This window comes from Oncorhynchus nerka, linkage group LG17, assembly GCF_034236695.1.
Source record: "Oncorhynchus nerka isolate Pitt River linkage group LG17, Oner_Uvic_2.0, whole genome shotgun sequence".
Lineage (NCBI taxonomy): Eukaryota > Metazoa > Chordata > Actinopteri > Salmoniformes > Salmonidae > Oncorhynchus > Oncorhynchus nerka.
In genome coordinates this window covers 22,204,676-22,328,506 of record NC_088412.1, presented here as the reverse complement: position 1 = coordinate 22,328,506, position 123,831 = coordinate 22,204,676, and the positions used below count along the sequence as shown (strand labels likewise).

At 43.6% G+C, this 123,831-nt stretch overlaps 3 protein-coding genes across 3 annotated transcripts; 1 reads left to right on the top strand and 2 right to left on the bottom strand.

Moving 5' to 3' along the window:
• Positions 1–3,951: 3,951 nt before the first annotated feature.
• LOC115144964 (phospholipid-transporting ATPase IC-like) lies at positions 3,952–52,853 on the top strand. The gene is made up of 30 exons (XM_065003057.1): positions 3,952–4,173; positions 4,499–4,670; positions 4,800–4,858; positions 4,956–5,019; positions 6,140–6,231; positions 6,375–6,488; positions 7,484–7,582; positions 7,950–8,011; positions 17,127–17,199; positions 17,507–17,577; positions 17,703–17,794; positions 21,086–21,244; positions 21,370–21,458; positions 22,306–22,499; positions 22,701–22,912; positions 28,446–28,477; positions 28,639–28,795; positions 29,979–30,167; positions 30,451–30,563; positions 31,423–31,587; positions 31,769–31,880; positions 31,960–32,035; positions 32,207–32,330; positions 34,406–34,592; positions 34,753–34,976; positions 49,956–50,039; positions 50,177–50,401; positions 50,531–50,669; positions 50,784–50,914; positions 51,009–52,853. Exons 4-30 carry the CDS (start codon positions 4,983–4,985, stop codon positions 51,261–51,263), a joined length of 3,507 nt encoding a protein of 1,168 aa, XP_064859129.1. The 5' UTR covers positions 3,952–4,173; positions 4,499–4,670; positions 4,800–4,858; positions 4,956–4,982; the 3' UTR covers positions 51,264–52,853.
• A 7,137-nt stretch (positions 52,854–59,990) lies between these two features.
• Positions 59,991–76,664, bottom strand: LOC115145454 (hepatocyte nuclear factor 6-like). The gene is made up of 2 exons (XM_029686987.2): positions 75,623–76,664; positions 59,991–60,362 (listed from the first exon to the last, which is right to left on the bottom strand). The coding sequence occupies exons 1-2, from the start codon at positions 76,662–76,664 to the stop codon at positions 60,070–60,072; spliced, it is 1,335 nt and encodes a 444-aa protein (XP_029542847.1). The 3' UTR covers positions 59,991–60,069.
• Positions 76,665–120,612: 43,948 nt separating this feature from the next.
• On the bottom strand, positions 120,613–122,805 carry LOC115145453 (forkhead box protein A1-B-like). Its single transcript, XM_065002776.1, has 2 exons — positions 122,206–122,805; positions 120,613–121,252 (listed from the first exon to the last, which is right to left on the bottom strand). The coding sequence occupies exons 1-2, from the start codon at positions 122,638–122,640 to the stop codon at positions 120,890–120,892; spliced, it is 798 nt and encodes a 265-aa protein (XP_064858848.1). The 5' UTR covers positions 122,641–122,805; the 3' UTR covers positions 120,613–120,889.
• Positions 122,806–123,831: the final 1,026 nt, after the last annotated feature.

Here is a 123,831-nt window from a genome sequence, read left to right as displayed (position 1 = left end):
CTGTTGTGCTATATTCAGTGGTGTGGTAGATTCACATCGAAGTGTGTGTGTGTGTGTGTGTGTGTGTGTGTGTGTGTGTGTGTGTGTGTGTGTGTGTGTGTGTGTGTGTGTGTGTGTGTGTGTGTGTGTTTGTGTGTTTGTGTGTTTGCTGAGGGATATGAGGTTTAGCAGGTATATCAGGCAGCAGTTAAACTGTAGTGGAAAAAGCCTGTCCGACTGGCCTTATTGTGTGTGGAGGTTTGAGACTCCATGCCTCAACGCATCTCTGAAAACCACTCTGCTAGAAGCCCACATTTAAAAATAGATGGGACTGATTGTTCCTGATAAAATACACACGTGTGCACACACAAAGACATTTGCATTCAAGGTTTAGTATGGGGCCCTTTTGAGGATAATCAAATGGGTATGAGTAAAAAACATAACCACATTTAACACTATGTTAAATAGAGTACATACAATTGAACCATTTGATCTAGCTGTAAGATATTTATATGTGTTGACAGAACATGAAGTCTTGTTAATGTTTATAAACTGGTAATCATTTGTAGTGGATTGTCAAGCTGCAGTGGTTATTTACAACCACCAGATGGCAACAGAGAAAAGCACAAGATGGTGGGCTGACTGAACAGTGGAATTGTATGACATCTAAATGGCTCTGATAACACATGCCTTTTGAACCTAGAACATGCTTTGAGATAATTAGCTATGTATCTTAGGGGTTTTATATACTTATTTATTTCATACTGATACCAATGATAGTCATTGCATGTCCACTTCTGATCTTCCAAAGTAATGGTGAAGTTGCCTTTTGACCTAAGGAAATTGACCCACCGTTTTGATATACAATCCTGACAGTTGCTGTGGTTCCATCGTGATTCCAGACCATTCAGTAGTTTCCACTGTTGTGGCCACCTTTCCCATCTAGCACATTTGGTTCGTTGGAAGTTGTGGGAATGTATATTTTTGGTTTCACATTGGTTGTGGGAAAGAAGCCATACGTTTCCTGACCTGTAAAACAAAATGTTTTTTTAAATGTTACATTTACATTACATTTAAGTCATTTAGCAGACGCTCTTATCCAGAGCGACTTACAAATTGGTGCATTCACCTTATGACATCCAGTGGAACAGTAGTGCATCTAAATCTTTTAAGGGGGGTGAGAGGGATTACTTTATCCTATCCTAGGTATTCCTTAAAGAGGTGGGGTTTCAGGTGTCTCCGGAAGGTGGTGATTGACTCCGCTGTCCTGGCGTCGTGAGGGAGTTTGTTCCACCATTGGGGGGCCAGAGCAGCGAACAGTTTTGACTGGGCTGAGCGGGAACTGTACTTCCTCAGTGGTAGGGAGGCGATGTTCTGAGAACATAACATTTTTTAGGTTGCATGGAGGTTCATGGAGGTTCTGAAAACGTTTTACTCTGGTTTCTTGAAAGATTTCCTGGGTGGTTTTATTAAATCAAATCAAATCAAACGCTCTCAGAACAGAAATTATAGGTTATTTGGAGGTTTTTGAGTAACTTCCTTAAATCTTTCAAGAATACTTTTAACACACATGGTTATGGTTTTAAACAAAAGAAGACACCTGTACCATGTCAGATATAGTTGAAATGTCTTACATTTAGAATTTGGATCCCAATGTTACACTTGAAGTACATCACAGCAGACTGAAATATAGCAAAACTGTTTGACATAGAAACACCGGATAAAAAATAAATAAAATAATAAAGTTGATTAATTATGAAAAATATTAATAACAGTCCACCCATGAGGCCACTAGAAGGCGATTTGGTCATTTGACTGTAGGAAAGAGCTACATGTGCTGAGAATGTTCCAAAGTCAAGCAACTTTCCTGCACCATTTCCAGAAAGTTGTATGCAAAATAACCATAAGACAAACACACTCCCACTGAGTTCTAAGAAACATATGGTTCTCAGAAAATTATGTGCTAGCTGGGTGGTTTTCTGGTCCACGTCAGTCCTCTGAATGTGGTTGAGAACTTGAAATACACAAGAGGACTGGAAGAAGAATTTAGACCAGAATGGCTATTCAAATACTATAGCCCATACATGAATGTAATAGGTGTTACGCTCGTCGATGGAAGGATCGGACCAAGGTGCAGCGTGGTAGGCGTACATCTTACTTTATTCAATGAACACCGAAAAAACAACAAATACAAACGAAATGTAAAGTATAGTAGGGCTAAACTGCACAGTACCAAAACAAGATCCCACAAACTACAGGTGGGAAAAGGCAGCCTAAGTATGATCCCCAATCAGAGACAACGATAGACAGCTGCCTCTGATTGGGAACCATACCCGGCCAACAAAGAAATAGAAACCATAGATTTCCCACCCTAGTCACACCCTGACCTAACAAAATAGAGAATAAAAAGGCTCTCTAAAGTCAGGGTGTGACAGTACCCTCCCCCCCAAAGGTGCGGACCCCGGCCGCAAAACCTGACTCTATGGGGGAGGGTCCCGGTGGGCATCTAGCCTTGGTGGCGGCTCCGGTTCGGGACGTAGACCCCGCTCCGCTCGTGGCTCCGCCAACCTCGGGGGCGCCTCTGGTGCGGGGATCGTCGCCGGAAGCGCCGGACCGTGAGTCATCGCCGGAGGAATCGAACCGTGGATCATCGCCGGGGACTCCGGACCGTAGATCGTCCCCGGAGGCTCCGGACCGTGGATCGTCGCCAGAGGCTCCGGACCGTAGATCGTCCCCGGAGGCTCCGGACCGTGGATCGTCCCCGGAGGCTCCGGACCGTGGATCGTCGCCAGAGGCTCCGGACCGTGGATCGTCGCCAGAGGCTCCGGACCGTGGATCGTCGCCAGAGGCTCCGGACCGTAGATCGTCCCCGGAGGCTCCGGACCGTGGATCGTCGCCAGAGGCTCCGGACCGTAGATCGTCCCCGGAGGCTCCGGACCGTGGATCGTCGCCAGAGGCTCCGGACTGGGAACCGTCGCTGGAGGCTCCAGAACTTGGAGTAGTGAGTTAACAGTGAAAACAATCAAATTGCTTATGGCATAACGTGGTATACCGAAGGCACTTTCCTAGTTGAGGTGTATGGAGGTTTTTCATCATGTTGTAAGGTCAATACATGGGGCTTTGTGTGGAAAGGAGCTTCCCTTTGAGGATAAAGACAGAGTAACCACCCATGGGAGGGAGCTCACTGTGCCCCTCCATCCTCATCTCAGTCCTCCTGCAGCTTGGAGTGCTCTAATAGACAGAGTAGGAGAGAAGGAGAGAGGGGGAGATAGGAAGGGAGAAAGAGAGAGAGGGAGAGAGAGGTAAGGAAAAATAGAGCGAGAAGGAGAGAGAGGAATGGAGAAAGAAGGAGGGAGAGAGGGAGATAGGGAGAGAAAAGACAGAGGAAGAGAGAGGAGGAGAAGGAAAGGGAGAGGAGGGAAGAGGGAGAGAGGGGGATGATGTGGGGAAGAAAAGGAGACCTCAGTGTTGTGAGGGGAAAGAACACGAAACCCATGGTGAAAGGAAATCAGAACTGGGAATTTGGTCTGGTATTTCCAGGACAAAGATGGTGACCTATTACCTACTTATACATACTTTCACCTGACATTCAGGCCTGTGTTAGTTAGCCTTATTAGCATTGTGACAAAGACTAAATCTCAAAATAATTTCCTTGTTTTCTGTAGACTGCTTTCCCATCCTCCTTAAACTATTGAAATTCAGCCAAAGACGTCAATGAGTCCCTCTGTACAGACGAGTACATCTCAATGTTGAATGGCCAGAGAAAAGGGGCTGGGGATCGAGGGACCACTGGTATTTGTGTTCTCCCACAAACTCTTATAACCTTTCCACCTTTCATTTTATTTTTTTCTCCTGTCTCTCCTTACACATTGTCCCTCCCTCCCTCCCTCCCTCCCTCCCTCCCTCCCTCCCTCTCTCTGGCAGGTGCAGGTAGAATATGTTGATACTGAAGCTACCTGGGAAAGAGAGAGGGGCAGGGACTGAGAGAGGCAGGAAGAGAGGGAGGAACGCCAGCAGGTGGATTGTTATGAAATGCTATGGAGAATGTGTGGAAAGTCACCACCATGTTAATATTCAGCTGTGGTCTGACTGCTGAGGTTGTTGGCACGTGCGATCGTCACCTGGTAACAGGTGTTATGTGACACACAGAGACACACAAGCCATGGAGGGATACTCAAAGGCTGCTGTTTACAGGTGAGTGTTATTAACGATCACCTACACACCTACACACTTTTTAACATCGAGCTATGGGTTTGTTAGGAAGTACGTTTCTTAGTTCATTAATTGTGGGAGCTTATTCGAGTTTGTGCTGTTTAAGCTAAATTGTGTGCGGGAGGCTAGTGTTTAGGGTTGGTGTTTGTTGTCATCAGGTAACATTTACCTGTTGTCTATTTTCTTTGTAAGGAGAAGAGGGAATTAGAGAGTTATAGCTAAGGAGGTGGAGCCCCTCTCTCTGGTCCGTCTGAGGTGAACTGGGTTGACCTTCATTCCACTGAATACGATCATTACTCCTCTTTAGGTCATGGTGACAGATGAAAACAGGATATCTACCACGATTCACCGCCTCTTGTTGTGTTACCTTTTGAGAGTCCTGGCTTAAAAGTATGATACTCAAATAGTTGGATCGACAAGTTTCACCAACTGCTTACCAAACAAAAACTTTCAACCAAAGCTGGGTTAACTCATGTTCGGTAGGTATTTTGTCATTTACTGATCGAACGTCTTAAATGTTAAACCTTGGGACCATTTGAGTTCACACTCAGCCACCTCAAACGACCAGTAGTGACATAGGATTTTGTGTGTCTTTCTGATGAGAATAGGTCACAGTCAATGATTTGAGGAGTCAAGATTCCCTCTTTCTCTCTGTGTGTCCTATGAGGTAAGCAAGCATGGCAACAGTGGAATGAGTAACAGGGCTGGCATGAGAGTCAATGTTTTGAATAACTTGACTGTTGCTCTCTGTTTCACTCTTCCAGAACAGTATATTTAGTCATTATAGCACCATGACCAAAGGGGATACTACCACCAACCCTGAAACAGGTCAGTCCAGTCCAGTCTTTGTGTCCATCCATATTTGCATGAAAGTGAAAGTGTGTCTAGATAAAGCATCCTATATATGACCTTTGACCTAGTTTGATAATGATGGAGTGCCTGTGCCATTAAACCCCTACAACTCATCCAGAACGCCGCAGCCCGTCTGGTGTTCAACCTTCCCAAGTTCTCTCACGTCACCCCGCTCCTCCGCTCTCTCCACTGGCTTCCAGTTGAAGCTCGCATCCGCTACAAGACCATGGTGCTTGCCTACGGAGCTGTGAGGGGAACGGCACCTCAGTACCTCCAGGCTCTGATCAGGCCCTACACCCAAACAAGGGCACTGCGTTCATCCACCTCTGGCCTGCTCGCCTCCCTACCACTGAGGAAGTACAGTTCCCGCTCAGCCCAGTCAAAACTGTTCGCTGCTCTGGCCCCCCAATGGTGGAACAAACTCCCTCACGACGCCAGGACAGCGGAGTCAATCACCACCTTCCGGAGACACCTGAAACCCCACCTCTTTAAGGAATACCTAGGATAGGATAAAGTAATCCTTCTCACCCCCCCTTAAAAGACCTAGATGCACTATTGTAAAGTGGCTGTTCCACTGGATGTCATAAGGTGAAAGCACCAATTTGTAAGTCGCTCTGGATAAGAGCGTCTGCTAAATGACTTAAATGTAAATGTAATGTAAATGTTTTAAGGGATCCGGTTTCCTCAGAAGAAGCTATTAGAGTAATGTCTGCCTTCTCCAGGTGCAGGATAGGGGAATAAGGGGCTGCAAGATTCCCCCTGAGAGATGTAATAATAACACACTACAGTCTGTCACACACACACACACACACACACACACACACACACACACACACACACACACACACACACACACACACACACACACACACATACACACACACACACACACACACACACACACACACACACACACACACACACACACACACACACATACACACACACACACACACACATGATCTCATCTTACCCCATATGTGATGGACAGTGACGTGACCTAGTCCCTGTGCTATGCCCTCCTCAAATCTCATTGGTGATAGAGAAAGCCAATTTGTGGTTGTAATAGGCTTTTCTTTAACCCTGTCTTTAACAGATATTACGTGGGAGGTGAGAGCAAACAGCCGCCACTTCCACAAACATCGACAGCAGAGATCCTTTCTGTGTTTCCGCTGGGGCCGATATGCCGTGAGTCACAGTACACTGTGTTGTTGTAACCCAACACTGTCGGCACAAACACACTAACCCACTAATTGACAAACACTCACGTCTCCCTTGTGTCTCTCTCTCTGTGTTTCTTTCTGTGTCTGTCCTCTGGGTTGGGTTGCCAGGACAATGTGGTGCGCAGTTTTAAGTACTCCCCTCTGACCTTCCTACCCCTCACGCTGTACGAACAGTTCCAGCGAGTAGCTAACCTTTACTTCCTCCTCATGGTGGTGATGCAGGTCAGACTCTGAGTTTCATTTATCTACTCAGTTCATTTCTATGGTTTCTGAGGATGGGTAAATCATGTTTATTTTTTGCCCAATATTTGACATTAGTGATTTTATTTATCTGTATATATGTTGACAAAAGAATGGTAATATTTTCGATTGTTTTAGACTAGTGTTCTAGTATGAGCAGCTTGTGTGCAATTTATACTTGTGATTCAGTGAATGTGGTAATCAATATGTGTGTGTGTGTGTGTGTGTGTGTGTGTGTGTGTGTGTGTGTGTGTGTGTGTGTGTGTGTGTGTGTGTGTGTGTGTGTGTGTGTGTGCATTCGTGCTGAGCAAACATTGCTTTTTTAGGTCTGTTCGGTTTCGGTCCAATTATTAAAACATAAATCGTTTTTTTTATGTTGGTTTCAATATTTTTTTTAAACATTAAATGCATTATGAAATAATGACATTAAAATGACATTAGAGCTTTTTAGTAATGGAAATTCAAAATCCGAAAATAGTGAACATTCAAATTCAAAATACGAAAATAGTGACCATTCAAATTTAAAATCCTAAGTATGTCTGACAAAATAATTTGACTAGTTCTTCAAAGTAGATAAGGCATACTATCACATTCTTCTCTATCCCTGGCGTTGTTGTGTTGTGCACGTTCCTCTCTCATGCGTTCCCAGTGATGTGTCTGCCTAACCTAATGTAGCAGCTGTAAAAGTGTATCCGTCTCTGTCCGAGCAGGAAAGAACAGGCACAATGGATTATAGGCATTGAAGGAAATGACCACATTTCTGCACTGAACGATGTTGAATAGTTCCTTCAGTGCAGGATCCCACATAGTTCTTGACTTGATTTCTCTCGTGAATAATTTCATTTCTCTCTAGAGAAACGGCTCGTTGAACCAACGTCGGTCAATTAGTTGCTTAAAAACAACAACATTAAAAATCTTGGTTAATCGCTCAGCACTAGAGTGCATGCACATGTGCATGTTTGTGTGTGTGTTTCCAGTGTGTCCCTGCCATCTCGTCCATCCCCTGGTACACCACCACCATTCCCCTGGTAATAGTTCTGTCAGTACGGGGGCTTAAAGACCTGACCAATGACCTGGTGAGATTACTCACTCACCCTCCAATCACGCACCTCGCTCATTCATAGTCCTCATTGACTCCTTGTACTCATTGACAAACTGGTCTTCCAAGTTGCATAGATTTTTAACTAGCTTCTCTCCTCCAGCAGCGATTATGTTTTGCATGGAACATTCTATGGTTAAGTGCATCACTGCGTTATGGTGTTTACACCCCTTTTGTGACCCTCTTTATTGACTTGTCAATTAGTGAAGGATGTACATCTCTCAGCTTGTGTCCCTATATGGTCCCCTAAATGTGTTTTCTCTCTCTCTTTCTCTCTCGCTCTTTCCTATTCACCATTTATTATCTGTCTGTCTGTCTCTACTATCTCTCTCTCTCTCCCTCAGGCCAGGAGACGTAGTGACTCTCAGATTAATAGGCGACCCAGTGATGTCCTCATCTCCCAGAGGTGAGCACAAAGATGCCAGCTCTGCCTCTTAGGGCACAAACCTAACTACAGACACCCTTGTGAACTGTAAAACATTTAAACGTTTGTGTCAATGTACTGTATGTCAGTTCCTTTGTGCTTCTAGAACAAGGGAAATAATGTATGTCTTTACCTCAACTCCTTTCTTTGTCCATTTTGTATCTCTCCTTTCTGTCTCTTTCCCTTCTGTCTCTCTCCTTTCTGTCTGTCTCCCTTCTGTCTCTCTCCTTTCTGTCTCTCTCCTTTCTGTCTCTCTCCCTTCTGTCTCTCTCCCTTCTGTCTCTCTCCCTTCTGACTCTCTCCGTTCTGTCTCTCTCCTTTCTGTCTCTCTCCCTTCTGTCTCTCTCCCTTCTGTCTCTCTCCCTTCTGACTCTCTCCGTTCTGTCTCTGTCCTTTCTGTATCTCTCCCTTCTGTCTCTCTCCCTTCTGTCTCTCTCCCTTCTGACTCTCTCCCTTCTGTCTCTATCCCTTCTGTCTCTATCCCTTCTGTCTCTCTCCCTTCTGTCTCTCTCCTTTCTGTCTCTCTCCTTTCTGTCTCTCTCCCTTCTGTCTCTCTTCCTTCTGTCTCGCTCCTTTCTGTCTCTCTCCCTTCTGTCTCTCTCCTTTCTGACTCTCCTTTCTGTCTCTCTACCTTCTGACTCTCTACCGCCTGTCTCTCTACCTTCTGACTCTCTCCCTTCTGACTATCTCCTTTCTGTCTCTCTACCTTCTGTCTCTCTCCCTTCTGACTCTCTCCCTTCTGACTCTCTCCCTTCTGTCTCTCTCCTTTCTTTCTTTCTCTCTCCCTTCTGTCTCTCTCCCTTCCGACTCTCTCCCTTCTGAGTCTCTCCTTTCTGATTCTCTCCTTTCTGAGTCTCTCCTTTCTGTCTCTCTCCCTTCTGACTCTCTCCCTTCTGTCTCTCTCCCTTCTGTCTCTCTACCTTCTGTCTCTCTACCTTCTGACTCTCTACCTTCTGACTCTCTCCCTTCTGTCTCTCTCCCTTCTGTCTCTCTCCCTTCTGTCTCTCTCCTTTCTTTCTCTCTCCCTTCTGACTCTCTCCCTTCTGTATCTCTCCCTTCTGTCTCTATCCTTTCTTTCTCTCTCCCTTCTGTCTCTCTCCCTTCTGTCTCTCTCCTTTCTGAGTCTCTCCTTTCTGTCTCTCTCCTTTCTGAGTCTCTCCTTTCTGACTCTCTCCCTTCTGTCTCTCTCATTTCTGTCTCTCTCCTTTTTGACTCCCTCCTTTCTGTCTCTCTCCCTTCTGTCTCTCTCCTTTCTGTCTCTCTCCCTTCTGACACTCTCCCTTCTGACTCTCTCCCTTCTGTCTCTCTCCTTTCTTTCTTTCTCTCTCCCTTCTGTCTCTCTCCCTTCCGACTCTCTCCCTTCTGAGTCTCTCCTTTTTGACTCTCTCCTTTCTGAGTCTCTCCTTTCTGTCTCTCTCCCTCTGTCTCTCTCCTTTCTGTCTCTCTCCTTTCTGTCTCTCTCCCTTCTGTCTCGCTCCTTTCTGTCTCTCTCCTTTCTGTCTCTCTCCTTTCTGTCTCTCTCCCTTCTGTCTCTCTTCCTTCTGTCTCGTTCCTTTCTGTCTATCTCCTTTCTGTCTCTCTCATTTCTGTCTTTCTCCTTTTTGACTCTCTCCTTTCTGTCTCTCTCCCTTCTGTCTCTCTCCTTTCTGTCTCTCTCCCTTCTGACTCTCTCCCTTCTGTCTCTCTCCTTTCTTTCTTTCTCTCTCCCTTCTGTCTCTCTCCCTTCCGACTCTCTCCCTTCTGAGTCTCTCCTTTCTGACTCTCTCCTTTCTGAGTCTCTCCTTTCTGTCTCTCTACCTTCTGACTCTCTTCCTTCTGTCTCTCTACCTTCTGTCTCTCTACCTTCTGACTCTCTCCCTTCTGTCTCTCTCCCTTCTGTCTCTCTCCCTTCTGTCTCTCTCCTTTCTTTCTCTCTCCCTTCTGTCTCTCTCCCTTCTGAGTCTCTCCTTTCTGACTCTCTCCTTTCTGTCTCTCTCCTTTCTGTCTCTCTCCCTTCTGTCTCTCTCCCTTCTGTCTCTCTACCTTCTGACTCTCTCCTTTCTGACTCTCTCCTTTCTGACTCTCTACCTTCTGACTCTCTACCTTTTGTCTATCTCCTTTCTGACTCTCTCCTTTCTGTCTCTCTCCCTTCTGACTCTCTCCCTTCGGTCTCTCTCCTTTCTGTCTCTCTCCCTTCTGACTCTCTCCCTTCTGTCTCTCTCCCTTCTGACCTCCTCCGTTCTGTCTCTCTCCTTTCTGAGTCTCTCCTTTCTGCCTCTCTCCTTTCTGCGTCTCTCCCTTCTGTTTCTCTACCTTCTGTCTCTCTACCTTCTGACTATCTCCCTTCTGTCTCTCTCCCATCTGTCTCTGTCCTTTCTGTCTCTCTCCCTTCTGTCTCTCTCCTTTATGTCTCTCTCCTTTCTGAGTCTCTCCTTTCTGTCTCTCTACCTTCTGTCTCTCTACCTTCTGTCTCTCTCCCTTCTGTCTCTCTCCCTTCTGTCTCTCTCCTTTCTTTCTCTCTCCCTTCTGTCTCTCTCCTTTCTGACTCTCTCCTTTCTGACTCTCTCCCTTCTGTCTCTCTCCCTTCTGTCTCTCTCCCTTCTGACTCTCTCCCTTCTGTCTCTCTCCTTTCTGTCTCTCTCCCTTCTGTCTCTCTCCCTTCTGTCTCTCTACCTTCTGACTATCTCCCTTCTGTCTCTCTCCCATCTGTCTCTGTCCTTTCTGTCTCTCTCCCTTCTGTCTCTCTCCTTTATGTCTCTCTCCCTTCTGTCTCTCTCCCTTCTGACTCTCTCCCTTCTGTCTCTCTCATTTCTTTCTCTCTCCCTTCTGACTCTCTCCCTTCTGTATCTCTCCCTTCTGTCTCTATCCTTTCTTTCTCTCTCCCTTCTGTCTCTCTCCCTTCTGTCTCTCTCCTTTCTGAGTCTCTCCTTTCTGTCTCTCTCCTTTCTGAGTCTCTCCTTTCTGACTCTCTCCCTTCTGTCTCTCTCCTTTCTGTCTCTCTACCTTCTGACTCTCTCCTTTCTGTCTCTCTCCCTTCTGTCTCTCTCCCTTCTGTCACTCTCCCTTCTGTCTCTTTACCTTCTGACTCTCTCCTTTCTGTCTCTCTCCTTTCTGTCTCTCTCCCTTCTGTCTCTCTCGTTTCTGTCTCTCTCCCTTCTGTCTCTCTCCCTTCTGTCTCTCTCCTTTCTGTCTCTCTACCTTCTGTCACTCTCCCTTCTGTCTCTTTACCTTCTGACTCTCTCCTTTCTGTCTCTCTCCCTTCTGTCTCTCTCCTTTCTGTCTCTCTCCTTTCTGTCTCTCTCCCTTCTGTCTCTCTTCCTTCTGTCTCGCTCCTTTCTGTCTCTCTCTCTTCTGTCTCTCTCCTTTATGTCTCTCTCCTTTCTGTCTCTCTCCCTTCTGTCTCTCTTCCTTCTGTCTCGCTCCTTTCTGTCTCTCTCCTTTCTGTCTCTCTCCTTTCTTTCTTTCTCTCTCCCTTCTGCCTCTCTCCTTTCTGTCTCTCTAACTTCTGACTCTCTCCTTTCTGTCTCTCTCCCTTCTGTCTCTCTCCTTTCTGTCTCTCTCCTTTCTGTCTCTCTCCTTTCTTTCTCTCTCCCTTCTGACTCTCTCCTTTCTGACTCTCTCCTTTCTCTCTCCTTTCTGAGTCTCTCCTTTCTGACTCTCTCCTTTCTGTCTCTCTCCCTTCTGACTCTCTCCCTTCTGTCTCTCTCCTTTCTGTCTCTCTCCCTTCTGTCTCTCTACCTTCTGTCTCTCTCCTTTCTGACTCTCTCCTTTCTGACTCTCTACCTTCTGACTCTCTCCCTTCTGTCTATCTCCTTTCTGTCTCTCTTCCTTCTGTCTCGCTCCTTTCTGTCTCTCTCATTTCTGTCTCTCTCCTTTTTGACTCTCTCCTTTCTGTCTCTCTCCCTTCTGTCTCTCTCCTTTCTGTCTCTCTTCCTTCTGTCTCGCTCCTTTCTGTCTCTCTCCCTTCTGTCTCTCTCCTTTCTGTCTCTCTCCCTTCTGACTCTCTCCCTTCTGTCTCTCTCCTTTCTTTCTTTCTCCCTCCCTTCTGTCTCTCTCCCTACCGACTCTCTCCCTTCTGAGTTTCTCCTGTCTGATTCTCTCCTTTCTGAGTCTCTCCTTTTTTCTCTCTACCTTCTGACTCTCTTCCTTCTGTCTCTCTACCTTCTGTCTCTCTATCTTCTGACTCTCTCCCTTCTGTCTCTCTCCCTTCTGTCTCTCTCCCTTCTGACGCTCTCCCTTCTGTCTCTCTCCTTTCTTTCTCTCTCCCTTCTGTCTCTCTCCCTTCTGAGTCTCTCCTTTCTGACTCTCTCCTTTCTGTCTCTCTCCCTTCTGACTCTCTCCCTTCTGTCTCTCTCCCTTCTGTCTCTCTACCTTCTGTCTCTCTACCTTCTGACTCTCTACCTTCTGACTCTCTCCCTTCTGTCTCTCTCCCTTCTGTCTCTCTCCCTTCTGTCTCTCTCCTTTCTTTCTCTCTCCCTTCTGAGTCTCTCCTTTCTGACTCTCTCCTTTCTGTCTCTCTCCCTTCTGACTCTCTCCCTTCTGTCTCTCTCCCTTCTGTCTCTCTACCTTCTGTCTCTCTACCTTCTGACTCTCTACCTTCTGACTCTCTCCTTTCTGTCTCTCTCCCTTCTGTCTCTCTACCTTCTGTCTCTCTCCTTTCTGACTCTCTCCTTTCTGACTCTCTACCTTCTGACTCTCTCCCTTCTGTCTATCTCCTTTCGGTTTCTCTCCTTTCTGTCTCTCTCCTTTCTGAATCTCTCCTTTCTGTCTCTCTCCTTTCTGAGTCTCTCCTTTCTGTCTCTCTCCCTTCTGTCTCTCTCCTTTCTGATTCTCTACCTTCTGACTCTCTCCTTTCTGTCTCTCTCCCTTCTGTCTCTCTCCTTTCTGTCTCTCTACCTTCTGACTTTATCCTTTCTATCTCTCTCCCTTCTGTCTCTCTCCTTTCTGTCTCTCTTCCTTCTGTCTCGCTCCTTTCTGTCTCTCTCATTTCTGTCTCTCTCCTTTTTGACTCTCTCCTTTCTGTCTCTCTCCCTTCTGTCTCTCTCCTTTCTGTCTCTCTTCCTTCTGTCTCGCTCCTTTCTGTCTCTCTCCTTTCTGTCTCTCTCATTTCTGTCTCTCTCCTTTTTGACTCTCTCCTTTCTGTCTCTCTCCCTTCTGTCTCTCTCCTTTCTGTCTCTCTCCTTCTGACTGTCTCCCTTCTGTCTCTCTCCTTTCTTTCTTTTCTCTCTCCTTCTGTCTCTCTCCCTTCCGACTCTCTCCCTTCTGAGTCTCTCCTTTCTGACTCTCTCCTTTCTGAGTCTCTCCTTTCTGTCTCTCTACCTTCTGACTCTCTTCCTTCTGTCTCTCTCCCTTCTGACTCTCTCCCTTCTGTCTCTCTCCTTTCTTTCTCTTTCCCTTCTGTCTCTCTCCCTTCTGAGTCTCTCTTTTCTTACTCTCTCCTTTCTGTCTCTCTACCTTCTGACTCTCTCCCTTCTGTCTATCTCCTTTCTGTCTCTCTCCTTTCTGTCTCTCTCCTTTCTGAATCTCTCCTTTCTGTCTCTCTCCTTTCTGAGTCTCTCCTTTCTGAGTATCTCCTTTCTGTCTCTCTCCTTTCTGAGTCTCTCCTTTCTGAGTCTCTCCTTTCTGACTCTCTCCCTTCTGTCTCTCTACCTTCTGTCTCTTTACCTTCTGTCTCTCTCCTTTCTGTCTCTCTTCTTTCTGTCTCTCTCCCTTCTGTCTCTCTCCCTTCTGTCTCCCTCCTTTCTGTCTCTTTCTTTTCTGTCTCTCCTTTCTGTCTCTCTACTTTCTGACTCTCTCCCTTCTGTCTCTCTCCTTTCTGTCTCTCCCTTCTGACTCTCTCCCTTCTGTCTCTCTCCCTTCTGACCCTCTCCCTTCTGTCTCTCTCCTTTCTTTTTCTCTCCCTTCTGCCTCTCTCCTTTCTGTCTCTCTAACTTCTGACTCTCTCCTTTCTGTCTCTCTCCCTTCTGTCTCTCTCCTTTCTGTCTCTCTCCTTTCTGTCTCTCTCCTTTCTTTCTCTCTCCCTTCTGACTCTCTCCTTTCTGACTCTCTCCTTTCTCTCTCCTTTCTGAGTCTCTCCTTTCTGACTCTCTCCCTTCTGTCTCTCTCCTTTCTGTCTCTCTTAATTCTGTCTCGCTGCTTTCTGTCTCTCTCCTTTCTGTCTCTATCCCTTCTGTCTCTCTCCCTTCTGTCTCTCTCCTTTCTGTCTCTCTCCTTTCTGTCTCTTTCCTTTCTGACTCCCTCCCTTCTGTCTCTCTCCTTTCTGTCTCTCTCCCTTCTGTCTCTCTACCTTCTGTCTCTCTACCTTCTGACTCTCTACCTTCTGACTCTCTCCTTTCTGTCTCCCTCCCTTCTGTCTCTCTACCTTCTGTCTCTCTCCTTTCTGACTCTCTCCTTTCTGACTCTCTACCTTCTGACTCTCTCCCTTCTGTCTATCTCCTTTCGGTTTCTCTCCTTTCTGTCTCTCTCCTTTCTGAATCTCTCCTTTCTGTCTCTCTCCTTTCTGAGTCTCTCCTTTCTGTCTCTCTCCCTTCTGTCTCTCTCCTTTCTGTCTCTCTACCTTCTGACTCTCTCCTTTCTGTCTCTCTCCCTTCTGTCTCTCTCCTTTCTGTCTCTCTACCTTCTGACTTTATGCTTTCTATCTCTCTCCCTTCTGTCTCTCTCCTTTCTGTCTCTCTTCCTTCTGTCTCGCTCCTTTCTGTCTCTCTCATTTCTGTCTCTCTCCTTTTTGACTCTCTCCTTTCTGTCTCTCTCCCTTCTGTCTCTCTCCTTTCTGTCTCTCTTCCTTCTGTCTCGCTCCTTTCTGTCTCTCTCCTTTCTGTCTCTCTCATTTCTGTCTCTCTCCTTTTTGACTCTCTCCTTTCTGTCTCTCTCCCTTCTGTCTCTCTCCTTTCTGTCTCTCTCCCTTCTGACTGTCTCCCTTCTGTCTCTCTCCTTTCTTTCTTTCTCTCTCCCTTCTGTCTCTCTCCCTTCCGACTCTCTCCCTTCTGAGTCTCTCCTTTCTGACTCTCTCCTTTCTGAGTCTCTCCTTTCTGTCTCTCTACCTTCTGACTCTCTTCCTTCTGTCTCTCTACCTTCTGACTCTCTCTCTTCTGTCTCTCTCCCTTCTGACTCTCTCCCTTCTGTCTCTCTCCTTTCTTTCTCTTTCCCTTCTGTCTCTCTCCCTTCTGAGTCTCTCCTTTCTTACTCTCTCCTTTCTGTCTCTCTACCTTCTGACTCTCTCCCTTCTGTCTATCTCCTTTCTGTCTCTCTCCTTTCTGTCTCTCTCCTTTCTGAATCTCTCCTTTCTGTCTCTCTCCTTTCTGAGTCTCTCCTTTCTGAGTCTCTCCTTTCTCTCTCTCCTTTCTGAGTCTCTCCTTTCTGAGTCTCTCCTTTCTGACTCTCTCCCTTCTGTCTCTCTACCTTCTGTCTCTTTACCTTCTGTCTCTCTCCTTTCTGTCTCTCTTCTTTCTGTCTCTCTCCCTTCTGTCTCTCTCCCTTCTGTCTCCCTCCTTTCTGTCTCTTTCTTTTCTGTCTCTCCTTTCTGTCTCTCTCCTTTCTGACTCTCTCCCTTCTGTCTCTCTCCTTTCTGTCTCTCCCTTCTGACTCTCTCCCTTCTGTCTCTCTCCCTTCTGACCCTCTCCCTTCTGTCTCTCTCCTTTCTTTTTCTCTCCCTTCTGCCTCTCTCCTTTCTGTCTCTCTAACTTCTGACTCTCTCCTTTCTGTCTCTCTCCCTTCTGTCTCTCTCCTTTCTGTCTCTCTCCTTTCTGTCTCTCTCCTTTCTTTCTCTCTCCCTTCTGACTCTCTCCTTTCTGTCTCTCTCCCTTCTGTCTCTCTCCTTTCTGAATCTCTCCTTTCTATCTCTCTCCCTTCTGTCTCTCTCCTTTCTGTCTCTTTTCCTTCTGTCTCGCTGCTTTCTGTCTCTCTCCTTTCTGTCTCTCTCATTTCTGTCTCTCTCCTTTTTGACTCTCTCCTTTCTGTCTCTCTCCCCTCTGTCTCTCTCCTTTCTGTCTCTCTCCCTTATGACTCTCTCCCTTCTGTCTCTCTCCTTTCTTTCTTTCTCTCTCCCGTCTGTCTCTCTCCCTTCCGACTCTCTCCCTTCTGAGTCTCTCCTTTCTGACTCTCTCCTTTCTGAGTCTCTCCTTTCTGTCTCTCTACCTTCTGACTCTCTTCCTCCTGTCTCTCTACCTTCTGTCTCTCTACATTCTGACTCTCTCCCTTCTGTCTCTCTCCCTTCTGACTCTCTCCCTTCTGTCTCTCTCCTTTCTTTCTCTCTCCCTTCTGTCTCTCTCCCTTCTGAGTCTCTCCTTTCTGACTCTCTCCTTTCTGTCTCTCTCCCTTCTGACTCTCTCCCTTCTGTCTCTCTCCCTTCTGTCTCTCTACCTTCTGACTCTCTCCTTTTTGACTCTCTCCTTTCTGACTCTCTCCTTTCTCTCTCCTTTCTGAGTCTCTCCTTTCTGACTCTCTCCCTTCTTTCTCTCTACCTTCTGTCTCTTTACCTTCTGTCTCTCTCCTTTCTGTCTCTCTCCTTTCTGTCTCTATCCCTTCTGTCTCTCTCCCTTCTGTCTCTCTCCTTTCTGTCTCTCTCCTTTCTGTCTCTTTCCTTTCTGACTCCCTCCCTTCTGTCTCTCTCCTTTCTGTCTCTCTCCCTTCTGACTCTCTCCTTTCTGTCTCTCTAACTTCTGACTCTCTCCTTTCTGTCTCTCTCCCTTCTGTCTCTCTCCTTTCTGTCTCTCTCCTTTCTGTCTCTCTCCCTTCTGACTCTCTCCTTTCTGTCTCTCTACCTTCGGACTCTCTCCTTTCTATCTCTCTCCCTTCTGTCTCTCTCCTTTCTGTCTCTCTCCCTTCTGTCTCTCTCCCTTCTGTCTCTCTCCTTTCTTTCTCTCTCCCGTCTGCCTCTCTCCTTTCTGTCTCTCTCCCTTCTGTTGCTCTCCCTTCTGACTCTCCCCCTTCTGTCTCTCTATCTTCTGACTCTCTCTTTTCTGACTCTCTCCTTTTTGTCTCTCTCCTTTCTGAGTCTCTCCTTTCTGACTCTCTCCTTTCTGTCTCTCTACCTTCTGTCTCTCTACCTTCTGTCTCTCTCCCTTCTGACTCTCTCCCTTCTGTCTCTCTCCCTCCTGTCTCTCTCCGCCTCACGTCTCAGTTTCAGCCCATCCCAGTGGAAGGATGTGTGTGTGGGAGATGTGTTGCGGATTCACAAAGACCAGATCATCCCGGTGAGTTTCCATGCCTAGGCTTTAGCCTCAGCTGATTCAGTACCACCTGCAGGTTTGCATAGAGTCAAATTCAAATGTGTTTATTCGTCATATACACATGCTATACATGGAGAACACAGTGCAATTAAATACTTACTTGCAGGTTTATCCCTCGACAGTCAACAACAATAGAAAAAGTAAATAGGTAAAGAAAGGGTACTAAAAAAGGGAGAGAGTCCAAAGTGGTTCCCTAGCCCTGACTGTCTGGTCGCCCCTCTCCCTTTGTGCTTCTCTCTATAGACATCTTTTCCTTCTGTATCCCTTGTAGGCAGATCTACTGCTCCTCTGCAGCTCTGAGCCACACAGCCTGTGCTACGTAGAGACAGCTGACATTGATGGGTAGGGGACAGAAACATCCATATACTGGCAATGTACTCTTGTCCATACTGTACACTGAACCAGATATGACCTGTTTATTTTAAGCTGAGGGTTATGATGCCTGACCGTGGTCCCTGTCTTTGCAGAGAGACAAATCTAAAGTACCGGCAGGCCCTGGACGCCACCCACACAGAGATGACCTCTGACCCCACAGAACAGACCCTGGCTGCCTTCAATGGTAGGCACCACCTGAGCCAAAGCATTAGGAGAGTTAGGAAAAAATGCTAAGCGTATGCAAAATAGGGTGAGCTCAGAACTGAAGCAGACCCTATCTGCCTTCAATAGTAGTCACCGCCCTGATACAGGGCATTAAGAAGTAAAGAGAATTAGGAAAAAATGCAAAGTGTATAAAAATTGGGGTGAGCTCATAATAACAATATGTCAGTGTCAGGTTGCATTTGACATTTTAGTCATTTAGCAGACGCTCTTATCCAGAACGACTTACAGTTAGTGCGTTCATCTTAAAATAGCTAGGTGAAATTACAACATATCACAGTCATAGTAAGTACATGTTTCCTGTATAAAGTAGCTATCAGCAAAGTCAGAGCTAGAGTGTGTGTGTGTGTGTGGGGGGGGGTTATTTATTTTGAAAAATGTGGGTGCGAGGGGGGTTTTCGGGAAGATGTTTTCGGAAGATGGGGAAGCTCTATGCTGTTTTAGCTTCAGGTTCCACCATTGGGGTGCCAGGACGGAGAAGAGCCTTGACTGGACCGAGCGGGAGCTGGCCTCCTGTAGGTGTGGGAGGGCTAAGAGACCAGAGGTGGCAGAATCGAGTACTCGGTTCGGGTGTAGGGTTCGAGCACAGCCAGAAGGCAGTTCATCTTGCTGGCAAGTACCATGGTCTTGTAGTGAATGCGAGCTTTGACTGGAAGCCAGTGGAGTGTGTGGAGGAGCGGGGTGACATGTGAGAACTTGGGAAGGTTGAACACCAGGCGGACTGCAGGATTCTGGATAAGTTGCAGGGTTTGATGGCTCAAGCAGAGATTCCAGCTAACAGCGAGATGCAGTAGTTCTGACGGGACATGACAAGTGCCTGGATTAGGACCTGCATGACTTCCTGTGTGAGGTAGGGTCGTATGTTGTAGAGCCTGAACCTGCAGGAGCGAGTCACTGCTTTGATGTTTGCAGAGAATGACAGGGTGTTGTCCAGGGTCATGCCAGGGTTCTTTGCACTCTGGGTGGGGGACACCGTGGAGTTGTCAACTGGGATCGCTGGCATAACACAGTTTCCCATTTTTAGACATCTGGCTGGTGGCAATTACGTAATTACTTGTTCATTAATTCAAGTTTATAATTCAAACACTGGAGATTGTAAAATATATTTTCGATGCAACAGCATACTAATCAGCTACCAATGATTTTTTTTAAATATTCAACTGTCCTTTACAGCCTACCTGAACCTGTATGACGTGAGCCGACGTCGCGCTCTCTTCCTAGAAAGTGCTTAAAAACAATCTACTAATGCCACATAATAGTCCACCCAGTCCACCCTAAAAACACAAGCTTATTGGGGATTGTTTCATTATGCAGTGTACTATCTATAGATATATAGGCCTACAGTATTTAGTTGCTATTTATACTTTTTTTTATAAAAATTACAAATCAAATAGCCTAACAATGAGGAAAAAAGTTATTGAGTATAAATTCAGTCACTATTTATCGTTGAACTCAGTGGGTTTTATCTGGCCTACACAAATGGGCTGCAATATTTAAGAGAATTTAAATGAAATGAAATCCAACTTCTTAGACTCCTCTGGTCTCCTGAAGTCCTCCAAATGTTTTCATTAGGCCTGTAGGTCCAGGTTACGGGCCAAATTGATTTCTATACTTAGTATTGCCAACCCAGACAGTCGTTCCTGAGACATTGTGCAGTATATGTCCATTGTGCAGCACATCAATTGAAATGAATGATATTGCAACTACACAACTCAAACACCGGTTCACCAGTAGGTCTATAAAAAAAAGTCAAGCCCTCAAGAACTGTTTTCCATTAAAGATTATAATCTGTTTGCATCTGACAATTTATTGGCTGTCCACAATCCAGACGACCTATTGGCTGTCCACAATCCAGACGACCTATTGGCTGTCCTCAGAGCTTCCTATACAGTTCATCTCTTTCCATAACGTGTTCAGGCTGGCAATTAAGGAGAATGAGAGTCTCAATTAAAGATGTTGCAGAAGTTCTGTAATATGATTAACTACTCCCTTCTGCCAAGTTTCCCTGATGTTGCTATGGCAACATAGAGCCCCCGTGACACAGAGGAGAGCAGTCTCAGTTGAATGACCCGTCTTGAAGGCTGACTAGTTAGGATCAGGAAGATAGTTCTGAGAGAGATAGCAAGAGAGTTGGTCAGAGACAGCACGCTCAAGTGTTTTGGAAAGAAAAGAAAGAAGGGATACCGGTTTGTAGTTTTTGATGCCAGAGGGGTTGAGTGTTGGCTTCTTGAGGAGGGGAGTGACTCTGGCCATTTTGAAGTGAGGAATAGGAGAAGGTCTCCAGAGATGGTCTGGAGAAGGGAGGAAGGGATGGGGTCGAGCTGGCAGGTTGTCGGTAGAAAGGGGCTTTAGCAGCAGATACAGAGGAAGAGAAGGTAGAGAGGAGGGAGTGAAAGAATGATAGGTCCTCTGGAAGTTTTGTTTTCCACCAGTTTCGCTCAGCTGCCCGCAACCCTTTTCTGTAGACTCCCACTGAGTCACTGAGCCACAGAGCAGGAGGGGAGGGCCGACCGGGAGGAAAGGGGACGAGTCATAAGATGTGGAAAGGGAGGAATGTAGGGTCAAACAGGCAGAATTAGGAGACAGGAGGGAGTAGGATTTAGCAGAAGGGAGAGACGATAGGATAGAAGAGGAGAGAGTAGTGGGAAAGAGAGAGCAAAGATTGCGATGACACATGACCGTATGGGTAGGGGCTGAGTGGGTAGTGGGTAGAGGGTAGTGGGTAGTGGGTAGGGGCTGAGTGGGTAGTGGGTAGGGGCTGAGTGGGTAGTGGGTAGTGGGTAGTGGGTAGTGGGTAGGGGCTGAGTGGGTAGTGGGTAGGGGCTGAGTGGGTAGTGGGTAGGGGCTGAGTGGGTAGTGGGTAGGGGCTGAGTGGGTAGTGGGTAGGGGCTGAGTGGGTAGTGGGTAGTGGGTAGTGGGTAGGGGCTGAGTGGGTAGTGGGTAGGGGCTGAGTGGGTAGTGGGTAGGGGCTGAGTGGGTAGTGGGTAGGGGCTGAGTGGGTAGTGGGTAGTGGGTAGTGGGTAGGGGCTGAGTGGGTAGTGGGTAGGGGCTGAGTGGGTAGTGGGTAGGGGCTGAGTGGGTAGTGGGTAGGGGCTGAGTGGGTAGGGAGGAGAGGGTTTACAAATGTAAACAGCCTTTTCTTTCTCTTTATCCCTCCATCATTCTCTCTCTGCCTACCTTTCTCTATTTCTCCCTCCTTTCCTCTCTTATTCGCTCCCCACTCCATCTCATCCTCTCTCCTTCCCTCTTTCAGGCATTGTGTTGTGTGAGGAGCCCAACAGCCATCTGTACACCTTCCGGGGGGAGCTCCGCTGGAGAGGAGAGCGCCACCCTCTGGACAGTGAACACATCCTGCTGAGAGGAACAGTACTTCGAAATACAGACACAGCCTTTGGCATGGCGATATACACCGGTACTCAGCACACATACATAGCCCCTGCTTCAATACCTTATGCGCCCTTTCTTTCCCCCTAACAGATCAATGACAAGGACTATGAAATTGAACGTGTAAATAACACAGATCTTCCTGTCCCTCAGGCTCAGATAGTAAAATCCTTCGCAACGTTGGTCGGCTCAGAGTCAAGATGACTCAGATTGAGAAGGTCCTGAACAAAGTTGTCATTGGGGTGAGTGATAAAGGCCAGGAGAGGATGATGAAGTAAAGCAGTGTGAGAGTTATGGAGATAGATGGTTTTATCTGTTCGTTTATATAACTCTCTTGTCTTGACTCATTTTATTATGATAAAGGATCCAACTTTTTTTATGTGTGCTTTTTTAATTAAATCAAACCAAATCAAATGTTATTTGTCACATACACATGGTTAGCAGATGTTAATGCGAGTGTAGCGAAATGCTTGTGCTTCTAGTTCCGACAATGCAGTAATAACCAACGAGTAATCTAGCTAACAATTCCAAAACTACTACCTTATAGACACAAGTGTAAGGGGATAAGAATATGTACATAAAGATGTATGAATGAGTGATGGTACAGAGCGGCATAGGCAAGATACAGTAGATGGTATTGAGTGCAGTATATACATATGAGATGAGTATGTAAACAAAGTGGCATAGTTAAAGTGGCTAGTGATACATGTATTACATAAAGATGCAGTAGATGATATAGAGTACAGTATATACATATACATATGAGATGAATAATGTAGGGTATGTAAACATTATATTAGGTAGCATTGTTTAAAGTGGCTAGTGATATATTTTACATCATTTCCCATCAATTCCCATTATTAAAGTGGCTGGAGTTGAGTCAGTGTGTTGGCAGCAGCCACTCAATGTTAGTGGTGGCTGTTTAACAGTCTGATGGCCTTGAGATAGAAGCTGTTTTTCAGTCTCTCGGTCCCAGCTTTGATGCACCTGTACTGACCTCGCCTTCTGGATGATAGCGGGGTAGACAGGCAGTGATTTTGTGTTCATGTGTGTGTTCATTTACATGTATGTGTGTGTCTGTGATCTCAGATAGTGCTGTTCATACTGCTGATGGCTCTACTGCTGGCTGTGGGGTCGGGAGTGTTTCAGGGGCGTGTGTCGTCCCAAATAGAGGTTCTGTCTGCTTTAACGAGGGGCAACTCGCCCATCTACACAGCCTTCCTCACCTTCTGGAGCTATGTGATCCTGCTCAGCCCTGCCATGCCCATGTCTCTCTACATCACGTGAGTAACACTACCAGGGTTGGTGTCAGTTCTATTTGAATTCATTCAATTCCAATACGAGAAATCGTAAAGTGGAATCAGCTCTTCCAATCCTATAGTACTGTACACAGCATACTTATTCAGCAGTCTATGAATCTCTGTTGAAATGTATTTTGTCGGTCACACATCTAGTACTGAGTATGTTCATGTCTCTGTGTGCAGGTTTGAGATGGTCCACGTGCTGCACAGCCTGTTTATAGGCTGGGACGTAGAGATGAGAGGAGGGGTGGAGAGGTCCATCCCTGCCCAGGCCCGGAACACCTCTCTGAATGAGGAACTGGGTCAGGTGGGACATCTGTTGAGTGACAAGACAGGCACCCTCACCCAGAACCGCCTGCTCTTCAGACAGTGCTGCATTGCAGGGGACATCTATGGTAAGGATGGCCCATGACCTGGAAACAACCACCCTCTGTCTGTGTGTTAGATTTGGTTTCACCACTAAACCTACAAGGGCCTGGAGTACCTTGTGTTATTGTGCAGCAGGTTCTCAGTCTGCTCCCCAGTTCGGAAAGACAGTGACTGAACTCACTTTTGTTTGCATCTGACTAAAGACCAAGACCTACATTTGTATGTGTCAGACTCAGGGCTTGAGTTCTAGGGCTGTCGGGGCACTATCGGGGCTGTCTGGGCACTATCAGGGCTGTCTGGGCACTATCAGGGCTGCCTGGGCACTATCAGGGCTGTCTGGGCACTATCAGGGCTGTCTGGGTACTATCAGGGCTGTCTGGGCACTATCAGGGCTGTCTGGGCACTATCAGGGCTGTCTGGGCACTAAAACAAAAAGTACCCTCCCCCCCTGGATACCTTTTCCCCAGAGCTGAAGATCCAAATCAAGTTCTGCGCATGTGTTTTTTTGCCTCTACTTTACGAACACATTGTTGTGGTCACCGTCCTTTCACCTTTCTCACTGTCAATCGCACATATGCTAATTCTTCAAGTTTAACCGGTAAGACGTTTATGCAGCATCTGCATACCAACCATCTGATCTCAATCAGTTTAATAGAGATATGCATTTAGGTCATATTGAGTTATTCAGTGTTGTTTCGAAGTAGCCTACAATCTTGTTGTGAAGGATGTACAATGACCTCTACACCAGGTGGTGTCAGAGGAAGGCCCTAAAAATTGTCAAAGACCCCAGCCACCCCAGTCAAAGACTGTTCTCTCTACTACCGCATGGCAAGCAGTACCGGAGCACCAAGTCTAGGACAAAAAGGCTTCTCAACAGATTTTACCCCCAAGCCATAAGACTCCTGAACAGGTATTCAAATGGCTACCCAGACTATTTGCATTGTGTGCCCCCCCCTCCAACCCCTCTTTTTACACTGCTGCTACTCTCTGTTTATCATATATGCATAGTCACTTTAACTATACATTCATATACATTCTACCTCAATTGGGCCGACCAACCAGTGCTCCCGCACATTGGCTAACCGGGCTATCTGCATTGTGTCCCGCCACCCACCACCCCCTCTTTTACGCTACTGCTACTCTCTGTTCATCATATATGCATAGTCACTTTAACCATATCTACATGTACATACTACCTCAATCAGCCTGACTAACCAGTGTCTGTATATAGCCTCGCTACTGTATATAGCCTCACTACTGTATGTAGCCTCACTACTGTATGTAGCCTCACTACTGTATATAGCCTCACTACTGTATATAGCCTCACTACTATATATAGCCTCGCTAATGTATATAGCCTCACTACTGTATATAGCCTCGCTACTGTATGTAGCCTCACTACTGTATATAGCCTCACTACTGTTATAGCCTCACTACTGTATATAGCCTCGCTACTATATATAGCCTCACTACTGTTATAGCCTCACTACTGTTATAGCCTCGCTACTGTATATAGCCTCACTACTGTATATAGCCTCACTACTGTATATAGCCTCACTACTGTATATAGCCTCACTACTATATATAGCCTCACTACTGTATATAGCCTCACTACTGTTATAGCCTCACTACTATATATAGCCTCACTACTATATATAGCCTCACTACTGTATATAGCCTCACTACTGTTATAGCCTCACTACTGTATATAGCCTCACTACTGTATATAGCCTCACTACTATATATAGCCTCACTACTGTATATAGCCTCACTACTGTATATAGCCTCACTACTATATATAGCCTCACTACTGTATATAGCCTCACTACTTTTATAGCCTCGCTACTGTATATAGCCTCACTACTGTTATAGCCTCGCTACTGTTATAGCCTCACTACTGTTATAGCCTCGCTACTATATATAGCCTCACTACTGTATATAGCCTCACTACTGTTATAGCCTCACTACTGTATATAGCCTCACTACTGTTATAGCCTCACTACTATATATAGCCTCACTACTGTATATAGCATCACTACTGTTATAGCCTCACTACTGTATATAGCCTCGCTACTGTATATAGCCTCACTACTGTATATAGCCTCACTACTGTTATAGCCTCGCTACTGTATATAGCCTCACTACTATATATAGCCTCACTACTGTTATAGCCTCACTACTGTTATAGCCTCGCTACTGTATATAGCCTCACTACTGTTATAGCCTCACTACTATATATAGCCTCACTACTGTATATAGCATCACTACTGTTATAGCCTCACTACTGTATATAGCCTCGCTACTGTATATAGCCTCACTACTGTATATAGCCTCACTACTGTTATAGCCTCGCTACTGTATATAGCCTCACTACTATATATAGCCTCACTACTGTTATAGCCTCACTACTGTTATAGCCTCGCTACTGTATATAGCCTCACTACTGTATATAGCCTCACTACTGTATATAGCCTCACTACTATATATAGCCTCACTACTATATATAGCCTCACTACTGTATATAGCCTCACTACTGTTATAGCCTCACTACTGTATATAGCCTCACTACTATATATAGCCTCACTACTGTATATAGCCTCACTACTGTTATAGCCTCGCTACTGTATATAGCCTCACTACTATATATAGCCTCACTACTGTATATAGCCTCACTACTGTTATAGCCTCGCTACTGTATATAGCCTCACTACTATATAGCCTCACTACTGTTATAGCCTCGCTACTGTATATAGCCTCACTACTGTTATAGCCTCGCTACTATATATAGCCTCACTACTGTATATAGCCTCACTACTGTTATAGCCTCACTACTATATATAGCCTCACTACTATATAGCCTCACTACTGTTATAGCCTCGCTACTGTATATAGCCTCACTACTGTTATAGCCTCGCTACTATATATAGCCTCACTACTGTATATAGCCTCACTACTGTATATAGCCTCACTACTGTTATAGCCTCGCTACTGTATATAGCCTCACTACTATATATAGCCTCACTACTGTTATAGCCTCGCTACTGTATATAGCCTCACTACTGTTATAGCCTCACTACTATATATAGCCTCACTACTGTATATAGCCTCACTACTGTTATAGCCTCACTACTGTATATAGCCTCACTACTATATATAGCCTCACTACTGTATATAGCCTCACTACTGTTATAGCCTCGCTACTATATATAGCCTCACTACTATATATAGCCTCACTACTGTATATAGCCTCACTACTGTTATAGCCTCGCTACTGTATATAGCCTCACTACTATATATAGCCTCACTACTGTTATAGCCTCGCTACTGTATATAGCCTCACTACTGTTATAGCCTCACTACTATATATAGCCTCACTACTGTATATAGCCTCACTACTGTTATAGCCTCACTACTGTATATAGCCTCACTACTATATATAGCCTCACTACTGTATATAGCCTCACTACTGTTATAGCCTCGCTACTGTATATAGCCTCACTACTATATAGCCTCACTACTGTTATAGCCTCGCTACTGTATATAGCCTCACTACTGTTATAGCCTCGCTACTATATATAGCCTCACTACTGTATATAGCCTCACTACTGTTATAGCCTCACTACTATATATAGCCTCACTACTATATAGCCTCACTACTGTTATAGCCTCGCTACTGTATATAGCCTCACTACTGTTATAGCCTCGCTACTATATATAGCCTCACTACTGTATATAGCCTCACTACTATATATAGCCTCACTACTGTATATAGCCTCACTACTGTTATAGCCTCGCTACTGTATATAGCCTCACTACTATATATAGCCTCACTACTGTTATAGCCTCGCTACTGTATATAGCCTCACTACTGTTATAGCCTCACTACTATATATAGCCTCACTACTGTATATAGCCTCACTACTGTTATAGCCTCACTACTGTATATAGCCTCACTACTGTATATAGCCTCACTACTGTTATAGCCTCACTACTATATATAGCCTCACTACTATATATAGCCTCACTACTGTATATAGCCTCACTACTGTTATAGCCTCACTACTGTATATAGCCTCACTACTATATATAGCCTCACTACTGTATATAGCCTCACTACTGTTATAGCCTCGCTACTGTATATAGCCTCACTACTATATATAGCCTCACTACTGTTATAGCCTCGCTACTGTATATAGCCTCACTACTGTTATAGCCTCGCTACTATATATAGCCTCACTACTGTATATAGCCTCACTACTGTATATAATAGCCTCACTACTGTATATAGCCTCACTACTGTTATAGCCTCGCTACTATATATAGCCTCACTACTGTTATAGCCTCGCTACTGTTATAGCCTCACTACTATATATAGCCTCACTACTGTATATAGCCTCACTACTTTTATAGCCTCGCTACTGTATATAGCCTCACTACTGTTATAGCCTCGCTACTGTTATAGCCTCACTACTGTTATAGCCTCACTACTATATATAGCCTCACTACTGTATATAGCCTCACTACTGTTATAGCCTCACTACTGTATATAGCCTCACTACTGTTATAGCCTCACTACTATATATAGCCTCACTACTGTATATAGCCTCACTACTGTTATAGCCTCACTACTGTATATAGCCTCACTACTGTTATAGCCTTACTACTATATATAGCCTCACTACTGTTATAGCCTCACTACAGTATATAGCCTCGCTACTGTATAGAGTCTGTCTTTTTACTGTTTTATTTCTTTACTTACCTATTGTTCACCTAATACCTTTTTTGCACTATTGGTTATAGCCTGTATGTAAGCATTTCACTGTAAGTTTGTATTCGGCGCAATCAAATAAACTTTGATTTGATTGTAGAGCAGATGGTGTTAACAAAGTGTAGCATAGCCTCCCTGTGTTTTAGTTGAAATCAAAGCATATGTTTTACCTAGTGGCTCACGCTGTTAAGTTTTGACAAATCTGATTTGAGAGAAAAATGTGACCATTCCCACAATCATGAAATCATGAAATGAGGTGGTGTTTTTGTCTTACAGTAACGTTATACTATGCTATTATATTCGGTTCTAGTATGTAGAATACTATCATTATCTGATCTTGCAGACTTTGATTCAACTTTGATCCAACTTTATTAAACCAGCACCATTCACCAGAGTAGCCTGGCCTCCACGAGTAAAGCAGAGACTGTTTGTAAAGTAGAGAATCCTGCACATGCGCAGAGTCTTCGGGACCTTTAGCTGTCAGGAAAGAGGGGTCCAGAAAAGTCGGATCCGCAGCCACTCTGATAACAAATCAGGGCACCCTTGTAAGTGTTCAAATATTCATATGGACACGCCCAAAAGTGTTAAATATTGAATGTCGTTCCAGCCCTCTAGAGTCAAGGTGTAATCTGAAATTAGTCTGGAATCACATTCCCCATCTGCCCACTGTCTACTACTACAATCGGTCTGGTAGTTAGAACATGCTTACTGTCAGTCTAAAGGTCCCCACTCTCCCCACTCTCCCCACTCTATCTGAAAATGTCTTCATTTCTCCTTTTTGAATTTTTCAGGTGATGCGTCAATCAGTGCAGAGGAATCCCAGGTAATGATCCAGGTTTAGATGTTCCATATCATTGTAGAGGAAAACATTCACGGTATGTGGTTAATTCAGTTTATTTGCACATTGTCAAATCAGTCATGAAGTAGTAAATAAAGAAAATAACATAACTTCCATCTCTCTGCCCCACCTCTGCCTCCCCCCAGACATTAGACCTGAGCTGGAACCCGTTCTCCTGTGGGGGTCTGTATCTGTCTGACCAGCGGCTGGTGGACAGGTTGAGGGGGCAGCAGTGCACACAGAGCAGACAGTTCCTCACCACACTGGCACTCTGCCACACCGTCATGACCGAATGGAAGAACGGTGAGGGCAAACAAGTCATTCATGTGTAATTAACATTTTACCATGTAAGTTCGTAAATTTAACTAGGTAAATACTTGGTGTTTTCTGTACAGTAAAATACAATTGTTCTAAACCCTCTCAAGAAGTAGGAAAACACATCTCAGCATGATACAACAATACAGCTGGGCGATTCCATGCCAGCGTAGGCCAAATATATTTTTGGTATGTCAGATTGTTCTTTCAATTCACACATAGAAAATGAATTGGGAGGAAGGATGTGTTTGACATGCTTTTTACATTTGTATCACAAACCATTTTGAAAGTGAAAGTTGACATTTTTAGGCCCTTTTTAGACCTATACACGCATCCTGTAAGACCCTATGATCTGTGAACTGTACCGTACAGACAACATCTTGGTGTCATTATACTCTTTGTAGTGTTCTCCAAAATATGGAGTTTGTCATGATTCTGAAATGCATATTTTCAAAGTATTTTATTCAACATTAAAAACATTAATATCTCAAAATAACCCTTTTGGATTTTGTTCATTTGAAGACATATTGTTTGGAACAATATACTCTACATGTACATCACATTTCCAGAGTGGGCTCTCTGCTAATTCTGACGGTATGATACATTTTATGATCAAGACCGTGAAGGGAAAATGGATTCAAAGGGAATATTATATTGACCTATAATGTCAATTTCTATGTATAAAATGGGTCATATCATTAAAAGTAGCAGAGCACCCACTCTGGAAATGTGACTTGTTTGAAGAGTATATTGTTCCAAGCAATATGTAAAAAAAAGAGAAAAAAAATCTAAAATGGTTATTTTGAGTTATTCATATTCATAATTCTGCGTTGAATAAATGAATGTGAAAAATAGTATTTCAGAATCTAGACATACTCCATATTTGAGAGAGCACTAATAAGGAGGATAATGACACCCAGATGTTGTCTGTATCATGTACGGTTCACAGATCATAGGCTCTGACAAGAGGCATATATAGGTCTAAAAAGGGCCTAAAATTGCCACTTTCGTGATTTTCATGTACAAAAGTATGCCGAACATCCTTCCTCCTAATAAATCTACTACGTGAGAATTTCCAGAAGAATCTGAGATGCCAAAAATATATTTGTGCTATGCTGGCTTGGAATCGCCCAGGTACTGTTACAGTTCTGTCGCGTGATGTTTGTCCTAGGGGCCCCGGTGTACCAGGCTGCGTCCCCAGACGAAGAGGCCCTGGTGGGGGCAGCCAGGGAGCTGGGCTGGGTCTTCCTCTCCAGGACCAGGAACTCTCTGACAGTCAGTGAGCTGGGGCTCAAACGCCACTACCAGCTCCTCACTCTGCTTGACTTCACCAGCCAGAGGCGACGCATGTCTGTACTGGGTAAGACTGACATTACTATCTGGCCATGTTAGGAAGGATGAATGTACGACCCTAACCTTGAGCTTACCCGTAAAAAAATATATACTAATGAGGTACTTTCTCAAAAGATCTGACAGAATTTTCCTACCTGAGTGAGACTGGATGCATCTGCCCCACAGCTCCCCTATCCTGGACCCTTTCCCTTTCTCTCCCTTCATCTCTCTATCCCTCAGTCTCTCATCTTGATGTATTCTCCTGACATGTATAAATGTGTTCTATCCTCTGATGTATTTTGTGTTTGCAGTGCGGGAGCCAGAGGGAGGGCTGAAGTTATACTGTAAAGGTGCTGACATAGTGATCCTGGAGAGACTACAAAAAGACTGTCCACATCTGGAAAGCACTGAGAGAGCCTTAGATGTAAAGACACAACACACACACACACACACACACACACACACACACACACACACACACACACACACACACACACACACACACACACACACTGGGGCGGCAGGTAGCCTAGTGGTTAGACTGTTAGACTGTTGGACTAGTAACAGTACAGATCTGTTGTTCTGCCCCTGAACAAGGCAGTTAACCCACTGTTCCTAGGCCATCATTGTAAATAAGAATTTGTTCTTAAATGACTTGCCTAGTTAAATAAAGATAAAACACTACACATACTACATTTGCATTGATCCCCCCCTTTTTTTACGCTGCTGCTACTCGCTGTTTATTATCTATGCATAGTCACTTTACCCCTACCTACATGTACATATGACCTCGACTAACCTGTACCCCCGACACATACAGGTACCACCTGTATATAGCCTCGTTATTGTTATTTTATTGTGTTACTTTTTATTAAATTTTTTACTTTAGCTTATTTAGTAAATATTTTTGTAAGTAACTCTATTTCTTGAACTGCATTGTTGGTTAAGGCCTTGTAAGTTAGCATTTCACTGTAAGGTTCACCTGTTGTATTCAGCATTTCACTGTACGGTCTACACCTGTTGTATTCAGCATTTCACTGTAAGGTTCACCTGTTGTATTCAGCATTTCACTGTACGGTCTACACCTGTTGTATTCAGCATTTCACTGTACGGTCTACACCTGTTGTATTCAGCATTTCACTGTACGGTCTACACCTGTTGTATTCGGCACATGTGACAGATACAATTAGATTTGATAATAAGCAGAGCAAGTAGATCTCATGCAGCATCTCATCCAGTATCTCATCCAGCATCTCATCCAGTATATTCCTGTCCTCCTCCAGCTGTTTGCCCAGTCCTGTCTGAGGACTCTGTGCATAGCTGAGCGTACTGTATCTGAGGCCAAATGGGAGGAGTGGAGCAAAACCATGGCCCAGGCTGCCATGACAACCCATAACCGTGATGACATGCTGGAACGGCTGCATGACGACATGGAGAGAGATCTAAAGGTATCCTCATAATCAGGGCACTGCATTACAGTATGTTTACCATACAATGACATTTGAGGAGAATTCCTATGCTCCAAAGGATGACGCCCATCAAGGAAACTCATGAACGCTTTATATAAATGCAATGTGATCCAAAATCAGAGTGATAAACTCTCTGTACATCTTGGTTCCTGTTGTGCAGCTGCTGGGGGTGACAGCTATAGAGGACCGGCTACAGGACGAGGTCCCTGAGACCATCTCCATGCTCAGACAGGCTGGACTCAAAGTCTGGGTGCTGACCGGGGACAAGAAAGGTAACTACTGCTCCCCGCTGTCTGTCTGTCTCTGTCTGTTGGTCTTTCACTCCTCTTTTCTCTCTCTTCCTCTCTGCAGAGACAGTGGTGAACATAGGGTACGCCTGTAGACTTCTGGATCCTGATACCAGACTACTAGAAGGGGATGAACTGAGGTCAAACATATTTACACACACACATACACACAAAGACACACATTCCCGCACACACACACACACACGGACAAACACACAGTCACACACGGACACACACACATGGACACACACACACACACACACATTGACGATACTTTTCCAATATATCTATTTTTCTGTATCCTCCCACAGGCAGCTCCTCCAGTCTCCTGATCCAGAGATTACTTTCTCCAAGGGCAAAGAGACAGAGCTGTGGTGTGTGGACAGGGAGAGGGCTGGGGAAAAATCAGCGCTGGTCCTCACCGGCCCTGAACTGGTAAACATACACTACCGGTCAAATGTTTAGAAAACCTACTCATTCAAGAGTTTTTCTTTCTTCATTTTTTTAACACATTTGGAATCACAAAGTAAGCAAATAAGTGTTAAACAAATTCTTTGAATAACCACCCATCGCCTTGATGACAGCGTTGCACACTATTGGCATTCTCTCAACCAGCATCATGAGGAATGCTTTTCCAACTCTTGAAGGAGTTCCCACATATGCTAAGGACCTGTTGGCTGCTTTTCCTTCACTCTGCGTTCCAATTCATCTCAAACATCTCAGTTTGGTTGAGGTCAAGTGATTGTGGAGGCCAGGTAATCTGATGCAGCACTCCTTCACTCTCATTGGTCAAATAGCCCATACACAGCCTGGAGGTGTGTTGGGTCATTGTCCTGTTGAAAAACAAATTATAGTCCCACTCGGCACAAACCAAATGGGATGGCATATCGCTGCAGAATGCTGTGTTGGTTAAGTGTACCTTGAATTTAAAAAAATCACTGACAGTGTCACCAGCAAAGCACCCCCTTCACCATCACACCTCCTGCTCCATAATTTACAGTGGGAACCACACATACAGAAGATCATCCATTCACCTACACAAAGACATGGCGGTTGGAACCAAAAATCTCCAATTTGCACTTCAGACCAAAGGACAAATTTCCACCGGTGTAATGTTCATTGCTAATGTTTTTTGGCCCAAGCAAATCTCTTCTTATTATTGGTGTCCTTTAGTAGTGGTTTCTTTGCAGCAATTCGACCATGAAGGCCTGATTCACACAGTCTCCTCTGAACAGTTGATGTTGAGATGTGTCTCTTACTTGACCTCCGTAAAGCATTTATTTGGGCTGCAATTTCTGAGGCTGGTAACTCTAATGAACTTATCCTCTGCAGCAGAGGTAACTCTGGGTCTTCCATTCCTGTGGCGGACCTCATTAGAGCCAGTTTCATCATAGTTCTGCGACTGCACTTGAAGGAACTTTCAATGTTCTTGAAATGTTCTGTATTGACTGACCTTTATGTTTTAAGTAATGATGGACTGTCGTTTCTCTTTGCTTATTTGAGCTGTTCTTGCCATAATATGGACTTGGTCTTTTGCAAAATAGGGCTATCTTCTATATCCCCCCACCTTGTCACAACACAAATGATTGGCTCAAACGCATTAAGAAGGAAAGAAATTCCACAAATGAACTTTTAACAAGGCACACCTGTTAATTGAAATGCATTCCAGGTGGCTACCTCATGAAGCTGGTTGAGAGAATGTCATGAGTTTACAAAGCTGTCATCAATATTTTATATAATAACACTTTTTTTTGTTTACTACGTGATTCCATGTGTTATTTCATAGTTTTGATGTCTTCACTATTATTCTACAATATAGAAAATAGTAAAAAATTAAGAAAAACCCTTGAATGAGTAGGTGTTCTTCGCACCTTTTAAGGAATGACCCAGGTGCAGACAGTGTTGAAGAAACTAAAGTTTATTCTGTAAACGGGCAGGCAAACGACAGGTCAAGGCTGGCAGGGGTCAATAATTCAGAGAGGGTTTAAGGCTCAGGATCAGGTCAGGCAGAGGTCAGTAATCCGGAGTAGTGGGTCAAAGGTACAGGACAACAGGCAGGCTCAGGGTCAGGGCAGGCAGAACGACAGAACCAGGAAACTAGAAAACAGGAGCAAGGAACAAGCGGGAGCAGGGAAACAAAACACTGGTAGGTTCTAACGAACTTGCAACAGACAAACAGAGAACACAGGTATAAATACACAGGGGATACTGGGGAAGATGGGTGACACCTGGAGGGGGGTGGAGACAAGCACAAAGACAGGTGAAACAGATCAGGGCGTGACAGTTCTAAATATTTGGACCGGTAGTAAAGGTGTTAATGCTAATACGCTCCCTTTTAAGACCATAAGACTGAAAACCTTATAGCTTAGTGATTATCCATAATTCTGTATCATCCATTTGCTCTGAGTCTAGTAAACACTCCCTTTATCTAAAGGCTGCCTTATCGTGTTGTTTATTCAGAAAACCATCACACAAAACGTTAATAGTGTTCATGGTTTGTCCATTCTCAGGCAGAGTTTGATGCCAGGCCAGAGTGGGGTGCCAGGTTCATGTCCCTGGCAGGGCTGTGCCAATCAGTGCTCTGTTGCCGTGTGACTCCCGGCCAGAAGGCTGACGTGGTCACACTCGTTAGGAAAAACACTACCTCCATCACCATGGCAATAGGTGACGGCGCCAACGACGTGAACATGATCAAGAGTGAGTGTGATGGAAAGAAAGGTTGACTGTGAAATTATGTTATGATTTCTGTTCAAAGACAGGGTGTATTTAACATGTCCTTTCTCACTCACTCACTCTCTCTCTCTCTCTCTCTCTCTGTCTCTCTCTCTCTCTCTCTCTCTCCTCCTCCCTCCTGTAGCGGCTCATATAGGGGTAGGTTTGGCTGGGGTAGAGGGGGGTCAGGCAGTTCAGAATGCTGACTATACCCTGGCCAAGTTCAGTTTCCTACAGAGGCTCCTATTGGTCCATGGACGCTGGTCGTACCGCCGAATTGCTGTTTTTCTGCGCTACTTCCTGTACAAAACCTGCAGCTTCGCTTTGGTGCACATTTGGTTCGGCTTCTTCAACGGCTTCAGTGCCCAGGTTAGATGGCAACACTGGTCACATTGATTTAGCACCAGAATCATTCATATAACGCTAATGGTTTACGGGGGAGGGGGTTCTGGGTGGGGAACGACCAATGGGTGGGTTTCCCTGTGGGTCCTGTTTTTGTTTCACATCCATGGGCTTATTAACACTAAAGATAACAGTTCCATCGTTAATAATGCATTCGTGTTTTTATGGCAACGCTACCCATTATTTCTTGGAATTTGAAAGGTCTGCTATCAAATGTTGCAGCTGTCTTGATATCCTAGCAATGACCAGTGGTGGAATATATACAATTGTCACACTTGACTTAAAGTAAATATACCTTAATAAAAAATGACTCAAGTAAATGTGTTAGTCACCCAGTAAAATACTACTTGAGTAAAAGTCTAAAAGTATTTGGTTTTAAATATACTTAAGTATCAAAAGTAAATATAATTGCTAAAATATACTTACTCAAAAGTAAAAGTATACATAATTTAAAATACCTAATATTAAGCAAACTAGACAGCACTATTTTCTGTTTTTTTAGTTTACGGCTAGAGGAGCACACTCCAACACTCAGACATCATTTATAAACGAAGCATGTGTGTTTAGTGCGTCCGCCAGATCAGAGGTAGTAGGGATGACCAGGGATGTGTGTGAATTGGACCATTTTCCTGTCCTGCTAAGCATTCAATGTAACAAGTACTTTTGGGTGTGAAGGAAAATGTATGGAGTAAAAAGTGTATTGTTTTCTTTAGGAATGTAGTGAAGTAAAAGTACAAATTGTCAAAAATATAAATAGTAAAGTTAAGTACAGCTACTCTTAAAAATTTCATAAGTAGTACTTGAGTGTTTTAAGTACTTTACACCACTGCAAAAAAAACATTCATATAGAGAACCAGCATATAAAGGTATAATCATAATGAAACATAAGAAAAGGAAGGCAGAATCACTTTCCTTAAATGTATCCATAATGGAAGAAAATTGCCTTCATTAAGATGTACGCTCCAAATTCACATTTTTATTCTGTCAACAGCATATTATTAGAATTAACTTAATTCCCTCTGGTTATTAGGACATACTTTAATGGCATTTTGGACATGTGGGACAAATCTATACTGAAACAAAATGTGCAGTTTTGTCACACGTCTCAATTTTTATTTTATAAAATTATTTTAAATTTTAGCCTCTTTTCTCTCCAATTTCGTGGTATCCAATTGTTAGTAATTCCTATCTTGTCTCATCGCTACAACTCCCGTACGGGCTCGGGAGAGACGAAGGTCGAAAGCCATGCGTCCTCCGAAACACCCGGAAGCCAGCCACACCAATGGAGGAAACACCGTGCACCTGGCTACCTTGGCTAGCGCGCACTGCGCCCGGCCCACCACAGAAGTCGCTGGTGCAGGATATCCCTACCGGCCGACGCTAGGCCAATTGTGCGTCGCCCCACGGACCTCCCGGTCGCAGCCGGCTGCGACAGAGCCTGGGCGCAAACCCAGAGTCTCTGGTGGCACAGCTAGCTCTGCGATGCGCGTCGACACCGGCCTCGGAGACGACCCGGAGGGCGAGGTACAGGGCGATCCGGATAGAGACGGTGGAATTATTTTAACATGGAAGGATCTAACACGTCCTCCACCGGAACCCAGCATCTCTCCTCCGGCCCGTACCCCTCCCAGTCCACAAGGTACTGAAGGCCCCTCGCCCGACGTCTCGAATCCAAAATGGATCGAACAGAGTATGCCGGGACCCCCTCGATGTCTAGAGGAGGCGGAGGAACATCACACACTTCAGCCTCCTGGAGCGGGCCAGCCACCACCGGCCTGAGGAGAGACACATGGAATGAGGGGTTAATACGGTAATTAGTGGGCAGTTGTAACATATAACATACCTCGTTCACTCTCCTCAGGACTTTAAACAGCCCCACAAACCGCGGACCCAACTTCCGGCAGAGCAGGCGGAGGGGCAGGTTTCGGATCGAGAGCCAGACCCTGTCCCCTGGTGCGAACACCGGGGCCTCACTGCGGCAACGATCTGCGCCAATTTTCTGGCGCCTTATGGCGCGCTGAGGAAACCTGGGAGGCAGCCCACATCCACATGCCGAAACCAATTGTCCACCGCAGGAGCCTCGGTCTGACTCTGATGCCAAGGAGCCAGAACCGGCTGATACCCCAATACACATTGAAAAGGAGTAAGGTTAGTGGAGGAGTGACGTAGCGAGTTCTGGGCCATCTCTGCACAGGGCACGAACTTCGCCCACTCCCCCGGCCAATCCTGGCAATATGACCGCAGAAACCTACCCACATCCTGGTTAACAATCTCCACCTGCCCATTACTCTCGATCAGACACTATATCCTCAGGCACCCCATAGTGCCGGAAAACATGTGTAAACAAGGCCTCTGCCGTTCGTAAGGCCGTGGGGAGACCGGGCAAAGGGAGGAGACGACAGGACTTCGAAAACTGATCCATAACGACCAGGATCGTGGTGTAACCCTGTGAAGGTGGAAGATCAGTCAAAAATTCCACCGACAGGTGCGACCACGGCCGTTGAGGAACGGGTAAAGGTTGTAGCTTACCTCTGGGCAGGTGTCTAGGAGCCTTGCACTGAGCGCACACCGAGCAGGAGGAAACATAAATCCTCACGTCCTTAGCTAAAGTGGGCCACCAGTACCTCCCATCAAGACAGCGCATCGTCTGACCTATCCCAGGATGACCAAAGGAGGGTGACGTGTGAGCCCAATAGATCAATCGGTCGCGGACAGCCGACGGAACGTACAAACGACCAGCTGGACACTCAGGGGGAGAGGGCTCTGCACGTGACGCCCGCTCAATGTCCGTGTCCAGCTCCCACACTACTGGCGCCACCAAACACGAAGCTGGGAGTATGGGAGTGGGATCCATGGACAGCTCCTCTGTGTCATACAGCCGAGACAATGCGTCTGCCTTGACGTTCTGGGAGCCTGGTCTGTAAGAAAGAGTAAACACAAAACGAGTGAAAAACATGGCCCACGTTGCCTGTCGAGGATTCAGTCTCTTCGCCTGCCGGATGTACTCCAGATTGCGGTGGTCAGTCCAGATGAGAAAAGGGTGTTTAGCCCCCTCAAGCCAATACCTCCACGCCTTCAAGGCTTTTACGACAGCTAACAGCTCCCGGTCCCCCACATCATAGTTTGCTCCGCCCGAAGCTTCAGTGGCGTACCCGAAGAAAGCGGAGAAAGCACTAACTCCTATCCCAGCTTCAGATGCGTCCACCTCCACTATGAATGGCAAAGAGGGATCCGGATGAGCCAACACAGGCACCGAGGTAAACAGAGTCTTCAGGTGTCCAAAAGCCCTGTTCGCCTCAGCCGACCACTGCAAGCGTACCGGGCCCCCCTTTAGCAGTGAGGTAATGGGAGCAGCAACCTGACCAAAACCCCGGATAAACCTCCGGTAGTAATTGGCAAACCCTAAAAAACACTACACCTCCTTTACCGTGGTTGGAGTCGGCCAATTACACACGGCTGCAATGCGGTCGCTCTCCATCTCCACTCCTGAAGTGGAAATCCGATGCCCTAGGAAGGAGATGGATTGTTGGAAGAACAAGCATTTCTCAGCCTTGACATATAGATCATGCTCCAACAGGCGACCAAGCACCCTGCGCACCAGGGACACATGCTCGGCGAGTGTAGCGAAGTATATCAGAATATCATCGATATACACCACTACACCCTGCCCGTGCAGGTCCCTGAAGATCTCATCTACAAATGATTGGAAGACTGATGGATCATTCATCAACCCATATGGCATGACAAGGTACTCATAATGACCTGAGGTGGTACTAAATGCCGTCTTCCACTCATCACCCTTCCGAATACGCACCAGATTGTACACACTCCTGAGATCCAATTTTGTGAAGAAGCGTGCCCCGTGCATTGACTCAATAACAGTATTTATCAGAGGTAGCAGGTAACTATATTTCACTGTGATTTTATTTAGACCTCGATAATCAATGCACGGGCGTAAACCGCCATCCTTCTTTTTCACAAAACAGAAACTCAAAGAGACGGGTGAAATGGATGGCTGAATGTACCCCTGGCGCAGGGATTCAGAGACCTATGTCTCCATAGCCACTGTCTCCGCTTGCGACAGGGGATACATGTGACTCCTGGGAAGTGCAGCGTCTACCAGGAGATCTATCGCACAATCCCCCCGTCGATGGGGTGGTAATTGAGTCGCCTTCTTTTTTGAGAAGGCGAGAGCCAAATCTGCATATTCGCGGGGGAATGCACACGGTGGAGACCTGGTCTGGACTTTCCACCGTAGTAGCACCAACGGAAACCCCTAAACACCTACCTGAGCATTCTCGCGACCACCCCGTGAGAGCTCTCTGTGGCCAAGAAACAGTGGGGTTATGACAAGCTAACCAGGGTAGGCCTAGCACCACAGAATACGCAGGAGAATCAATAAGTAAAAGACTAATCTTCTCCTTGTGACCCTCCTGCGTTATCAGACAAAGGTGCGGTGACCTCCCTGATAAACCCTGACCCTAATGGTCGACTATCTAAGGCATGAATAGGGAAAGGCATATCCACAGAAACAATAGGGATCCCTAAACTATGAGCTACATTTTTATTAATGAAATTCCCAGCTGCGCCTGAATCTACTAGCGCCTTATACTGGGAATGCAGGGGGAAATCCGGAAAGGTGACAGAGACAAACATTAGTGCAACAGAGGGCTCTGGATGAGAATGGTGCCTACTCACCTGGCGTGATGCCAGAGTGCCCTGCCTGCCTTCTCTATTCCCAGAGGAACCAACCCTGCACCGACCAGCAGTGTGCTCTCTGCGGGAACCCCCTCCGGTCTCTCTGCGCACCATCCCTCCCAATTCCATAGGTTCGGGAAAGAGGGTGCGGGAGGATGGAACAACCAGACCCTGATCTAGACGTCTACGAGTAGCCAGCATGTTGTCCAGCCTGATGGACATGTCCACCAGCTGGTCGAATGTGAGGGTGGTGTCTCTACAGGCCAGCTCCCGACGAACGTCCTCGCGTAGACTATAACGGTAATGGCCGATCAGGGCCTTGTCGCTCCATCCAGCGCCGGTAGCCAAGGTCCTAAACTCCAAAGCAAACTCCTGTGCACTCCTCGTCTCCTGCCTCAGATGATAGAGGCGCTCACCCGCTGCTTTGCCTTCGGGTGGGTAGTTGAATACTATCAGGAAATGGCACGTGAACTCCTCAAAATGGTCCAACTCCGCATCCTCCTCTCTACACACAGCGCTGGCCCACTCCAGGGCTTTCCCGGTGAGGCATGAGACAAGGGCCCAACTCTTCTCACGGTCTGATGGTACTGGGGAGACCGTGGCCAGATACAAGTTCAGTTTAAGGAGAAACTCTGGCAGCCGGCAGTATCTCCGTTGTATCCCGTGGGTAGGGATAAATGGATCTTGTTCAGTTCAGGAGGGGGAAAAGCGTTCAAGGGAGATCCCGGTTGTGATGGTGGAGGCTTGTTCCCGGATGAGTTCCTCCACCTCCATGAGCGTAGTGTCCTCTCCTTCTGACTTCATAATTTTATGGTCAGACATCCTGTCAGAGTCGTGTGTATAGGTGGCAGGGAAGTCAGGCGCAGGAGAGTCAAAATGGAGTGTAAAATGAAGTCTTTTAATGAATGTCCACGTAACATGCTGCATAACACTAAAAAGAGATGAATATAAACAAACATGGGTACGAGGACCCGTCGCGCACCTATACAATAAACACAACACTGACAATAAACAATCTCTGACAAAGACATGAGGGGAAACAGAGGGTTAAATACACAACAGGTAATGAATGGGATTGAAAACAGGTGTGTGGGAAGACAAGACAAAACCAATGGAAAATGAAAAATTGATCAATGATGGCTAGAAGACCGGTGACGTCAACCGACGAGCACCGCCCGAACAAAGAGAGGCAACGACTTCGGTAGAAGTCGTGACACAGTTTTACAATTTTAAAAACATTACAATACATTCACAACATATTAAGTGTGTGTCCTCAGGCCCCAACTCCACTACCACGTATCTAGAACACAAAATCCATGTGACGTGTGTGTATAGTGCCTATGTTATCATGTGTGTGTATGCATGTGTCTGTGCCTATGTTACTGTGTGTGTGTGTATGCATGTGTCTGTGCCTATGTTATTGTGTGTGTGTGTATGCATGTGTCTGTGCCTATGTTATCGTGTGTGTGTGTATGCATGTGTCTGTGCCTATGTTATTGTGTGTGTGTGTGTATGCATGTGTCTGTGCCTATGTTATCGTGTGTGTGTATGCATGTGTCTGTGCCTATGTTATCGTGTGTGTGTGTGTATGCATGTGTCTGTGCCTATGTTATCGTGTGTGTGTGTATGCATGTGTCTGTGCCTATGTTACCGTGTGTGTGTGTATGCATGTGTCTGTGCCTATGTTATCGTGTGTGTGTGTATGCATGTGTCTGTGCCTATGTTATCGTGTGTGTGTGTATGCATGTGTCTGTGCCTATGTTATCGTGTGTGTGTGTATGCATGTGTGTAGATGCACTACTGTTCCACTGGATGTCATAAGGTGAATGCACCAATTTGTAAGTCGCTCTGGATAAGAGCGTCTGCTAAATGACTTAAATGTAAATGTAAATGTCTGTGCCTATGTTATCGTGTGTGTGTGTATGCATGTGTCTGTGCCTATGTTTGTGTTGCTTCACAGTCCCTGCTGCTCCATAAGGTGTATTTTATCTGTTTTTTAAATCTAATTGTACTGCTTGCATGAGTCACTTGATGTGGAATAGAGTTGCGTGTAGTCATGGCTCTATGTAGTACTGTACGCCTCCCATAGTCTGTTCTGGACTTGGGGACTGTGAAGAGACCTCTGGTGGCATGTCTTGTGGGGTATGCATGGTTGTCCGAGCTGTGCACCAGTAGTTCAAACAGACAGCTCAGTGCATCACAACGTGTCAATACCTCTCAGAAATACAAGTAGTGATGAAGTCTATCTCTCCTCCACTTTGAGCCAGGAGAGATTGACATGCATAATATTAATGTTAGCTCTCTGTGTACATCTAAGACCCATCCCAGCTGCCCTGTTCGGAGCCAATTTAAATTTTCCTTAGTCCCTCTTTGTGGCACCTGGCCACATGACTGAACAGTAGTCCACGTGCGACAAAACTAGGGCCTGTAGGACCTGCCTTGTTGATAGTGTTGTTAAAAAGATAGACCAGCGCTTTATCATGGACATACTTCTCCCCATCTACACTGCTGTTGTATCAATATGTTTTGACCATGACAGTTTACAATCCATGGATACTCCAAGCAGTTTAGTCACCTCAACTTGCTCAATTTCCACATTATTCATTACAAGATTTAGTTGAGGTTTAGGGTTTAGTGAATTATTTGTCCCAAATACAATGCTTTTTGTTTTTTAAATACTTAGGACAAACCTTTTCTTTGCCACCCATTCTGAAACTAACTGTAGCTCTTTGTTAAGCGATTCAGTCATTTCAGTCGCTGTAGTAACTGACGTGTATAGTGTTGAGTCATCCGCATATGTTTTTCCCCAGCAGTAGACTATGATCAATAATGTCAAATGCCACACTGAGCAGCCACCACAATCTTTATGTCTATATTGTTTGTAATGAAGCCCTTTAATGGGTAAAAATTATTTGTATTGGCTGGGCCTGGCTCCCCAGTGGGTGGGCCTGGCTCCCAAATGGGTGGGCCTACGCCCTCCCAGGCCTACCCATGGCTGCACCCCTGCCCATTCATGTGAAATCCATAGATGAGGGTCTATTGAATTTATTTCAATTGACTGATTTACTTACAGTACCAGTCAAAGGTTTTGACACACCTACTCATTCAAGGGTAATTCTTTATATTTACTATATTCTACATTGTAGAATAATAGTGGAGACATCATATGGAATCATATAGTAACCAAAAAAGTGTTAAACAAATCAAAATATATGTTATATTTCATATTCTTTACAGAAGTCACCTTTTGCCTTGATAACAGCTTTGCACACTCTTGGCATTCTCTCAACCAGCTTCACCTGGAATGCTTTTCCAACAGTAAAAAAATATATTTAGATTTGTTTAACACTTTTTTGGTTACTATATGATTCCATATGCGTTATTTCATAGTTTTGATGTCTACAATGTAGAAAATTGTAAAAATAAAGAAAAACCCTTGAATGAGTAGGTGTGTCTGAACTTTTGACTGATACTGTACAGTTGAAGTCGGAAGTTTACATACACTTAGGTTGGAGTCATTAAAACTCAATTTTCAACCCCTCCACAAATTTCTTGTTAACAAACTATAGTTTTGTCAAGTCGGTTAGGACATCTATTTTGTCCATGACAAAAGTCATTTTCCCAACAATTGTTTACAGACATTATTTAACTTATAATTCACTGTATCACAATTCCAGTGGGTCAGAAGTTTACATACACTAAGTTGACTGCGCCTTTAAACAGCTTGGAAAATTCCAGAAAATGATGTCACGGCTTTAGAAGCTTCTGATAGGCTAATTAACATAATTTGAGACAATTGGAGGTGTACCTGTGGATGTATTTCAAGGCCTACCTTCAAACTCAGTGCCTCTTTGCTTGACATTATTGGAAAATCAAAAGAAATCAGCAAAGACAGAAAAAATATTGTAGACCTCCACAAGTCTGGTTCATCCTTGGGAGCAATTTCCAAACGCCTGAAGGCACCACGTTCATCTGTACAAACAAAAGTACGCAAGTATAAACACCATGGGACCACGCAGCCATCATACCGATCAGGAAGGAGACGCATGCTGTCTTTTAGAGATGAACGTACTTTGGTGCGAAAAGTGCAAATCAATCCGAGAAAAACAGCAAAGGACCTTATGAAGATGCTGGAGGAAACTGGTACAAAAATATCTATAGCCACAGTAAAACGAGTCTTATATCGACATATCCTGAAAGGCTGTTCAGCAAGGAAGAAGCCACTGCTACAAGACCACCATAAAAAAGCCAGTCTACGGTTTGCAACTGCACATGGGGACAAAGATCAGACTTTTTGAAGAAATGTCCTCTCGTCTGATGAAACAAAAAATACAACTGTTTGGCCATAATGACTATCGTTATGTTTGGAGGAAAAGGGGGAGGCTTGCAAACCGAAGAAAACCATCTCAACTGTGAAGCACAGGGGTGCCAGCATCGTGTTGTGGCGGTGCTTTGCTGCATGAGGGACTGGTGCACTTCACAAAATAGATGGCATTATGAGGGAGGAAAATTATATGGATATATTAAACCAATATCTCAAGACATCAGTCAGGAAGGTAAAGCTTGGTCGCAAATGGGTCTTCCAAATGGACATTGACCCCAAGCATACTTCCAAAGTTGTGGCAAAATGGCTTAAGGACAGCAAAGTCTCTGATTGTAAATCCACACCAGGCCTGACTAAGTCCTTTCTAAAATAATGAGGAACTCATCTTCTCTCAACAGTCTCTCTCAATGATCTCAAAAGGGCATTGGTGTGTATGAATAAAGGCAAATCGCCTGTATGGGACGGTAATTTCGTCTGAGCTCTACTTAAATTGTTGAATTAGGTCCACTATTGCTCAAAATTATTAACACAGCCGTTCACAAAGGCTAATTTGAGATGTGAATACAGCACTAATTTTCCCTTAATAAAACAAAGGTAAGGATGCCACCCAGTGTTCGACACTATGGCCCCAAATCTTTGATAAACACAGATATTAAACTGTTTTCTAAAATGTTGTCATTCCATCTTGAGACGTACTTACCAAAATTGGTCCACACTAACAAAATAAATTGTCCCTGGATAACCGCCGTCAATTACTACATACTGTATCTAAAATGCTTCATCAGAAAAAACAGCTCCTTGACCTGTTTTATCTCTCGATGCAGATTTTTTTTTTGATAGACTAGATTGGTCATATCTCTGGTCTGTCTTGGAACATATGGGAATTGGTTCCAATTAAAATGCTATATGCCAATCACATAGCCAAAGTTTTAACAGGTAATATCTGCTCCTCTCAGTTCAGAATTACTAAAAGCAGCAGAAAGGCAATCCAATTTCTCCTTTGATCATTTTATTCTCAATGGAACATACGCAATTCATCAAACAAAGGAAATAATACAAATTTCCCTCAAATCTACTGATCATTTAATCTCATTATATGCAAATGATACTTTACCATATCTAGACAATGTATATCAATCACTCCCAAACGCATTGAAGATCATAGATAAATTAATCGTAATCTCAAGTTTTAAAATTGATCTAACCAAATCAGCCCTACTGCCTGATGGAAGACTCCATCTCTACCAGTGGAGGCTCCTCAGAGGAGGAAGGGGAGGACCATCCTCAGTGAATTTCATGAACATAAAAATAGTGTAACATTAAAAAAGTTAGCCCTTTTAGATAAAAATATAGTAAATATATTCACGTCACCAAATCATTCATTAAAACACACTGTTTTGCAAGATCTACAGTAGCCTCAGCAGCACTCTGTAGGGTAGCACCATGATATAGCCAGAGGACAGCTAGCTTCTGTCCTCCTCTAGATACATTGACTTCAATATAAACCTAGGCGGCTCATGGTTCACACCTCCTTCCATAGACTTACACAGTAATTATGAAAACTTCTGGAGGACGTCCTCCAACCTATCAGAGCTCTTGCAGCATGAACTGACATGTCGTCCACCCTATCAAAGGATCAGATAATTTTATCTAGTACTGAAAGCATAAGCTACCGCTAGCTAGCACTGCAGCAAATAAAATGTGCTGAGTAGTTGCCTCAAAGAGAGAAAAAGATAATAGTTGAACAGTTTTGAACAATTTAATTTCTTCCAAAATGAAGGAGAAGCAAAAAAAGAGAGAAAGAGATAGCGAGAGAGCTAGCTATATTTCCTAGTAAAACATTTTTCACTTTCACTTTCACTTAGCTAATGCAGCTAGTTAGTTTAGCCTACTCAAACACCCGGTTCAAACATAGAGGGATGCTATGTTAGCTAGCTGGCTATGGCTATCCAACACTAGAAAAAGATGGCACCGACAGGCATGGCAGCTCTGCTTCCAGCTCCTAAGCAACTTTGCAGTATTTTTTTTGTGTATTATTTCTTACATAATTACCCCAGAAAGTTTTTTGTGTTATTAGATACAGCCGGAAATAACTTTTGGATATCAGAGCGGCGGTAACTCACCTGCATTACGACCAGGAATACAACTTTCCCGAATTGGATCCTTTGTTCGAACAATCCATGGCAATTTAACTTATCCCAGAGGCTGCTCCAAGATGCCACTGGTGGAGAAGAGGTATTCTGAGTGTACTTCTAGTCTGACTCAGGAGGCGTGCACACCATCCACCGCTTCCAAGTATATTACTCGCTAATGTTCAGTCTCCAGACAATAAAGTAGACGAGCTCAAGGCTAGAATCTCCTTCCAGAGAGACGTCAGGGACTGTAACATACTCTATTTCACAGAATCATGGCTCTCTCCGGATATACTGTCCCCGTCCATACATCCAGCTGGGTTCTCAGTACATCACGCAAACAGGAATAAAGAACTCTCCTGGAAGAAGAAAGGCGGGGCTGTATGTTTCATGATTAACCACTCATGGTGTGATTGTGATAACGTACAGAAACTCAAGTCCTTTTGTTCACCTAACCTAGAATACCTCACAATCAAATGCCGACCATATTACCTCCCAAGGGAATTCTCTTCAGTTATAGTCACAGCCGGTTAGATTCCCCCTAAAGTCGATAACACGACAGCCCTCAAGAAACTACACTGGACTTTGTGCAAACTGGAAACCACATATCCTGAGGCCGCATTTATTGTAGCTGGGAATTTTAACAAAGCAAATTTGAGGAAAACACTACCGAAGTTCTATCAACAATTTTACTGTAGTACTTGCGCTGCTAAAGCACTTGACCACTACCTACAAGGTCCTCCCCACCCTCCCTTCAGCAAATCAGATCATGACTCTATTTTGCTCATCCCTTCCTATATGCACAAAACTCAAACAGGAAGTACCCGTGCTTAGGTCTATTCAACGCTGGTCTGACAAATCAGAATCCATGCTTCAAGATTGTTTTGATCACGCTGACTGGGAAGTGTTTCGGGTAGCCTCTGAGAATAACATCAACATATATACTGACACCGTGACTGACTTGATCATTTTCCATTGTGACTATTAAAACCTACCCAAATCGTAAACCATGGATAGATGGCAGCATTCGCACAAAACTGAAAGCGGGAACCACTGCATTTAACTATGGCAAGGTGACTGGGAATATGATTGAATACAAACAGTGTAGTTATTCCCTCTATAGGGTAATCAAACTGGAAAAACTTCAGTACAGAGACAAAGTGTAGTCGCCGAAGACGTATGTGGCAGGGTCTACAGACAATCACAGAAAACCATCCACGTCACAGACAGCGATGTCTTGCTCCCGGACAAGCTAAACACCTTCTTTGTCCACCTTGAGGATAACATAGTGCCACACATGCCCCGCACCCAAGGACTGTGGGCTCTTGTTCTCTGTGGCTGATGAGTGTAAGACATTTAAACGTGTTAACCCTCGCAAGGCTGGGTTAACCGCCCAGACATTATCCCTAGCCACTTCCTCAGAGCATGCGCAGACCAGCTGGCTGGAGTGTTTACGGACATATTCAATCTCTCCCTATTCCAGTCTGCTGTCCCCACTTGCTTCAAGATGGCCACCATTGTTCCTGTAGCCGAGAAAGCAAAGGCAACTGAACTAAATGACTATCGCCCCATAGCACTCACTTCTGTCATCATGAAGTGCTTTGAGAGGGTAATTAAGGAAGCATATCACCTCTCCCTTACCTGATACCCTAGACCCACTTCAATTTGCATACCACCCCAATAGATCCACAGACGATGTGATCACCATCTCACTGCACATTGCCCTATCCCATCTGGACAAGAAGAATACCTATGTAAGAATGCTGTTCATTGACTATAGCTCAGCCTTCAACACCAGGTGGTGAAGGTAGGAAACAACACCTTCACTTCGCTTATCCTCAACACAGGGGCCCACAAGGGTGCGTGCTCGGCCCTCTCCTGTACTCCGTGTTCACCCACGATTGCGTGGCCACGCATGCCTCCAACTCAATCATCAAGTTTGCAGACGACACAACAGTTGTAGGCCTGATTACCAACAATGACGAGACAGCCTACAGGGAGGAGGTGAGGACCCCGGTGGAGTGGTGCCAAGAAAATAACCTCTCCCTCAACATTAACAAAAAACGAAGGAGCTTAAACGTACATGAATTTGGAGATTAACATACATTAATTTGTCCAATAGAAACTCTTGTTTGCAACTATTGGACTAATGATTACACCCTAGATCAGCTAGATGCAGTTAAGAGTGCAAGGCGGTATTGAATGTGTCACTGTCTGTCACCTTGATTACTCAAAATTCTCTCAACCTGTGCACCTACGTTGTAGTCTTTCATTCATTGGCTAGATTGTAGCAACCTCATGATGGGTACAGAGAACATTTTAGACTGATGTAGTAGCCTAATCCTATCGATGTTACATTGAGCTGGGGGAATGGAATATGAATGACAGTCATCCAATATGCTCTAATAGAAATAAGTCATTAAAAAAATTATAATTCTCCCTCTTCTTAAACGGCACCGACCGCCACTGGTCTCTACTCATGGAATCACAGTCGTTTCCCATTTTAAATATTTGGGAGTAGATATTTCTCCTTCCTTTGATTAAACCATTGTCAGAAACCTTAACAGAACGCTCAAATCAATTCAATCCAACCTCAGTAGATGGAATAACATTCCAGTTGCAGAATAAATATTATTGAAAGGAATATATTGCCCTGGCTGAATTTCTGTATTTCAATGCTTCCCATGGCTTCCCCTTCTGGCTATTGAAACTGGTAACTGGTAATCAAGGTAATCAAAATGGCCCATACTCCAATATTTCACAATAATGCCTTTCAATATGGAGGGAAGCCTTTTACATCCCAACCAACAGTCCAAATGTGGAAACCGTATCCTTGGCGATATCATGGACAGTAATGGTTTGAGAACATTCCAAGATTTGAAAGATACATACACACATTACCAGGCAACTCCTTTTTTTAGTATTTACAACTTACTTCAGCTATCCTGGCCTATGGAGTCCCTCGGGAAACTCAACTCCCAATTATGGAATTTATAAATAAATGATCAACTTTTGGAAAGCTCATATTCTGAGCCAGCCATTAAAAAGTATGGTCCACAAATCTGACTGAATCTGAACGACTGTTTGACTGGAACAGAATATGGAAAAATATGACATTGGCATCCAGTAATCTGAACCAATTTATACATTTTAAGTTTGTTCACAGACTGTATTTAACACCAAGGAAACGTTTTACGATTATATTGGCCCCAACTCCCACCTCTTCACTGTGTCCCCTAAATCAGGTAGGCACTTTCCTTCCTATGATGTGGGAGTGCCCTGCAGTTAAATGCTTCTGGGGAAAAGTTACAAAATGTATTTAGAAGTGCTTGAATGTAAATATTCATGCTTTGCATCTATTATGTTACATAACGATGATAGCTCCTTGAATCTCTCAATCAATCAGAGACAGTTACAGCTGGCTGTTGGCTGGGGTTGGGGGAATGGGTTGGGGGAATGGGTTGGGGGAATGGGAGGTCCTCTTCTTCTTTTGTTTGATTTTCCTGTTTAGACTTAATTTATTATTAATTAAACAAAAAATATGATACTTTGTAATGTTTTTATTTTATGTTCTCTTCTTTTTTTCTTCTTCTTTGGAGTGGCAGCCCACAGGTACAATGTATAAATAATGAATAGAAAATATATGGATTATGAAATTATATGAATGTAAATACCTGTAACCCTCCCCTCCCCCTTCCCCCAAACAAATACACCCCAAATCATATAATGGAACTGCAACCTTTTTTAAAAGATCCCAATGTTTTAGCCATTTTCTGTGCTGTTTTCTTCCAGTCTCTGTATGAGAATTGGTTCATCTTCCTGTACACTGTGTTCTACACTGCAATGCCAGTAGAATGCCTGGGCATTTTTGAGCAGGTAAGAGAAAAGACAAAGGCATCTTTGTAACGAGGTGTGAAATCCCAAGGGGCGCAGAGTTTCTGTTTTACTCCATGTGGCCATGGACACACTCCTGGCTCTTACCATACTGTTGTTTGATCTCCTCTCTCCTATAGGATGTGAGTGCAGAGTGCAGTCTGAGCTGGCCAGAGCTCTACAAGGTGGGCCAGAGACAGGAGCTGTTCAACACCTGGCTGCTGGCTGCCACTCTGCTCCATGCCTTCTACACCTCTCTGGTTCTCTTCTTTATGCCCTTGGGGGTCTTCTACAACTCTGCCCTGGACTACCAGACCATGGCCGTCACTGTCAGCATAGCATTGTTGTTCTCAGCCACCATTGAGGTAAAAAGGGTTGGAGGTCATGGAACGGACGTAAACAGTTCTATGGAGTTGCACATCACTGCTGATTATCGTTGATGATTATGATACATGTATTGACATGGACATTGTGTGTTGGTTTGTGTGTCTCAGATCATTCTCCTGACCAGACACTGGACTAAGTGGAGTGTGGCTGCGATGTGTGTCAGCTTTGGCCTGTTCTTTGTGTGTACGCCTATCACTCACAGTCCCAAGCTATTTGAGAAGTCCCCAGTAGACTACTACTTCCCTGGTACACACCTCACTTCTACCACTGTCTTAACATTGATATTTTATACTGTCTTGAACTGACTATGTGTGTGGTAATATTGAGGTGGTTGGGTGTGTTTGTCTGTGGTCTGATCAGGTGTGTCTCAGAATGCCTTCCCCAACCCGGTGGTGTGGTTCACAGCCCTGCTGACAGCCTGGACTGCTGTCCTACCCTCCTTTACCATCCACACCCTCAACATCATCCTCACTAACCCAGACAAACATAGGGTGAGACTGCCACGCGCGTGCATGTGGGATGGCCATGTTACATTACCCACAGTGGAGAGAAGTCATGTTTGACCTGTTCTCTGATTTCCACCAGGTTCACATCACCAAACACGGGCCTGTAGAGCTGCAGAAGTCTGGCTTCAGGAGAGGAGACTCCCACCGCCGCTCCTCCTACGCCATGTCTCAGGGCCGAGGCATTGGCCGTCTCATCACTTCTGGAGCTAGTCACCGTAGCACAGCTCCCCCAGTGGACAGGAGGGGAACTTTAGGTGAAAATGTCACACTAGCAGGCCAAACACAGAGCGATGATGCTCCGAAGAATATTACTGAAATTGATTCATCCAAATAGATGGAAATGGGATTGATCATGTGTGTAGGTCCCTCCACAACTACAATAATAATATATTTTCTACAGCAGTAAAAACATTGCAAATAGGGCCTGTCTATAGGGTCATAGTTTAACCCATGATTTAGCCCTGGACAGCAGACGGCAGAATCCTAGACTGAGGTGTACCTGTTCAAATGATGGTTGGATGATATGGGAGTGGTTTGTGAGGATGGCATACAGATGTACGATCTTAATTTGATCACCCTGTTGCAGGAGATACACTACATGACTCCTGCTTGTTGAACATTTCATTCCAAAATCATGGGCATTAATATAGAGTTTGTTCCCCCGTTGCTGCTATAACAGCTTCCACTCTTCTGGGAAGGCTTTTCATTAGATGTTGGAACATTGCCAGTCAAGTTCTTCCACACCGATCTCGACAAACCATTTCTGTATGGACCTCGCTCCATGCACGGAGGCATTGTCATGCTGAAACAAGAAAGGGCCTTCCCCAAACTGTTGCCAAAAAGTCAGAAGGACAGAATCATCTAAAAATGTAATTGTATGCTGTAGCGTTAAGATTTCCCTTTACTGGAACTAAGGGGCCTAGCCCGAACCATGAAAAACAGCCCCAGACCATTATTCCTCCTCCACCAAACTTTACAGTTGGCACTATGCATTTGGGCAGGTAGCGTTCTCCTGGCATCCGCCAAACCCTGATTCAACTACTGGACTGCCAGATGGTGACATGTGACTCATCACTCCAGAAATTGTGTTTCACTGCTCCAGAGTCCAATGGCGGCGAGCTTTACACCACTCCAGGCGACGCTTGGCATTGCGCATGGTGATCTTAGGCTTGTGTGCAGCTGCTCGGCCATGGAAACCCACTTTGTGCAGCTCCCGACTAACAGTTCTTGTGCTGACATTGCTTCCAGAGGCAGTTTGGAATTTGGTAGTGAATGTTGCATTTTTACGCACCAGGCGCTTCAGCACTTGGTGGTCCCGTTCTGTGAGCTTGTGTGACCTATCACTTTGCGACTGAGACGTTGTTGCTCCTAGACGTTTCCACTTCACAATAACAGTACTTATAGTTGACCAGGGCAACTCTATCAAGGCAGAAATTTGACAACCTGACTTGTTGGAAAGGTGGCATCCTATGACGGTGCCATGTTGAAAGTCACTGAGCTCTTCAGTAAAGCCATTCTACTGCCAATGTCTGTCTATGGTGCTTGCATGGCTGTGTTCTCGATTTTATACATCTGTCAGCAACGGGTGTGGCTGAAATAGCTGAATCCACTAATTTGAAGGGATATGCACATACTTTGTATATACACAGTAGTGCATTTCCTGTAATGCTGAAAATGCATAACTTGTAGTGTATTTGAGGTTTAAAAAGGCTTCTGACGTTTGTAATTTACCTTTCGAAATATGTATCAACTCCTACAAAAATGTCCGTTAATTATATAATCCACGTAATAATTCACATTTCCTGTTGTTGCAGGATTATTTTCCTGCTGTAGCAAACTGTCTCAAATTGAAATCCTACATTTGTGTGTTTTGCTTTTCTCTTTTGTATGCATTTTTTCTAAATAAATGATATTTGACACCTTATTGGTTTAAAAATCATATTTTTATTTCAGCAGTCACCTACATTGTTAAATTAGATCAATTCAATACACCTTGGGATGCATAGTAATTGAGAGAAGATTGTTTGGATTTGCAACATACTGTAGGATGTGTGTGCCCCATGTTTTGGGGTATACATTTGTGTATTTGCCCATAGAACATCACCTCATTTCAAGAGCAAAAACAAACCAAACTGAGACAGCACAGATGTTTTACAATTGTTTTATTTGTTAATTTGTTTCAAAACACGCAATTTACCCATATTATCCTTTTTAAGTTCTTATTTTCTGTAACGGTTATTACTCCGGTTTATTTTCCTTCTCGAAAGTATCCACCAAAGCTAAATAAAAAGTTATCCACAGGCTCTCCTGCTTCTGCAGTAGGAGGAGGGACAAGAGGCTCTCAGTGTGTTGGGCCTTCAACATCCTGCAGGACGCACAAGTGTGTGTGTGTGCGTGTGCGCGTGCGTGCGTGTGTGTGTGTGTGTGTGTGTGTGTGTGTGTGTGTGTGTGTGTGTGTGTGTGTGTGTGTGTGTGTGTGTGTGTGTGTGTGTGTGTGTGTTCTAACAGCAAGGGAGGCATGTTTACATGGCCAGTGTTGGAATCACTCACAGGAAACTAGAGCAGCTTTGAGAGCTAGGCATTGTCTCGGTTCAGTTGTCAGATTGTCACACCTCTGAATTCATCTTTGGTTTTTAGCTAATGCTCTCAAAGGGCAGACTCGTTTGTAATTCCGTGCAGGTGAGTGAGTTTGTGTGTGTGTATGAGTACGTGTACTGTAAGTCGACCCTTGCCTTTATAGAGTGTTCCTTCCATATGGATGTCTCTGCATTGATTGATTGGGGCCTTCCTTGCCCCTGAACAGAGACTATACAGTACAACATTGTAACACATTGAACCATGTAGCAAATTGATTTAGTCTACCCACTTGGGCATGGACTCCATTTCATGTCAATGACGTTTGGGGTCTTTCTAAAAGCTGTAAAAGCACAGGTTCCCACTAGAGAGTCAGTGCTGCAGTGCCTCTCTTCTCCAGACCCTCTCTACAGTCCCCTAAGTGACTGAAGCTGCTTAAACCCACTCTGGGGGAAACCGGGAAGGGGGCAGATGTCATGAAATGGAAAGGGTAGGTGGGGGATAGAAGTTTGTACACTCTGACCCAGCAGCAATGATTAAGATTGGGGGGGTCAGGTGTTTGCATAGTTTTCTGTGCAAAAGCCACCAGCCAGAGCCTCATATCTCTCATATCTCTCATCAACATTAGATCAGCAGGAGACCATGTTGGACAGGGGTCAGATGGGAAATGTAGTAACAGCTGTCTTGCATTGCACAGCACTGCATTGTGGGTTGTGTAGTTTGCATTGGGTTAATAATATAGACAAGGGGTGTCAGAGTAGGAGTGTCTCGAGGTAAGGTATAACTGTTTGGTTTGAGTTGTTTGTAATGATGTGTTGTTTGTGATGAGATTGATGATATGGTGTGGGGTGGTGGGTAGTAGTGGGTAGTGGGCATATTTTTGCTGTCGGCGCAGTACATCTGTAAATAACCCAGAGAGCCTCTTTTCCCGATTTCTCCTCCCAGCCCCCTTGCTGGCCTGTCCTCTCTCGACCTTTTCCTTGTTTTGAAACTGATTGTCTTCTACCATCACAAAGACACTTGGTTCTGATTGATTAACAGGCACCAGAAGAGGGAGAGCACAGTGTGACTGGGGATGGTAACCGGGTCTGACTGCAGGCAGACTGGCAACTTTACATCCCAAAGGAAGATGATGCACATATGCTGTTTGACAGTAGATGAACATTTCTGGTTGGAGGGGTCAGTTGCCAATGTACTGGTTGGTTGGTAAATGTTAGAATATCGCTTGACAAAGATTGCAAACCAAAGAAATATCACTTCTTCAGATAAATACAAGTGCAGGCACACATACACACACAGACTGAAGTAAAGGATGGCATCCAGCACATACAGGCCTGTGGCTTAGTCCCTCTGATTAACTCCAAGGAAACAACCCGGCCTTGGAAAAGCAGGACAGCCACCAACAGGACCATGTTAGTAGCCAGGCTGAGGAATGAGATTGAATGAGATTGATTGGAGAGGAGGGGTGGAACCTCCCCCAGCACACTGCCCCCTACTGTCAGGATTTATATGCATTAAAAAAAACATGAGGAGGGGAGAGGGTTGCAACAACACATGCACACAACCAGAGAATCCAACAGTGACAAACATTTCTAAAAACAAATGCCAAATCCCGACCCCAGCCCGCCCTTTTGCTAAATACCCCCCTCCATCCACCCCAGTCTTTCCTTCCTCCTCTCGCACAAAATCACAGGTCATTCCTGTAGGTTTCTATACAGTTATACAATATCCATGCAGAAAAAAATGTTGCACCTCCCTTTCAATAGGAGGTGCTGTTTTCAATATATTAATAACATCAGGAGCACTTGAACACACTTCAAAAGTAACTGTGAAATTGTTTTGGAGAAAAGAGAACAAAATGGCAGAAGAAAGCTTGGGATGAGTAAAAAAACATCTTCCTAAAGTTTGATATTCAAATGATGCTTCTTTTTTTATCCGATCCAAATCCGCTACATTTTTTTTGTCTTTAAAAATACACTCCTCAAATAGCTGAGCTAAATATCTATCTATGTGTTAAGTAGCTCTTGTAGCCCTCTCTTCCCTTCCTCTTCTAGCATTCTCTCCTGTCTCTTCCTCTTTTTCCACAGAAACATTCACAAGGTCTTTACTTTATGAAAACATTAAGTGCATGCCGCAGCAAAACAAACAGGAAACGTAAATGAAAAATAAGCAAACAAATAAAAACATTGAACAGTATAAAGCTTCAAGTCACAAGTTCCAAAACTAACTATCGTAGAATCATAGTATCATAGAATCATAGTCATTTTTATCATTAGGATGATTATTTTTCAGTTAATTACATAAACTTGAAAGGTTTGAGGTATTTCAGAATGAATTGTCAACAGATGCCTACCAAGTCTTAGCTCTGGCCAGGGGGAGAGGTTGATGTGTGAGTAGAGTAGACAGGGTGGAGGCGGAGGGAGAGAGAAGTTGTGTCTGTCTATAATTGTCAATGACTGTTCAGGTGCCCCGCGCAGCATTAGTGCTTGCACCAAGTGTGGAGGCAGAATGATATACAGTGGTAAGATATTACAACTACATACTGGCCACTGTTGACTTCTGCCAAGCCCTTTACCTCCTCCCTCTCTGTTACATAAAAATATCTCTGTTGGGAGGAGTGAAGGGATGGAGAACAGAAGAACACCAGGCTAAGAAAACAAGGGCACCCTCTGAGCCCCTCCGACAGCAACTACTATGCAGTAACAAAGTGATTTACGGAATTCAAAGTAACATATTTTTGTCTGATTTAAATAGTGTCTAGAAAATGTTTTCTAGACTTTCTACATGATAAAGTGCTTTTATTCTAGTGTATCAAGATGGAAAGTCAATATGAAAGAAGATGCTGACACAGCCCCCACTCTGTGCCCCTTTCTGGCCATTTAATAACAAATTGTGTGTGTGTGTGTGTGTGTGTGTGTGTGTGTGTGTGTGTGTGTGTGTGTGTGTGTGTGTGTGTGTGTGTGCGTGCGTGCGTGCGTGCGTGCGTGCGTGCGTGCGTGCGTGTGTGTGTGTGTCCAGAGCAGTCCCACCTGTGGTTGAAGAAAAAAGGCACTCAACTCTATCTGCATGGTAGCCACCTCCTCCTTTGTGGTACAATGCAGCCTGACTGCACTGTACATTTACGGTATGTGTGTGGAGTGTGTCAGGGTGTCTGTTTGTGTGTCAGTGTGTCTGTCTGTAACAACGTTGCGGTAGAGGGGGGCTCTTTTTGGTGTGTGTCCCCCGGGTAGCATGGGACTGGCAGGCTGGAGTAATCTTTGGTATTCGTGGCGGTTTCACAAACCACTCAGCTTAGTGAGGTAGCCACATTGGTTCTCACTACAAACAAAGGTCATTTATTCAGCCACGTACATAGAGCTGAATTCTGCCCTTGCTGAACTGTGTACCACAAATCAATTTTTCTCATTGTTCGAGACTTTAAACTCACTGCTTATAGCAAAGCGAGTTTAGAGCCGTTCTATCAAACTATCAAAGTGTCTTATCTATTCTGCACAGTTAATCTAACTACATTGTTGGAAATGCTACAGTTGCATTTTAAGACCCCACAGATAACATCCATGTTCTAACTCCTCTTTAACCTGCATCCCTCCCTCCCCATACACACATATAATCAGCAAGGTCATGTGGAGGTCATGTTCTAACTCCTCTATAACCTGCATCCCTCCCTCCCCATACACACATATAATCAGCAAGGTCATGTGGAGGTCATGTTCTAACTCCTCTTTAACCTGCATCCCTCCCTCCCCATACACACATATAATCAGCAAGGTCATGTGGAGGTCATGTTCTAACTCCTCTTTAACCTGCATCCCTCCCTCCCCATACACACATATAATCAGCAAGGTCATGTGGAGGTCATGTTCTAACTCCTCTTTAACCTGCATCCCTCCCTCCCCATACACACATATAATCAGCAAGGTCATGTGGAGGTCATGTTCTAACTCCTCTTTAACCTGCATCCCTCCCTCCCCATACACACATATAATCAGCAAGGACATGTGGAGGTCATGTTGTGTCCCCTTTTCACAGCCCATTTTTGGGGCTCAGATTAACAAGGTGCTGAAGTACAGACCGCAACCCTGACATGTAACGGCATGAAGAATACACTGTCCATCTCCCTGCTTTCTCCTTGTCTTGGGAAATGTCTCCTCCTTGTCAATATTCACATATAATCCCAAAAAAAACGATGTCCTTCATTGGTCTAGGTCCACACATCCCTCTTTTTTTTCTTTTAAAAAGTCCTTTCATTTGTCTTTTTTGGATTTATCAACAAGGTGCCTTACTTATGCACGACAGAGCACAGAAGTAACAAGAAAGAGAAACTTTGTGTCTATGGTACTAATTACCCGCATCAATATTATAGAGTGAAAGAGAGAAAGAGAGAGAGAGGGAAAGAGAGAAAGAGAGAGAAAGAGAGAAAGAGAGGGGAGAGGGGTATGGGGAAGAGGGGGTAGAGAACCAAAGATAGAATGAAAGAGAGAGAGATTTTCCTCTGTTTCAAAAATGTGTCCAGTATGTGTTGGTGGATTTGTCTTTGTTACACATATTGTGGTATCTTTGTGGTTTTGAGGTTTGGTATTGTATGCCTTAAAATCTGGTTAACTTTTCGTTTTCTAAAAAAGTAGATTCTAATTCACTCAAAAGTTGATTGTTGGTTGCTATGGTACGTACTGCCCATCATTATGAGTAGGGTACGCTGTAGCTGTGTGTGAATGCAGTACCATATTCTCTGATTATCATTAAGGCAGTTAGCATTGGCACTAGTTCTTGTAGCATTTGTGACTGTAGTGTGTGATGGCTAGCCACAGATAATAACCATTGTGTGGGAATATCCAGAGGGAAATTAGCTCTTTTCCAAATCTGCTGATCATTATTTTTGGTAACAGACGGATAATGCGTCTAAACTGTGTGTAATTTGAGATGTTTCAAAACAGGAAACCTCCTCACCATTTTTGCATAAATGATGATGTGAAGCTAAATCTCTGTAGCACCTCAAATGTTTCTGGATCCATCATTACCCCTCTGTCCACTAAATGAAACTGAGACATATCTCTATATCAGCTGTATGTGTTTCTGTGTGTATCTTTCAATACCCTAGCGTATGGGTTGTGACACAAGGCCATCTATTTGCTTGGTGAGTATCATCAAGGTAACGTATTTGGAGTGTTTGCTAAAAACCCGACTTCTATTTTCCAGGGTAGTGGGCGCTTCTTGAACCATTCCCCTCCTCCTACTTCACCAGTCCTCGTTGGATGAGGAACAACAATAGGATAATGGCTCACTATTGATCTGCCTTCAGAGATCTGCGAGGGCCTGAACATGTGCCATGGCCTCTCTCTCCCCAGCCCTGGAACACACGTAAGGCCTTTCCTAGAGGACTGCTGGCTGCAGCTTACTCTTATAACCAGCAGGGGGCACTAGGGCACCCTATGTGCAGAGCAGACTGGGCAGCTGTTAGGCCATTGTGTCGCCACCTCCACTGGGTTCCAAGTGCTCCTCTTACATTCTATACAGCAGCTATAATGCTGTTCGCTTGTCGCCTGCCTGGCCGTGTTGTCGCTTGGTTTCTGTATTGATCAGTGAAAAGCAGCTCCCTCCTGAACAAAGAGCATGTCCAGGCGTATCGCTCCCTCACCTCCCCGACAGACACTTCTGCTTCTCCCAAGCAACGAAAGTCTACCTGCAGGCCTCCAACATCTGTGCAACAATATAGACCTAGGCAGCCGGGCAGATCTGAGTATCTTTATTGCCAAGCGTCTTCTGTTTCACCTTCAAGAAGGGTCAAAGCCCCGTTCCCTCTCCCTGTCTGCATCGATTCATTTTTCGATTCATTAGTTTGCCAGAGTATGATTCGAGTGGCTCGCTGAAATGGCTAGCCATCAGGGAATACCTTTGGCGAAGAAGGAGTGGATAGAGGGAGGAGAGGAAATGAGAGGTTGAGCTTTTGTTTTTTCAACGGGGTTGTGTTGTTTTTTCCAGGATGGCCTTGTGCACAGAACTGGGTAGGATCACAGGGCTGGGTAGGATCACAGGGCTGGGTAGGATCACAGGGCTGGGTAGGATCACAGAACTGGGTAGGATCACAGGGCTGGGTGCTGTCATGTTTATTGCCGTTCTTCTGTCCTTTTTGCTTTGTGGAGAGATGAGAGATGTGAGGAGAGACTCAGAGTAGCAGACACAAAGGGGAGTGCTGGGAGCGATTCAGTACCAACTACCTGGATAGGGAGGCTGGCAGAGGCTTGATTTTGAGATTGTTTAAACAAAGCAACATATCATTGTGTCTGTAGTGTAAATGGACTGACACCATCAACAGAAAGCTGATTCAATCGGAAAACAAATTATTGTCCTTGTGTGGACCTGACTACATGTTACCTTTGTGTTTCACTTGCTTCATAACAGTCCAGTGGTGAGATGTTCAGGATCGTGGTGGTTACAGTTACGACTGACCAAGACGTGGTTGCATGGCACGAATGAGGAGGCATCAACATGGTTATTGGGAACGAAGTGGGATACAGGAGGTACCACCTCCCCATCCCAATGCCACCCCGTGGCTCCCCCCGGGCGTCTCAGGCCTTGGAGAAAGTGGTGGCCGAGGTGCCCGGTTGGCCGGGGCTGGTGCTGTGCTCGTCGTGCCAGCGGTCCACGCAGCGGCGCCGGGCATTCATGAAGAAGTTGCTGACAGTGTTGAGCTCCAGGCCCAGCTGCTGAGAGATGGTGATCTGCATCTCCTTGGACGGGCGCTTGTTCTCCTTGAAGATGGCGATGAGTGTGCGGCGCTGCAGGTCCGTGAAGACCAGCCGCTGCTTTTTGGGCACCATGTTGCGGTCTTTGTGATGTTCCTGCTCCTTGCGCTTGCAGGCTGTGAGGGGTGATATGGGTGGGGTTGGGGAGACAAAGGGGGAGAGAACAACATAGCATAAATGCAGTGTTACAGTTATAGTACTGCAATACTATATGATTATGAGTACTTCAGTGATAGTAAAAAGGTGAAAAATGCAGAGGGAGAATTAAGGGAAGATGTAGGAAATGAGTCATTAGCCAGTACTTAAAGATGTAAAAACTGGTTTATACAGCAGCAAAATATATTGAGCTTGCGTATATTGCCATGTATTAAAGTTGATTTAAAGCTAATCCATCCCTTGTGTCCGGTGGGAATATTCCTTCCATCCTGCAGAGTGCAGACGGAGCTAGCCTGCGGTGAGCTGCTCTGGCTGCCTGGTGGAGACACTGCTGTTAGATTCAATATTAATGCAGTTTGGGTCGCAATGGGAGACTGAGTGACTGTTGCACAATAGTAAGCGTTTGTGTGTGAGCGTACGCGTGCGTGTGAGAGAGAGAGAGAGAGAGAGAGAGAGAGACGAGAGCGAAACAGAGATCAGTGTGTGTGCATGTGTGTATGAGAGAAAAGGAGTGGTGGAGAGGGAGATATTGACCCACATTGCTGTAGGAATTGGGGGGTTCTCTACAGGGACTGAGGTCAGAATCCCCTCCAGCAGGTCTGCAGTCTGCTACTTCAAACAGAGCCACTGGAGCCCTATCCATTGAGCTCTGAGATGGTATTTATAACTGCCTCCAACACAAACTGGAGTGTTGAGTGTGCACTGACTTCTATGGGGAGCAATTTGAAAAGAAAACCTCTAGTATTACTTAGAAGCACCAAATAGAAACATATACTGCTTACCATATGTACTGGAACTAGTATTAACTGTGTATAAAGGTAATATGAACAGTGAAAACATGAGGAGACAGGTTTAGATATAGTCAGTTTTGTCCCCTGTTGTCGCCTCCCTTTTTTCACTCCAATCTTACTTTATTCCTTCATTCTTTCACACTCTCTCTGGTGTGTGTGTGTGTGTCTGTCTGTCTGTCTCTGTCTGTCTGTGCATGTGCAGCAGCAGCAGCAGTGTGTGTGTGTGTGTGTGTGTATGTGTGTGTGTGTGTGTGTGTGTGTGTGTGTGTGTGTGTGTGTGTGTGTGTGTGTGTGTGTGTGTGTGTGTGTGTGTGTGTGTGTGTGTGTGTGTGTGTGTGTGTGTGTGTGTGCTGAAATTGCTGGAGCCAAGCTGTGGTGCTGTGTGTCTAATTACAGTGGAACAGAGCCCATTGATCAACCATTGCAGTCAAAGCTGTTTACTACAGTGGCCTAACCTCCACATGAGCACAACTATCATATTTGTATTTCACATCAAGACTACTCCAGACCTCTCCTAAGCACAATCATACACTATACACTGTGTCTGCTCTATAGACAGACTGGTGGTGATGATGATGATGACGATGATGATGATGATAATGATGATAGTTTCATATGGTTTAGAGTGGATATATCATCGTTGTAGTTTTCTTGGGCAACAGATGATGACAGATGCAATATCCTAGTTATGTGTGTATTGTATGATTATTAACACAGCTATCCATTCGTATCCCTCTCTCCATCCATCCCCTTCATCCCATTATGTTTGAGTTGTTCACAGAGCTCTGTGGGAGACTTTTGACCCTGTTGTTTTATCGTCTCTTAGTCAGTAGGTGTCACTCGCGCTGTGCCCTGGCCGTACGGGGCGCCATACTGGGCTGTCTTGCTACAGGCGCTGGATTTAGTAGGCAAATCAATAGTGATCGATCGGTGAGGAAGGGGGCCCTGATTACTGAATCACGCTGTAGAAAAGAAGAAAATCGATCATTGCAGCTTTTAGAGCTACAGAAGACACAGAGCACAGAGACTGACATAAACTCACATAAACTCATGCACGAAACACAACTCATATTGGACTGAAAATACAAATGTATTTGGCTTTTATTTCCTGCTTTCACGATGGCCTACTCTGCCCAGATTACAACCCCACACCATGGCATTTATTATACCGTTCGCTACTTCAAACTGTGGCATCAGTGGAAGCCTTATAAATTGATAGACATGATTTATTTATTTTCAATATCTTTCAGTCACAAACCGGAGAATTGCATTGGATATTATAGCCTACGGTTTGGCATGTGTATAAGGTTAGGGGAACGTTGTGTTATATAAGCAACTAATTTACAAACATTACAGAGTATACCCTACTCAATTAATCATCATCATTACCAATCAATACATTTGGGTCGGTGTAGGGTTTACCATAATATAGTCCAACGGCTGTTGGATTTTGTCATGGTCACTCAAAACAATCTCACAATGCACGGGCAGATCATGACTTCAACACATTTGTATTGAACCGAAATCTAAAACGGGAGTCAATATAAAGTTTTAAGTTATTTTATAACTTTTCTCTTTCTCTGGTCGTTAATATTCGTAGCATTGCAACGCACCAAAAAAAAAAGGTTACGAGAAAGGCCCTGGGCGTTCAATATCGGTCGATAGATTCGTGAGTAATTCGTGTGTGAAATTCAGTTCGTCCAATTAATTATGCCTCCGAGGGAGAATGGGAAGGAAAAAGATTCATGAGTTTCGAGAGATGCTTCTCGAATTGGTCAGTTGTAGGTTTTATTTGCTCAAATTTTGTGGGAGCAATGGTCCTCATAAACCGTTAGCACCAGTTAATTTCACTCATAAAGGCGACTAGCCTACCAAGCCTGTTATTCCAAGGACTTCGCTTCAACAGTCAGTTCCTGCCTGGGTTATCCAAATGCCACTCTTTTGTCAATTTTGTGCTACGGTTATATTTGTTCGAGAAAAACAACAGCCTACTATGTCAAAATAAAATATATGTTTATCTCTAGACATTGAAATCATACTGGATCTATGTAATGAACGTCACGTTGTGATGTGTTTTGGTTATTAGCACTGCAGAATGAATAGCCCATAGGTCTTTGATCAGCTAGTCCAAAATGTTACTAATGTCTAATAGCCATGGCTACATATTTAATGACAGCACTCCTAAATGTAAAACACAGATTCATGTAGGCTTACTGTTAAAGTGTAGCCTATTGGTTGATCTAGCCATAGACCACTGTTTTAATTAATCTCCCGGTATTTGTTTTTACTGGTTACGGTTGAACATGTTTATGCACACGATAAAGTCAACTTCAAGTTCTGCTTCCATTGCCATTACAGAAAAGAACCCCAGGCACTTCTCTCTCTACCTTATAGGCTCTGCCAGTTGGCATGTATCAGTGTATTATCTAAAACTCAATTATTTCCCCCTGCAGGATTCTAGATGCCACAGAATCGGATGCACCTTTTCTCCAGACCTTGGGTAGTGCTGTAAAATGGGGCGTACAGTATTTTAAATCCATGGATTTTGTTTTGACTTGTGTTGCACAAATATTGGTAGGCTATGTATCGACTGGGCTGCACTTTAAACGCTAGTTTCTACAGTATTTATTCCATTCAGACCGCAGGGCAGTGCCAAGGTTTCCCAATGCAAACTTACAACTCAATACTCCTTAATGTAATGAGGCAGAGTTGGTGCTAATATACTGGTAACTTGATACAATTTGTTTGTTTACCTTGCACACTGCTCTGCTGCAAGGCATTCCCCCACAGCTTCAATAACACTCACTCAGGACCACTTTGAAAGTCAACCTGCTCAAATCTCTTGTTTAGGAAGAAGAATGGTTCTAACTTCAGTTCAGAATAAATTCACTGGAAGCCTACATTTTCATTTGACTTACGCTTTTTTGTTATTTTTTGAAGAGATACTTTATATTTTACCAGTCATTAGGCTTCCATTATATCTGAGATCATCAAAGAGATTTCTCTGTGTGCAAAATTCACCAATCAAATGTTGTCATTAGATGTTTGTTCTTTAATAAAAGTGAAGCGAGTACCTCCTTAATCACCTTTAGATAAATACCCTGTATTTACCTATGTAGGTCGAGAACCTGATACGATATAATATCAAAATAATACCATAATGACCAAACAGTCAGCTCATTGTGTGAGCTGACAGCTGCTAAATGCCTTTAGAAACAGTGCTCAAGTGCTCAGATTATCGATGGAAACATGCATTTATACTTACAAGTCATGTTTAACTGAAGTCAAATGTGACGAAATGCGTGACTTGGAAAATGTTGTAAACCTCATGCTTAAATGTATTGACATGGCATATCATACTTAATTGGCAACAAATGTCAGTGAAAGTTGCAAAATGAAATATGGTGGCATTGCTAAGTAAACAGTCAGGCTGCTGAGGAAATTTAGGAGTGCCCATCTAAAGATTAGTGATATAAATTAAACTTTTGTTTTATGATTAAACATATTTATAATTTAGTGACACCTCGCTACTTTATATAATGTACTCTGTCATTTTGGTGTTTCCCTGATTAAGAAAGGTAATAACCGACAGATCATTTTGGTCTGAGAAGTTCATGTAAAACAGCACTACAGGTCCAGTGCAACATGTTTGTAAGAGTGGGGTAACGTTAACATTGACTAACTTCGCTGAGATTGACTCGATCTATTATTTACATAATAATAACTATCATCTTGTTTACATCAAGAGGTATGCGGTGCCTGTGAGAGCAAACCCACAATAACAACAGGTGTATCTCTCAGTTGGACGCATTTGTTGAATGTAGGCCCACCACATCATCAGTAAATACATCGTTTGATAACAATAGGCCCATGGGATACGTGGTAAATCAATTGTGAATGTATTTAATATATGGCCTGATCATAATACAAATTTGCTTAATTGTGTCTCATTGAATTATTATACTTGAGTTACTAATCCCCAATTTCGGTAAAAGCCTGCCCACGCATACTTCCAGATTCAAAATGGTATTTAAATAAATATGTGAGCGTGTGAAAACTGCCTCTGCAGCCTGGCTAGAGGTGTGTGCTCTATCGGATTTGAAGTGAGGGGGAGGGGGGTATGGTGGGGGAATCGATAACTAACCGCACCGTGCAGCCAACCGTTCTGCCTGGGATCGATGGCTTGAATGGGGCTGATCTGAAATTGGGTGCGGTGCGACTCTCTCCCGCTGAGGCCGGGCTACTGCAGGCGAGAAACAGTCACTATGTCAACCATGGACTCTTATTCATAATTACTTACTATTAATAGCTGGCTTCTAACAAGTCATTGGGTCAATGTCTGAGGTGGACATACAAGATGCACACCATCATCAGCTACGACTGACTCATTTTAAATCGTTATTATGGGCTGTTACTTTTAGTTACCTGAAATAGAGATTATTAAAGCATAAAGTCATCGGCCTCCATGATTTAATTGTAGACATATTATGTTGATATTGTGAAGGTAGGCTGTCTTTTTTGTGTGATCGTATTTCTGCCAATGTTTTGCATAAAGCCTATTCTATTGTTAAGTTGCTTTATAGCAACAAGTTTAGCATCATCAAACGATATTGGTCTATAATGAAAAACTGCAATACCCTGTACCAGAGCCTTTATTGAGGATTGTTGTATTACCTTTTGAAATCAAATTAAGAATTCGCCTACATCAAAGGTCAAATGTAAAGACAAATAAAAAAAGGCTGAGTAATTGAATTGGCAGTATGGATGACTGGCCACAACAGATCACAGATTCGTGAATATCTTTTTTGAGTGACCTTTGTGGCCAGCAATATCACTGTGCAGACAGAAGGCTATTGTCAACATTGTGAGGGGCTCCTGTTAAAACGCATAGCTCAACTGTGATGTTTGTTTCTTTAAGCATAGCCTACTGTTCTTGGCATGTTCAGAACGGGTTAATTTGCTCTCTGGCACCATAAAACATATGGCCTCTAGTCCTGACTCTATTTACCAAGTCAAACCTTAAGTTTAAAAACTTTTCGTCACACATTTTGTGTTTTTCTTCTTTTCGGTGTTTTATGGGACGGCCCAAAAATGTTATCAGTGAAGCAGCCTGCAAATCGTCTCAAAGGTCGATCTTGATGAATGTAATTCTGCCGTTGTCAGCTGAAAAGAAAGTGCAGATGAGTACTTGTATAAAAAAAAAATATTCAATCAACGAGGCAGCTCAAATGTCTGAAAATATGGCTAAATATTAGGAAATAAAACCATAATCATAGTATAATTAAATAATAAATAAAATACTACTACTACTACTAATAATACATGTAATAACCAAGTCAGGGGAAGTTTAATTAATCCAATATTTTATCAAATAAATAACTCGTTTTATCGAACAAAAGTGCAGCATGTAAAAAGGGTTGGGCTTGAAGTTTGTCATAGTATCTTTGGGTGTTTGTTGGGTTAATGCAATTGTCACACACACACACACACAAAACACAAACACACACAAAGATGAAATGTGTTGATTTTGATATTGAATCATTAAATGTGATATGAATATGTGATGTAATGATGTATTTGTAAATCTTCTTCAAGCTACAACATGTTTAATCTTTAGCCAGTAGTGGATAAAGGGGGGTCTAAAGATGCCGTCTCAGAATGGGCCTTAGTTCTTTAAACATAGGCCGAAAAATGATGGCCTGGCTGAATGCCTTGGCTGAATAGATATTCAAACTTAAATTAAAATTATTATGTTAGAAACCACTCCGTTTGTTTAAATAGCATGTAATATAACATTGATTAATTAATGAATTGATTTAACGGTCGTTTTGTTTCTTTGTGTTTGCCCAACTGGAGTTTCGGGTTGCATCTGTGGGTACGACGTGGGGTGTGTCGTGTGTATGACTGCGGTTTTACTGTGTGATCGACCCTGGTTGCATGTGGTGTATTTGAGCGCATGCAGGCTCGGCTCTCAGGGTAGGATTAACTGTCTATTCAATAATATTTCTGTAATGTAAAAAAAAAAAATCATTCCAAATTATTGTAAGTTTTTCAGTTTTCAATGTAAGAGTCAGGCTGGGATGCTCTTCGGAATTACTTGTCTTCTATTCAACTCTGAGTTAAATGAAAGTTTCAGTGTTGGAAAATATTTAGCTGATGTGAAATAAAGAGTGGTAAAATCCGAGATAGTCTCCAATCCTATTTTTGGAACTATTACCATTGTAAAATGTAGGCAAACGGTGTGCTATTGTGTGCAAATAATCAACATGCAACATGTGACATTTGTGGCCAAACTTTAAGGCCCTCGACTACTTATTTATCTATTTGATGTCACCTTTAAAAACCAAGATCCTCTTTTGACAATAATCTATGAAGCCAATGCGGCATGCAGGAGATTGTTGGCACGCGGTGCCCGAACACGTTTTATGTTATTATGGGCCTATAATGAGACCCGTTTCTGAAGTCATTTTTAATCACAGTTTAAAAAACGTTTTTTACTGCCCTAGAATGTGTTTAGACTTATAGTCCACAACCGAACCTGCACGCAAGCATGGTTGTGTTTATCAAATCACGAACTACGATTATGAATTCAGTGTAGGCCTATGGATGAGGCTGTTGTCATTGTATGTTGCCATTCAATTATCACTGCCGGCTAATTAGTTGACTATTGGCTAATGCTACTATTAGCCTATTCGTTCAAGGCCTAAATGGGGATGTGTGCCTTTTCTCTCCTTAATAATTGGGTGGACAATGTGTACTTTGTTCTTCGAACGTTGCAGTATTCGCCTTAGATCGGGCATTAAACAAGCAGTTATCGGACATTGAATAAGCGATGACCTGTCGGGACGTCAGATAAGCGGCCACTTCTAACCGGAGAGACAGTCGGCATTTCAACACCACTGCTCAGAGATTTACAACCGTTTACGTAGGGCGCACGGGAAGTGCTGTATTGCAGGGTTTCCCAAACTCGGTCCTAGTGTTTTGTTTGTAGTTTTTTGCCCTAGCACTACACAGCTGATTCAAATAACCAAGGCTTGATGATGATGATGATGTGTGTGTGTGTGTGTGTGTGTGTGTGTGTGCGCGCGTGCGTGCGTGTGTGTGTGTGTGTGTGTGTGTGTGCGCGCGCGCGTGCGTGCGTGCGTGTGTGTGTGTGTGTGTGTGTGTGTGTGTGTGTGTGTGTGTGTGTGTGTGTGTGTGTGTGTGTGGAGGTGTGGAGGTGGAGGGGGCAGTTAAGCTTCAAACAACCAAGTAACGCTTATAGGTTGGCTAGGGATAATGTGGTCTCGTATACTCTGATTCCACGCCACCAAAATATTTATGGAAATCGACCCAATACAAGATGCATTTGTTTTTACGGTGCCAAATATGACAATATAAGCTTAGGCTTATTGACATTGATTTTGCATTTCATGTGTCTAATAATACATATAATGTAAACAAAATAATGATTATATTATCTGGCAATGTTGCTGTGATTTTACAACAATGATCCTATAGGATGGCTTCAGAAAATGGCTTCCTTTACTGTTTGATATTTGAAATCAGTGACGCAATGCCATTTAACCCTTTGACGCTAACCTCATGCGCACAGTTCATTCTCCTAGCAATTTGATTTAAAGGTCATTCTCTCCTATTGATCCGGTTTGGAGAGTGGGCGACAGAAAAGCGAGGAATTGATCATCTAAAATAGAATAGACGGTATTCTAGACTGTAAGCCTATTGATGCAAACGGGTTGGAACTATGTGCTGCATTTATAATTACAATGCCCCCGTGTGTATTATCTCTCTTTTGTGTGTGCATATGTGATGAAAATATGGAAAAGAGACACAGTGAAGTTCTGAGGTTATACTAAAGGCTACTACTGTACAGTGTGAGTGGAGCGACTGCCCACATTGGCTTGTGTAAGTGACGGAACAGTCTTCTGTTATTGATCCCTATACCTAATGGAGACATTGTCATTTTCACCGTAGGTCTGTCTGGCCATTGGCCTATTGGTTATACTGTGTTGACGGGACGAAATTAGGCAAATGTGATTTTAGGCTATTCCCTTATCTACATCATAGGTTAACTGCTTCGCAATTTTAGAGAAATGTCAACATAACATAGCCTATGATTAGTGGAATATCAGTTTTTACAGCATATGCTGTAGCTGCATCGTGCCAATGAAAGCGTGCGTTTATTATTCATTCCGTTGTATGTTATGAAGGGTGAGCTGTTAATGGGGGAAATGGTATTGCACAGTAGAGGAGGGGGAAGGGGGAGTATGCCTGCATGTCACAGCTCCAGCGATGGAAAGGAGAGACCCGGGAATGGAAATCGATACAGAATCAGATCGGACTTAACAATGTATGGCGCACTCTATATCCTGATCACATACACACATGCAGGCACGCTACACTGTAAAAATTGGGAGATGTATGTGAGTGCTCAATTCGCCTCCTCGAAGGCAGAAAAACACAGAACAAATCATTATTCGTCATCTGGCTGCCTTGACAAACATTTGGAATGGATTTGAAGAATGTGAATATAGCTTTTCATTATTGTACGGGGGAAAATGGCTGCGTACTGGCCATTGTCCACAACAGCCACAGGATTTCACTGTGTGTGGTGTGTACGCGAGCGCGCGTGTGTGAATCCCAGTATTTACAACACACATTGCTGTGCTTAACGAAGAACGTCTGTGAAACCGCAGCTGCATGATTTTCTCCCGTTGTCTTCCCCATGCTTATCAATTATTAAAGTCCGCATCGATCATTTCGCAGGCCTGCATCAACACGTCTCTTTATGAGAAAGCCTGATTTCGATTATCCTAAATCAATCACTTCTAAAGGTTCTATGCAATCAAAAAGAGGAACCGGATTTCCTGGGAAGATTATTAACAACATTCTGGCTTCACAGCTTTTGATTCATTTTATGCTCAGTCTCTTTTGTTGAAACCTTTAGTTTTGTTGTGCACCATATGAAAATGTGTATTTTTTTTATAAGAATAAGGTCCATATTAAATCAAATCCGGAAAACGCTTTCCCGGGATATTCGCCTCCAAAATACACATTTTCATATGGTGCACAACAAAACTAAAGGTTTGTGTCTTAACAGAGCCTACAACAAGATGGAGAGACGGATCTGATTGGGAAATTGTGTAATATTATTGATCACGTGTTGACTGGTGTTGGGTAAAGGATTTATGCTAGACGTAGGCTAGCCTATGAACAATATATATATATATATTCATTATGTATTTAATTAGACTAATCTGGCACACTAGCCTACCTCCATAGCCTACCTCAACCATGTTGTACAGCCCCTTATTAAAGCCATAATACATGGCCTCAAACACAGGCCAACAGCGCCATTCATATAAAGATTTCAGCACCAAAGACAGCGGTGATCCCAATTGAAAATGGTTTTGTTAGGTGGTGGTAAACATTTATGTAGCCTGCACTTGGAGGTGGATAGAAATGCTAGTGCTGTGTGGAGCAGGCTGGGTTGGTCGTTGCTTAGGTACAGTGATGACATTTGGATTATGTCCCAGACAGGCAGCGTTACGTCGGGAATATGGAGGCTGCATACATGTGGCTTACTTGTGCATATAAACTGTTGGATGATAGATGAATAAAATACTCCTTTCACTTATACTAGTTTATCATGAATATCCGAGCAATCCCCCCCAAATCTTGCTCCATAGTAATAGTATGGGGACAGCAGACAGGTTGACCGCCAATGATGTGATTGGCATGTAGACTAGGCCTAGTCTGTGATGAAGTTTGTTATTGAGCTATTCTCTCCCTATCCATGATTAGCGTGTATTTTCATTGAATAGCCTATTACTAGAACAGAGCATAAACTCATCCTCAAAATCGACATTTTACAAACGATAAAATGTTGATATCCCCGCTGTATATGTTTGGATAAATGAGATTGATTCTCTTGCGTAATATTTCATTGCGTCGTACTTTCCACATGGGAGGTTTGGCAGGATCGTATAATTTTGGTTGTCTCTCTGTTGTCTTCCTCATGGCTCCCGAGTGATTCTGGAACAATGCGTTGGTGGATACATGTTTACACAGATCCAAGCTGATTATGTAACCCAACCCCCAAATGACGTTTTGAGGGCAAGTTTTCCATCCAGTCTACATGTAACATGATTACAACAGAGAGAAAGAAAAATGCGTGCAATGGGGGCTTTTCCCAGTCTCTCATCCCCTTTCCCAGCTCCTGCCTAAATCTCCCAGCCATCCCCCAACGCTCTGGGAGAGTCCAATGGGAGAGTGTGCTGAGGCGGAATAATTGATAGATGCACTGGCTATCCTTATCGATCACTGCTTTATTGACCCGACCAAATACATTGAGATGGAGTGTGGAATTCAACACAGCTGCAAAGACGAATTGTTTTCATCGTTTATGCAATCTATGCATCTCAGCCCTCACTTTGCCGTGTCTTTTTCAACACAATCAAAGGTGTTGTCTACTCCATAGCTACAGTATATGTGCGCTTCCTTGTTTAATTGGCTTCAACGTTCGAAAAGCTGCAGGTTGTGAGCTTGTTTGGAGATAATGATTTGTTCTAAAAGGCAGTGGTTGGCCTAAATTGTAGGCCAACCACTGCCACTGTTTGTATCTTCTCTGAGATTCACCTTGCCCTCCTCACGCGGACAATACTACACATCATTCCAATTATGAACCATGCGTTGTAGGGTATGCGCTTAAAGGGCACGCAGCCTATCTTTGTCATGACAGAACCCCCCCCCCCAATTGACTACATCGTATTTTTAATTTTATGGGGAGGATTGTCATGTGAGTGTGCAGCCACTGGCGTTTTCACATTAGCTAAGCAAGGCAACGGCATTGATTTGTGTGACTGTGATGAATTTGGAATAGTAATTTGAATGTATTGATTGATGTGGCCGATCGAGTAGGCCTATCGCCAGCATCCCTTTTAGAATCACAACCACCAACTCCCACTCCGCATGCGCACAGTGTATAATGGTGAATTTAAATGCAATAAGTAAAATGTAGCGCCCACCATTTCAATACCACAGTCATTTGTCATTTTGCCCAACTCCATGTTGCTAGAGAGCAACTGACAACAGAACAAGGTAGCTCACAGGACAACAGACAGCACGTCAAGGCCAGGTGACACCCTCCTGGAACAGCGTTCGCTCTCAAAGAGTGCAGCTATTAAACAATCATAGCCATAATTATGACCATAATACAATAACCATAACAATTACGATAATATCTCTACTATAATGATTGATACTTGTTAATAATGTATGATACTTGCACTATACCGATTAAAATAGCCAATTGAAGTATGAAGAATGTCTATGTAGCCTATATCATCCTCAAATATCCGAAGTCAACCTTAATGCGTTCAGGCAAATACCCATGGGGGAAAAATGGAGCATAGGTGAATCAATTCTAAAAAATAATGCATACGAACGGACATGCATGCTGCACATATACACCCTATGCATGCAGAAACACAAGTATGGAAAGTTCTGTGCCATAGTTCTAGTATAGTGCATGCAGTTCACAATCAACCATGTCTCAGAGCATTTCGTATTATTCTGTATGTAAATCCGAAACACTCCATTTAGTATGATATGTTACGTTTTGCATGGTATGTATTAGTTTGTGGATGTCCATCAACCATTTAGTATGATATGTTACAAATTACAATTCATATTATATGTTACGAATTTGCTAAACGTGTTATATGTTACGAATTTGTAAAACGTGCAATATGTTACGAATTTGAAAAATGTATGAATTTTCTAAACATATGATATGTTATGAATTCTAGCTAGGTGGCTAACGTTAGCTAGCTACCTACTGTTAGCTAGGCTAGGGGTTAGGGATAAGGTTAGGGTTAAGTTTAGGAGTTAAGTTAAAGAGTTAACGTTAGGGTTAGGGTTAGCTAAAAGGGTTACGGTTAGGGTTAGGGGAAGGGTTAGCTAACATGCTAAGTAGTTGCAAAAGTAGCTAAAAAGTAGTAAGTAGTTGAAAAGTGGCTAATTAGCCTAAGTTGTCTGTAATAAGATCCAGACTTGCTAGAAGTTTGCGTTATGAGCCTACCCGTTCACCAGACCAATCACCCTACTTTGTTTTTGCCTTAAGTAAACATCTTCCTTATGTAACCATGTAACTAAATGGAGTGTCTCGGATTTATGTACAAAATAAAACGAAATGCTCTGAGACCAGGTTGCGACTATATAAAAACCCCACTGCCCAATTAGGTTTAATTAGGTTTAGCAATGGCACTTAAAGAGACAATTGTGGAGTGTTTAAATCTTTATATACCAAAACGCTGCTAAATGTGCAAAGTAACCATTTATATTCCATGAAGTGCTTTTCAATAGGACATTGACTGGAACTAAAATATGCCACTAAATCTGCTTAATTGAACTGTCCACTGAAATACGACACACAGAAGTACTGATTGACGTTTTGAAGCGCATGCATGTCCTAACCGAGTGCTTTGCAGAAACATCAAAGTGGCGCTCACTTCCAACTCTTCTGATTCTATAGCTTTCCACCCTTAATTAATCCTCTTTAATTAGCTCCTAAGCTTTATAGCTTGTAAAATAACCCTATTCCCAGTTTTCACGGTAAAGGCTTGGAGTACAATACTGAACAATGTTTCAAACGGTTCAAACTGTTATCTCTCACTGGCAAAGTGGGTGGATAAATGATCCAATGAACGAATAAATAAATATGAATAAATTGTTGCAACTTTTGAATTCAAAGTTAAATATAAAAGTAATGGATAAATAGACAAGTTCAATCGCAGGCCTATTTCAAATGAGTTATATGAACATCCCCTCTCGAAGTTTAGAAGTTGAGTGATTAGCAATATGTGACAGTTAAATGGTATATGTCTGTTGAATTTCCAAAATGAAGTATGATTATTTTGTGGTTTAATTGTTATAAAATCAATTTCCTTCTGCTTTTTTTGCCTTGCCATCCGTAAGCAGGCTAGTGTAGGCCTTAATCATTTGTAATTCTATATACTAGGATTGCATAGACCTTTGTAAAAACAAACGTTTGACTATAGGCCTATGTATGTTTATTGCCAGCATAGACTACAACACAATGTTCAACCTGGGTTGTAGTGTTTTTGTCCGGTGTAGCTCAGTTGGGAGAGCATGGCGCATGCAATGCCAGGTTTGCTGGTTTGATTCTCACGGGGGACCCACTACTGTAAGTCGCTTTGGGAGTTGGTATGTTGTAGATTCAAGAAAAGTCCCATTTTACCACAAATCATTCTTAAATTAGGCCTATTTGTAGATTCAATTAGCCCTATTTCACCTCCACTCCGTTCTTATTTTACTTCTATTTAAACATAATTACACTAGTTCACCATGAACTCGCTATTCGACCTGTATGACTTTATAATTTATTATAAATACTTGAGAAATAAAGTATAGCCTAAGCAGAATGTAAAAAGAAAATCATAGACAGAGGCATCTGTTTCTTGAGCTGTCTTTCAGATCCAAATGGATCATTTATTAGTGGCTACTTTAAAAAGGGACGCCGGGACCCGAAGTATCGATTCGCGGGAGGTCACGCTCCCCTGACTCACTGCTCCGCTGCTAGGCACACCTCAGACGCGCCTTGTATACGCCTCCCGGAGTCGACAGGGGAAGGGAAGGCCCACGAGAATTCCAGGTCCATTTGAACACATACATATAATTAGCGCGAGGCTTGTGGAACGACTCCACACCAGAAGAAGAGTGAATATGTGAAACTTGACAAGGGGTCATCAATACTACAACACTACAGTCTTTCTGTCAATAATCGCACCATTTTATTCTCGTTATTATGGTCCAAATGATACAGTTACAGAGATGCACAATCAATTTGATTCAAGCCATTCCCTGTTTGATTTCATTTTGTCTGTGGTCGAAACAAAACACCTCGTGTGTGTGTGTGTGTGTGTGTGTGTGTGTGTGTGTGTGTGTGTGTGTGTGTGTGTGTGTGTGTGTGTGTGTGTGTGTGTGTGTGTGTGTGTGTGTGTGGTCCCCATTACGCCCGTGCGTAAAATTGATTACAACTATAGGCCTACTATAACGTTGCCAGCAAATTAGCGCATGACTATTCAAAAACTTGAAACAACTTGATTTATCTTTTTCATGTTTAACACCTATTTAGGATATCACCAGCAGAGTAGACTACCACAGCACAGCCTAGCTTGTTTACTCTTTCTACTTTATTATCTGAGCATGAAGCAGTCAATCCAATCTGGATTTACTTATCTTTTCTAACAACCAATTCAACATGGTTATTTAACAACCATCGTTAACTCCTCCAAGAATCCACACTAATTTGTTTAAGTCATAATCTGTTTGAGTAGCAATTGATAGTCTCGCCACATTGACTTCTAATTGATCCCTTCACATTAGCCACATTTCTCCTCACTCACCTGCTAGTCTGAGCGCCGACATTCTCTGGAATTCGGGTTCCTGCAGCCACTTCCACATCCTCCGGAAGGTTTCCCGGCCAGACTTGAGTTTAGTCCAGGGTTTAGGGTTCCTCAGCAGGTCAGACAGGGTTCCCTGGGACCGACACAAGATCCGCTGTGCGAAGATGGCCTGGGGAATGCTGTAGCGCTTGAGCTCCGCCGTTATTCGCTGTGCCACCTCCTTGGTGTTTATTTCTTCCACCTGCCCCGAACCACCTCCCTGCCCGCCCCCCGCCGTCTGCCTCTCCCGATCAGAGAGCATGGACCCGTTAGCCTGAGAGTGCGGATGGCTATGATGGGGCATAACGTTCAGGGATGACATGATCCCGGCCCCGTGCCCCCCCAATCCCCGGCTTAGATGGTCCTCGCTCCGGGACAGCATCGCTGCGTGAGACTCGAAGCCTCCGGACGAGAGCATTTTGTCGTTGGAGAGGTGGGCGCCAGGACCATAAGCACAAAGAGTCTGCTGAGAGTTGTGCAAAGACCCGAGGCCGTTGGAAAGAGGGGACAGCGACTGGCACATGCCGGACATGTCTTTAGGGTAGTGGCCATAGAGATTGCCCATCGAGGCAAGGCTCCTGTCGTCCCGCATCAGGGTGAAGCTGCCACTGACGTTGCCGGCGGCGAGTCGCTGGTGCGCCGGGTGGTGGTGGGCGTGCGGGTGGGGATGGTGGTGAAATTTATCCGAGACGGTGGATATGGGGGGCAGGTGCTGCAGCGGCGTCAGCGTAGTGTAAGTGCTACTCATGGTCATCCCGGAGTCGCAGGACATGGTCATTGCGGGGTGCAAGGGACCGGACAATGCATGGTCTGTGCGATACTCCCCAGATCCATCTAATATTGAGGCCATACTGGACACCATGGCTGAACGTCCGTGTGACACCAAGTTCCGATGCGACGCCAAGGACTGCCGTGCGTGGTGCGGAGAGTTCATTAAGTCACCCGTTTGATGAGAGTGAGATACGCCGTGCAGATTTCCAATGTTTTCCATTGTAAGTTCCATCGTTGAAATAATCTTTATTTCCACCTCTCTTTCTCCTCTCTCGCGCGCTCCCTCTCCCCCGTCTCACACACTCCTTTCCAATAAATTGTGAACGATTTCAAAGCCAAGCCATTGATTGTACTAGCCTCTCTTCAGTCAATACAGCATGATTTAAAGCGATCAGTTGCCCGCAACAGAGCTGTGCCACAAACAGCTGCTCACGCTTCTGATAGGTGTCCGTCCTTGCTTGTAGCCTATTTTATTCGCTGTAGAGCACCACTACTATAGAAAGCGAAGGCTGTGATTCCAGCGTCTATGATGACGTGCCCGCGCGTATGTTAAGACGTGACTGTGCCTGTGTGTGTGTGCGCCCACTGTTCCAGCGTTAGCACTCAGTCTGAGGCTGTCTGACGTCACCAGCTCTCTGTCAGACAGATGTTTGCTCATGTTGTAAACTGAACCTCGAATTTCTCAAAAAGATTACATGAGACATTTAAAGAGATACGAGACAGACCCGTATCTTGAGCAAAACTGCAAGCCATCGCCATGCAACATTTACCTTGAGATATTGAGGAGTCCTGCCTGGATAAGAAACTTGCGCCTTTGGTTTTCCCTGATAAAGCCGCATAACTTGGCGCCAGGACATGTGATTTCTTAATGGTTAAATATCAATTGAGAAGCTTAACATCATGCTACTGCCATAAATAAAAAGCTCTGTTATTTTAAACAATCTATTAAAATGCACTCCCTTAAAGATACAGGCTATGGTATACACCTTGGAGTTTCAGTCAGGAGAGGACGCACACATGGTTTATTTCCGGATATGATATGCTGATTGATTTTCAGAATGCAATTTAGGAAAATGTCATAGAAAAATGCTATGCATTTTATTGTGTGAAAGACATATGATAATCCTATTTGCTTCTGTTTTTAGGTCTACATGTAATCAAGAGGCCCAATGTCTATGCACTATATTATTTGTCCTATTTTCACTTATCGTATCTTTTTTTTCAAGGGTCAAGAAGGAAAACGGCTAATTCTAGACTAGAATAACTATCACTGTGTGCTATATGCATACAGTGCCTCCTTTAGGTATATCCTATAATGTACAGCAAATAGGGTAGACCTGTTCTCATGAACGAATAAGTCCAAATGGTTTAGGAAAAAGCAAACTATATTTTAATTTGTCTAAAAATGTACCCAATATTTGAGCCAACTATAAAAGCCATGAATGTATTGGCTATATGTGTTTATGCTGTATGCGCTGTGTATGCAGTTGATGGACGTTAAAGGCATAGGCTATACGGGGCCTCACCTATATTCTCATTTTCAGTCTCATTTTCCTTCACAATTTCCCAACTTCTGACTTGTTATGACCCGTGTTAAAGCTCGCTGCCTGCTGACGTCAATCCAGGTCAGCAATCCTAATTCATCAGTGTCAATGGATGTATAGATCAGTGGGCGATTCATCGATACTGCAGCAGCAAAATCTACAGAAGCCATAGGTGCTTCCTTTGATCACGAGAAACCTCAGATATATGGGGTTGTGGAAAAAGCTTTTTGGATAGGTCCAAACCAAGCGGAGATTTAACTCGTAGTTCCATTTCAGTTTGGAATTAAGCCTGTCAGGTGGTTACCTCAAAATATATACAATAATTTATTATGTGGCCTATTTGTATTGTTTTTCTTAGCCTGGTTTGTACAGTATGTATTTGGCATTTTTTAAAGAGCATCAGTTTCAAAATACTATTTTGCATGCGTAAAATGTGTGTGTAGTCTATTCTAGTTGTATATATATGCCTTTCGTGTACAAACCTGTATAGGCCTATATTTATAATATGTTAATTAATATAGTATTGGACCTATTTTACATTGTATTTGCACCACAAAACTAAGGCCCAGTAGCTTATCTAACTAAGTTTAATGTTGCAATCATAGACATGGGCCTGTCCTAGGTCTTCAATAGCCCATAACCGAGGAAACCATCGAGGACAGCATTATTATCTCTCTGCACACACACCACGTGAAAATACGTGTAATAGGCTTTATGACATGAAAGCCTGTGGGTTAAAACACGGAAAATCGCCATAAAATTAAGAGTTCCGTGTATGTGACCCACAATGTCTTGGGACAAGCCTATGTTTGTTGATCGCTTCTTGCTACTTACTGTTCCAATTTTAATTTCCATTTGAATGAGATTTAAAAGCAGCAGAAAGTGCCCACTTGGAATATGGTCCTCATTTCAGATGTATATTTAGTAATTTAGCATACGCTCTTATCCAGTGTGACTTACCGGAGATATTAGGGTTAATTATCTCGCTCAAGGGCACATCGACAGATTTTTCACATAGTCGGCTTGGGGATTCGAGCCAACGACTTTTCGGTTACTGGTCCAAAGCTCTTACGCTCTTATTAAGCCTATGCTCATTGAGTGAATAAGGATGTGATATATTTGCATACACTACAGAATTTACTCAGAATTGATTTTGTGACAACTTAATTAAGGCTAAGTCTACCCAAGTTAGGCTGCATTCCAATTATGAAAAGGTGCTATGTAGGCCTAGGTATCTAACCCCGTTTTATGGGTCCCCTGATTGTAAAATGGTGCCTTGTTGTTAGCCAATTGAGGATGGTACTGGTGGCATCAGGGAAACAACAGTGTCCGCCCGGGTTAATGTCCCTCTATTGATCCCCGAGACCACTGCTATCCAAAATGAATTACTCTACCCAGCAGCGAATCTGTCATCTCCGCGCAGCGAACCTATTGGTCAGCTCTGTGATGGATGTTAACTTTCATCCTTCTTCGCTGCTAATTCACACGGAAAAAAAGGGCTGTTAAAAGTTTGTATAGTGCCACTTTGTGAACGGTGCAGAAGTTTGCATACAGCAGAAGGTTCCTTGGTAGGCTATAGTCCTACCTGTTGCCTTATCATCACAACTATATTTTGTCGACATAACACTAGCCCTTTATTTGTTTGTTATAAAGTCTCGTTTCAAATCGATGTTAACTTTGTTGTTGTTGTAGTTTTACTTTCAAAAACGATTGGAAACACGGTGCACTGGGCCATCAATAGTAGCTTATTGAGTGTTGTAATATCATCGAATGATCTACTGGACACACACACACACACACATTCTTAAAAATAAATATATTAGCCTAGAGCTGTTTTTTTATTTGAATTTCACTGTAGGCCTACTGTTTTCGAATGTCCAAATAAGCGTATCCTGTGGTGAACTGGCCAACAATATAAAATATTAACGTTGTCGATATCTGCGGTGTAAGAGGGGCGATGCCGCTGAGGCTCAGATATTTATTTCACGTTATTAACAGCGGGTGGGTCGACGGATTCAGCACCATCGACTTTACTCGGCCACCCTGGTGCTGCTACCGCCTACTTACTCCGAAGCATCGGGTCACCAACATAACAGGGAGATGCAGTCTGGTAGGAAACATAAACAACCCCCAACCCTTAAAGTGAGATATGCACGGTGCCTTACCAAGCTTTTCACACCTTAACTAATCACTTTTTTTGTAGCATCTGTTGTTAATAAGTAGAATAGCAGCAGCAACAAACGCGTTTCTTTATCAATAATTATATTAACTTATTGTCTGGCTCTCTGGTAAACCACAAATCTGAGAAATCTGAGTCTACATGAGTTTTTTTTTGTAGGCCTAAACATCATTTTTATTTCATTTATTTAAACTGATAAATTGCGCTGATGTTAATATCAACCACTTTATATTAATGATTAATATTATTATTATTATGCCTATTTAGGTCTAGGGATTATTGATTTCTCTATTCACAAACGACATAGTGCTTCTATAAACTTTTTATTTTTAACAACAATGTTAGAATAATTCGTTTCAAAGTTTTCTCTCGATGTTGTTGGGAGACATGGTTGAATATTGGAATATGTTTTTTTTATACACAAATCAATAGTACGAAAGTTAATCTTGAGTAAGGTTTTTGGAAGTCCTCGAAGAGATATGCATGTAGTGTGAACATGTTATTCTTGCAGTATGTATTACCAAAAATTCCAGACCACATAAGCTGCCTGTCGTCTCACAGCGTGAACCAATGAAAGTGAATTCGTACCAAGCAAAGTGAAGCCCTTACACAAGCTATATTTTTCAAGTCTTTAAAGAGATCACTCGACAAAGACAGAATAATCTTTTCATGGCTTCTTGAATGACTCCGTCGCTGATGCATCGCGGTTAATGTATTCTAAAGTATATTTACTTGAATCTGTCTATTGGCAAAAGTTAAGTACCCGTGTTTAGTAATGTCGCATTCATCAGAGGCCTCTGAGCAAGTCAGCGGGATGGAGCACTCTGCAATGCCACAGAGCCCCAGATGCTGGATGGTCTTGGATGTGAGAAACTCGGAAACTCGCTTGTTTGACGAGCTCTACTTTAAGTAAGTCCGTGTGTTTCTATATGAAACTTGTTGGTGTGTGTATGTGTGTGTGTGTGTTTGTCAGACTATCACCACCTCCACTATGTTTCCTATTTCTCATATGCATTACAATGATCTCGTAGGCTCATATGCTTAGCATTTAGCTTTCAGTTTCCTTATTAAAAACGTCATAACCAGCTCTATAGTAGTTTATTGAAGTTGGCTATAAATGTATTATTTCAAACTACCAGTAGCTTTCTCTTGCATGTCTGTATTATGTTGGAATGTCCTCATATCTCGACGAGCGACAGCTGAAACACATTGACAACTGCTTCCTCACATAACTCTCTCTCTGTTTTTTGTAATTCTGTTCATTTCACACATAAGTCTACTGGACACAGAGGCCTGTACCAACGCTGATGTAGGGACATTCAAGTAATGCATAGTCCTGCCTATAAGCTTTATAACATTGTGACGCTAAAGTCTTTTTAAAAAATAATGCTGTTTTTTTAAACATTTGACTTAAAGGAACATATATTGAACATATCTCGGTTTGAAACACTTCTATGACTGCATAATAGTTGATTTTGTAAATGTGTGAAAGATCTACGTGCTCTCATCGAATCTCCGTTTTTGTAAAGCGTTTGCCTGCAGTTTGTTATAAGATATTACTGTGTTGCCATGGATGATTATTTAGGGACGTTTGCATTTGAAAGCATCCTGCGCATAGAGGACTTGCAGTGATCAATAGCACTGGTGCCATATCGATCTATCCGCATTCTGATCGATTGACAGGTAGAATTGGGCCTAGAATGCGTAGGGACACTATTGCAGGTTTACTCGAATTAATATACACAACTTGGTTTTTACATATATGCATAATTTATTTCTATGATGTAGCCTAACATGTATAATGTAATGTGTGGTAGTAAAAGTTTTCGGCTGCCCCAAAAACAACTAGAGTAGTCATCATCCTTTATGGCTGTGAATCTATCGATAATCAATATATTTAGCCATGCCAGGGATGTTTATTGGCATCGTATTAATCACCAACATCAGAGAGTGGTTTCACTTTTAAGATGAAATGCTTGGAAGAAAACATAAACATTCACTGTGTGGTAGACTATAATATTGTCAAATAAAATACAACCTGAAATAAAACATTTTCATTATGCAACAATGTTTTTTGCGTTCCTTTCTTAATTCGTATTTAATGGCAAATTGTACGATGGCAAATGATCTAAATACGAATAATATAAACAATCTAGTTCATTTAATAATAACAAAAATAACACTTTATAACAGTGTAATAATCCATATGTAGCATTTTTCCCTTTGCTATAGTTTGTCAAACATTGCAATTTACAAATGAGTCGTTTATTATATAATATAGATAATACATAAGCATACATACTATTAAGCGTATAGAAATACATATGTCGATGACATATGTCGATGACATTCAGCTAAAACTGAATCCTTTTAAATCATCGATGTTTGTGAATCTGATCGTTGATTTCATTCGAGTTTGTGAAGTGCATGTACGAAAGGGCTAGGCCTATGAAATGAACATGCTGTTATTCTCCAAATAGAGGTGTCATATCCTGATGGTGTCTTACTATTGAATGTTACTGTTTACTACTGACTGTTTACTATAATCACTGATGATCTATCGAACCAATGTTCAGTCACTTATCGACACTTCAGACATATTCTGTTTCAGCGATGTAAGCCATTTAGAAACATATGGCATGTTTGACTATTTTGGCACTTATGCTATGCATATGAGTTTAAGATTGAGCCACTGAAAATCAAACATGCATTTTTGAATGCACTCACAACAATCTGTGCTATGCTTATAAGGCTACATGCAGGCCAACACATGCATGTCTGACTATACTTTTTAAAATATATTATTTTATACAAACAGAACCTATTTGTATATATATATATATACAAATAGGTTCTGTATGGATGGATGTATTTCAAGGCCAACCTTCAAACTCAGTGCCTCTTTGCTTGACATTATGAGAAACTCAAAATAAATAAAAGACCTCAGAAAAATATTGTAGACCTCCACAAGTCTGGTTCATCCTTGGGAGCAATTTCCAAATGCCTCAAGGTACCACATTCATCTGTACAAATAATAGTACGCAAGTATAAACACCATGGGACCACGCAGCCGTCATACCGCTCAGGAAGGAGATGCGTTCTATCTCCTAGAGATGAACGTACTTTGGTGCGGAAGTGTAGATCAATCCCAGAACAACAGCAAAGGACGTTGTGGAGATGCTGGAGGAAACAGGTACAAAAGTATCTATATGCACAGTAAAACAAGTCCTATGTCGACATAACCTGAAAGGACGCTCAGCAAGGAAGAAGCCACTGCTCCAAAACCGCCATAAAATAACCAGACTACGCTTTGCAACTGCACGTGGGGCCAAAGATTGTACTTTTTGGAGAAATGTCCTCTGGTCTGATGAAACAAAAATATAACTGTTTGGCCATAATGACCATCGTTATGTTTGGAGGAAAAAGGGGGAGACTTAAAAGCCGAAGAACAGCATCCCACAGGGGTGGCAGAATCATGTTTTGGAGGTGCTTTGCTGCTGGAGGGACCGGTGCACTTCACAAAATAGATGGCATCATGAGGGAGGAAAATTATGTGGATATATTGAAGCAACATCTCAAGACATCGGTCAGGAAGTTGAAGCTTGGTCGCAAATGGGTCATCCAAATGGACAATGACACCCACCAAGCATACTTCCAAAGTTGTGGCAAAATGGCTTAAGGACAGCAAAGTCACGGTATTGGAGTGGCCATCACAAAGCCCTGACCTCAAGCCTATAGAACATTTGTGGGCAGAACTGAAAAAGCTTGTGTTCGCAAGGAGTTCTACAAACCTGACTCAGTTACACCAGCTCTGTCAGGAGGAATGGGCCAAAATTCACCCAACTTATTGTGGGAAGCTTGTACAAGGCTACCCAAAACGTTTGACCCAAGTTAAACAATTTAAAGGAAATGCTACCAAATACGAATTGAGTGTATGTAAACTTCTGACCCACTGGGAATGTGATGAAAGAAATAAAATCTGAAATAAATCATTCTCTCTACTATTATTCTGACATTTCACATTCTATGTCACGACTTCCGCCGAAGTCGGCCCTTCTCCTTGTTCGGGTGGTGTTCGGCGGTCGACGTCACCGGCATTCTAGTCACTACCGATCCATTTTTCTGTTTCATTTTGTTTTGTCTGATTACACACACACGTGTTTTACATTCCCTCATTACATTCCCTGTTTAACCATCTGACATACATTTCTGTTCTGTCCATGATTGTTCATGTCGTTAGTGGTTGTGTTTGTGTTAGAGTTGTGTTGTATGTTCCTATTTGGAATTTTGCTTTATTCTTTGAGTAAACTCAGTTGGAATACTCTATATCTGTATCCTGCGCCTGACTCCGCTTTCACTCTGCACCCAATCGCTGACATTCTTAAAATTAAGTGGTGATCCTATCTGACCTAAGACAAGGATTAAATGTCAGGAATTGTGAAAAACGGAGTTTAAATGTATTTGGCTAAGGTGTATGTAAACTTCCGACTTCAAATATATATGTATATATATATATATATATATATATATATATATATATATACACAGTACCAGTCAAATTCTTGGACACACCTACTCATTGAAGGGGTTTTATATATTTTTCTATTTTCTACATTGTAAAATAACAGTGAAGACATGCAAACTATGAAATAATACATATGGAATCATGTAGTAACCAAAAAAGTGTAAAATAAATCAAAATATTTTAATATTTAATATTCTTCAAAGTAGCCACCCGTTGCCTTGATGACAGCCCTGCACACTCTTGGCATTCTCTCAACCAGATTCATGAGGAATGCTTTTCCAACAGTCTTGAAGGAGTTCCCACATATGCTGAGCACTCGTTTGCTGCTTTTCCTTCACTCTGCGGTCCAACTCATCCAAAACCATCTCAATTGGCTTGAGGTTGGGTGACTGTGGAGTCCAGGTCATCTGATACAGCAGTCCACCACTGTCCTTCTTGGCAAATAGCCCTTAAACAGCCTGGAGGTGTGTTGGGTCATTGTCCTGTTGAAAAACAAGTGATAGTCCCACTAAGCGCAAACCAGATGGCATGGCTGCAGAATTCTGTGGTAGCCATGCTGGTTAAGTGTGCCTTGAATTCTAAATAAATCACTTAGAATGTCACCAGCAAAGCACCCTACACCATCACACCTCCTCCTCCATGCTTCACGGTGGGAACCACACACACGCGGACATCTATTTCCACCGGTCTAATGTCCATTGCTCGTGTTTCTTGGCCCAAGCAAGTCTCTTATTATTGGTGTCCGTATGTAGTGATCTCTTTTATATCAATTCAACCATGAAGTCCTGGTTCACGCAGTCTCCTCTGAACAGTTGATGTTGAGATGTGTCTGTTACTTGAACTCTGGTAAGCATTTATTTGGGCTGCAATTTCTGAGGCTGGTAACTCTAAAGAACTTATCCTCTGCAGCAGAGGTAACTCTGGATCTTCTTTTCCTTTCTCATGAGAGCCAGTTTCATCATAGCGCTTGATGGTTTTTGCGACAGCACTATAAGGAGATTTTAAAGTTCTTGAAATGTTCTTTATTGTTAATTGAAATGCATTCAAGGAGACTACCTAATTAAGCTGGTTGAGAGAATGCCAAGCATGTGCAAAGCTGTCATGAAGACAATGGATGGCTACTTTGAAGAATCTAAAATCTAAAATATATCTTGATTTGTTAAACACTTTTTTTTGGTTACAACATGATTCTATATGTGTTATTTTATAGTTTTGATGGCTTCACTATTGTTCTACAATGTAGAAAATAGCAAAAATAAAGAAAACCCTTGAATGAGTACATGTGTCTTAACTTTTGACTGGTACTGTATATATACTCTCTATGACCAAAAGTATGTGGACACATGCTCATTGAACACCTCATTCCAAAATCATGGGCGTTAATATGGAGTTGGTACCCCCTTTGCTGCTATAACAGCCTCCATTCTTCTGGGAAGGCTTTCCACTAGATGTTGGAACATTGCTGCGGGGATTTGCTTCCGTTCAGCTACAACAGCATTAGTGGGATCGGGCACTGATGTTTGGCGATTAGGCCTGGCTAGCAGTCAGCGTTCCAATTAATCCCAATAGGTGTTTGATGGGTTAGAGATCGGGGCTCTGTGCAGGCCAATCAATTTCTTTCACACCGATCTCGACAAAACATTTCTGTATGGACCTCGCTTTGTGCACTGGGAAATTATCATGCTCAAACAGGAAAAGGAAAAGTTGGAATGACGGAATTGTATAGAATGTCGCTGTATGCTGTAGCATTAAGATTTCCTGTCACTGGAACTAAGGGGCCTGAACCATGAAAAACAGCCCCAGACCATTATTCCTCCTCCACCAAACTTTACAGTTGGCACTATATATTGGGATAGGCAGCGTCCTCCTGACATCCGCCAAACCCAGATTCGTTAGTTGGATTGCCAGATGGTGAAGCGTGACTCATCACTCCAGAGAACGCATTCCACTGCTCCAGAGTCCAATGGCGGCATGCTTTAAACCACTCCAGTCGATGCTTAGCATTGCGCATGGTGATCTTAGTCTTGATTGCGGATGCTCGGCCTTGGAAACCCATTTCATGAAGCTCCAGACAAACTGTTCTTGTGCTGACGTAGCTTTCAGAGGAAGTTTGAAACTCGGTAGTGAGTGTTGCAACTGAGGACAGACGACTTTTACGCACTACGCACATCAGCACTCAACGTCCCTGTCTGTGAGCTTCTGTGGCCTACCACTTCACGGCTGAGCCGTTGTTGCTCCTAGACGTTTCCAGCAGGAGATTTTCACAATGCCAGCAGTTACAGTTGAACGGATCAGCTTTAGCAGGGCAGAAATTTGACGAGCTGATTTGTTGGAAAGGTGACATTCTATGACGGTGCCAAGTTGAAATTCACTAAGCTCTTCAGTAAGCCATTCTACTGCCGATGTGTGTCTGTGGAGATTGCATGGCTGTGTATTTGATTTTATACATCTGTCAGTAACTGGTGTGGCTGAAATAGCCAACTCCAAATATTTGAAGGGGGTTCCACATACTTTTTTTATGTAGTGTTATTCGGAAAGCATTTAGACCCCTTGACTTTTTCCACAGTTTGTTACGTTACAGCCTTATTCCAAAATTGATTAAATAGTTTTTTCCCTCATCAATCTACACACAATACCCCATAATGACAAAACAGATTTTCATACATTTTTGCAAATGTATAAAAAATTTAAATGGGAAATATCACATTTACATAAGTATTCAAACCCTTTACTCAGTACATTGTTGAGGCACCTTTGGCAGCAATTACAGTCTCAATTCTACTTCGGTATTACGCTACAAGCATGGCACACCTGTATTTGGGGAGTTTCTCCCATTTTTCTCTGCAGATCCTCTCAAGCTCTGTCAGATTGGATGGGGAAGGTTGCTGCACAGCTGTTTTCAGGTCTCTCCAGAGATGTTCGATCGGGTTCAAGTCCGGGCTCTCGCTGAGCCACTCAAGGACATTCAGAGACTTGTCCCGAAGCCACTTCTGTGTTGTCTTGGCTTGTCTTGGCTTGGCTTAGGGTAGTTGTCCTGTTGGAAGGTGAACCTTCACTCCAGTCTGAGGTCCTGAGCACTCTGGAGCAGGTTTTCATCAAGGATTTCTCTGTCCTTTGCTCTGTTCATCTTTGCGCCGATCCTGACTAGTCTCCCAGTCCCTGCCTCTGAAAAACATCCCCATTACATGATGCTGCCACCACGCTTCACCATAGGGATGGTGCCAGGTTTCCTCCAGATGTGACGCTTGGCATTCAGGCCAAAGAGTTCAATCTTGATTTGATCAGACCAGAGAATCTTGTTTCTCATGGTCGGAGAGTCCTTAGGATGCCTCCAAGTTAGCTGTCATGTGCCTTTTATTGAGGAGTGGCTTCCGTCTGGTCAGTCCACCATAAAGGCCTGATTGGTGGAGTGCAACAGAGATGGTTGTCTTTCTGGAAAGTTCTCCCATCTCCACAGAGGAACTTTGGAGCTCTGTCAGAGTGACCATCGGGTTCTTGGTCACGTCCCTGCCCAAGGCCCTTATTCCCCGATTGCTCAGTTTGGCCGGGCGGCCAGCTCTCAGTCGTGGCCAAAAGTTTTGAGAATGACACAAATATTAATTTTCACAAAGTTTGCTGCTTCAATGTATGTAGATATTTTTGTCAAATGTTACTATGTTATACTGAAGTATAATTAAAAGCATTTCATAAGTGTCAAATGCTTTTATTGACAATTACATGAAGTTGATTCAAAGAGTCAAAATTTGTAGTGTTGACCCTTCTTTTTCAAGACCTCTGCAATCCGCCCTGGCATGCTGTCAATTAACTTCTGGGCCACATCCTGACTGATGGCAGCCCATTCTTGCATAATCAATGCTTGGAGTTTGCCAGAATTTGTGGGGTTTTGTTTGTCCACCCGCCTCTTGACGATTGATCACAAGTTTTCAATGGGATTAAGGTCTGGGGAGTTTCCTGGCCATGGACCCAAAATATCAATGTTTTGTTCCCCGAGCAACTTTAGTTATCACTTTTGCCTTATGGTTCATTTGCATGGCAAAGGGGGACTTTGCAATTAATTTCAATTCATCTGATCACTCTCCATAACATTCTGGAGTATATGCAAATTGCCATCATAAAAACTGAGGCAGCAGACTTTGTGAAAAATAATATTTGTGTCATTCTCAAAACTTTTGGCCACGGCTGTAGTCTTGGTGGTTCCAAACTTCTTTCATTTATATTTATGGAGTCCACTGTGTTCCTGGGGACCTTCAATGCTGCAGAATAATTTGGTACCCTTCCCCAGATCGGTGCCTAGACACAATCCTGTCTCAGCGCTCTACGGACAAACCTTTCGACCTCATGGCTTGGTTTTTGCTCTGACATACACTGTCAACTGTGGGACCTTATATAAACAATGTGTGTGCTTTTCCAAATCATGTCCAATCAATTGAATTTACCACAGGTGGACTCCAGTCAAGTTGTAGAAACATCTCAAGGACGGTCAATGGAAACAGGATGCACCCGAGCTCAATTTCGAGTCTCATAGCAAAGGGTCTGAATACTTATGTAAATAAGGTATTTCTGTTTTTTGTTTTTAATACATATGCAAATATTTCGAAAACTTGTTTTCACTTTGTCATTATGGGGTAGTGTATGTAGATTGATGAGGACAATTTTTTATTTAAACAATTGTAGAATAAGGCTGTAAAATAACAACATGTGGAAAAGGGGAAGGAGTCAGAGTACTTGCCGAATGCACTGTATATGTCACGTTCTGACCTTAGTTCTTTTGTTATGTCTTTGTTTTAGTATGGTCAGGGCGTGAGTTGGGTGGGTTGTCTATGTTCCTTTTTCTATGTTGTGTTTTGGTATGGTTCTCAATCAGAGGCAGGCGTCGTTAGTTGTCTCTGATTGAGAATCATACTTAGGTAGCCTTTTCCCACTTGTGTTTCGTGGGTGATTATTTTCTGTTATGTGTATGTCACCTTTCAGAACTGTTTCGTTTCTCCTTTGTAATATTGTTTAGTGTTCTCGGTTTAATAAATATATGATGAACACTTACCACGCTGCACGTTGGTCCTCACTTCATTCCAACGACGATCGTGACAGAATCACCCACCAACCAAGGACCAAGCAGCGTGGTAACGGGCAGCAGCAGCGATCTCCAGACTCCTGGACATGGGAGGAGATTTTGGACGACAAAGGATCCTGGGCACAGGTGGGAGAATATCGCCGCCCCAAGGCAGAGCTCGAGGCCGCGAAAGCCGAGAGGCGGTGGTATGAGGAGGCAGCACAGCAGCGCGGCTGGAAGCCCGAGAGGCAGCCCCAAAAATGTATTGGGTGGGGGCACACGGGGAGTGTGGCTAAGTCAGGTAGGAGACCTGCTCCAACTCCCCGTGCTTACCGTGGAGAGAGGTGGACCGGGCAGGTACTGTGTTATGCTGTGAGGCGCACGGTGTCCCCGGTGCGCAGGCATAGCCCGGTGCGCTACATAGCAGTGCCTCGTATCGAGCCAGCTGGCTCAGCATCCGGTGCCTCCTCCACACACCAGGCCTCCGGTGGCAGCCCCCCGCACAAGGCTGTCTCTCCGTCTCCTCCCTACAGGTGCTCCCGCCTGCTCAGCGCTGCCAGAGTCTCCCGTCTGTCCTGAGCTGCCAGAGCCGCCCGTCTGTCCTGAGCTGCCAGAGCCGCCTGTCTGTCCTGAGCTCGCAGAGCAGCCCGTCTGTCCTGAGCTTCCAGAGCCACCCGTCTGTCCTGAGCTGCCAGAGCCCTCCGTCAGTGCGGAGCCGCCAGAGCCATCCGTCAGTCAGGAACTGCCAGAGCCGCCCGTCAGTCAGGAACTGCCAGAGCCGCCCGTCAGTCAGGAGCTGCCAGAGCCGCCGGTCAGTCAGGAGCGGCCAGAGCTGTTCGTTACTCCGGTGCTACCGGAATTGCCCGCCACTCCGGCGCTGCCGGAATCGCCCTTCACTCCGGAGCTGCCGGAGTCTCCCGCCTGTCCGGCACATAGTTGAATGTGCTGACAACAAAATCACACAAACATTATCAATGGAAATCAAATTTATCAACCCATGGTGGTCTGGATTTGGAGTCACACTCAAAATTAAAGTGGAAAACCACACTACAGGCTGATCCAACTTTGATGTAATGTCCTTAAAACAAGTCAAAATGAGGCTCAGTAGTGTGTGCGGCCTCCATGTGCCTGTATGACCTCCCTACAACGCCTGAGCGTGCTCCTGATGAGGTGGCGGATGGTCTCCTGAGGGATCTCCTCCCAGACCTGGACTAAAGTATCCGCCAACTCCTGGACAGTCTGTGGTGCAACGTGGCGTTGGTGGATGGAGCGAGACATGATGTCCCAGATGTGCTCAATTGGATTCAGGTTTGGGGAACGGATGGGCAAGTCCATAGCATCAATGCCTTCCTCTTGCAAGAACTGCTGACACACTCCAGCCACATGAGGTCTAGCATTGTCTTGCATTAGGAGGAACCCAGGGCCAACCACACCAGCGTATGATCTCACAAGGGGTCTGAGGATCTCATCTCGATACCTGATGGCAGTCAGGCTACCTCTGGTTTGGCGAGCACATGGAGGGCTGTGCGGACCCCCTAAGAAATGCCACCCCACAGCCAAACCGGTCATGCTGGAGGATGTTGCAGGCAGCAGAACTTTCTCCACGGCATCTCCAGACTCTGTCACGTCTGTCACATGTGCTCAGTGTGAACCTGCTTTCATCTGTGAAGAGCACAGGGCGCCAGTGGCGAATTTGCCAATCTTGGTGTTCTCTGGCAAATGCCAAACGTACTGCACGGTGTTGGGCTGTAAGCACAACCCCCACCTGTGGACGTCGGGCCCTCATACCACCCTCATGGAGTCTGTTTCTGACCGTTTGAGCAGACACATGCACATTTGTGGCCTGCTGGAGGTCATTTTGCAGGGCTCTGGCAGTGCTCCTCCTTGCACAAAGGCGGAGGTAGCGGTCCTGCTGCTGGGTTGTTGCCCTCCTACGGCCTCCTCCACTTCTCCTGATGTACTGGCCTGTCTCCTGGTAGTGCCTCCATGCTCTGGACACTACGCTGACAGACACAGCAAACCTTCTTGCCACATCTCGCATTGATGTGCCATCCTGGATGAGCTGCACTACCTGAGCCCCTTGTGTGGGTTGTAGACTCCGTCTCATGCTACCACTAGAGTGAAAGCACCGCCAGCCTTCAAAAGTGACCAAAACATCAGCCAGGAAGCATAGGAACTGAGAAGTGGTCTGTGGTCCCCAGCTGCAGAACCACTCCTTTATTGCGGGTGTCTTGCTAATTCCCTATAATTTCCACCTGTTGTCTATTCCATTTGCACAACAGCATGTGAAATGTATTGTCAATCAGTGTTGTTTCCTAAGTGGGCAGTTTGATTTCACAGAAGTGTGATTGACTTGGAGTTACATTGTGTTGTTTAAGTGTTCCCTTTATTTTTTTGAGCAGTGTATGATGAACACTTACCACATTGCGCGTTGGTCCTCACCTCATTCCAACGACGATCGTGACAGTATAGTGTATTTATACAGTAGCAGTCAAAAGTTTGGACACACCTACTCATTCCAGGGTTTTTCTTTATTTTTACTGTTTTCTACATATTTCTACACATAACCTAATCCTTTGTAAAGAATGGAACATCGTATCACACAATCACAATAACTCAGACATCGTATCGCCTGTCATGTGCAGTGATTTCAAAACAGAACTGTTGTTTTTTCTTAATTATTTACTATTTTCTACATGGTAGAATACTAGTGAAGACATCAAAGCTATGAAATAACACATGGAATCATATAGTAACCAAAAAAGTGTTAAACAAATCAAAATATATGTTATATTTGAGATTCTTCAAAGTAGCCACCCTTTGCCTTGATGAGAGCTTTGCACACTCTTGGCATTATCTCAACCAGCTACATGAGGTATTCACCTGGAATGCATTTCAATTAACCTCACCAGGGTACGTGGGACGCTAGCTTCCTACTAGGCCAACATCCAGTGAAATTGCACCAGGGCCGCCACCGACACTTTTTGTTTCAGGTTTTGGGCTCGGAGTCCGCACCTTTTTGGGGGGAGGGAAGGGGGTACTGTCACGTTCTGACCATAGAAAGCCTTTATTTTCTATGGTAGAGTAGGTCAGAAAATAAAGGCTCTCTATGGTCAGGACATGACAGGACCTTGGGAGGAAATTATGGCTGGAGACGAAAGCCTTCCGTGGAAGCAGACACAAGCGGTGAGGGAAGGACAGCGACGACGCGACCACAACGCAAGCCCAAAAGACAGCCCAAAATAAATACAAATTGGGGGGCACACAGGGTGGTCGGCAACGCTGAGGGGTGAGTCAGAGACCAAGGAGGAATATTGGGACAGATTGAGCGAAGAGTGGTTGGCGAAAGTTGAGGAGAGTGATGAGAGAGAGCTGTTGGTTTGGCTGGAGAGGCAAGACAGTCACCTGGAGGAGTGTGTTAGCCGTCCGATGCCACCTGTGCCACTTTGAGGAGAGTGTCATCGTTCCGGTACAATGTGTGCTGGTTCTATGCACCATGTCTCCAGTGCGCCTCCACAGCCCGGTACGTCCTGTGCCAGCTCCCCGCACTTGCCGGGCAAGGTGTGTCATCGAACTGGTACCATTGATGCACATGGCGTTGATTGATGCACATTGATGCTCAGCCTCCAGTATTTATGCTGCAGTAGTTTATGTGTCGGGGGGCTAGGGTCAGTTTGTTATATCTGGAGTACTTCTCCTGTCCTATTCAGTGTCCTGTGTGAATTTAAGTGTGCTCTCTCTAATTCTCTCTTTCTCTCTTTCTTTCTCTCTCTCGGAGGACCTGAGCCCTAGGCCCATGCCTCAGGACTACCTGACATGATGACTCCTTGCTGTCCCCAGTTCCCCTGGCCGTGCTGCTGCTCCAGTTTCAACTGTTCTGCCTTATTATTATTGGACCATGCTGGTCATTTATAAACATTTGAACATCTTGGCCATGTTCTGTTATAATCTCCACCCGGCACAGCCAGAAGAGGACTGGCCACCCCACATAGCCTGGTTCCTCTCTACACCTGCATTGCTTGCTGTTTGGGGTTTTAGGCTGGGTTTCTGTACAGCACTTTGAGATATCAGCTGATGTACGAAGGGCTCCACAGTTCAGAACCTCCTGAGACGGTCCACAGTCCACAGTCCGGAACCTCCTGAGACGGTCCACAGTCTGGAACCTCCTGAGACGGTCCACAGTCCGGAACCTCCTGAGACGGTCCACAGTCCGGAACCTCCTGAGACGGTCCACAGTCCGGAACCTCCTGTGACGGTCCACAGTCCGGAACCTCCTGTGACGGTCCACAGTCCGGAACCTCCTGAGACGGTCAATGGTCCTGTACCTCCTGAGATGGTCCACGGTCCGGAACCTCCTGAGACGGTCAACGGTCCGGAACCTCGTGCGACGGTCAATGGTCCGGAACCTCCAGCTCCATGGCCGGAGACTTCCCCTGCGCCGATACCCAGTCTGAGCACGGCGTCCAGTTCAGCTTCAAGGCCAGAGTCTTCTTCTGCATTGGTGCCCAGTCCAGGCACAGCGTCCAGTCCCGCTCCATGGCGGGAGCCTTCCCCTGCGCCGAGGTCCAGTCCAGGCACAGCGTTCAGCCTGGGTCCATGGCTGGATCTGCGGGATAAGTGGGTTCTTCGTCCTGTACCAGAGCCACCCCCGATGCTGGCAGATCCGCGGGATGAGCGGGTACTTCGCCCCGCACCAGGTCCGCCACCGACACTAGACACCCCCCCTAACCCTCCCTTTTTGTTTCAGGTTTCGCGGTCGGAGTCCGCACCTTGGGTGGGGGGGTGATCTGCATGGAGGAATGGGCCAAAATACCAGCAACAGTGTGTGAAAACCTTGTGAAGACTTACAGAAAATGTTTGACCTCTGTCATTGCCAACAAAGTGTATATAACAAAGTATAAACTTTTGTTATTGACCAAATACTTATTTTCCACCATAAAATGCAAATAAATTCATTAAAAATCCTACAATGTGATTTTCTGGATTTTTTCTCTCATTTTGTCTGTCATAGTTGAAGTGTACCTATGATGAAAATTACAGGCCTCTCTCATCTTTTTAAGTGGGAGAACTTGCACAATTGGTGGCTGACTAAATACTTTTTTGCCCCACTGTAGATGGGATGGGCTGAGGGAAGCTGAGGGTAGGGATGTGGAGCTGGAGACATAAAAGTACAAAAAAGGGTCAAAATAAAACATAATAAAAAGTATGTATGAATGACACTGAGGGGCAGTGTTTTTACAACTAATGCCGGTTTGCCTGAGGCTGATGCCGTGCAGGTGTTTGTACGCATGCATTAACAAACACTCTCATTCAAATAAACACATACAAGAATACATACATGTAATAGTGCCAGACATGCACACAAACATATACAATTGGCATTGCTGTTCTTCTTGGGGAGGTCTCGAATGGTTGAGGGTCAGCTATTTCACATTTGTTGTCCTAGTGGGAGATCTGTCAACGTGCCCTTGAGCAGGACATTGACCCTGGATGCTTCTGTGTGTCGCTCTGAATGGGAGTCTGTTGGATGACTGGTATGATGTAGTTGTTGAGCAGCATCACTGCAAGTACATTGTATGTTTCAGATATTCAATTAAAATGTTTAAAAAATTGTAAATAATAATAATTTGCAGTCGCAATATTCATCAAGAGCTATGATGAAACTGGCTCTCGTGAGGACCGCCACAGGAAAGGAAGATCCAGAGTTACCTCTGCCGCAGAGGATAAATTCATTAGAGTTACCAGCCTCAGAAATTGCAGCCCAAATAAATGCTACAGAGTTCAAGTAACAGACACATCTCAACATCAACTGTTCAGAGGAGACTGCGTGAATCAGGCCTTCATGGTCAAATTGCAATAAGAAGAAGATACTTGATTGGGCCAAGAAACAGGAGCAATGGACATGGAAATCTGTCCTTTGGTCTGATGAGTCCAAATCTGAGATTTTTGGTTCCAATTGCTGTGTCTTTGTGAGAAGCAGAGTAGGTAAACGGTTGATCTCTGAATGTGTGAAGCATGGAGGAGGAGCTATAATGGTGTAGGGGTGCTTTACTGGTGACACTGTCAGTAATTTATTTAGAATTCAAGGCAAACTTAACCAGCATGGCTACCACAACATTCTGCAGCAATATGCCATCCCATCTGGTTTGCGCTTAGTGGGACTATCATTTGTTTTTAAACAGGACAATGAAACAACACACTTCCAGGCTGTGTAAGGGCTATTTGACCAAGAAGGCGAGTGATGGATTGCTGAGTCAGTGGACCTGGCCTCCACAATCACCCAACCTCAACCCAATTGAGATGGCTTGGGATGAGTTGGACTGCAGAGTGAAGGAAAAGCAGCCAACAAGTGCTCAGCATATGTGGGAACTCCTTCAAGACTGGTGGTGAGGGTAGGTAGCAACACATCCTCAACACTGGAGCTCCCCAGGGTTGCGTGCTCAGTCCCCTCCTGTACTCCCTGGTCACCCATGACTGCATGGCCAGGCACGACTCGAACACCATCATTAAGTTTGCAGACGACACAACAGTGGTAGGCCTGATCACCGACAACGGCGAGGAGGTCATAGACCTGGCCGGGTGGTGCCAGAATAACAACCTATCCCTCAACGTAACCAAGACTAAGTAGATGATTGTGGACTACAGGAAAAGTAGCACCGAGCACGCCCCCATTCTCATCGATGGGTCTGTAGTGGTACAGGTTGAGAGCTTCAAGTTCCTTGGTGTCCACATCAACAACAAACTAGCAGAGGGCACAAAACTAAAAAGATTTGGCATGGGTCCTGAGATCCTCAAAAGGTTCTACAGCTAGAACATTGAGAGCATCCTTACCTCCTGAACAGGTAATCAAATGGCTACGCAGACTATTTGCATTGTTCTGCCCCCCCAACCCCTCTTTTACGCTGCTGCTACTCTCTGTTTATCATATATGCATAGTCACTTTAACTATACACTCATGTACATTCTACCTCAATTGGGCCGACCAACCATTGCTCCGGCACATTGGCTAACCGGGCTATCTGCATTGTGTCCCGCCACCCACCACCCACCAACCCCTCTTTTACGCTAGTGCTACTCTCTGTTCATCATATATGCATAGTCCCTTTAACCATATCTACATGTACATACTACCTCAATCAGCCTGACTAACCGGTGTCTGTATGTAGCCTCACTACTTTTATGGCCTCGCTACTACATATAGCCTGTCTTTTTACTGTTGTTTTATTTCTTTACTTACCGGTTGTTCACCTAATACCTTTTTTTGCACTATTGGTTAGAACCTGTAAGTAAGCATTCCACTGTAAGGTCTACACCTGTTGTATTCGGCGCACGTGACAAATTAACATTGATTTGATTTGAAAAGCATTCCAGGTGAAGCTGGTTGAGAGAATTCCAAGCGTGTGCAAAGCTGCCATCAAGGCAAAGGGTGGCTACTTCGAAGAATCTCAAATATAACATATATTTTGATTTGTTTAACATATTTTTGGTTACTACATGATTCCATATGTGTTATTTCATAGTTTTGATGTCTTCACTATTATTCTACCATGTAGAAAATAGTAAAAATAAAGAAAAAACAACAGTCCTGTTTTGAAATCACTGCACATGATAGGCGATACGATGTCTGAATTATTGGGATTGTGTGATCAGATGTTCCATTCTTTACAAAGGGTTAGGTTATGGGCTTTATGAACTGCGTGCAGGAAGACGTCATCCTATATTCCAGGTTGAAACTACAACTCCAGATTACTGCATAACTCCCAAATTGGCCTCTTTTTGTGGGTGCAAAATGTAGCTTTTTGGTAAATCCCTATTCAGTATTTAACTCTTTCAGGTGGTTTTGTATCAAAATGATGTCACTATTAAGCTTACAAGGAAATTAATTGGATGCTGCATCAGTTTATAACAATTGTACAATGGACACATTCTAGCATAATGTTGTTGTGTATGATGACATTAGAGGGTTATATCTCACAAGTGGATAGTGAGGATTGAGACATTAGTTTGCTAACAATTAGAGTAGTTTATCTTTTTTTGGCTCCCGAGTGGCGCAGCGATCTAAGGCACTGTATCTCAGTGCTAGAGGCATCACTACAGACACCCTCGTTCGATTCTAGGCTGTATCACAACCGGCTGTGATTGGGAGTCCCATAGGGCGGCGCACAATAGGCCCAGCATCGCCCGGGTTTGGCTGGTGTAGGCTGTCATTGTAAATATGATTTTGTTTTTGACTGACTTGCCTAGATAAATAAAAGTTTCAAAAATCATTTAAAAAATCTCAGTCAGTCAGCTGATAGTGTGCAGTTCCTGAGATTAATTATCATAGAATATTCTCTCTATTCCAGTCCCCTTCATACAGATGTATAAGTTTTATTTGATCACTCTTTTGTTGCTGAGAATTTTCCTGCGCAGAAGGAAATGCAACTTGTTGTGCATTTGAATTTTAAAAGGCTTCCAAAGTTTGGATTTTACCCATAGAAATTTCAGACTTGATTTGCTCTAATGAAAAATGTATCAACCCCTACAAAAATGTCTGTAAATCCTTAACTTTCAGTATTCTTATTTTGACTCCTATGCACCTGGAACCAACACTAAGTAGTGGTAAGGACCGCAGACGGCTGCTTATCATAAATTATAATCCACATAATAATTCACATTTCCTGTTGCTGCAGAATTATTTTCCTGCTGTAGCAAACTGGCTCAAATTAAGATCCTACATTTGTACCACACAGCTTTTCACACTCTTTTACACTCCTATTTACCACATCCTAAATACTTGCTGGATATAAGCTTAAGTAAGATAGAGACTGTTTAAGACTTTTATGTTAAAGCTGGACAAAATTCCAGTAACTTTTCCAAAGTTCCCAGGTTTTCCAGGAACTCTGTTTGGAACATTTCTGGAATCAGGAGGGAATAAACAGGAAATCCAGGAATCCTCCAACCAGGATTCCTCAAAAACCTGGGAATTTTGGGACAATTACCTGACTTTTGCAACCATAAGCTGGACATAGTTCAAGGATTTTGGTTGTTGGTTCACAGTCACATCACACAAGTTGTCACTCATTATGCCTTTAATGTTCCCCTGTAATGTGCAGTATACATTTGGTATTGTTATGTCAGTTGTGTAAATGTACATGGCATCATGAAAGACCTCTAAAATAAAGTATTTTGAAATAAGGTTATTCCATGAAATCAGGAAATTAGAAAGGCTATCCCAATATTCATCAATATCAACATGCTCACCAATGTACAATAAGCTGTTGCTCCCCTCCCCCTCCAACCCCCCCCACCCATTCTAAAATACCCAACCTCCACACACTGATAGTGCACTGGTTGCTAAGCGACAGAGGGAGAGATGGATTGAGAAGGCATAGTCGATCAATTCTACAGCGGGAGAGGGAGAGCAAAGAGAGAGTGACCCAGAGAAAGAGGAGAGGGTCGAGGGGGAGATGGTGAGAGGAGGGGAGGAGGGAAAGGCAGAATGCAGAGTAGTGGAGAGGGGTTAGAGATGATCTTATGAAACATATATCTTTGTTAACGGTATCTTGCCTTTGCAAATATATCCATCTCTAGAACTCTCAATCTCTGTCCAAATATATTCCACTTAAATATCTTGATCACTACACATTATAATCTGTTCACCCTCCCCATGTGGAATGTTAACCAATTCAAGAGAGTTTATAATTTTACATTTTATATTTTATACTTTCACTCCCTATCACACACACACACACACACACACACACACACACACACACACACACACACACACACACACACACACACACACACACACACACACACACACACACACACACACACACACACACACACACAATCACACAGCAGTAGCACATCTCCCCCAGTGTGTGTGTGTCTGTGCAGAGCTTGGTGTTGAGCGCATCGACTGAGTATCGATCCCTCCACTCACCTCCCTGCAGTCAGCTCTTGTCCTACCTAGCATACCCTGTCTGATTTCTCCCTTAATGGCTTTTATCCAGCTCCAATCTTTATTTAAACTGAAAAGCAGGAATTAGCACTCACTCCCTTCCAGCTACTCCTTCCCCATCCTTTTCACCCTCCTCTCCAGGATGTCAACACATCACTGAAACCCATTCCTCCTTTACTGGCTTTCTCTTTGTTCTCATCCACATTTTACTTACTCCCCCCCACCCACTTTGTTTCTCTGTGTGTGTTGGCAATGATTGTGGTGCTGTTTGTGTGTCTGTGCAAGAGAGAACGAGAGAGTAAGAGAGAGAGTGTGAGGTGAGAGAGTGAGGTGGATTTCATACCAAGATCATAATGAGTTTCAGTCATGTAAGAGAGAGATTTCAGATTTCTGCATGTTACCAAAAAATATGCATCTTACCCATCAAACACTAATATCTCCTGAGAATCATTATTTGTCATATGTGATTCTGATTTGCGCATAATACAAAATAAATATTCAGGGTTTATATGTACAGTACAGTGAGATTAATTTCCATCATCCAGTCACTGACATTTCAGCCTGGGAATGAGAGGCATTTGTTCTCTGAGGAAGAATTTGTTATTGATGGGATTTCCTTATTGTGACTACCCAAGCTGCCCTGGGGAGGACCTGCTGCATGCCGTCATCCCACCATTCCATTTGATTTGATTTGATGATGTTCATAGAAGGAAGTGATTGGAGACTCTTATCTTGGCTGAGCAGAAAACAAGCCCTACCAAATAAGACACCACCGACTATCTGTGCTGGCACACACAATGGGGATTAATTGATCCCCTAATACCACAAATAAATCAATTCCTGCCTTCCCCTTGAGTTCCTCTGTCCAATTGGAGGGCTTATTGTTTGATCAACAGAGGCTCCGTGGCCAATGGGGAGGCAGGTGGGAGGGAGACTGACGGACAGCATAATGGAGGTTAGCCCTACTATGGCCAGGGGAGAGCCAATCAGAAAGCCATTGGCAGGAGAATTGTTCCTGAGTTGGATTGAACAGAATTAGTGCTAAATCCACAGAGCTACAGAGTGCCCTGTGTAATCCTGGCAAAACTGTAGTGGGAAACTACTCTATAAGAAGGCATCTATGGTTGGAGAAAAATGACTAGTTGACAGTATTCACATCAATCTAATAGGAATAAATGTGTTTGTTGAGTCAATTGATATCACAAAACACACGGTATACCCTCTTTAGAGTCACTGTAAACCTATCACAAAATCACATCAAGTAGCACTTGGTCACTGTAAACTTATCACAATATCATATCAAGTATCACATTAGTCGCTGGTCCTTCCTTTCTTCTCTCAGTCAGCCCATACGCTCCTCCTCCCATGCAGCCAATTCTCTGGTCAGGTCGGGGCACCGGCCATTTTCTCCCAGTCGCCTCCTCTTATCCCCTCCATTTGATTAATCTCCATTAGACTATCATTTCCATCCACTAGCACTCTTCTTCTCCTTCTTTTGTCTCTCTCTTCTTGTCTCTCCTAGTCCTCTTATCAGTCACTTTGCTGTTTCTGCCTTTCCCACAAACATGCTTTCGTCTTACAGCTCATATAATAACGGGCTAAAAATATGCCTTTTCCTTTCTGGAAAGTATTGATTTTGCCCGTAGCATTGTCTATGGATAGGGAGAGGAGAAAGAGAGAGGGAGAGGGAAGGGGGAGAGAAATGAACTAGCAGGAAAATAAGGAAAGGATCAGTCTATGTCTGTTTAAGCTCTCACCTTCTGTATTACTGAACTTAACCCAGTTGCAACATACGTTTGCTGTGCATTACAGCACAATAATAACCCCACTTTGTCGGTTACGTTTTTGTTGTTGTACTGGTCTACAGCACAGGGAGTGATTACATGTATAGGTACTAGTATAGCCTACTGTCTACATGTATTTCAAGATATGAAAGAACATTTGACAGGCCATACATGGCAAGTGCTCACCAAATATGTTTTAGATCAGTGAATGGTTGGCTCTTTTGGCACTTGTGTGTAATGGAAATGGAGAGAGCTGATCAATAGTATATTGATCGCAGCTGCCCGTAGTCTGGGGAATTGAGAGTGAGAATAGGAGCGAGTTGGGGTGGGGGTTGGCTGCAAGTAGAATTTTTTAAATGCTTTATTTTAGAGATGACATATAGCCTGTTTGAAGTGAAGGGAGAATGGAGGAGCCAAAGCGTCTCTTTCCAGTATGCGCTCTTTCTGAACAGTCATCGGACAGACTGGGCTTCCCAGAAGTTGTCTCTTGAATCTGAGCTGAATCTACTACAAAGCGATGGAGGCTTTTAAGGCTACAGCAGCTTGTGTGTGGGGATCTCTGTTTTAAAGGCTTTCAGAGCCATCCAGCAGTGTTTTAAAGCATTGCAAGCACATACAGTTTAGTGATTTGTACTTTGTTCTATCCAGGGTGCAAGAGTGTCTGGAACCCCAGGAGACACAGAGACACACAGTACTTGGGTAATATTTACACACACACAGAACACAGGCTCTGATTGAGGTGCTATACCCATACAAACCAACACTGGAGGAGTGGATAGTGGAGGCATCACACATCAACATTTTATAAAGGGGGCACTGATGGTAAATGTATTTTGTGTGGAACAAATAGCATATTTTTACCATACATATGGATAACGTTGTGGGGGCATATAGGCTACCTCCTCAGTTTCAGTAGCTATACTAGCTGTGGTGGACAGGACCAGCGAGTAACCCAGGTCCACAGGAGCCATTGGTAAGGCACTGGTACAGTTGAAGTCGGAAGTTTACATACACTTAGGTTGGAGTCATTAAAACTCGTTTTTCAACCACTCCACATTTACATTTACATTTAAGTCATTTAGCAGACGCTCTTATCCAGAGCGACTTACAAATTGGTGCATTCACCTTATGACATCCACAAATGTCTTGTTAACAAACTATAGTTTTGGCAAGACATCTCCTTTGTGCATGACACCAGTAATTTTTTCAACAATTGTTAGCAGACAGATTATTTAACTTATAACTTACTGTATCACAATTCCAGTGGGTCAGAAGTTTACATACACTAAGTTGACTGTGCCTTTAAATGGTTTGTAAAATTCCAGAAAACGATGTCATGGCTTTAGAAGCTTCTGCTAGGCTAATTGACATAATTTGAGTCAATTGGAGGTGTACCTGTGGATGCATTGGCCTTCAAACTCAGTGCCTCTTTGCTTGACATCATGGGAAAATCAAAAGAAATCAGCCAAGACCCTAGAAAAAAATTGTAGACCTCCTCAAGTCTGGTTCATCCTTGGGAGCAATTTCCAAATGCCTGAAGGTACCATGTTCATCTTTACAAACAATAGTATGCAAGTATAAACACCATGGGATCACACAGCCGTCATACCGCTCAGGAAGGAGATGCGTTCTGTCTCCTAGAGATGAACATACTTTGGTGTGAAAAGTGCAGATCAATCCCAGAACAACAACAAAGGAACTTGTGAAGATGCTGGAGGAAACCGGTACAAAAGTATCTATATCCACAGTAAAACGAGTCCTATGTCGACATAACCTTGAAAGGACGCTTAGCAAGGAAGAAGCCACTGCTCCAAAACCGCCATAAAAAAAGCCAGACTACGGTTTGCAACTGCACATGGGGAAAAATATCGTACTTTTTGGAGAAATGTCCTCTGGTCTGATGAAACAAAAATAGAGCTGTCTGGCCATAATGACCATCATTATGTTTGGAGGAAAAAGGGGGAGGCTTGCAAGCCGAAGAACACCATCCCAACCGTGAAGCACGGGGGTGACAGCATCATGTTGTGGAGGTGCTTTGCTGCAGGAGGGACTGGTGCACTTCACAAAATAGATGGCATATTGAGGAAGGAAAATTATGTGGATATATTGAAGCAACATCTCAAGACATCAGTCAGGAAGTTGAAGCTTGGTCGCAAATGGGTCTTCCAAATGGACAATGACCCCAAGCATACTTCTAAAGTTGTGGCAAAATGGCTTCAGGACAGCAAAGTCAAGGTATTGGAGTGGCCATCACAAATCCCTGACCTCAGTCCTATAGAAAATATGAGGGCAGAACAGAAAAAGCATGTGTCAGCAAAGAGACCTACAAACCTGACTCGGTTACACCAACTCTGTCAGGAGGAGTGGGCCAAAATTCACCAAACTTATTGTGGGAAGCTTGTGGAAAGCTACCCGAAACGTTTGTCCTTTGTTAAACTATTTAAAGGCAATGCTACCAAATACTAATTGAGTGTATGTAAACTTCTGACCCACTGGGAATGTGATGAAAGAAATATAAGCTGAAATAAATAATTCTCTGTACTATTATTCTGACATTTCACATTCTTAAAATAAAGTGGTGATCCTAATTTACATAAAACAGGGAATTTTTACGAGGATTAAAAGTCAGGAATTGTGAAAAACTGAGTTTAAATGTATTTGGCTCAGGTGTATGTAAACTTCCGTCTTCAACTGTAAGTGGTTAGAGCCCTGGTCTATAAGTAAGTATCCCTGAGAGAGAAAGGCCCCATACCTCAGTACAAATATAGCTGTAAATAATGTATTGAATGAAAACTTAAGGTCCAGAGGGAACAACAGATGGGCTCTTATTCTTTTTGTTGCCTATTTATACAGTGCAGGTTCAGACTGATGGGTTTCCAGCTCCATTCTCTATTGTAATTTCAGCAGCCTACATATCATTTTACATGTGGATATGGATTTGGCTAGTCTTGTTTTTCCATTTCATCCTCAAGTTTGCATACAATACACCTGTGCACCCACTTGTTTCTCTGCCCTCTCATGGTTGGGTTGCATGTGTGTGTTATCTAGGCCAGAAGCCGAGGCGGATACATGGTCCTAGGTGTGTGTGTTATCTAGGCCAGTAGCCGAGGCGGATACATGGTCCTAGGTGTGTGTGTTATCTAGGCCAGTAGCCGAGGCGGATACATGGTTTTACGTGTGTGTTATCTAGGCCGGTAGCCCAGGCGGATACATGGTTTTAGGTATGTGTTATCTAGGCCGGTAGCCGAGGCGGATACATGGTTTTAGGTGTGTGTTATCTAGGCCGGTAGCCCAGGCGGATACATGGTCCTAGGTGTGTGTGTTATCTAGGCCAGTAGCCGAGGCGGATACATGGTCCTAGGTGTGTGTGTTATCTAGGCCAGTAGCCGAGGCGGATACATGGTTTTACATGTGTGTTATCTAGGCCGGTAGCCCAGGCGGATAAATGGTTTTAGGTGTGTGTTATCTAGGCCGGTAGCCCAGGCGGATACATGGTCCTAGGTGTGTGTGTTATCTAGGCCGGTAGCCCAGGTGGATACACGGTCCTAGGTGTGTGTTATCTAGGCCGGTAGCCCAGGCGGATACATGGTTTTAGGTGTGTGTTATCTAGGCCGGTAGCCCAGGCGGATACATGGTTTTAGGTGTGTGTTATCTAGGCCGGAACCCAGGCGGATACATGGTTTTAGGTGTGTGTTATCTATGGTAGCCCAGGCGGATACATGGTTTTAGGTGTGTGTTATCTAGGCCGGTAGCCCAGGCGGATACATGGTTTTAGGTGTGTGTTATCTAGGCCGGTAGCCCAGGCGGATACATGGTTTTAGGTGTGTGGTATCTAGGCCGGTAGCCCAGGCGGATACATGGTTTTAGGTGTGTGTTATCTAGGCCGGTAGCCGAGGCGGATACATGGTTTTAGGTGTGTGTTATCTAGGCCGGTAGCCCAGGCGGATACATGGTCCTAGGTGTGTGTGTTATCTAGGCCGGTAGCCCAGGTGGATACACGGTCCTAGGTGTGTGTTATCTAGGCCGGTAGCCCAGGCGGATACATGGTTTTAGGTGTGTGTTATCTAGGCCGGAACCCAGGCGGATACATGGTTTTAGGTGTGTGTTATCTAGGCCGGTAGCCCAGGCGGATACATGGTTTTAGGTGTGTGTTATCTAGGCCGGTAGCCCAGGCGGATACATGGTTTTAGGTGTGTGTTATCTAGGCCGGTAGCCCAGGCGGATACATGGTTTTAGGTGTGTGGTATCTAGGCCGGTAGCCCAGGCGGATACATGGTTTTAGGTGTGTGTTATCTAGGCCGGTAGCCCAGGCGGATACATGGTTTTAGGTGTGTGTTATCTAGGCCGGTAGCCCAGGCGGATACATGGTCCTAGGTGTGTGTGTTTTAGGCCGGTAGCCCAGGTGGATACACGGTCCTAGGTGTGTGTTATCTAGGCCGGTAGCCCAGGCGGATACATGGTTTTAGGTGTGTGTTATCTAGGCCGGTAGCCCAGGCGGATACATGGTTTTAGGTGTGTGTTATCTAGGCCTGTAGCCCAGGCGGATACATGGTTTTAGGTGTGTGGTATCTAGGCCGGTAGCCCAGGCGGATACATGGTTTTAGGTGTGTGTTATCTAGGCCGGTAGCCGAGGCGGATACATGGTTTTAGGTGTGTGTTATCTAGGCCGGTAGCCCAGGCGGATACATGGTCCTAGGTGTGTGTGTTATCTAGGCCGGTAGCCCAGGTGGATACACGGTCCTAGGTGGGTGTGTTATCTAGGCCGGTAGCCCAGGCGGATACATGGTTCTAGGTGTGTGGTATCTAGGCCGGTAGCCCAGGCGGATACATGGTCCTAGGTGTGTGGTATCTAGGCCGGTAGCCCAGGCGGATACATGGTCCTAGGTGTGTGTGTTATCTAAGCCGGTAGTCCAGGTGGATACATGGTCCTAGGTGTGTGTGTTATCTAAGCCGGTAGCCCAGGTGGATACATGGTCCTAGGTGTGTGTGCTCTGTTAATGCGCAGAGCCGGGATCCATTGATCTCTGTGCAGGATGTCAAACATTTTAGCGCGGATCTTGTCCTTGTTATTGCCCTACACAAGCAGGCTGTTAATGCATTAAAAATCGTTTCTCCCTATCTTTCCAAACCCATTTCGGAGCCCTGCCCGGAGCAACAGAAGAATATACCTCCATTGTATCATATACCACTCCTGACCCCCCTTCCTCCACCAACTGTTTCTCCCTGTCCTTCCATCCTCTTTGTCTCAATCAATCTTTACGACACCCGGTTGCATCTCTCTAATGTTTCCGGACTTGACTGTATCCCCGTTCAAAAATTCTTAATTAAGCCCATTCTATCTGTTTACAGTTGGGCAAATTCCAATCTGACAGGGCTAATAAAATAACATTTGAGAGGGGAGGCCAAGAAAAGCATAAAGGGACCATTCTCTATGACCCTTACCTCCTTCATCTACCACTCCATCTCTACCACTCTTTATCTCTATATTTTCTACCTCACAGCTCACGCGAAGAGGGGAGTGATGAATTGATACCCGTTATTCAGGCCCCTGTGTGGATTTCATTTCTAGCCAGCTTTCATCTCTGGCTATTGAGATTCATTCATCTGCTCCTTGAAGTACCTTTAGTGCTACTGCTGTGAGTCATATGCCTATCTTTGCACATTAGCATTCTCTTGATATAGTTATTGACATATGCAATATCTAGACTTCAGGAATGTTTTTGTTTATATTTCGTATCTCTATTTCCGTCCAATGTATGTTTTAAAGTGGACAGCTGCAGGAGCAGTGGGTGAGGTGGGGAGGGAGAGGGGACCTCTCCGGCTGTTTAGGGAGACCTAGGGGGGGGGGGTAAGGTTTGACGGCCTAATATCCGCTCAGAGCAGAGTCCACCACACGTGTCTGAGGTCAGCGGTCATGACAGGAACAAATAAGGGGTGGTTGGAAGCAACCTGAAAAGAAAGCAATACACCCCAAATGACATGACAGATGTTCAAAGGGAGCGTTAATTAAGGGAAATATAAGAGGGCCCAGGTTCACACAAATTAGGCACATTTATTGACCAAATTATTGATTTGGTACAAATTTGGGGTTAACAGCCTTGCTTATTTTAAATTATAACCAACAAAAACTTAAATAAGTAAAATGAGTTTTAAGCTCTTTAAAGTGTATTATTTTCTTCAGTATGTGTGTCCGTGGGAAAGAGAAGGAAAGAGAGTGTGTCTTGTATGATACTTTGTATGTTGCTCGACACAGTCTGACAGGAGCAAAGCCCCACAGTATTGTATTTCACACTCCACCGGACATATACCTCACATTGGATGTGTGAGAAATCCATTGTGGTCTTTGAGGACCTATCACAGAGCCTCTGTGAACACATCCTCACCTCCTGTATGTCAGCCACACACACAGGCTACCCACTGCAGTGGGATGTGTTCGCCCCTCCCTCAGGAGGGGATTGTGAGTGTGTGAAGTGAAAGAGAGAGAGAGGCTCTGAGTTTGTGTCATATGATCAGTGTGTGTGTGTGTGTGTGTGTGTGTGTGTGTGTGTGTGTGTGTGTGTGTGTGTGTGTGTGTGTGTGTGTGTGTGTGTGTGTGTGTGTGTGTATGATTGGCTGTCTTTAGTGCAGTTAATCAAAGGAGAGGCCTGGAGAGTGTCAGGCAGCTCAGTTGAAGAGTCCTCAAGCTCTCTCGCTGTGTGTTGACACCTCTTAACCCCAGTCTATCATCTCTCACACCGACACGGCCTCTCCATTGACACTTGCCACCGCCGTACAGCATACAGCCCTCTCCAAAGGCTGAGTCCACTACAGGGGTTGTTAGCATAAAGACAGTGTTCAGAACAGTAAAGCATGTGCATGGTATGAACTGTACGTATCAGAACCCCCTGGGATATTACAATGAAGAAGAAGAAGAATTTATCAAAGAAAAATCAAATGGAAAATGATTTGTTCTGTAAAAAATTGATTATAGAAGATGAAAATGTATATAAGTATAATGACTTTCAGCTCCCATGACCATTCGCTGCATGCCTGTCACCTTCACTCTTATTTTTCATTCATTGTGCAAATGGATTGATATGGATGGATAGATAGATGGATGGATGACAAAAAGATGGATTGACGGGTCAGTGATGGAGCGAAAAGTAGCATCAATTTTTAAGACCCCAGAAACAATGCAAATTTGTTTATTCAAATAAGTTCTTCTCCTGTACAGCTGACCAACGGAAGTGAGAGAGGGGTGTCAGTACTGTCACTGGCCTGTGTAAGTGGGGTCAGGGGGTGGAATCAGAAGAGGGTCAGTGGAGGAAGGTAAAAAGTCCCAGAGCAGTGGGTTCTTAAAATTCCCTTTAGCCTCCTTCAGGGATGGTATGTAATAGCTTGGGACAGGTTTGCAGGGTGAGGGGGTGCTAGCTAGGCGATTGTATATGAACTATGCAGGATGTATATTCATGACCCTTTTTTATTAGGATTCAAAGTGAGGGCATAAAGGTCAAGAGGGTCAGGGTTCAAATGTATGTTGTTTTTTGGGAAGTATTTATATGATTATGTTTTACATAAAGAGGATGTCTTTAGGTAGCATAGTTTAACTTGAACCTTCCAGACATGTTAGTGTCATTGAATGTCATCAAATTAGGTCTTAATAAATGTTCACATGTTCTCATCAACAGCCTTGTGTCATGAACAATGATATCCCCCTTTTACACCACAAACTCCATCACTCCCTCTACGTAATCATTGATCACTCCACAGCCCCAGTCTCTCTCTCTGCCTCAGCTATCTTTCTCCTCACACCTCTAACCTCCCTCCATCCTCTAGCCTCACTGTAAAATGTGTCCTTATTCCCTGCTTCAGGACACTAACCGTGTGCAGTCCCTATTATCAGTCCAGAGCTGTTAAATTAATAAATTGATATTGACGAGCTATCAGCCAGGGGATAAATTATTTGGGAGCGGAAGGCTAGGGTCACATGACCCACGATTCTGCAATTATTCCCTGCGAGTAGGCCAGTGGTGCATTTCCCCTCCCCCCTTCCATACACTCACACTTTGGCCTATAAACATCAACACGTAGCCTACAGTGGGTTACATGGGGCTGTGGGGAATACCGATGATCATTATTGCTGTCATAAACGTAATTTCGTCATACAGGGGTTAGAGCTGAATATTGTGCATTACTCGTAGCCTACCGATAACTCATAAAATACATAGAATGTCCATCCGTGTGTATATGGGCAATATATGTATGAGGATGTATAGAATCAAATGCAATGTGTAGACTATTGAGCGCACATACGTTGCCTTAAGTGTAGAATACCTACAAAAACAAAAATGCTCAAATATGGAATGTTATGCACTAATGTTTCCAATATAAATGTAAATGGGAGGTGAAATCTGGGAGAAAGGTGAGGACTGCAGATGAGGGGGCAGTGAGGTGGCAGGTAGCCTAGCGGTTAAAGCGTTGGGCCAGTAACTGAAAGGTTGCTGGATCGAATCCCAGAGCTCACAAGGTAAAGATCTGTTGTTCCGCTGCTGAACAAGGCAGTTTTCCTGTAGGATGTCATTGTAAATAAGAATTTGTTCTTAACTGACTTGCCTAGTTAAATTTAAAAAATAGAGTGAGCATCAGAGTGCCAATCATGGAAGTGCTCTCATAGCCCTCTTGCCACCACTGACCTCTTGACCCTGTCCATGGCCTAAAGGTTAAGGGTCAGCAGGGTTCACTGCTGGCTGGGCGAGAACCATCCCCATAGAAACCGTGGTCCCCAGGGAGGGAGAAAGGGAAAGGGCACTGGACTCTAACATCCACCATCTCCCCCTGACCAGAGGCTGTATCACATCGCTCTTGCTTTTAGAGATTTCAGCTTCCCCTATTAGCACACATTGGACTAGCATACGGTGGTATTGCTTAGCCCTACAGTAAAAGGAGAGGGAAAGGGGGATACCTAGTCAGTTGTACTCCTGGATGCCTTCAACTGAAATGTGTCTTCCGCATTTAACCCGACCCCTCTGAATCAAAGAGGTGCAGGGGGGTTGCCTTAATCGACATCCACATCTTAGGAAAGGTACCATAAGGCATCTAGTAAGGGAACATTATAATGATCAGGTTAATTAATATGATATTTCCAATATAATGAGAAATCTGATACTCACCAGGAGAGAAAGAGCTGATCTCTTGAGATTCTCGCCTGACAATTTTTTAAAATTAGTGTCTTGTTCTGTGAAGTATTGCTTTCCTGTGTTAATCTGTTGCTTGTATTTTGTACCCAGAAAGTGACATGCAAGTCTACATATTGCGTGTGTAGAATTTCCATAAAGTGTGACGAATTGGAGCCCAACTGAAATATTTGTTTCAAATGGTCAAAACAATGTCGAGGATTTATTGACATCTTGCGCCATCTAGTGGTTATATGCCATATCGCTCTTTACGCAGCGCCGCACCGCTGGTCCTTTCTCCTCTCCGCTCTCATCACCGCTCCCCCTGCAAAAGAAAATCACTCCGTCTGCCTCCGTCTCCCGGGAGCGCCGGTCGATGCCTCGTCCTACCATATGTCTGAGCCCAGCTGCCAATCAACAGGTCAACGCGACCCCGGGGACAGAGAGGGGGTTGTGGGGAGAGATCAAACAGTGTACCTCAGGGATGACAGATGCAGATGAAAAGAAAGGCAATAAAACATTGCTTCAAAGATGGCAACGGTGCATTGGGAGGCAAATGATTGTTAACAGTAATGTGTAGAATAGCGCCTCGCATTCATGATAATCGATTGACTATTATGGGGCCTTTGATGCTCAGGCAGCTGAGGCTATTGTTCCTCTGTGACACAACTGTACACGACGGAGATAACGGTTCAGGTGCAGCATAATGCTGACGTCGAAATAGTCTACCTGTTTCTATCTATTCATATGCTTTACAATACCTTTTTTCGACCTTCTCCAAAACTTCAAGTTCATGCAAGTCTATCTGCCATGGGTCCGTGTACCTTTCCTTATTTTGATTTCCCGAGTCATAACTAAGAGTGGATAAACTGAAAATGTCTGGTTTCTCGTTTCTGATAACCAATAATAAAACATATGTTCTTATTTATTGTGTCATGATTTGACATGGAATAACAAAAAACAAATAACAACAAAATGTATATATTTTTTGTCTCTCCGTTTTTCATTTGGTTCATACATGGAAGCAGTGGCAACCCATCATTCAGGGGGGCAGGTGGGGCTGTTTTTTTAGCGCCATATCTTTAGCAACACAAAAAACACACAAAAAACGAAAACATAAATAAAATATACACTACCATTCGAATGTTTTGGGTCACTTAGAAATGTCCTTGTTTTTGAAAGAAAAACTCGTTTTTCTTTCCGTTTCCAGCTACAGTAATCATTTACAACATTAACAATGTCTACACTGTATTTCGGATCAATTTGATGTTATTTTTTAATGGACAAATTATATATTTTTGGGGCTTGCCTGTTATGCATGTTATTTTGGCATGAATATGTGTCACATATCAGTTTACATACAATGTAAAAAATATATATAAATATCATTGAGTTAGTAAAGCCGCAAACACACATGGCCTCTTTTTGTTTTCTTGAGTGAGGCAGCTCCAAAATGCAGGTGTTTCAGCCTAGCTCAGTGTTTTCTGTGGTTCTGGGGCTAGCCAGCAAAAAATAGGAGCATTCTGCCGTGATTGGCTCAATGTTTTGTCAGTCATGGGGACACTATGTCATCGCCAAGTTTAAGTCCCTAGTAAGGGTAGACATCCAACATTTCAGCCCTTTGGGACCTGCCATAGAGTATATATTACAAGTGCCCTTCCAAGAAGGCTCAAAGTCATTGACGACAGATAAAATGACATCAAATCACGGAATATGTACAGTAGCTTTTATTGGACTGATCATCTGATCATCAACATCTTACTTTCAAAGTCTTAGCTAGCAGTCATCATCATGAATCAAGTTGACAATCTACTGGCAAATCCTTTTTAATCCGTGTCATATGAAGAGAAATAATGCAGAGAAATTATAGATAAAACTTATCGTGCTCATCTGCCGTTGGACAAAAAAGATTACACAACAAGTTGGAAATCGCAAATTCAACAATGAGCTGTTTGGAAGGAATCAGTGCCCAACTGCAAGAATTGCAAAGCAACCAGTAGCCTGCTATTCAATGGAGTTCCCACCATAAATCCAGAGAATGCCAGACTTTGATTACAACGTTTGATGACAAAATTGTCCCACAAAAGACCGCCGTGCCACCTTCATGCTTAAGTGAGCACATCATAAGCCAAGGTGAGTCCAAAAATGTATTGTATGCTGCTACATACAGTGCCTTGCGAAAGTATTTGGCCCCCTTGAACTTTGCGACCTTTTGCCACATTTCAGGCTTCAAACATAAAGATATAAAAGTGTATTTTTTGTGAAGAATCAACAACAAGTGGGACACAATCATGAAGTGGAACGACATTTATTGGATATTTCAAACTTTTTTAACAAATCAAAAACTGAAAAATTGGGCGTGCAAAATTATTCAGCCCCCCTTAAGTTAATACTTTGTAGCGCCACCTTTTGCTGAGATTACAGCTGTAAGTCGCTTGGGGTATGTCTCTATCAGTTTTGCACATCGAGAGACTGAAATTTTTTCCCATTCCTCCTTGCAAAACAGCTCGAGCTCAGTGAGGTTGGATGGAGAGCATTTGTGAACAGCAGTTTTCAGTTCTTTCCACAGATTCTCGATTGGATTCAGGTCTGGACTTTGACTTGGCCATTCTAACACCTGGATATGTTTATTTTTGAACCATTCCATTGTAGATTTTGCTTTATGTTTTGGATCATTGTCTTGTTGGAAGACAAATCTCCGTCCCAGTCTCAGGTCTTTTGCAGACTCCATCAGGTTTTCTTCCAGAATGGTCCTGTATTTGGCTCCATCCATCTTCCCATCAATTTGAACCATCTTCCCTGTCCCTGCTGAAGAAAAGCAGGCCCAAACCATGATGCTGCCACCACCATGTTTGACAGTGGGGATGGTGTGTTCAGGGTGATGCGCTGTGTTGCTTTTACGCCAAACATAACATTTTGCATTGTTGCCAAAAAGTTCAATTTTGGTTTCATCTGACCAGAGCACCTTCTTCCACATGTTTGGTGTGTCTCCCAGGTGGCTTGTGGCAAACTTTAAACAACACTTTTTATGGATATCTTTAAGAAATGGCTTTCTTCTTGCCACTCTTCCATAAAGGCCAGATTTGTGCAACATATACGACTGACTGTTGTCCTATGGACAGAGTCTCCCACCTCAGCTGTAGATCTCTGCAGTTCATCCAGAGTGATCATGGGCCTCTTGGCTGCATCTCTGATCAGTCTTCTCCTTGTATGAGCTGAAAGTTTAGAGGGACGGCCAGGTCTTGGTAGATTTGCAGTGGTCTGATACTCCTTCCATTTCAATATTATCGCTTGCACAGTGCTCCTTGGGATGTTAAAGCTTGGGAAATCTTTTTGTATCCAAATCCGGCTTTAAACTTCTTCACAACAGTATCTCGGACCTGCCTGGTGTGTTCCTTGTTCTTCATGATGCTCTCTGCGCTTTTAACGGAACTCTGAGACTATCACAGTGCAGGTGCATTTATACGGAGACTTGATTACACACAGGTGGATTGTATTTATCGTCATTAGTCATTTAGGTCAACATTGGATCATTCAGAGATCCTCACTAAACTTCTGGAGAGAGTTTGCTGCACTGAAAGTAAAGGGGCTGAATAATTTTGCACGCCCAATTTTTCAGTTTTTGAATTGTTAAAAAAGTTTGAAATATCCAATAAATGTCGTTCCACTTCATGATTGTGTCCCACTTGTTGTTGATTCTTCACAAAAAATACACTTTTATATCTTTATGTTTGAAGCCTGAAATGTGGCAAAAGGTCGCAAAATTCAAGGGGGCCGAATACTTTCGCAAGGCACTGTAAATTATGTAATATGCAAGGGAGATATGTATACTATAGCTAAGAAAGTAATACTAAATGTATGTTGTGCAGTAAGCTGTTAGTATCCCATGTGCCTCACCCTAATAATTTGGTATATTTTCACCTCTTAATTTCGCCTAACATTACTGTTCTGACTCAGTGGTGGTGCACATGTAGCCTATAACCTGTTTTTGAGAAATGTCATCATCTAATATTGTAAGAGGTTTCAATGTCTGCTTATATGCCCCCTTTATTTATCTTACGGTTCTGACATGGTGTACAGGGAAAATACTGTAAGAGCAGCCCATGTTCTGCATTCTGTCGCTGTACATTTCAAAAGTGCTAAACACATAGTTATATTGACTACGTCCGTCGTCGCTCGCTCATTAATGTCTTAATCGAAATGACGGAATACCTCTTATCCGCTCATCGTTCCCCTATGCCATAGTTTGTACATCTCAATTGTCAGTAGAAACCAGATTTGTTTAAGCAAGTCAGCCATATCAGCTACGTTTTTTTTAAAGGCAGTAAACAAGGCTGAATGAATTGTTTTGCTGCCAGACAAGGCTCTGCTGATAGCGAGGTGTAGCGGTGGTAAGGATTCACTCCATTGTCCTGGAAAGAATGCTCTGCTGTTGGGACAGCTTTATGTAGGCCCTAGCAGTTTGTGGGCACCGCTTGTTGCCGTTATAGTGCAATTAATGTATTGTTTAGTGTTGTGTAGTGTCTTTGCTGGCATGCATCTTTTTTTGAGTTTGCCTCATCAAGACTAACATGCTGAAATCGACACTGCCTGGAAGTACACACCCCCTCATAGAATATTCACAGGGTTTAGCGAGACTGTTACAGTCTAGGTTGGCAGCAAAAATAAAGGATTAGACCGTGTGAGTGTCACAGGATGATAAAAATACTAATGTTAGACTAAGATGCAGAACTTATTATTATGAAGTTAGCACACTAATAGAACAAACTCAACAACAACTGAACAAAGTTGGTTTGCACTAGTTGGCTACAAGGCTGGCTAGCTAGCCCTACCTGGTTACTGGCTAAAGGCATGCTAACTAGTAGTAGCTAGTGGAAGTAAGTTAGTCCCTCAACCTGCTATGAAGCTGCCCGGCCAGAGCTACTGTGCCTGCTGCAGTAAGGTTCGATTTCTAGATTACTTCTGCAGGGAAGAACAGGAGAGTCTCAGTTGATGTTCAATAATTATTATATATCCTGTCAAGTTATCCCTCAAACAGTTATGCAGGTGTCATCAATCAGCTTACATACCATCTGTGAGTGAACTGTGAGGATTGTCATGTTTCCCATGCCAATAAAGCCCATTTGAATTGAATTGAGAGAGTGAGATAATCACTGTTGAGCATTCCATTTCAAATAGTGTACAACTGTTCTATAGTCATATTGACTCAGCACAGCAGGGTACAGCAGGGTTGGAGAAATAGGCAGACTTATAGTCTTGGGGGCAGGATTATTGTTTCCCATCAGGATGTTGTAGGAGGCGGTAGTGCGGGGCCTTGAGAGCATCATGTCTACTGGATAGGGCTGTTTGACTGAACTGTGTGTGTGTGTGTGTGTGTGTGTGTGTGTGTGTGTGTGTGTGTGTGTGTGTGTGTGTGTGTGTGTGTGTGTGTGTGTGTGTGTGTGTGTGTGTGTGTGTGTGTGAGAGGGATAGGGATAGGGAGAGAGCGAGAGTGTGTGTGTTGGGTGGGTGGGGCAACTCAGTTACCAAATCATATTTGAGGCGGGTTGCGTATCATTAATCAGCCCCCCCCCCACACACACACACACACAGGCGGTATGTACAGATGTAGGATGTTAATTTGATAATTTTCTCACAGCATAAAAATGAGGAAATCAGGAAATGTGAATTATTGTGTGGATTATAATTCATTGATACTTTTGTCAGGGTTGGTAAATTCTTAGTTAGGGCAAATCAAGTCAGTCATTTTAAATTGGAAACGACAAACTATAGAAGCCTTTTTAAACCTCAAATAAGCTATAAGCTTGCAACAACTGGGCGATCAATTAAGATCCTACTCCTGCATACACGGATTGTACAAAACATTAAGGACACCTTCCGAATATTGAGTTGCACCCCCCCTTTTGCCCTCAGAACAGCCTCAATTCGTCAGGGCATGGACTCTACAAGGTGCCGTAAGTATTCCACAGGCATGCTGGCCCATGTTGACTCCAATTCTTCCCACAGTTGTGTCAAGTTGGCTGGATGTCCTTTGGGTGGTGGACATTCTTGATACACACGGGAAACTGTTGAGCGTGAAAAGCCCAGCAGCATTGCAGTTCTTGACACAAACCAGTGTGCCTAGAACCTACTACCATACCCTGTTTAAAGGCACTTAGAAATGTGGTTTTGCCCATTCCCCCTCTGAATGGCACACATACACAATCCATGCCTCAATTGTCTCAAGGATTAAAAATAATCCTTCTTTAACCCCTTTATCAACACCGATTGAAGTGGATTTAACAAGTGACATCAATAAGGGATCATAGCTTTCACCTGGATTCACCTGGCCAGTCTATGTCATGGAAAGAGTAGGTGTCCTTAATGTTTTTTACACAGTGTACATTCAATTGTCATAACAACAGTCGTGTTTTGTACTGAGTATAGCCTTGGTCTGCCTTTCCGTGAGTAGGAAGGGATGTTGGTGAAGTATACTAATGCCAATAAAAGGCTTCTTTTAACCTGCTGTATTACTTGATGTAACTAAAGTTCACGATGATCAACTGAGATGCCATATTGTACTTTTCTCCTACGGGGACATTCAGAACTCTCACACACACACACACACACACACACACACACACACACACACACACACACACACACACACACACACACACACACACACACACACACACACACACACACACACACACACACACACACATGCATCAGCACTGACTATAGTTTAGTAAGGAGATTATTGTATTCATAAGCAATATCAAAGTTAGCTATGCAAAGTGCCAGAAAGGTAACTATTTACAGTAATTGCAGTTCATTATTACTTAGTCAACAAACACCATCAGCCAACAGAAGATCGAGCTACCTTTCTGCCGGAAGTAGACTTGCCTAGTTAAATAAAGGGGACTAATTTACTTCCATTAACTACTACTAGCTAGCATGACTATAGCCAGTAACCAAGTAGAGCTAACTAGCCAGCCTGCTAGCTATTCTGTAGCCAGCTAGTGCAAGCTAGTGCAAGCCAACTTTGTTCAAATATTTTTGAGTTTGTTCTGTTGGCTAACATCATAATTAGTTATGCAACTTTGCTAGCATGAGTATTTTTATCTTTCTGTCACACTCACACAGTCTAATCCTTTCTTTCAGCTGCCAACCTAGGCTGTAATCCCTGTGAATATTCTATGAGGGGCGTGTACGTCCAGGTATGAAAAATAATTGAATGTATTTTGATGTCGTTTGTTTTCTGTTATTCCATGTCCAGTTTTGACACAATAAATGAGAAAACAAGTAGATTTCAGAAACACATTTTTCACACTCTGTCTTGACAGAGAATAACAAAAAATACACAGACATATTCCGTTATGAATTTAGTTAACCTAGTTGTACATCCTAGGTCATTGGCTAAATTTGGGTAATTTAAGGGTTGACTAATTCAAATAATCTAACACATTTGACACGTTTATTGAAATAATAATTTTTATATGCCAAGTTTTGGTGGTGCAGTTGTGCTTCTTGTCTTATCAAATGTCATTCACATAAAAAACCCAGCTTTATGTCATTTTCTTCTGTTTTACAGATGCTCTGTGGAATCAGACATCAGCCAATGTGTGTCAACATTTGTCAATATTGTGTCTTGTGTTGAGCCATAATCAATCCAAGAGATACTACAACAGAGCTATCAGAGCTAGCTTTGGAATACTGTAATGTACTAATGTACTAATGTACTAGAACATGGCCATAAGTTTTCATCACAGCAGGACACATCTTCTTACCTCACTCTCAGATCTGTTAATCAGGCACAAGTCGTGGACAGTAATCCCCTGAACCCTTCAGCCTATCCTATTAGATTAAGAAGTTAAAGCACCCAACCTGACAACCTCCCTCTGCAATGGCCCTACAGGCTGGGGCTAAAGTGTACCACACACTGACCGCGTCAGTCATCTTACTGTAAACACGTTTAACTTCTGACCACCATACATTGAATGGAGAGTTTATTCGGAATATTGAGATATCAGGTTTCTTGACGATGGACAACTCACATATTCCTAAAATACATGGCCCACCTACAATGTCAGAGGCCGAAAGATTATTGCACATTGCTTGACTATTCCCCCAAAAAATTTAAACCTTCAATTATGCTATTTTGGATTAGACATCATTACTAAAAATTGAACAACTTGACAACATGTGTTGTATCACGTTAAAGTCATTCAAGGGGCTCTACATTGTCTGATAGTTTTCCCATTGTTCATTGAAAATTTTACTGTGAACTTCAACCTTATACCTCACAAACACCAAATAGTTAACTGTGTGTGTGTGTGTGTGTGTGTGTGTATGTGTGTGTGCGTGCGTGTGCGTGTGTGTGCGCGCGCGTGTGTGTGTGCGTGCGTGTGCGTGTGTGCGTGTGTGTGTGTGTGTGTGTGTGTGTGTGTGTGTGTGTGTGTGTGTGTGTGTGTGTGTGTGTGTGTGTGTGCGTGCGTGCGTGTGCGTGTGTGTGCATGTGTGTGTGGTGGATGCAACCTGTTCAAAGTCTTGTTTCCTGCCAGCATGCAGCAAACATATGCAACAGAATTAAAGCCCTAAAGCTCACAAATTGATGAGGATTTAATGCAGAGTGCAATTCATGGGAATTAAACAAATTAGTGATCTAATTAGCTTGTCCACAACGAATCGAGAGATTTGGTCAACAAAAATTAATTAGATGGATTTGTCATTGCTCTAATGAACATAGATGGAAATTGGGTATTGAGATGTTTGTCTCTTGTATTTTAGCCCTTTCCCATTAATAGATTCATTATATTTTCTTTCTACAATGTAATCTAATCTACATGTCAGATGTATTGCTTTATCTGAAGAAAAAAAACTCACGTGAATTGCAATAAACAAGCAGCATAATTCATTAAAAAAAACAACTCAAGTATTGTGAATTTAAATGTCAACCTTTGGAAATCACATAGGAATTTCCTATTAATGGAATAACTGATAGCTGATGATTGACTTTTTTAAAAATCTTGTTGTATTCTCCAGATATGATTTTCTGACCATGCTGCTGCATATTTTAACACGCTTTGCCCTTTGGGAAAGAAATATGGTGCCAGTTCCCTATCAATTTTCAGATCTGTTTAAAGATTATTATTATTGTATACTGTATCATAACTCTTTCACATTTCCAGTTGAGTTTGATTGACTGTTGGGTTTGATTGACTGTTGGGTTTGATTGGACCTGTATACCTTCTACTTGTTGTTGCCTGTGATGACTTTGACAATGACCTTGTCCTCTTGGCCTATCCATGTCCACTCCTCCACCTGCACCTTGCCCTCTCCATGACATCCACTCCCCCTCCCCCCCCTCTCATCTCCCTCCCCCCTCCTTTCCTCACCTCCCTCCCCCTTCCCTCACCTCCCGCAGTGTCTCTTCACCACAGGAGCGGTTACAGATTACACTGTGTGATAAGCTTCCTTTTTTTTCGAAACTCCTTGGGATCTCTGGGATTATCCAGGTGCTTATCCCCGGAGTCAGCTTTGGGAAGCCTGCTTTAGTCTCTCTTACGGCACAAGATTTGGCAACCTGTCAGCTCTGACTAATTAGCATCTAAACCACGCCGGGCTGCCGGAGTGGGCTCACTTTTAACACCCTGTATCTACACACAACCACACACAGACACAATTAGGAACACACAACCACATACAACCACACACGTGAATACACAGGCACACAAAAAGACACACAGACACATTAAGGTATTCACTCGCACGCACGCACACACACATGCACGCACACACACATGCACATGCTCAGTTGATGAACTGTACTACCCGGAGTACCATATGTCTTCTCAGAACAGTCATCTGTATGGTCCATTATTCTGTACAGATTTGTTACTTTAAAGTTCTTTATTTACTAGTTCAAAAAGTTATCATTCAATTTAAGCCTTTTCTCATCTGACAGAAATCAATGACACTTTGCTGGGTGAGTTTTTTGTTTATTTATTTGAAATTGTGCAAGATATATAAAATATTGCAATATCTTCATTGGTATATTTACAATTAATTTTCTTCATATACAGAATTCATCAAATACAATATACATGTATACTATCACAGTACAAATCTGGTGTATTGCATTTCAATCAAAAATTGTGCAATATCGTACTTTGGTGCTTTGGTACTCTTATTTGTGCCAGCCAGCCACAGATTTCACAATCATACTCAATACATCTCTCTCAGCCACCTGTCATATAAAGAACAGACCAACATCCAACATGCATCCAATTCTATGTGGTGCTATTGAACCGAAGCGTGGATGGGTGTCGTCTGGTCTGCAGGCTGGCCCAGCTCCAATAGATCCTGGCTGAGACGTAGGACAGAGGGTGGGCTGGGGGACAGCACCAGCACCACACCCCCCTGGGCCTATGGAGGGGGTAATAGGGTGTGTGCAGGGCGTAGGGGAGCTGTCCTGTTACTCTGCGGATCCTGCGGCGAGCCCTGCGGCGATGGTAGTTTCCATTGGAGAAGTCCTGGAAGTTAGTAGGGTGGATGGCCCAGAAATGGCCTTTACCATTGTCACTCCGACCAGCCTTCACAAAGCACTCGTTCAGGGACAGGTTGTGTCTGACGCTGTTCCTCCAGTTCTTATCCTGTAGGACAACAATAATGTTCACATATGAGACATGAAGTATAAAGTTGAGTAGTGAATGAAGTGGTGTATGTGGCCCTGGAACAGAAACTATCTTAATTTATTAGAAACGAATAATCGTTTCCCCTCACAGCTGAATCCCCAGTATATACATTGATACACTGTACCGAGAATATGGCAATTTGCTCTTGCTTTCATTTCATTGGTGCCAAGTTCATGTGAAGGGTCCATGGTGACCTTTGGTCAATAACGTTTCAGTTGGCTGCCAGACGAAACCATCATGTTCACTTTGTCAAACTCCCCCAATCATGAGGTAAACTTGCTGTTACACCTGTTAAAGACCTAGTTTGAGTTTTTAGCCTGTTGCGGCTATCAACAGGTTTACCTATAGCCTTGAGATGACTCAGTTAGACCTTCCATGCAACAACAGCATCAGCCGAGCCAGGGTCCTGCATGCAGCAATTATACTCATTACTGAGTCAGACCACTGTATTTCTACAGCTTACAATAGGAATATAGTGAACATTTAAAATTATAGATCAACTTTTCTCAAGCTCTTTATTTTCAGATGCTGCCTTATGACTACAGTGGAGGAAGTGCGTAATGTCCCAGTATAGTACTTTAAGTTTTGGAAACTTTCCACACACTAGTCATTGCTTGACCAAAGAACTTTGCAAAGGTCTACTGTTATTCAGTTAAATTGATAGGAATATCAGTAATTGGCTATTGGCTATACAGGGTTGGCAATGTCAATTCAATTCAGTCCATATATTAAATTAATTGAAATTGCATTTCAATCATTTAAAAAATCTGCTTTCTAAATAAATGGAACTCTTTTAAATTATTGAATTGGAATGTACTGTATCTCCTGAATTGAAATGAAACTGGCCCCAACCCTAATTCAGACAAATTCTCAACTTGAAATGAACCCTGAAATGAATCACTTGAACATACCTTGCTCTTGAAGTAGGGGTAGTTATCCATGATCCACTGGTAGATGTCACACAGCAAGAGCTTCTTCTCCTCTGAAGCAAGTATGGCCATGGAGATAAGGGAGATGTAGGACTGGGAAGGCTTGTCCTGTGGGCTGTCTGTAGTGGTTTCCTCTTCATCTTTCCCTCCTTTGATCTCCTCCTCCTCTTCATTCTCCTCCTCTGACCCCTCTTCTCCCTCTGGCCCCTTCTCAGGGCTCCCAGGTTTGATAATTTTCCTCACTGAGAGGATGTCAGGACTCTGGCCCTCCAGTAGGCTATGGTGGGTCTGCTCCACTGCAGGAATATTTTGCTCTTCTCTCATACACTTACTGTCCTTGTTGTACAGCAGGTAGTCTATGGTGAAGCGTATTCCCAAGCGCTCCCGGTCATTGTTGCAGCTGCTTCTGTCCTCCATGGTTCTTCTTAGACTTTTAAGGCAGTTACTAATACTTTCGATGTAGATGATCTATAACCACCACAAAAGGCAATCCTCAGATTCTTTCACAGGTGTTTTTGTTTCTTATTTTCAAGATGCTGGTCTAGGACACTGCTGTGCTCTCCATCAGGTAGGATGCCTCTCTTCAATGTCCTTTGGGCTAAGTAAGTTAAGTCTCTGGTCACAAGATCAAGTTAGGACAATTAAAAGGGATCCTCCCAACGTACTCTAATTGTTTGGTGACTCAAACTCAATGTGATGCCAAAGCTTGAATAAGTTTAGAAAAATCTAATTTGTTAGACCAAATAGATAGGTTAGAGAAAAAAAACAGTATATTTGTACAATCTATGCAGTGCTCAACTGTATCTTGTGTACACTAGATCAGAATGGATCACAGTTGTGAAGGTACCACTATTTAAACGCCCGTGAATTTACCCTTCACAGTGAGGGGTATTAGAGACAGGAGAAGCAGAGGTAGGGGGTCTAATCGAAGCAGATTCATTTTATTAACCACAGCAAATCTTTGTAATTACGGGAGATTAAACACTCTGATTTAGTAGGACATGGTGTTCAGAGGGTGCTTCAGCAGCACCAAAAGGCATTTAAACAGCGTTATCCCTACTTAAATGGTTTTCCAACAGAGGATGCGCTGCATAGTGCGCATCATTAGAGTTAGGCTTACTGTAAGCCTTTCTGTTATAAAACATTAAATCATTTATCATAAATGATATGCTAAAATCCAACTCCTTTGGCACAATGACAATAGCCAAGAGGCTAGACATAATAACTCAAACTACACTGCTTGAGTTTATCTGCTTGATCTAAATTCAATAATTTGGTTGCAGATGTTGAGTGCCAAATCAAGAGCAGAACTATCTCAACTTATTTTACGAATATTCGACTATTTCTCGCATAGGTCTTGTCACAGTTGCTAGGTTCCAAACGGAATGTGAAATATTTAATTGTTCTATGTAAAAAGCTTTAATGCTGCTGACTATTTGTAACTATTATAACACTAAAAAAGTGTTGCACTTGTGCTATTCTAGAGTTAAACTACAATAGCCCTGCCTAAAGCCCTGTTCTGTACATAATCTTGCTATAAAATGTATTATCCTCAATTATATTTCATTCAAAGTTCTACTTTCTAGGAACGTCCCTAGCATCAGTAAA

Excerpts from the sequence above, each read along its gene's own strand:
- LOC115145453 (XM_065002776.1), bottom strand. The coding sequence starts at position 122,640 with ATGGAGGACAGAAGCAGCTGCAACAATGACCGGGAGCGCTTGGGAATA. Across the intron at positions 121,253-122,205 it reads ACCCCTACTTCAAGAGCAAG|GATAAGAACTGGAGGAACAG; the intron begins GTATGTTCAAGT and ends GTTGTCCTACAG.
- LOC115144964 (XM_065003057.1), top strand. The coding sequence starts at position 4,983 with ATGACCAAAGGGGATACTACCACCAACCCTGAAACAG. Across the intron at positions 17,795-21,085 it reads GACCCTGGCTGCCTTCAATG|GCATTGTGTTGTGTGAGGAG; the intron begins GTAGGCACCACC and ends TCCCTCTTTCAG. Across the intron at positions 28,478-28,638 it reads TCAGTGCAGAGGAATCCCAG|ACATTAGACCTGAGCTGGAA; the intron begins GTAATGATCCAG and ends GCCTCCCCCCAG.
- LOC115145454 (XM_029686987.2), bottom strand. The coding sequence starts at position 76,664 with ATGGAACTTACAATGGAAAACATTGGAAATCTGCACGGCGTATCTCAC. Across the intron at positions 60,363-75,622 it reads GTCGGCGCTCAGACTAGCAG|CCTGCAAGCGCAAGGAGCAG; the intron begins GTGAGTGAGGAG and ends CACCCCTCACAG.